Raw genomic sequence first — 119,559 nt, forward strand, 5'->3', positions numbered from 1 at the left:
AGTGTTATCCTCTTTTGCCAATAGAAAGATTAATTCAAAGAAAAGCGTTATTTGAGGCCATAGCTCATAAGTGCTTCTCTTTGGGGTAGTCTTAACTCTGTTAGTTATAGGTCATTTCCATAGCTCTCAGCTTTCCAGAACATGCTGAATTCTACTTCAACTTGAGCACCCTTCTTTTATCAAGCCACAGAAAGTGCTATTAAGTTGATGTCTGATTCTGCATTGAATTACAGCAACCACTTTTTAACGAGTCTCTACATCTACCTACATGTCACAACAGAAACCCCAACAAAAGCATTGACTGGTTTGTTCTGCAGTAAGTGCTTTTTATTGGGGTATCTGTTCATGGCCATTTGAAAACAAGCATTCTGTGGTGCTTTTCTGAACATGGTTTTTCTCACAGTTTCACATTAAAGTTACCTTAAATGGAAGCATACATTTTTTTGCTGGAAGAATAAGTGCTTCTCTTTGGGGTAGCCATAACTGTGTTTTGCCACTAGGCTCTGCTCTTGAGTACCAAGAAAGACTACATAAACTTATTTTATGTGTTATGTGCTGTTTCTAGCTAATCATGCACTCTTTTTTCATACAGAATGAATACATTCTCTATTGAATTACAGCACCTACTTTTTATTGAGTCTCTACATGTCACAACAGCAACCCTAACCAAAGCATTGACTGGTTTCGCCTGCAGTAAGTGCTTTTTATTAGGGTAGCTGTTAATGGCCATTCTTCAACAAGCATTCTGTGGAGCTGTTCTAAACATAGTTTATCTCCTTGCTTCACATTAAAGTTACCTTAAATGGAAGCATATATTTTATGCTGGAAGAATAAGTGCTTCTCTTTAGGGTTAACATAACTGTGTTTTACCACTAGACTCTGCTCTCGAGTATCAAGAAAGCAAACATAAACTGCTTTCATGTGTTGTGTTCTTTGTCTCTATGTAATCACACACAACTTTTTCACATCAACGATCAGCTGACAATGTGGAAGACGCCTCATCAAGCTCAAGCACCTCAGTCATAAGCTGCCTACTCACATTAGCATGAAGACAAATAGTTATTTCACAATAGGTGTGGGAAGGGGCTTGGCCGTGAACTGCACAGCTATCAGTTAGTGTCCCTGAATATTTAAAACGAGCACATCCCAGGGTAGAAACTCACTTTAATGAGACTCCTTGGAGGACTACCACCTACATGAATGGGCTCCAGACAAGATGGAAATCATGGAGTTAGCAGGAAGTCGTCTTTAACTGAGTGTGGCCTACTGTGGCCTTTTCTCTACCAAAACAGTAAGTAGTCCTTACCAGAGATCTTCAACTCTGGCCTTTTCCCTACCGAACCTGTCACAATTGGTACCCTAACAATAGCATTGACTTGTCTATATAATGCAGTAAGTGCTACTTGTTGGTGTAGTTTGACGTGACTTATGCAACAAAAAATCACCGGATAGTCAGTGTTATCCTCTTTTGCCAATAGAAAGACTAATTCAAAGAAAAGCATTATTTGAGGCCATAGCTCATAAGTGCTTCTCTTTGGGGTAGTCTTAACTCTGTTAGTTATAGGTCATTTCCATAGCTCTCAGCTTTCCAGAACATGCTGAATTCTACTTCAACTTGAGCACCCTTCTTTTATCAAGCCAAAGAAAGTGCTATTAAGTTGATGTCTGATTCTGCATTGAATTACAGCAACCACTTTTTAACGAGTCTCTACATCTACCTACATGTCACAACAGAAACCCCAACAAAAGCATTGACTGGTTTGTTCTGCAGTAAGTGCTTTTTATTGGGGTATCTGTTCATGGCCATTTGAAAACAAGCATTCTGTGGTGCTTTTCTGAACATGGTTTTTCTCCCAGTTTCACATTAAATGGAAGCATACATTTTTTTGCTGGAAGAATAAGTGCTTCTCTTTGGAGTAGCCATAACTGTGTTTTGCCACTAGGCTCTGCTCTTGAGTACCAAGAAAGACTACATAAACTTATTTGATGTGTTATGTGCTGTTTCTAGCTAATCATGCACTCTTTTTTCATACAGAATGAATACATTCTCTATTGAATTACAGCACCTACTTTTTATTGAGTCTCTACATGTCACAACAGCAACCCTAACCAAAGCATTGACTGGTTTCGCCTGCAGTAAGTGCTTTTTATTAGGCTAGCTGTTAATGGCCATTCTTCAACAAGCATTCTGTGGAGCTGTTCTAAACATAGTTTATCTCCTTGCTTCACATTAAAGTTACCTTAAATGGAAGCATATATTTTATGCTGGAAGAATAAGTGCTTCTCTTTAGGGTTAACATAACTGTGTTTTACCACTAGACTCTGCTCTCGAGTATCAAGAAAGCAAACATAAACTGCTTTCATGTGTTGTGTTCTTTGTCTCTATGTAATCACACACAACTTTTTCACATCAACGATCAGCTGACAATGTGGAAGACACCTCATCAAGCTCAAGCACCTCAGTCATAAGCTGCCTACTCACATTAGCATGAAGACAAATAGTTATTTCACAATAGGTGTGGAAGGGGCTTGGCCGTGAACTGCACAGCTATCAGTTAGTGTCCCCGAATATTTAAAATGAGCACGTCCCAGGGTAGAAACTCACTTTAAAGAGACTCCTTGGGGGACTACCACCTACACGAATGGGCTCCAGACAAGATGGAAATCATGGAGTTAGCAGGAAGTCGTCTTTACCAGAGCTCTACGACTGTGACCTTTTCTCTACCAAAACAGTAAGTAGTCCTTACGAGAGATCTCCAACTCTGGCCTTTTCCCTACCGAACCTGTCACAATTGGTACCCTAACAATAGCATTGACTTGTCTATATAATGCAGTAAGTGCTACTTGTTGGTGTAGTTTGACGTGACTTATGCAACAAAAAATCACCGGATAGTCAGTGTTATCCTCTTTTGCCAATAGAAAGATTAATTCAAAGAAAAGCGTTATTTGAGGCCATAGCTCATAAGTGCTTCTCTTTGGGGTAGTCTTAAATCTGTTAGTTATAGGTCATTTCCATAGCTCTCAGCTTTCCAGAACATGCTGAATTCTACTTCAACTTGAGCACCCTTCTTTTATCAAGCCACAGAAAGTGCTATTAAGTTGATGTCTGATTCTGCATTGAATTACAGCAACCACTTTTTAACGAGTCTCTACATCTACCTACATGTCACAACAGAAACCCCAACAAAAGCATTGACTGGTTTGGTCTGCAGTAAGTGCTTTTTATTGGGGTATTTGTTCATGGCCATTTGAAAACAAGCATTCTGTGGTGCTTTTCTGAACATGGTTTTTCTCCCAGTTTCACATTAAAGTTACCTTAAATGGAAGCATACATTTTTTTGCTGGAAGAATAAGTGCTTCTCTTTGGGGTAGCCATAACTGTGTTTTGCCAGTAGGCTCTGCTCTTGAGTACCAAGAAAGACTACATAAACTTATTTGATGTGTTATGTGCTGTTTCTAGCTAATCATGCACTCTTTTTTCATACAGAATGAATACATTCTCTATTGAATTACAGCACCTACTTTTTATTGAGTCTCTACATGTCACAACAGCAACCCTAACCAAAGCATTGACTGGTTTCGCCTGCAGTAAGTGCTTTTTATTAGGCTAGCTGTTAATGGCCATTCTTCAACAAGCATTCTGTGGAGCTGTTCTAAACATAGTTTATCTCCTTGCTTCACATTAAAGTTACCTTAAATGGAAGCATATATTTTATGCTGGAAGAATAAGTGCTTCTCTTTAGGGTTAACATAACTGTGTTTTACCACTAGACTCTGCTCTCGAGTATCAAGAAAGCACACATAAACTGCTTTCATGTGTTGTGTTCTTTGTCTCTATGTAATCACACACAACTTTTTCACATCAACGATCAGCTGACAATGTGGAAGACACCTCATCAAGCTCAAGCACCTCAGTCATAAGCTGCCTACTCACATTAGCATGAAGACAAATAGTTATTTCACAATAGGTGTGGAAGGGGCTTGGCCGTGAACTGCACAGCTATCAGTTAGTGTCCCCGAATATTTAAAATGAGCACGTCCCAGGGTAGAAACTCACTTTAAAGAGACTCCTTGGGGGACTACCACCTACACGAATGGGCTCCAGACAAGATGGAAATCATGGAGTTAGCAGGAAGTCGTCTTTACCAGAGCTCTACGACTGTGACCTTTTCTCTACCAAAACAGTAAGTAGTCCTTACGAGAGATCTCCAACTCTGGCCTTTTCCCTACCGAACCTGTCACAATTGGTACCCTAACAATAGCATTGACTTGTCTATATAATGCAGTAAGTGCTACTTGTTGGTGTAGTTTGACGTGACTTATGCAACAAAAAATCACCGGATAGTCAGTGTTATCCTCTTTTGCCAATAGAAAGATTAATTCAAAGAAAAGCGTTATTTGAGGCCATAGCTCATAAGTGCTTCTCTTTGGGGTAGTCTTAACTCTGTTAGTTATAGGTCATTTCCATAGCTCTCAGCTTTCCAGAACATGCTGAATTCTACTTCAACTTGAGCACCCTTCTTTTATCAAGCCACAGAAAGTGCTATTAAGTTGATGTCTGATTCTGCATTGAATTACAGCAACCACTTTTTAACGAGTCTCTACATCTACCTACATGTCACAACAGAAACCCCAACAAAAGCATTGACTGGTTTGTTCTGCAGTAAGTGCTTTTTATTGGGGTATCTGTTCATGGCCATTTGAAAACAAGCATTCTGTGGTGCTTTTCTGAACATGGTTTTTCTCCCAGTTTCACATTAAAGTTACCTTAAATGGAAGCATAAATTTTTTTGCTGGAAGAATAAGTGCTTCTCTTTGGGGTAGCCATAACTGTGTTTTGCCAGTAGGCTCTGCTCTTGAGTACCAAGAAAGACTACATAAACTTATTTGATGTGTTATGTGCTGTTTCTAGCTAATCATGCACTCTTTTTTCATACAGAATGAATAGATTCTCTATTGAATTACAGCACCTACTTTTTATTGAGTCTCTACATGTCACAACAGCAACCCTAACCAAAGCATTGACTGGTTTCGCCTGCAGTAAGTGCTTTTTATTAGGGTAGCTGTTAATGGCCATTCTTCAACAAGCATTCTGTGGAGCTGTTCTAAACATAGTTTATCTCCTTGCTTCACATTAAAGTTACCTTAAATGGAAGCATATATTTTATGCTGGAAGAATAAGTGCTTCTCTTTAGGGTTAACATAACTGTGTTTTACCACTAGACTCTGCTCTCGAGTATCAAGAAAGCAAACATAAACTGCTTTCATGTGTTGTGTTCTTTGTCTCTATGTAATCACACACAACTTTTTCACATCAACGATCAGCTGACAATGTGGAAGACGCCTCATCAAGCTCAAGCACCTCAGTCATAAGCTGCCTACTCACATTAGCATGAAGACAAATAGTTATTTCACAATAGGTGTGGGAAGGGGCTTGGCCGTGAACTGCACAGCTATCAGTTAGTGTCCCTGAATATTTAAAATGAGCACATCCCAGGGTAGAAACTCACTTTAATGAGACTCCTTGGAGGACTACCACCTACATGAATGGGCTCCAGACAAGATGGAAATCATGGAGTTAGCAGGAAGTCGTCTTTAACTGAGTGTGGCCTACTGTGGCCTTTTCTCTACCAAAACAGTAAGTAGTCCTTACCAGAGATCTCCAACTCTGGCCTTTTCCCTACCGAACCTGTCACAATTGGTACCCTAACAATAGCATTGACTTGTCTATATAATGCAGTAAGTGCTACTTGTTGGTGTAGTTTGACGTGACTTATGCAACAAAAAATCACCGGATAGTCAGTGTTATCCTCTTTTGCCAATAGAAAGACTAATTCAAAGACAAGCATTATTTGAGGCCATAGCTCATAAGTGCTTCTCTTTGGGGTAGTCTTAACTCTGTTAGTTATAGGTCATTTCCATAGCTCTCAGCTTTGCAGAACATGCTGAATTCTACTTCAACTTGAGCACCCTTCTTTTATCAAGCCACAGAAAGTGCTATTAAGTTGAGGTCTGATTTTGCATTGAATTACAGCAACCACTTTTTAACGAGTCTCTACATCTACCTACATGTCACAACAGAAACCCCAACAAAAGCATTGACTGGTTTGGTCTGCAGTAAGTGCTTTTTATTGGGGTATTTGTTCATGGCCATTTGAAAACAAGCATTCTGTGGTGCTTTTCTGAACATGGTTTTTCTCCCAGTTTCACATTAAAGTTACCTTAAATGGAAGCATACATTTTTTTGCTGGAAGAATAAGTGCTTCTCTTTAGGGTTAACATAACTGTGTTTTACCACTAGGCTCTGCTCTTGAGTACCAAGAAAGACTACATAAACTTATTTTATGTGTTATGTGCTGTTTCTAGCTAATCATGCACTCTTTTTTCATACAGAATGAATAGATTCTCTATTGAATTACAGCAACTACTTTTTATTGAGTCTCTACATGTCACAACAGCAACCCTAACCAAAGCATTGACTGGTTTCGCCTGCAGTAAGTGCTTTTTATTAGGCTAGCTGTTAATGGCCATTCTTCAACAAGCATTCTGTGGAGCTGTTCTAAACATAGTTTATCTCCTTGCTTCACATTAAAGTTACCTTAAATGGAAGCATATATTTTATGCTGGAAGAATAAGTGCTTCTCTTTAGGGTTAACATAACTGTGTTTTACCACTAGACTCTGCTCTCGAGTATCAAGAAAGCAAACATAAACTGCTTTCATGTGTTGTGTGTGATTACATAGAGACAAAGAACATAACTTTTTCACATCAACGATCAGCTGACAATGTGGAAGACGCCTCATCAAGCTCAAGCACCTCAGTCATAAGCTGCCTACTCACATTAGCATGAAGACAAATAGTTATTTCACAATAGGTGTGGGAAGGGGCTTGGCCGTGAACTGCACAGCTATCAGTTAGTGTCCCCGAATATTTAAAATGAGCACGTCCCAGGGTAGAAACTCACTTTAAAGAGACTCCTTGGGGGACTACCACCTACACGAATGGGCTCCAGACAAGATGGAAATCATGGAGTTAGCAGGAAGTCATCTTTACCAGAGCTCTACGACTGTGGCCTTTTCTCTACCAAAACAGTAAGTAGTCCTTACCAGAGATCTCCAACTCTGGCCTTTTCCCTACCGAACCTGTCACAATTGGTACCCTAACAATAGCATTGACTTGTCTATATAATGCAGTAAGTGCTACTTGTTGGTGTAGTTTGACGTGACTTATGCAACAAAAAATCACCGGATAGTCAGTGTTATCCTCTTTTGCCAATAGAAAGACTAATTCAAAGACAAGCATTATTTGAGGCCATAGCTCATAAGTGCTTCTCTTTGGGGTAGTCTTAACTCTGTTAGTTATAGGTCATTTCCATAGCTCTCAGCTTTGCAGAACATGCTGAATTCTACTTCAACTTGAGCACCCTTCTTTTATCAAGCCACAGAAAGTGCTATTAAGTTGAGGTCTGATTTTGCATTGAATTACAGCAACCACTTTTTAACGAGTCTCTACATCTACCTACATGTCACAACAGAAACCCCAACAAAAGCATTGACTGGTTTGGTCTGCAGTAAGTGCTTTTTATTGGGGTATTTGTTCATGGCCATTTGAAAACAAGCATTCTGTGGTGCTTTTCTGAACATGGTTTTTCTCCCAGTTTCACATTAAAGTTACCTTAAATGGAAGCATACATTTTTTTGCTGGAAGAATAAGTGCTTCTCTTTAGGGTTAACATAACTGTGTTTTACCACTAGGCTCTGCTCTTGAGTACCAAGAAAGACTACATAAACTTATTTTATGTGTTATGTGCTGTTTCTAGCTAATCATGCACTCTTTTTTCATACAGAATGAATAGATTCTCTATTGAATTACAGCAACTACTTTTTATTGAGTCTCTACATGTCACAACAGCAACCCTAACCAAAGCATTGACTGGTTTCGCCTGCAGTAAGTGCTTTTTATTAGGCTAGCTGTTAATGGCCATTCTTCAACAAGCATTCTGTGGAGCTGTTCTAAACATAGTTTATCTCCTTGCTTCACATTAAAGTTACCTTAAATGGAAGCATATATTTTATGCTGGAAGAATAAGTGCTTCTCTTTAGGGTTAACATAACTGTGTTTTACCACTAGACTCTGCTCTCGAGTATCAAGAAAGCAAACATAAACTGCTTTCATGTGTTGTGTGTGATTACATAGAGACAAAGAACATAACTTTTTCACATCAACGATCAGCTGACAATGTGGAAGACGCCTCATCAAGCTCAAGCACCTCAGTCATAAGCTGCCTACTCACATTAGCATGAAGACAAATAGTTATTTCACAATAGGTGTGGGAAGGGGCTTGGCCGTGAACTGCACAGCTATCAGTTAGTGTCCCCGAATATTTAAAATGAGCACGTCCCAGGGTAGAAACTCACTTTAAAGAGACTCCTTGGGGGACTACCACCTACACGAATGGGCTCCAGACAAGATGGAAATCATGGAGTTAGCAGGAAGTCATCTTTACCAGAGCTCTACGACTGTGGCCTTTTCTCTACCAAAACAGTAAGTAGTCCTTACCAGAGATCTCCAACTCTGGCCTTTTCCCTACCGAACCTGTCACAATTGGTACCCTAACAATAGCATTGACTTGTCTATATAATGCAGTAAGTGCTACTTGTTGGTGTAGTTTGACGTGACTTATGCAACAAAAAATCACCGGATAGTCAGTGTTATCCTCTTTTGCCAATAGAAAGACTAATTCAAAGACAAGCATTATTTGAGGCCATAGCTCATAAGTGCTTCTCTTTGGGGTAGTCTTAACTCTGTTAGTTATAGGTCATTTCCATAGCTCTCAGCTTTGCAGAACATGCTGAATTCTACTTCAACTTGAGCACCCTTCTTTTATCAAGCCACAGAAAGTGCTATTAAGTTGAGGTCTGATTTTGCATTGAATTACAGCAACCACTTTTTAACGAGTCTCTACATCTACCTACATGTCACAACAGAAACCCCAACAAAAGCATTGACTGGTTTGGTCTGCAGTAAGTGCTTTTTATTGGGGTATTTGTTCATGGCCATTTGAAAACAAGCATTCTGTGGTGCTTTTCTGAACATGGTTTTTCTCCCAGTTTCACATTAAAGTTACCTTAAATGGAAGCATACATTTTTTTGCTGGAAGAATAAGTGCTTCTCTTTAGGGTTAACATAACTGTGTTTTACCACTAGGCTCTGCTCTTGAGTACCAAGAAAGACTACATAAACTTATTTGATGTGTTATGTGCTGTTTCTAGCTAATCATGCACTCTTTTTTCATACAGAATGAATAGATTCTCTATTGAATTACAGCACCTACTTTTTATTGAGTCTCTACATGTCACAACAGCAACCCTAACCAAAGCATTGACTGGTTTCGCCTGCAGTAAGTGCTTTTTATTAGGGTAGCTGTTAATGGCCATTCTTCAACAAGCATTCTGTGGAGCTGTTCTAAACATAGTTTATCTCCTTGCTTCACATTAAAGTTACCTTAAATGGAAGCATATATTTTATGCTGGAAGAATAAGTGCTTCTCTTTAGGGTTAACATAACTGTGTTTTACCACTAGACTCTGCTCTCGAGTATCAAGAAAGCAAACATAAACTGCTTTCATGTGTTGTGTTCTTTGTCTCTATGTAATCACACACAACTTTTTCACATCAACGATCAGCTGACAATGTGGAAGACGCCTCATCAAGCTCAAGCACCTCAGTCATAAGCTGCCTACTCACATTAGCATGAAGACAAATAGTTATTTCACAATAGGTGTGGGAAGGGGCTTGGCCGTGAACTGCACAGCTATCAGTTAGTGTCCCTGAATATTTAAAATGAGCACATCCCAGGGTAGAAACTCACTTTAATGAGACTCCTTGGAGGACTACCACCTACATGAATGGGCTCCAGACAAGATGGAAATCATGGAGTTAGCAGGAAGTCGTCTTTAACTGAGTGTGGCCTACTGTGGCCTTTTCTCTACCAAAACAGTAAGTAGTCCTTACCAGAGATCTCCAACTCTGGCCTTTTCCCTACCGAACCTGTCACAATTGGTACCCTAACAATAGCATTGACTTGTCTATATAATGCAGTAAGTGCTACTTGTTGGTGTAGTTTGACGTGACTTATGCAACAAAAAATCACCGGATAGTCAGTGTTATCCTCTTTTGCCAATAGAAAGACTAATTCAAAGACAAGCATTATTTGAGGCCATAGCTCATAAGTGCTTCTCTTTGGGGTAGTCTTAACTCTGTTAGTTATAGGTCATTTCCATAGCTCTCAGCTTTGCAGAACATGCTGAATTCTACTTCAACTTGAGCACCCTTCTTTTATCAAGCCACAGAAAGTGCTATTAAGTTGAGGTCTGATTTTGCATTGAATTACAGCAACCACTTTTTAACGAGTCTCTACATCTACCTACATGTCACAACAGAAACCCCAACAAAAGCATTGACTGGTTTGGTCTGCAGTAAGTGCTTTTTATTGGGGTATTTGTTCATGGCCATTTGAAAACAAGCATTCTGTGGTGCTTTTCTGAACATGGTTTTTCTCCCAGTTTCACATTAAAGTTACCTTAAATGGAAGCATACATTTTTTTGCTGGAAGAATAAGTGCTTCTCTTTAGGGTTAACATAACTGTGTTTTACCACTAGGCTCTGCTCTTGAGTACCAAGAAAGACTACATAAACTTATTTTATGTGTTATGTGCTGTTTCTAGCTAATCATGCACTCTTTTTTCATACAGAATGAATAGATTCTCTATTGAATTACAGCAACTACTTTTTATTGAGTCTCTACATGTCACAACAGCAACCCTAACCAAAGCATTGACTGGTTTCGCCTGCAGTAAGTGCTTTTTATTAGGCTAGCTGTTAATGGCCATTCTTCAACAAGCATTCTGTGGAGCTGTTCTAAACATAGTTTATCTCCTTGCTTCACATTAAAGTTACCTTAAATGGAAGCATATATTTTATGCTGGAAGAATAAGTGCTTCTCTTTAGGGTTAACATAACTGTGTTTTACCACTAGACTCTGCTCTCGAGTATCAAGAAAGCAAACATAAACTGCTTTCATGTGTTGTGTGTGATTACATAGAGACAAAGAACATAACTTTTTCACATCAACGATCAGCTGACAATGTGGAAGACGCCTCATCAAGCTCAAGCACCTCAGTCATAAGCTGCCTACTCACATTAGCATGAAGACAAATAGTTATTTCACAATAGGTGTGGGAAGGGGCTTGGCCGTGAACTGCACAGCTATCAGTTAGTGTCCCCGAATATTTAAAATGAGCACGTCCCAGGGTAGAAACTCACTTTAAAGAGACTCCTTGGGGGACTACCACCTACACGAATGGGCTCCAGACAAGATGGAAATCATGGAGTTAGCAGGAAGTCATCTTTACCAGAGCTCTACGACTGTGGCCTTTTCTCTACCAAAACAGTAAGTAGTCCTTACCAGAGATCTCCAACTCTGGCCTTTTCCCTACCGAACCTGTCACAATTGGTACCCTAACAATAGCATTGACTTGTCTATATAATGCAGTAAGTGCTACTTGTTGGTGTAGTTTGACGTGACTTATGCAACAAAAAATCACCGGATAGTCAGTGTTATCCTCTTTTGCCAATAGAAAGACTAATTCAAAGACAAGCATTATTTGAGGCCATAGCTCATAAGTGCTTCTCTTTGGGGTAGTCTTAACTCTGTTAGTTATAGGTCATTTCCATAGCTCTCAGCTTTGCAGAACATGCTGAATTCTACTTCAACTTGAGCACCCTTCTTTTATCAAGCCACAGAAAGTGCTATTAAGTTGAGGTCTGATTTTGCATTGAATTACAGCAACCACTTTTTAACGAGTCTCTACATCTACCTACATGTCACAACAGAAACCCCAACAAAAGCATTGACTGGTTTGGTCTGCAGTAAGTGCTTTTTATTGGGGTATTTGTTCATGGCCATTTGAAAACAAGCATTCTGTGGTGCTTTTCTGAACATGGTTTTTCTCCCAGTTTCACATTAAAGTTACCTTAAATGGAAGCATACATTTTTTTGCTGGAAGAATAAGTGCTTCTCTTTAGGGTTAACATAACTGTGTTTTACCACTAGGCTCTGCTCTTGAGTACCAAGAAAGACTACATAAACTTATTTTATGTGTTATGTGCTGTTTCTAGCTAATCATGCACTCTTTTTTCATACAGAATGAATAGATTCTCTATTGAATTACAGCAACTACTTTTTATTGAGTCTCTACATGTCACAACAGCAACCCTAACCAAAGCATTGACTGGTTTCGCCTGCAGTAAGTGCTTTTTATTAGGCTAGCTGTTAATGGCCATTCTTCAACAAGCATTCTGTGGAGCTGTTCTAAACATAGTTTATCTCCTTGCTTCACATTAAAGTTACCTTAAATGGAAGCATATATTTTATGCTGGAAGAATAAGTGCTTCTCTTTAGGGTTAACATAACTGTGTTTTACCACTAGACTCTGCTCTCGAGTATCAAGAAAGCAAACATAAACTGCTTTCATGTGTTGTGTGTGATTACATAGAGACAAAGAACATAACTTTTTCACATCAACGATCAGCTGACAATGTGGAAGACGCCTCATCAAGCTCAAGCACCTCAGTCATAAGCTGCCTACTCACATTAGCATGAAGACAAATAGTTATTTCACAATAGGTGTGGGAAGGGGCTTGGCCGTGAACTGCACAGCTATCAGTTAGTGTCCCCGAATATTTAAAATGAGCACGTCCCAGGGTAGAAACTCACTTTAAAGAGACTCCTTGGGGGACTACCACCTACACGAATGGGCTCCAGACAAGATGGAAATCATGGAGTTAGCAGGAAGTCATCTTTACCAGAGCTCTACGACTGTGGCCTTTTCTCTACCAAAACAGTAAGTAGTCCTTACCAGAGATCTCCAACTCTGGCCTTTTCCCTACCGAACCTGTCACAATTGGTACCCTAACAATAGCATTGACTTGTCTATATAATGCAGTAAGTGCTACTTGTTGGTGTAGTTTGACGTGACTTATGCAACAAAAAATCACCGGATAGTCAGTGTTATCCTCTTTTGCCAATAGAAAGACTAATTCAAAGACAAGCATTATTTGAGGCCATAGCTCATAAGTGCTTCTCTTTGGGGTAGTCTTAACTCTGTTAGTTATAGGTCATTTCCATAGCTCTCAGCTTTGCAGAACATGCTGAATTCTACTTCAACTTGAGCACCCTTCTTTTATCAAGCCACAGAAAGTGCTATTAAGTTGAGGTCTGATTTTGCATTGAATTACAGCAACCACTTTTTAACGAGTCTCTACATCTACCTACATGTCACAACAGAAACCCCAACAAAAGCATTGACTGGTTTGGTCTGCAGTAAGTGCTTTTTATTGGGGTATTTGTTCATGGCCATTTGAAAACAAGCATTCTGTGGTGCTTTTCTGAACATGGTTTTTCTCCCAGTTTCACATTAAAGTTACCTTAAATGGAAGCATACATTTTTTTGCTGGAAGAATAAGTGCTTCTCTTTAGGGTTAACATAACTGTGTTTTACCACTAGGCTCTGCTCTTGAGTACCAAGAAAGACTACATAAACTTATTTTATGTGTTATGTGCTGTTTCTAGCTAATCATGCACTCTTTTTTCATACAGAATGAATAGATTCTCTATTGAATTACAGCAACTACTTTTTATTGAGTCTCTACATGTCACAACAGCAACCCTAACCAAAGCATTGACTGGTTTCGCCTGCAGTAAGTGCTTTTTATTAGGCTAGCTGTTAATGGCCATTCTTCAACAAGCATTCTGTGGAGCTGTTCTAAACATAGTTTATCTCCTTGCTTCACATTAAAGTTACCTTAAATGGAAGCATATATTTTATGCTGGAAGAATAAGTGCTTCTCTTTAGGGTTAACATAACTGTGTTTTACCACTAGACTCTGCTCTCGAGTATCAAGAAAGCAAACATAAACTGCTTTCATGTGTTGTGTGTGATTACATAGAGACAAAGAACACAACTTTTTCACATCAACGATCAGCTGACAATGTGGAAGACGCCTCATCAAGCTCAAGCACCTCAGTCATAAGCTGCCTACTCACATTAGCATGAAGACAAATAGTTATTTCACAATAGGTGTGGGAAGGGGCTTGGCCGTGAACTGCACAGCTATCAGTTAGTGTCCCCGAATATTTAAAATGAGCACGTCCCAGGGTAGAAACTCACTTTAAAGAGACTCCTTGGGGGACTACCACCTACACGAATGGGCTCCAGACAAGATGGAAATCATGGAGTTAGCAGGAAGTCATCTTTACCAGAGCTCTACGACTGTGGCCTTTTCTCTACCAAAACAGTAAGTAGTCCTTACCAGAGATCTCCAACTCTGGCCTTTTCCCTACCGAACCTGTCACAATTGGTACCCTAACAATAGCATTGACTTGTCTATATAATGCAGTAAGTGCTACTTGTTGGTGTAGTTTGACGTGACTTATGCAACAACAAATCACCGGATAGTCAGTGTTATCCTCTTGCCAATAGAAAGACTAATTCAAAGAAAAGCATTATTTGAGGCCATAGCTCATAAGTGCTTCTCTTTGGGGTAGTCTTAAATCTGTTAGTTATAGGTCATTTCCATAGCTCTCAGCTTTCCAGAACATGCTGAATTCTACTTCAACTTGAGCACCCTTCTTTTATCAAGCCACAGAAAGTGCTATTAAGTTGATGTCTGATTCTGCATTGAAATACAGCAACCACTTTTTAACGAGTCTCTACATCTACCTACATGTCACAACAGAAACCCCAACAAAAGCATTGACTGGTTTGTTCTGCAGTAAGTGCTTTTTATTGGGGTATTTGTTCATGGCCATTTGAAAACAAGCATTCTGTGGTGCTTTTCTGAACATGGTTTTTCTCCCAGTTTCACATTAAAGTTACCTTAAATGGAAGCATACATTTTTTTGCTGGAAGAATAAGTGCTTCTCTTTGGGGTAGCCATAACTGTGTTTTGCCAGTAGGCTCTGCTCTTGAGTACCAAGAAAGACTACATAAACTTATTTTATGTGTTATGTGCTGTTTCTAGCTAATCATGCACTCTTTTTTCATACAGAATGAATAGATTCTCTATTGAATTACAGCACCTACTTTTTATTGAGTCTCTACATGTCACAACAGCAACCCTAACCAAAGCATTGACTGGTTTCGCCTGCAGTAAGTGCTTTTTATTAGGCTAGCTGTTAATGGCCATTCTTCAACAAGCATTCTGTGGAGCTGTTCTAAACATAGTTTATCTCCTTGCTTCACATTAAAGTTACCTTAAATGGAAGCATATATTTTATGCTGGAAGAATAAGTGCTTCTCTTTAGGGTTAACATAACTGTGTTTTACCACTAGACTCTGCTCTCGAGTATCAAGAAAGCAAACATAAACTGCTTTCATGTGTTGTGTTCTTTGTCTCTATGTAATCACACACAACTTTTTCACATCAACGATCAGCTGACAATGTGGAAGACGCCTCATCAAGCTCAAGCACCTCAGTCATAAGCTGCCTACTCACATTAGCATGAAGACAAATAGTTATTTCACAATAGGTGTGGGAAGGGGCTTGTCCGTGAACTGCACAGCTATCAGTTAGTGTCCCCAAATATTTAAAATGAGCACGTCCCAGGGTAGAAACTCACTTTAATGAGACTCCTTGGGGGACTACCACCTACACGAATGGGCTCCAGACAAGATGGAAATCATGGAGTTAGCAGGAAGTCATCTTTACCAGAGCTCTACGACTGTGGCCTTTTCTCTACCAAAACAGTAAGTAACTTGTCTATATAATGCAGTAAGTGCTACTTGTTGGTGTAGTTTGACGTGACTTATGCAACAAAAAATCACCGGATAGTCAGTGTTATCCTCTTTTGCCAATAGAAAGATTAATTCAAAGAAAAGCGTTATTTGAGGCCATAGCTCATAAGTGCTTCTCTTTGGGGTAGTCTTAACTCTGTTAGGTCATTTCCATAGCTCTCAGCTTTCCAGAACATGCTGAATTCTACTTCAACTTGAGCACCCTTCTTTTATCAAGCCACAGAAAGTGCTATTAATGCATAGCTGTGTCAGATTTTTAAAAAAACTTTACAGAAAAAGCATAATCTGAGAACGGTGCTCAGAGCCCAATCCAGCTAGAGAAATATCCACCATTTGGAGTCAACAGAAGTTAGAAATAACACTATAAATATTCACTTACCTTTGATGATCTTCATCAGAAGGCACTCCCAGGAATCCCAGTTTGACAATAAACTGATTTGTTCCATAAAGTTCCATGAAGTCCATCATTTATGTCCAAATAGCCACTTGTTGTTAGGGTGTTCAGCCCAGTAATCCATCTTCATGAAGCGCGAGCACTTCGTCCAGACAAACTCGATAGGTTCTGTTACAGGTCATAGAAACAAGTCAAACGATGTATGGAATCAATCTTTAGGATGTTTTTAACATAAAACATCGATAATGTTCCAACCGCAGAAATCCTATGTCTGAAGAGAAGCACTGGAACGAGAGCTAACTCTGTCGGGAGCGCACGTCACGAGCCTGAGACACTCTGCCAGACCACTGACTCAAACAGGTCTCATGAGCTCCTCCTTTATATCAAAAACCTGAAACAAATTTCTAAAGACGGTTGGCATCTAGTGGAAGCCGTAGGAAGTGCAACTTGACTACATAGACACTGTGTATTCGGTAGGCCAAGCTTTGAAAAACTACAAACATCAGATTTCTCGCTTCCTGGTTGGATATTTCTCAGGTTTTCACCTGCCACATGAGTTCTGTTATACTCACAGACATCATTCAAACAGTTTTAGAAACCTCAGAGTGTTTTCTATCCAATAACAAGAGATGAGTGAAGTGACATGCCTCAAACATGAAGCACTTAAGAGCGTAGTGCGCATAGATATAAAGCAGTGTTCCATGTATATGGTAGTGCGTTCCAATGCCGCCTCAGTTACATTTCAAACTAAGCCGCAATCATGACTAGGTTGATTGGCGGGAAATAAAAGTAGAGGCTTTGTCGCCGGCAATACCTTCACATATAAAGAAAAGTCTGCAAAAACATGACACATGAGGACCCAGATGGTGAGGGAGAGCACTCATCTGTCAAACATCTCAGGTCTCACAGATGCTGTTCATTGACTTACTGAAATCGCAGCGTCATCTCATCTAATAAGTGATTAGAGAGAGAGAAAACATCAAATTGCATGAGGGAAGCAATTATATTGTGGCATTTGACTTCTAAAGAAATGAGAGAGAAAATGAGGGGGCACCCAGATTTGAACCAGGGACCTATTGATCTGCAGTCAATTGCTCTACCACTGAGCTATACCCCCTGTTGCGTAAGAGTGGTTTTATGATGGTCTTGTTGGTTTTAGGGCAGGGCCATGTGATTACTGCTACCAGACTGGGGAACCGCCCATTTTTCTCTCCTTGAGTATTGGTTATTATGTGTGTGTTTGTGCCCACTGAAAACTCAATGATAAGAGTCAGTGTCAGGGCACTGTTTGGGTTCCCAGGCCCCCAGTTTATTGTGTCTGGAGACTTTTCCCGGGTAGTCTCCAGTGTTGATTTTTAATCTAGAACATATCTTGTAAATTGGTGTTATGTTGTGGAGTGCCACTTTAATAAACTTTTCTAAACACTATGTTTCTGTTTTTTTTATAAAGTCAACTGAGCAGTATCCAATGTCTTATTTGTGTTTTACTGTGTGCTTATTTTGTACATACTCTATGCCAAGAAGCTGACTCTCAACAGTCCTGTATTTACAGAGTAGAGAGACAAAGCTCTGACTAAAAGCTGAATTGGTCTGATTTTCAAGGATGCTACGTGTGTCCTCTGCTCTACTCATCCCCATCGGCTCTGTCTCAGTGTCGGGGAAAACTTCCCCTGCGATTCCCACTCAGCCGCTTAAAGCCATGTAAGCCGGGAGGAGCTATAGGGATTGGAAAAGCCAGAGGGCACAGCTAGAAAAGTTCACACTAAATTCTCTTTTTCTCTTTTAATTCTAGCAGAACAGAGAAAGCGCTGGTCTGAGAGCCAAAGTCAAGTGACTTTGAGGGTTATTTTTTCACAGAAAACTGGTTTTCTATAGATTTGACAAGCCAGAGAGACACATAAATCGTGCACAACTGGAAGCACATACACAGACCAAACCATGATGCTCTGTTGTTCTTTTTCGATCTCTTTCTTTTACCTCTCTCTCTCTCAAACACATATTTGAATTCTGACGCGTCTCCATAAAGCAAGGTTCAGAACCTCATTAACTGTAACTTATTCTTCTCATCAACTAGGTAATCATCATCATCATTCCTGCTCTTCACAAGTCCTTTCACTCACAGCACCACACAGTCATATTACCTTACATCAAGACAAGATTCCCTCTTCTGTCCATTGCCATGTCAATGGACCAACAGATTTCAATGGGTAGCATTCTCATGGACCATTAGGTGCTTGATATGGGCATTGGGCTCAGATGGCGTTGTCATGGTATCTATGTTTTCTCAGACAAGAAAGTACCAATAGAAAGGGCAGGGAAGACAAAACCACTCAGAGTTTAGTACGGGAAACCCTATCAAGGTACAGGTATGGGTGGACATATTTTATCATTATAAAAATACCTCATTTGATGGCAATATGCAGAACACACACACACAAGACTAGACTAGACTTTCTTTTAGGTCTTGGCTCATTTATTTTTATTTTCCCATGATGTCAAGCAAATAGGCACTGAGTTTGAAGGTAGTCCTTAAAATACATCCACAGGTACACCATCAATTGACTCAAATGAGGTCAATTAGCCTATCAGAAGCTTCTAAATCCATGACACCATGTTCTGAAATGTTCCAAGCTGTTTAAAGACACAGTCAACTTAGTGTATGTAAACTTCTGACCCACTGGAATTGTGATACAGTGAATTATAAGTGAAATAATCTGTCTGTAAACAACTGTTGGAAAGATTACTTGTGTCATGCACACAGTAGATGTACTAACCAACTTACCAAAACAATTGTTTGTTAACAAGAAATGTGGTTGAAAAACAACTTTTAATGACACCAACCTAAGTGTATGTAAACATCTGACTTCAACTGTATGTTTACATTTCCAAAGCAAGTGAAATGGATAAGAAACAAAAGTGAAATAAACAATAACAAATCAACAGTAAACATTACATTCACAAAAGTTCCAAAAGAATAGACATTTCAAATGTACAGTGTTGAAACAATTTTTTTCTCTCTCTCTCAATTTCAATTAAATTATCTCCTGCACTCTCTCCCGCTCTTCTTCTCCCGCCTCCCCCCTCTTTTTCCTTCTCTCCCCCTCTGACTGTTATCAGGAGATTGGATCTGCTGTTATGTTCACACAGCAGATGCTGACTGACTACTTCTGCTATAATCACGACTATTGCTGCACAGCTCTCTGGCTGAGGATGCTATTAACACTACAGACTGAGGTGAGAGTTAGTCAATCTCAAAGCCTGCTCAGAGAAATACTGAACATGGGGTGATAAAGGGGAAACTTACTCTCTGGTTAGCAGAACTGTACAGGGAGTCTCTCATGACTCTCATTTTGAAATCGAGTAGCTGGCCAACAGCACAGGAATTCTGGGTGCCCGAGATGAACCTGTATGTTACTGTTTGAGTGTACAGTGCAGATATGCGGAGATGACTGAATGTATATGGTGAGGTAATTGGCTGTGTCCTGAGATGGATGTGTGTATTGTGGAGTGAATCATAAGATTTATATTCCCTACTACCAACTACACCCGGCCATCATTCTGCTGGGCGATTCCACACCAGCGGAAAATATCCTCAGATTGTTTTGGTAATTCTCACATAGGAACACAAACCATGTTTTAGAAAATCATGATGGAAGTGGCCATTTTAGGCCCTTTTTAGACCTACACATGCCTCCTGTAAGACCCTACGATCTATGAATAGCACATGATACAGACAACATATTGGTGTCATTATACTCCTGATAGTGTGCTGTAAAATATAGAGTATGTCTAGATTCAAAAATATGTAATAATATGTAATAATAATATTAATATTCACAATTCAACATGAAAAATATTAATACAAATATCTAAAAACAATGCCTTTTTATTTTGCTTATTTTTTTTAACCAATTGTTTGGAACAATAATACTCTTCAAACACATCAAATTTCAAGTGTGAGCTCTCTGGTACTTTTAATGATATGACCCATTACATACATTTTATACAAAAATATACATTTTATATGCATTTACATTATAAGTCATTAACCAATCACAGCCCTCCTTTAGGATTGCACATTCAGCAGACACAAGCAGAGAGAGTTCCCTTTAAATCCATTTTCCCATCCCCTGTGTTAGTGGTGTTCATAAAATGTATCATAGCCTCAGAATTAGCAGAGGCCACTCTGGAAATGTGATGTACTGTCTTAAAATCAACAAAAATAAAAAAGGATAGGTTTTACATATTTATGTTAATATGTTTCATGTTGAATAATTGAATGTGAATCTTTGTATTTTATAATCAAGATGTACTCCATATACTGTACTCCAGCACACAACCAGAGTATAATGACACCAAGATGTTGTCTGTATCATGTACAGTTCACTGATCACAGGATTTTACAATAGGTCTATTAAGAGCCTAAAATGGCCACTTTCATCATGATTTCTCTGAAATATTGTGATACGAATGTAAAAAGCATTTCAAACATCGTTTCTCCCAATTAAGTTTTTATGTGATAATTGGCAGAACATTCTGAGATACCCTAAATATATTCCGCTCCTGCTGGCATGGAATCGCCCTGTTCTTGTAACAGATGTGAAGCCTAACGCACAACTATGTTACATTACTGCTGAAAACACAAGGTTCTTCTACCCAACTACTGTACCAAAACATCCTTTTGTGGCAGGGTTATTCAAACTCAAACTACATATGATATGCTGGAATTGTAGTGTTCGCTTGCCTGCACACTCCTGCACTCGCTGCCACTCCACCAGAACACATTATTCTGATAGGAACAGTGGAGTAAACACTCTAACCAACCACAGTATCTCTGCAAAGAGCACCTTACTTTATTGCAGGACACATACATAACAGTGTAGCCTATTATCATCTCCATCACTGCTACCTGGTGTACTGGATACTGTCATTACACACTCGAGCAGGAGTAACACAGCAGCATTAGCAGAGAGACAACAAACAAAAGCAACCCATAGAGATCGATCACAAGGGGGCTATGTGTCTCCAATCCTCAGTGCCTATTCTGTGAGATCAAGGGGCCAGACCCTTTCAGTGGGGTCGTAGCAGGGTTATAATATATAAATATATGCCAGGCGGCTTTATCCAAAGCAAGTTACAGTCATGTGTGCATACTGTACATTTCACGTAAGGGTGGTCCCGGGAATCAAATCTACTATCCTGGCATTGCAAGTACCATGCTCTAACTGGCAGCCCCAACTGGCGGCCCTCAGGCAAGTGATTATATTTGACCCCTCCTTGTTTTATTGTTGGACAAAAAAAAACCCAGTAAATCAGATCCAAGTATTCCCACGCATTATAGAGAGATATGTGTTATCGTATACAAATGTAAGAAAGGTTTAAAATTATTATATTTGAGTCAAATATTATATCTGTTTGGGCTTCTTGCGGTCAATTTGCAGTCTACAAGTTATTTGTGTTCTGGCCCCCTGACCATCCGCTCAAGAAAAAATCTGCCTAAATCTAGTTGATGATCCCTATTCATTACAATATCTTTCTTGTCTCAATGGACTTTGGGTGTAGCCACAGGAAGTCATTTGGATCTGGGGGTGCTGTACATTTGTCCTCCAACGAGGCGCCCTCGCTGGTGCTACAGGACTATTAAAGGCCCAGTGCACTACTAAATAAAACTATTAATATAATAAAATAAAATAAAACATGTCACATAATAAAGTCTCAGATATAAACTACATATATCTGTGATTATAAACTTTTTTTTCTTATTACAAAACCGTGGCTACAGGAAGATTTACAGGTGAAATATTGTGTATGTCTATAAGCCCTGTATAAATAAACTAGGTCTATTTCATAGCCTGTTACAAAGTATTTCAGCAAGCAGACCATAAATTCTTGTGCGCGCGTACCCGTAATCCTTTGCTCATGTTCATTTGAGTTCACTCCTGCAAAGTTATGGCGAACTTCCATCGCTGCTCACTCGCTGGCCGCATGCTCAGTGCTGAGCCGTTCGCGTATGTCCTGTGCGCGTTCCCGGTTTGGAGAGGTCCGTGCCATGTCCACCCGCCTAGGGGAAAAGGTGCTTTGTTTCTCAAAGGTATAATTCAAGAAAACTGACTAAATGTATCGGTGAGTATATTATTCTCTAACACATGTATGACAGGTGTGTTTCGTTTTCTTTCCGTATTCATAATAGGATGATTCAAGTGTGAATTAAATTAGGTTGGGGGGAATTCATTGTATCACTCTATGGAATGTGTACTGTTCATCGAGGAACAATAATGATTTGGGGGGGGGGGGGTTATTTGGAGTTCGCTGACCTAACAATTCTGCAAATATTGAAAATGCAGTTCTGATACCACAACACAACTGAGAAACTGTAACTTTGACTAGTGAACATAAAAATTCTTATTTATTTATCGTTATTTATTTACTCATTTCAAACGTATTATTTCAAAGATTGGAGATGTTGCTTTTTTTTTTGCAGAACATTGTTCCATGAATGATCTGTAGTTGGAAATTCAACTTGATTCAGTTAAATCTTTGTTTTTAAAGAGCTTGGTCTCTCATTGCTGATATTCCTCAAATAACTGCATCCACCTCTGTTTATTACATCATAAACATTGTTGGTGTAGTGAATTTGAATTTGGAGGTGTGGGAACTGCAATCTGGGACAGAATGTGGCCCTTTGTGAGGGGGAACAGAGATGTTTACATTAAGCCTACAAAATGTATCCAGGCTCTAGTATACTGTGTCTCACTACAAAATAATAAAAGATGGTGACCACAATACTAATGGAGATGCATTAGGATCAAGTTGAGAAATGCCAGAGCACAACCCCTGTGACCTAACTAAAGGGGTAAATTGACTAAATCAGTTTGATGATCAGTCTGAGGTTCTAGTGCAGGGATCATCAACTAGATATTCAGCCATGGGCCGATTCTTTCTTGAGTGGATGGTCAGGGGACCGGGACATACTTACAAATTATTTGACGCCTGCAAATTAACCGCAAGAAGCTATTTGACTAAAATATAAAAATCTCAAACCTTCCTTACATTTGTATACAATCACATACAGTGGGGCAAAAAAATATTTAGTCAGCCACCAATTGTGCAAGTTCTCCTACTTAAAAAGATGACAGAGGCCTGTAATTTTCATCATAGGTACACTTCAACTATGACAGACAAAATCAGAAGAAAAAAATCCAGAAAATCACATTGTATGATTTTTAATACATTTATTTGCAAATTATGGTGGAAAATAAGTATTTGGTCAATAACAAAAGTTTATCTCAATACTTTGTTATATACCCTTTGTTGGCAATGACAGATGTCAAACGTTTTCTGTAAATCTTCTGGTGTCCTTTGACAGCTCTTTGGTCATGGCCATAGTGGAGTTTGGAGTGTGACTGCTTGAGGTTGTGGACAGGTGTCTTTTATACTGATAACAAGTTCAAACAGGTGCCATTAATACAGGTAACGAGTGGAGGACAGAGGAGCCTCTTAAAGAAGGAACAGGTCTGTGAGAGCCAGAAATCTTGCTTGTTTGTAGGTGACCAAATATTTATTTTCCACCATAATGGATTCATGTAGTAAACAAAAAAGTGTTAAACAAATAAAAATACATGTTATATTTGAGATTCTTCAAAGTAGCATTTCTTTGTCTTCATTACAGCTTTGCACACTCTTGGCATTCTCTCAACTAGCTTTATGAGGTAGTCGCCTGGAATGCATTTCAATTAACAGGTGTGCCTTGTTAAAACTGAATTTGTGGAATTTCTTTCCTTCTTAATGCTTTTGAGCCAATCAGCTGTGTTGTGACAAAATAGGGGTGGTATAGAGAAGATAGCCCTATTTGGTAAAATACCAAATCCATATCATGTCAAGAACAGCTCAAATAAGCAAAGACATGAAGCTCAGCCAACCATTCAAATTTCAAGATCTCTGAAAGTTTCTTCAAGTGAAATTGCAAAAACCATCAAGCGCTATGATGAAACTGGCTCTCATGAGGACCGCCACAGGAATGGAAGACCCAGAGTTACCTCTGCTGCAGAGGATAAGTTCATTAAAGTTAACTGCACCTCAGATTGCAGCCCATATAAATGCTTCACAGAGTTCAAGTAACAGGCACATCTCAACATCAACTGTTCAGAGGAGACTGCGTGAATCAGGCCTTCATGGCTGAATTGCTGCAAAGAAACCACTACTAAAGGACACCAATAATAAGAAGAGACTTGCTTGGGCCAAGAAACACGAGCAATGGACATTATACCAGTGGATGTCTGTCCTTCGGTCTGATTAGTCCAAATTTGCGATTTTTGGCTTTAAGGCACACCACAGCATTCTGTAGCGATACGCCATCTTATCTGGTTTGCACTTAGTGGGACTTTTGTTCATTTGTTTTTCAACAGGAAAATTACCCAACACACCTCCAAGCTGTTTAAGTGTTATTTGATCAATAAGGAGAGTGATGGCATGCTGCTTCAGATGACCTGGCCTACACAATCACCCGACCTCAACCCAATTGAGATGGTTTGGGATGAGTTGGACCGCAGAGGGAAGGAAAAACAGCCAACAAGTGCTCAGCATATGTGGGAACTCCTTCAAGACTGTTGGAAAAACATTCCAGGTGAAGCTGGTTGAGAGAATGCCAAGTGTGTGTAAAGCTGTCATCAAGGCAAAGGGTGGCTACTTTGAAGAATCTAAAATATGTTTGATTTGTTTAACACTTTTTTGGTTACTACATGATTCCATATGTTATTTTATCATTTTGTTGTCTTCACTATCATTTTACAATGTACAAAATTGTAAAAGGTAAAGAAAAACCTTGAAGAGTAGGTGTATCCAAACTTTTGACTAGTACTGTATATATATTTTTTGGTTCAGAAAACTTGGGGGGCCAAATAAACTCACTGGGCCACCCGTTGGGCAACCCTGTTCTAGTGGTTGTGGTTCCTTTATTTTTGTAATCTTAGGAATTATTCCAGAATATTCTTTGGTCAGATGGGTGAAGGATGTATTAAACCATTTGAAGATTGAAGTACTACAATGTTACGCATTACACACTATAGGCTGGTAGGGCTGGCCAGGTTAATGAATTGTGTTGGTGTAATGAACACGAGGGGAGACAGAGAGCTGGTTTCAAAGTGCAGGGCGCAGAAGGTGTTTATTGCAACGGACCACAGGAGGAGGCAGTGAGCTGGGTCCAGGGGCAGGCAGAAGGTCATACACAGGAGGTCCAAAAGGGCAACAGTACATGCAGGGAGATCAGGCAATAGGTAGATAACAGGAAATCCAATAGGCTACAGTACAGGGCAGGGAACAGGCACAAAGGTGTCATTAGTGAGGCAGGCAAAAATTATCACACATGGGAGGAGTAAATCACGGGGGAAAAACCAGAGCTCTGAAAGACGTGTGTCACAAAACAAACAATACCCCACAGTGATGGGGTGCAAAGAAATGAACTAAATAGTGTGATAATGACATGCAGGTGTGTGAACAGGTGATTAGAATTCAGGTGATTGGGATCTGGAGAGTGAGCTGTGTTCGGGGGATCTAGGTGTTTGAGAGTGTGAGCTGGAAAGTGAGCTGTGTTCATGTCCCGCTGGTATAAAAGATTTGGAGACAGGCGCAGGAATACACAAGGTGTTTTTAATACACCCAAAACAAACACGTTTCCAAAAACACTTGGCTGTACCCAAACAAAAGAGCGAGGGTCAACCTCGTTGAACGACACGGGACGATACCCGTAATACACAATATATGAAGCAGGCAGCATAACAGCTGCACCAACGCATAGGTGCTCACACCACCAATGGACATGGGAACAATAACCGACAAAGACAGCGGGAACAGAGGGCACATATACAACGTACTAATCAGGGGAAATGGGGAGCAGGTGTGTGTAATCAGACAATCAGACAGTCCGGGGTTGGTGAAAATGAATCCCGCTCAGTGATGCCTAGAAAGCCGGCGACGTAGACCTCCGGAACTGGTGAACAGAATGAGCATCAGTACCGGGGGGGATCCGTGACAGTTCAGGGGATCCACGTGTTTGAGGGTGTGAGTTGGAAGCAGACGTTACAGTTTGGCCCAATGGATCTTCCCACAAATACAGAATAAAACAGTCATCTGTCTATCAAATCATCTTTTTGCAATGGAAACGTGTGGAGAAACCAGTCAAAACTCCATCCTGAGTGAGTACCTCTGAAACCAACAGGCTGTAAAGAGACCGTTGGCCATTGAGGAGAAAAGGAGTCAAACGCTTGATTGAAAGAGGGGTGAAAGAACTGTATGATTCGGCCAGTGTGTCTCAAATTAATCTGCTTAAAGAATTACAACATTCCAAATCAGAATCTCATATAATCATCTGGATCAAAATGTTGGTTGGGAATGTTGTAATTCGGTAATTCCGTTGCCCATAGTGACTGCATCAAAGCTGTGTTTCCATGGTGTCTCTCCACTGTATGAGTACCAACTAATTCCAAAGCTATTATGCTATACCAGAAGGAATTTTGTCTTTCTGCTCATGGCCTCTTATAGTAGTAGTGAGACTCACACACACACACACACACAGACACACACATTGGGCTTCCAGGTAGAGCAAGGCTAGGTTAATGAGTTACTACACTAGGCAGAGGACAGGTACTGTATGTTGTGTCGTCTTGTTTTACACATCCTGTGTGAAATCTACTCACTGTGGTAAGACCATCAGAAGTACATTACAGATTCGTACAACTAGGACCCAAGAACCCCAAAAGGGTAAGAGGGTAGACAACGGATATAGTTTATTTTGAAAGAATATTGTTTATTTTGCTGTGTGTATATTTGGATCCTGAACAGCTGGCCATAAAGTATGTCAGATACCAAAAACACAACACTCACATAACTCTGATTAAAAGCTGTTGAGAAACTCTGGTTTGGATCTGAAATAGGTTATAAAGCATTCACATCATTTATCATGGGTTTCTTGTTGGATGTGGTTGCACCGGGTCTTCCTATGTTGTATGATTAAATAATTTTAGGTTGAGATTCAGATGTTATGATCAACTAACTGTGTTGTATTAATGGACAGTATGTACTCTGCTACAGTAAACGGAACCAACACAACGGGCTTGTCCACTGATAGCTTCCTATAAGTTCAGATAAAGATCAGAGTTCTGTGTGGTTTGGAGGTGTTTCATATTTAGTAGCCAAGTCACAGGGCATGTTCTATGTGGTTTGTGACGCACAGTAGGCTATGTCTAACTACGTGGTTGCCCATGGTCGAAATGGAAGTATGTAGTCTTCAGACAGCTCCTCAGCTAACACTTCTTTCAGGATGTAACCGCATGTCTATCAATCAACTGTCTGTAACCACAACACTACAAACCACTAATGACCAACTCCTCCACAGATGAGCGATCAGCCATAAAGGCCAAGCCCAGACAACCAGAACCCTGGTCTGATCAGAACCCCTTTCTCTCCCCCTGTTGCCGACTGCCGACGCCCTGGGACCCGTCGTCGCCATGGAGACGGTGGTGATCGTGGCCATTGGGGTGCTGGCCACCATCTTCCTGGCCTCCTTCATTGCCCTGGTGGTGGTGTGTCGACACCGCTACTGCCACCCCCACCACCTGCTGCACCACTTCAACTCCAAGTCAGTGCCTAGTATAACTTCTAGCTACATACAATACATCTGGGAGGGGGAGGGAGGGGACGGTGGCATCTTGGGTCGCCTAGTTTACCTAGCTAGCTTCATCTGGGAGGGAACAGTGGCATCTTGGGTCGCCTAGTATACCTAGCTAGCTTCATCTGGGAGGGGGAGGGAACAGTGGCATCTTGGGTCGCCTAGTATACCTATCTAGCTTCATCTGGGAGGGGGAGGGAGGGAACAGTGGCATCTTGGGTCGCCTAGTATACCTAGCTAGCTTCATCTGGGAGGGGGAGGGAAGGGACAGTGGCATCTTGGGTCGCCTAGTATACCTAGCTAGCTTCATCTGGGAGGGGGAGGGAACAGTGGCATCTTGGGTCGCTTAGTATACCTATCTAGCTTCATCTGGGAGGGGGAGGGAGGGAACAGTGACATCTTGGGTCGCCTAGTATACCTATCTAGCTTCATCTGGAAGGGGGAGGGGGGAACAGTGGCATTTTGGATGGTTATGGGTAGGGCCCTGAGTTTGTCCAGACCAGGAAAACTCTTGGCCCTAGTGATGGGGTATGTGGCCTAGGCCCTATAGTGCATTAGATGGTGGTAAGGGGTCCTGGATATAGCTGATTCAACTGTATCCCACTCTTACCCAGGTCCAATGGACTGACCTGCTGGTTTGAAGCTATAAATCTATGGATTGAACAGAGCGACTTCACAGCACTAAGGTCAAAACGATACATGGGATTAATATTAAGTCAACATACAGGGGCAAAGTTCTCGAGCCAGTAATGTCTCTCTGTCTCACTCTCTTGTTCTCTCACTCTCCTTCGTGTTCCCCCTCTCTCTCATACACACACGCTTCTATTCAGAATACATTCCCTCCCTCTCACACACCTATTCAATACACATTCCCTCTCTTGCTCTCTCACACACTCTCTCTTCCCTTCATCAGAACCTTTCTGCTTCCCCACAGACCCAATGTTGACCTGATCGGTGCCATGGAAACCCAGAGTGAGCCGTCTGAGCTGGAGCTGGACGACGTGGTCATCACCAACCCTCACATCGAGGCCATCCTGGAGAACGAGGACTGGATCGAGGACGCCTCGTACGTCCGCCATGTGACACTGACATATGCCAGGAGTAGATCAGGCTAGCTGTTGTAGCTATTCGTATATATATATATATATCCTTCCATGGTTACAAGAGTAACAACTTCGATCTTTGATCATAACATCAAGTTCAAATAGGTGATAACATCTCTGACATGATCATACAATAATGAACCCTTATTTAAAGCTATTCTCTCTTTCTTTAACAGTGGCTTGGTTTCACATTGTATATCCATCTTAAAGGTAATGTCTACGTGCTGTACACCCTGCATGAATACATTGTTTTCATTAGGATCTAACTCAATGATATTTACACGCTCTCTCCTTTGGCAGATCTGCCACACCCTGACTGAAAAGCTGGTTGCCATGACAATGGGCTCAGGCGCTAAGGTGAAAGCCCCAGCCAGCCTCAGTGACATCATCACTGTGGCTAAACGCATCAGTCCGAGGTAACTGTCAGGTTATACAGCACCATCACACAACCCTTACAATTGTCTGACCGTCCTACGTCCTTCATGACCTCCCATCGTCCCGTGCGTGTCTGTAGGGTGGATGACGTTGTGCGATCTATGTACCCTCCACTGGACCCCATACTCCTGGATGCCAGGTAGCTAATGAAGTTTTCCTTTTGTTAGATAACATCATTTATAATATTTTGAGGGGACAAAGATAGCCCGGGCAAATAGACAATATAGATCATAGCTCTGCTGATAGAACTCATATGATGGTCTGACCTGACCAACAAAGGGACTATAGGTGGGGATGGTACAATATAAGCCATGGTAATCAGACGGACTTGTGCGTCAATGTTTCCCTGTCCAGTCTTGATGGAGAAATTCTACATGCCCTTTGTCTATTTTGTCTCCTCAGGGCCACCGCCCTCCTTCTGTCAGTCAGTCACCTGGTGCTGGTGACCCGCAACGCCTGTCACATGTCTGGCAGCATGGACTGGATCGACCAATCACTGCACGCCGCTGAGGATCACATGGTGGTGCTGCGGGAGGCGGCGCTAGCGTCCGAACCGGAACGGAGTCTACCTGGATTAGACGTGCAGAGAGAGCAGGCCATCTAGAACACACAGACACGTACATACACACACGCATACACTCCTTCTCTATACATTGTACACATCTCGGGCACATTCTCACACGTACACAATGCTTGATAAACACACAATAAGAAAACTCAACACATTCCCACTTTCCCGCTGCCGTTCTGTGCTGATTTACATACAGATGGGTTGCCAGAAAATAGAATAGAGCTGGTTTTAGAAACCGACAGGTGCCAGATCCTTGTGCTATTTTCCTCTTGATCCTTTCACTTTTATCATGTTTCTGGTTTTGTATATAGTTATGTATAACCATAATGCATGTTATGATTAGGATCTATATAGGTTTTATGTTACACTCTCAGATTCATATTGTCTTGTAAGTAAAGTGCAGAGCTCACTGAAATAGGCTTGTGTGTAGTTGTTGCCATGGACGACTGGCCCCTTGATATTCATTCCTGAGTGTCTTCCATCTCCCAGTGGTGAGCTGTAATCCGCCCCGTTAGGAGTGCACAGTCACATGGAAGCTTAAATTTAGTCAACTAATCCATGTGGGGGGAAAACCCTGGACACCCAATAGGACCAAAGGCAGGGGAAATACATGCACACCTACTCAGAGCAATACACGCTTACTCAGAGCAATACACTCTTACTCAGAGCAATTCACGCTTACTCAGAGCAATTCACGCTTACTCAGAGCAATACATGCTTACTCAGAACAATACACTCTTACGTAGAGAAATACACTCTTACTTAGAGCAATATACTCTTACTCAGAACAATACACTCTGACTGAGAACAATACACTCTGACTGAGAACTATACACTCTGACTGAGAACAATACACTCTGACTGAGAACAATACACTCTGACTGAGAACAATACACTCTTACTCAGAGCAATACACTCTTACTCAGAGCAATACACACCTACTCAGAGCAATACACTTACTTAGAGAAATACACAACTACTCAGAGCAATACAGTCTTACTCAGAGCAATACACTCTTACTTAGAGAAATACAGTCTTACTCAGAGCAATACACTCTTACTTAGAGAAATACAGTCTTACTCAGAAATACACTCTTACTCAGAGAAATACACTCTTACTCAGAACAAAACACTGGTACTTTTTTTTTTAGAACCAGGAGTCAAGACAAGCCTCCGTACCAGCTGAAGGTGTTGGACGGCTTTATGCAGGTCCCTGTTGCGTTTGTTGGGCGGATGAACGATTTAATTGGCTGTTATCGTAAAGGGAGGGTCAAATGTGTGTGTATGGGGGAAGGTTTCTTTGTGAGCCGTGTCAAATGAGGTGGAGGTGAATTTGCGTGCCTTGTGCTGACCGGTGGTGCGATGTTATCGGAGCATGGCTAGCTGCCTCTCCATGCATACCTAATACCGTAGCTAGAACTGAAACCCAAGAGCAGTAATCACAGCATAACCCAGCTTTACACACACACACACTGTCCAGCCCTAACACAGCTCACAGAGCTGCTAACACTGCGCCACACACTCAAGCTTACGGAGCAACTGTAACAGAGCTCACACGCTGCTAACCTAAGGAGCAACTGTACACAGTGATACACACACTTACGCAAAGAGACAGCGTCGATACTGTAAATGCACACAAGACTTTATGGGCAAAAGCTTAGAGACAAATCAGGCGTTTTTTTCCCACATGGTCTTTCTGAGAAGACATGCCTTTTGCGCCTTGTTCCTTCTTATAATTCAAGCTCTGAAATTCAGCCTAAGAGAAGACTACCAGTATAACTGCAGCCTACATCAGATAAGCAGAGCTCTGTGATGGAACGATATTGATTAAGATGAAACATGAAGAAAGTGGCCTTTATTTTCCTGGTTTCCGTCGTTTATTACAATTGATTGCTTTTGTGTGTAAGCACTCCTGTGTCTTCTCCTCCCCACCCACCATTCGTGATGTTTCCTCTTTTTCAACTTTCTCTTTATATCCTCCATTGATTTGTACAGGTAAATTAAAGTTTCATAGGAAAATGTGTAACGCTCTTTCTTCATCTTTTTAGTTAACATTTCTGAGGGGAATCCATAGTCGGTAAGAGAAGCACACACTCGTGTAAGCTCTAGGAATAAGAAAATGGATCCAGTTGATTGATTGGGGATAAGGATGGTTCTGTCCTTCTGTTTGACGGTATAGGCAGTCTTGTCTCTCTGCAAGCGAGAGCGATTGGCTGAGAACGAATAAGGCCCTAAAGCACCATACTTAAAGAAGACACACAGATACAACTTAGAAACAGCTACTAAGAAAACACTGTACGCAATTGTCATCCCCTGACAAGAAAATATAATTATCTTGAAAATAGAAAATACAACAACAAAAAATATCTCAGGATAGGTTGACATAAATGGGATCTTTTTGTGTTTGTTCAGGTTTTCAATAGTCCTTTGCTTTTTTTCAGGCTGATTTGTTTCCAGTTTGGGAGGAAGTCATACTCATCTCTCTTCATCTCCAAAATAGTCTGAAACATATAAACAAACAAACCTTACTTCAGATATTGTAGCATACTGGAAAAAGCAAGCATCCACTGGTCTTAGGGATGAACGTTTTTGTGAAATATTTACACAGAAACCCTACATAAGTCACATTTTCTCTTAAACCAGCTGTTTTTAATCATCTTGAGACTACCACAGCAAGACATTTCAATTGGCCATATCAGACCACAGCCGCCATGAAGACGTTAGTGGTGCGCCCTAGTGGCTGTCAGGTGTAGCTTGCACCCTGTTTTATATAACGTCATAATACTGTACATAACATTCAGCAGACAAATGTATCCAAAGTGTGCATACATAGTCCGTGCATACACTTTCATATGAGTTGCCCCAGTGAGAATCAAACCCATTATCCTGACGGGGTCATGCTCTACCAACTGAGCCGCACAGGACTAGCGTGTTTGTGTGTCAACCTGGAAGTCGTGGTCGGAGAGGTATATCTCCAGGCGCTGGGGGTCCACTCCCTCTGGCAGAGGGGTCTGCAGCAGCTCCTCTAGGGGGTACTGGGTCTTACTGAGCTGGGCCAGGGCATCCTGCACCAAGGTCAGCTTGACCCGCCCGGCCTCCCCCTGGACAACATCGTTCACAAGTCAGCATTTCTAAATCCAAAACATACCTGGCTTTGAAAGACAAAGACCGTGGTTTTGCTATGACACAGCAGTCTTTACCCAACCAGATCATACTGAACTGGGTTTACTGCTGTTTTGAAGTTATTACCGATGATGCTACTGATGCGTACGGATGCTATTATTGATAATGATAGTGATTGTGAGGAGGAGGACGAATAGTCCTCTTTTCCTGTACCTGCGTGGTGGGTGTGGGTCTCTTCTCCCAGCGAGGGAAAACGTTGGTGAAGGTGAGGGGTTCTGCTCCGTCCTGGATGAGGTAGGCCTGAAGGGGGCGCCTTGGGTTCCTCTCTAAAACAACACACCGCAAACCATCAGAGAACCACAGAACAACTTAACCCCTAACTACAGCATATCCCCAACACACTCCTGATAATGACCAACAACCATCTAAACACCTCAGATTATAAGCTGGACCTCGAAGCTGGACCTCGAAGCCACTTCCTCTGCATTTTGACTTCCTCTACTTATTCCTCCCCTCTAATCAAGGACTGATTTGGACCTAGGACACCAGGTGGGTGCAATTTCCAGCAGTACTCTGGAACTCGTGGGGTAAAATGTATATACCCCTGATCTAAACCATCAACTATTATATTAGCTGCCTTGCTTTGTCTACTGGCTCTCACCTTTGCAGTACTGGAGCACTGTCTGCATGGCACACCTCCTCTCGTTAGTCCAGCGGATACAGGCTGAGCCAGCGGTCTCACTGTCCTCCGGCTCACCTGCCTGCCACAGATACAGCTCCATACAGTTATCCAGCAGGAACAGGGCTGGGGAGGGATAAGAGAGAGAGAGAGAGTTAGAGAGAGCTGGTCCTGGGGCTGAGTTCACAAACCTGTTCTACTAACACACTGAAGCCTCAGTCAGGACCAGAACATCCAATCAATCAGAATAAAACTAATTACAACAGAGTCAAAACAAAATGGCATTGCTTGTTGGGAGACACAAGCACAAAGCAAAATGCAGTGCTATCTGGCCCTAAATCGACACTACACCGTGGCTAACTATTTGACCATGGTTACTGATCAAAACCTTAGAAAAACCTTGACATAGTACAGGCTCAGTGAGCACAGCCTTGCCATTGAGAAAGGTAGACACAGGAAAACCTGGCTCCCTGTAGAGGAAAGGCTATGCAACACTGCACAACAGTTCCTGACAAAATGTTTAAAAAAAATTAAAACCCTTACTCAAGGTTTCAAAGACCTCTCTGATGAGAATAGGCTACCTGTCCTGTTGGGCGAGTACGCGGAGAGCTGTGGGTTGGCAGCGCACTACATTGCTGCCTGCAATAAGATGAGGGACAGTGTCTGACAGACCAATCAACCTGCACATGTCCTCTACTGTATGCTTATTGTTATAGTTCAATGTATGGTTATTTTGACCCTTGGTTATTGTTGTTACTGTTGTCCCGTTGACAACTTTGATTCTTATTATTTTAATATTGTAAATATCCTAAATACATTTTGGCAATATGTACATTGTTACGTCATGCCAATAAAGCAAATTGAATTGAATTGAGAGAGTAAGAGGGAGAGAGAGAGTGAGAGAGAGGGAGGGAGGGAGGGAGGGAGAGCCAGAGAGAGAGAGTTAGAGAGTGATAGAGAGAGGGGAGAGGGAGCGTTAGAGAGTGATAGAGAGAGAGAGTGATGGAGAGAGGGGAGAGGGAGCGTTAGAGAGAGAGAGGGAGTGAGGGAGGGAGGGAGCGTTAGGAGAGAGAAAGGGGGGGGGAGGGAGGGAGGGAGAGAGAGAGCCAGAGAGAGAGTGGTAGAGAGAGGGGAGAGGGAGCGTTAGAGAGAGAAAGAGAGAGAGTGAGAGAGAGAGGGAGAGAGAGAAAGAGTTAGAGAGTTGAGAGAGAGAGAGTGGAGAGGGAGCATTAGAGAGAGACAGTGAAAGAGAGAGGGGGGGAGGTAGGGAGGGAAGGGGGGGAGAGAGAGAGAGAGAGAGAGAGAGAGAGAGAGTTAGAGAGTGATAGAGAGAGGGGAGAGGGAGCGTTAGAGAGTGAGAGAGAGGGAGCATTAGAGAGAGAGAGAGAGAGAGAGAGAGAGAGAGAGAGAGGGGCAGAGAAACAGTGAGAAAGGGAAAGAAAAGGAGGGATATTAGGTGAGTGTTTTGTACTGTTAAGTCCCTGTGATAACAATGGAAGTTTTGTTTATGAGTGCCTGAGTGCATGCATGTGTGTTTGGGCATTGAGCAGACTCACCTGGCTGTGGCACAAAGTACAGGCTCTCCTGGACAAAGGGCATCGCCATGACAACCCCTGGCAACCGGGCAGGGCTCTGCAGCTCTTCCCCCTGGAAGGTTCCGGAACAGGTGCTCAGATGGAAGAGGCGTGGCGTGAAGTTATACTTCCCTGGATCTGAGCGATAACAACCCACAGCATCTCATCACATCAACCTCTCAAACTTTCAGCACTCAGAGAAGTTCCGCTGCTTTATACCTTCTTTATTAGTCATTTGTGTGTTCATTGTCCAAACAGAAATGACAAGATTATGTTATAATTCTGAAATTGCATCAAAGGGTTGTTTAATGCAACAGAATAAGGTGTTGTTAGAACTCTCATCTGTGTGTGTTCTACTGAGGATGGGCCTCTGGAAGATTTACGATGTCTTTGGGTGATACCGCATTCCAGATCATGAGTTAATGTTTCTGTTCTATAAGGTACCAGGGAGAGATGACCCCAGGGACAGACCCTGGTCTCTACAGAATGAGATATTGTCTGCTGTGAATTCTAAGTATATTTCATACTAGTCTTAACCTTGTGACCCATTCCATACATCTGTTGTTTGTCATGTAGCCTGAAGGGGGTGTATCTTGGCTATAAAAATACCTTTGTACCTTTGTCTCGAGGCTCTCAACGAATCATCTGGGTTATTCGTCGACCAGTCATCATTAATGTAGAGCACTCAATCAATTCACTTTATATGTGTGTGTTGTATTGACCTGCTTAGTTTAAGTATAACTCTTACTTGTGTGATAAGTTTGTCTCTCCTCATTTGATAGCAAAGAAATGAACTACCACATAATTTAAAAAGAAGACATTTGGGCTGGGATATCTGTTCAGGTTATTCTGAACTTTCAGGTGTTCTGTTAAATACAATGCCGTGAAAAGGTATTTGCCCCATTGGTAATTTGCTATACTTTTGCATATTTTTGATATTGAATGTAATCAGATCTTCAACCAAAACCTAATAATAGATCAAGGGAACCTGAGTTTACAAATAACAAAAAAAATGGTATACTTATTGTATATATTTAATGAACGAAGTTATGCAACTCCAAATTCCTTTCTGTGAATAAGTAATTGCCCCCTTACAGTCAATAACTGGCTGTGCCACCTTTAGCTGCAATGACTTCAACCAAATGCTTCCTGTAGTTGTTGATCAGTATCTCACGTTGCTGTGGAGGAGTTTTGGTCCACTCTTCCATGCAGAACTTCTGTAACTTAGCAACATTTGTGGGTTTTCAATCATGAACTGCTCGTTTCAAGTCCTGCCACAACATCTCAATTGGGATTAGGTCTGGACTTTGACTAGGCCATTTCAAAACTTAAAATGTGTTGCTTTTTAGCCATTTTCAGGTAGACTTGATTGTGTGTTTTGGATCATTGTCTTGCTGCATGACCCAGCTGCACTTCAGCTACAGCTCACTGATGGATGGCCTGCATGGAACTCTATTCCACATCTGATGCACGCAGTAGAATAAGATTTGAAAAGCAGGTAAAAACACACTTTATGGAACAACGGGGACTGTGAAGAGACACAAAAGGTACAGACACATGCATACGCACACATTGTGATATTGTTGTATGGTGGTACTGAACATTTTGTGTTGTGGATATGTGTTGGTCTAGGGATGTTGTATGATGTAGTGTTTTATCTTTAACTCACTCAGTACAAAGATAGTTCACTGTTTTATCTTTTGTTTTATTTGTCATGTGGGTGCTTTGGTGTGTTTGGTCTGCCTTGGCAGCAGCTAATGGGGTTCCCTAATAAAATACAAATGTCGTCCAAAAAGTTGACTACATTTTGCCAAAAAACACCTGGATGATCATCAAGACTCTTGGAAGAATGTTCTATGGACAGATGATTCAAAAGTATAACTTTTTGGACGACATGGGTGCCAACATGCCTGGCGAAAACCAAACACTGCATTCCACAGTAAGAACCTCATACCAACGGTCAAGCATGGTGGTGGCAGTGTGATGGTTTGGGGATGCTTTGCTGACTCAGGTCCTGGACGACTTGCCTTAATAGAAGGAACCATGAATTCTGCTCCGTATCAGAGAATTCTACAGGAGCATCTCAGTCTCTGAGCTGAAGCTGAAGCGCAGATGAGCTATGCAGCAAGACAATGATCCAAAACACACAATCAAGTCTACATGAAAATGGCTAAAAAGCAACACATTTTACATTTTGGAATGGCCTAGTCCAGACCTAATCCCAATTGAGATGTTGTGGCAGGACTTGAAATGAGCAGTTCGTGCTTGTTGCTGAGTTACCGCATAGAAGAGCGGGCCAAAGTTCCTCCACAGCGATGTGAGAGACTGTTCAACAACTACAGGAAGCGTTTGGTTGGAGTCATTGTAGCTAAATGTGGCAAAACCAGTTATTGAGTGTAAAGGGTCAATACTTTTTCACACAGGGGCATTGGGTGTTGCATAACTTTGTTCATTAAATAAATGAAGTAAGTATGTCATTGTTGTGCTATTTGTTCACTCAGGTTCCCTTTATCTAATATTAGGTTTTGGTTGAAGATGCGATGACATTCAGTATCAAAAATATGCAAAAGTAGAGACAATTAGAAAGGGGGAAAATACTTTTTCACGGCACTGTCTGTCAAGGTGTGTTTTCTTCAGGTATGAACAGGAGCTGAGAGGTGTGTACCTTGTAGCATGCAGTCATAGGCCTTCCTGTCCTGCTGCCCAATAGCGTTCCCAAACTCCACAGGCTCCGCCCCTTCCTCCACTTCCTGCACCCTCGAAGGGCTTTCACTGCTGAGGCCCAGTTCAGGAGGGCACCTAACACACAGACAGCAGAAAGCACATATACCCACGTGTTAATACTGTTTGCATTCCAACAAATGAATACACACAGAAGCACAGGAACACATCCATGAAGTGAGACTTACATCTGAGTGAGTCGCTCCACAGCCCTCTTGCCTGCCTCCCGGGAGCTGGCGTGGACCTTACAGCCATGCCACAGGTAGAGCGCCCCCTGTTGACTGTTGAGCAGTATGAGAGAACCTCGGGAGCGCAGGCTGCCACAGCAACAGTCCACCTCCAACAGACTGGCCTCCTCAGGCAGCTCCCCACGCACACAGAACAGACGCCAGACTCCTACAGGACATAGTGAGATTGCAGTTAGGAACACAGGTCTACACAGAACACATAGACACACAACCAGACACACACCCCACCTAAATTAGAGGAGGTAAAGCCAAGGTAATATCCCACCTGTGTTGTTGGTGGTGTCCGCTCGGCAGCCTTTGTGGATGACCAGACCTCCCTGGAAAAGCTGAAGGAAACATGGAGGCTCCTGCCCCTGAGGCACCATCACCTTCAACAGGACAACAACACAGGTAGAAACATCAGTCAACGAGCCTACTGTATTCAAACAACCAAAGACATCCTTCTCAGCAATAACACTGGTTTAAATGCAGGCCTCTGAAATGCTAGGCAGGTTTAACGATAGACATCCTATCATTTGCATGTCCTATATGTGATTCTATGGTTTTAACTGAGGCTATGGGTGGTTTAAGAGTGTAGATGGAAGAACCACCCACCTGTGTTCCCTCATGACTCCTGAGGGCAGACGCGCCTCGCCCATTGATACTGGAGTGCCGGCCCTGCCAGATGAAGACAGCAGAGCAATCCCTCCCAGGCTGCCCACTTTGATCCGCTGGGCTGAGAGTATAGGTCCAGCAGACCAGGTATGTGTCTCCTTCATGCAGCTGCCCTGGGCTCTCCAGCTGGACCTCGCTGTCCTCAAACTCCTGAATGTGCCAGGTATCCACGGTAACAGTGCTCAGCTCCACCTGCCGCCCGTCCTCCAGGGGTACGATACCATGCCCCCTCTGAACGTCCACCCCCCCCAGGACTGTAGGGACCGCCCCGTCCCCTGGCACCGCCACCCCCTGCCCTGCCACCAGCGCCTTGGCATCACACGCACACAGAGACACATACTCTATCTGCTGCTGGGGCAGGGGACTCTGCTGGGGCCACACTGGCATGGCAGTCTGCACAGAGAGACACAGTAGAGAGAGGAAGGGAGAGGAGAAATACAGTCAAAGAAGATCAGGCATCTTTCTCACAGTCACTCTGAATCTGTACAGGATGGGTCCTATTTGGCTTTGAGTCATGTGTTTCGCACATTGACTCGGGACCGGTACCCCCTGTATATAGCCTATTTATTAGTATTTTATTGTTACTTTTGTTTATTTAGTCAATATTTTCTTAACCTTTTTTTCTTACAAGGTCATGTTGGTTAAAGGGCTGATAAGTAAGCATTTCACGGTAAGGTCTACAGCTGTTGTATTCAGCGCATGTGACAAATACAATTTGAATTGATCTCTAACTAACCTGTGCCTCCTCCACCACCATTGCAGTGGTCTCCTCCTTATCTCCAGCCCAGTCCAGAAACTTCTCCCTGAAGAGGGCTGTCTCCTTGTGCTCAGAGACACAGCCAAACAGAGCCCAGCCGGGCCGTCTTTCACCTTGCCTGTACACAAATCACACACGTAATGTATCAATGAATACAACAGTATGTATTTAAATGAGGTATTTTACTATGTAAGAACATGTGTGGTGTGTACCTACGGCTGTATGCTGGGGTTGCAGTGTGTGGGGTCCAGTGGGTTGACCCTACAGTTGCTGTAGTCGTAGGGACCACCCCACACCTGCTGGGCCAGCTGTACAGCCACATTCCTGTCGCCAGGGACAACATCCGTCCCATGCCACAGGTACACCTCGCTGCCAAAGTCAAACACCAGGGCCTGGTAGAGAGACAGGGGAATAAACAGAGGCAGAGAGAGAGGCAGGAGACAGACAGAGAGACAGAGGCAGAGAGAGAGAGAACTATTCAGAGATCAGATACTATCTGTAGTGTTGAAAATCACACAAAAGTTGATAGATGGCATTCCAGTTCATAATCTTTGTATTGAGTTAAAAAACCTATTGATTGATATGTAGCACCAAGGCAGCAATGGATGAGAAGCCACAGAAACACACAGGGGGATCCAAGGAGGGACTGACCTCAGTGGATCCCAGTAGGGAGACAGTGGGGATGGCGGCCCAGGCCTGCTCATGGGGTACCAGTCTGTTCTCCACCAGCCTGTACAAACAGTTAGACTCCACCACCCCACTCTCATACAGCTCATCCTCTTCTGGGGCTCCCGCTCCTACAGGGAACACACACATATACAATCACACATACAGTACACAAAGACAGACGCAAATGGTCACTTACTGGTTTCTTGCATACTTACTTTCTTGGTTTCTTACTTACTGACTGATTGACTGACTTAGTCTACTGACTGACTGACTGACTCAGTTTACTGACTGACTGACTGACTTAATTACTTAGTTTACTTACTGACTGACTGATTTAATTTACTGACTTACTGAGTATCTTAGTTTACTTACTGACTGACTGACTTTATTAGTTAGTTTACTGACTGACTGACTGAATTACTTAGTTTACTGACTGACTGATTTAGTCTACTGACTTACTGACTGACTTAGTTTACTGACTTACTGACTGACTTAGTTTACTTACTGACTGACTTTATTAGTTGTTTACTGACTGAAAGACTGACTTAATTACTTAGTTTACTTACTGACTTGACTGATTTAATTTACTGACTTACAGAGTATCTTAGTTTACTTACTGACTGACTGACTTTATTAGTTAGTTTACTGACTGACTGACTGAATTACTTAGTTTACTGACTGACTGATTTAGTCTACTGACTTACTGACTGACTTAGTTTACTGACTTACTGACTGACTTAGTTTACTTACTGACTGACTTTATTAGTTAGTTTACTGACTGAAAGACTGACTTAATTACTTAGTTTACTTACTGACTTGACTGATTTAATTTACTGACTTACTGAGTATCTTAGTTTACTTACTGACTGACTGACTTTATTAGTTAGTTTACTGACTGACTGACTGAATTACTTAGTAAATTAAGTTAGTCAGTCAGTAAACTAACTTACTGACTGACTGACTTAATTACTTAGTTTACTTACTGACTGATTTAGTCTACTGACTTACTGACTGACTTAGTTTACTGACTTACTGACTGACTTAGTTTACTTACTGACTGACTTTATTAGTTAGTTTACTGACTGAAAGACTGACTTAATTACTTAGTTTACTGACTGACTGACTAACTTAATTTACTGACTGACTGACTTAGTTTACTGACTGACTGACTGAGTTTACTGACCGACTGATTTAGTCTACTGACTTACTGACTGTCTTTATTAGTTAGTTTACTGACTGAAAGACTGACTTAATTACTTAGTTTACTTACTTACTGACTTACTTACCTAAAAGGCTGTTCTGGTTGTTTTAATAGGATTTTCACATAGTTTGTACAGTTCTTATGGTTTTGTCTACTGAGTGACAGAGTAGTTGGTGACTAGTTCTAGTCCGACCTCCGTATTGTGTCTTTCCTCCCAGAAGGTTCCAGAAGTCAGAGGCCAGACTGTTGTCAGTATTGACCCCCTCCTCGAGGTGGATGACCCCACAGGCCCGGCAGCCCAGATCCCCCTGGGTCTGGATCAACGATGCCAGCTCTGACGCCTGGACAGAGACAGCAGAAGACAGGGAAACATCATCACCAGTTATAACTGACAACAATCAGTGGCTTCACATTGTGTTTAAATGTAAAATGTACATCAATGGTATTATTCAAAAACCATATATGGTTTTAGTTACAGACGAATAAGACGCCCAACGGGAATCCCTCATGAACAATACAAGCCAGGGATCTAGTTAGCCAAGGAATAGAGAGTAGACAGTCAGCATGTGATACAATGTGTGTGTCCCGTCGAAGTCGTACCTTGGCTTTCTCTGCTGTGTTGGCGAACTCTCCGCTCCAGAGGATGCAGTGAGTGGGTGTGACCAGCAGGAAGCAGTCTCCACCGTTCAGAGACCTGGCTGTGGGCTCCACTAGACGCACTTGCACATGATGCCAACCTGGCACCGTAGGAAACACACACATATCCACATATGCACACTCATAAACGTGATCATATGCACATGCACGCACGCACACACACACACACCCCCACACCCACACACACACACACACACACACACACCGACCTTTGATGTGAATGAGCATGAGGTTGCTGATGGGCAGGTTGTTGTTGTTCGTCATTGACTCTGTGGAAGTGACATCACGCAGATCGACATTACTGAAATCCTCTGTACTGGCCAGACCTGCTAGAGTTGAGTCAGCCATGTTGGAATTCTTGGCCACTGAGGGGTAGGACAGACATGGGACAGAGAGATCAGAGATGGGAAAGTCAGAAACAGTATATAAGCAGATTGAAAAAGAAAAGAGAGAGAGAGAGCGAGAGAGAGAGAGAGCGAGAATGAAATATAGAGATAGCGAGAGAGAGAGAGAGTGAAAGAGAGATATCTCTCTGGTAAATGTTAACGTCACTCACTCTTCTCCACTTGTGTCCTGTTAGTGTTCATGGTAGCCACGGTGACGCTCTCTCCCATGAAGTCCTGTCTGATGTCATCGCGGGCCGCCAGAGCACGCAGAGGGTTCCGGGAGCCCTGGGTCCTACGGGACGGACGCACCGACCGCCTGTGCTGCGCTACTTCTGATGTCAGCCTGCGCGCGCACACACACACACACACACACACACACACACACACACACACACACACAATGAAGACAATCATACAACTAGATAGAAGTGTACATGTAAACACAAACACACAACCACACACACACACCCTCCTCCCACACACACACTCACCCCCCCCCCCCCCCCCACACACACACACACAAACAAACTCACATGGGTGTGTTGGTCTGGCAGAGGGCACTGAGGTCCTGTTCCGGGTCAGTTCCATTGGCAGCACCAGCCCCAGCAGCGAGGGCAGAGGGTGAGGGGGGCAACACCTCCCTGTAGAAACCACCACACGTCTCCTGGTCATCAGGGGTCATGACCTCCTTCACCCTCCCTGAGGTCACCTCCAGGGGCGTGTCCTGGGGAGTGGCTGGGGGAGGAGAGGGGTACAACATGAGAGTTACAGGTTTTCCACTTCATTAGGATGCTCAAAGCATCACTGAGAAAAACACAGGAAGTTAGACAATAAATAGACACTAGCGGATAGACTTCAACTCTTAATCTGAGGTTTGGACAAATCATCGTACTATTCAGCCTGTCCACAATGGAATCCAGTTTGTCCAGCTTTGTGTCCTCTTCCACCTCCATCCCAGGGTGACTGGAGATCTCTGTTGAGAGGAGAACCAGAGGTCAGGGAGGAGGATCTACAATCACAAACCAGACACAAACATCTTTTCTCTTTTGTGGATGGGTTATTTTTACCTTCACATGGGCATGCTGTTGCTGTGGCTCCTGTGGAGGGTCTCTTAGTGTGAGATGGATGGGTCTCGTGTATGTCCGATACAGGGGACACCAAACCTGCAATGGGACAATCCCACACAGGTCTGAGTGAGGGAAAGAAAGAGAGAACGAGAGAGAGAGAGAGAAAGAAAAAAAGGAGAAAGAGAAAGAGGGAAACCTCACCTCTCTTCGCCATGCGTCCGGCCACAGTGTACTGGGCTGAGCCGTTGGCGGCCCCTCTCCCTCTGGCCTTCCACTGCTCCTCACTCTCCTGTAGGGTTCTCATGCGCTCAGCCACCGACGCCTGTGGCAGCTCCTCCTCTTCTACTGGTCTAGCGTGCTGCATGGGCAGAGACAGGGATCAGCGACCGTACAGTGACACCTACCAGTATGTGTGTGTGTGGCTTTGCGCGCGTGTGTGTGTGTGTGTGTGTGGGTCACCTTCTGTCTCCATTGGGGCTGAGAGAGGGTCTGGGTAGGAGAGGAAACCTCCTGGGCCTCATAGGAAGAGCTGGTCTGAGGAGGGAGAGAAACGGATATATGAAGGGGAACTACGTCAACATGTCTCACTGCAGTATCAACACAACGCAAATCACAGCACTCCAGCAAGTACATTTAAATGGAATATTGAGGGCCAATGGCGTGCAATGGACACACTTCACACTCACGCACCTGAACGTGTGCTTGCACACACACACTCACCTGATTGTAACACATGACATATTGAGTTGTACTGTTCGAATAGACAGAGGAAAAGACAGGATCCTGGGTGGAGGGGAGGAGGGGAGGAGGATAAAGGAATAAGCCCAGGATTGGGTAGAACAGAATAGAATAGATTTGATATGACTTGGACGAGCAACATAGTCAACAAACCAGGGTAATAAGTTCAGTTGAAATAACCAAACATAGAGGTTTGTAGGCAAGAGGGTGCACTATGTAGGGAATAGGGTGCCACAGCACCAGCACTCCGCTTACCCAGCACTGAGGGTTGACAGCTGGTGCATCATGGGAGATCTCACTGTCTTCCTAAAGGGGGCAGCATTGGAGCAGAGAGGGGGTGTGGTCGGCAAAGCCAAGAAAATAAAATATGGTGAGAGGAGCGAGCATAGCATAAAAAAAAGAGATAGGAGAAAGAGAAATAGGAGAAAGAGCGGGTGAAGAGCAATGAGAAACATCCACAAAGGTATGAAGGTCTCTCTCTCACACACATAACACAGAGAAGTGTCAACACTGTCCAGCTAAGGGGGCCGAATGGGGTCAAGAGGGTGTTCATGGAAGCCTCTCTATCTGTTAAGTCTAACTGTTAACATGTCATTCAGAGCCATTCAGCCCATTCCTGGGCATTAGCACCAGCAGAAGCTGCATCCATATCTAAGTAACGCAAGGTATCTCTCAGGGATTGAATGCATAGTCAGGTATAGGGCTGGTGTAGGGCTGCTATGACATTAAAACACATACCATAGTAAGATATGGGGCTGGTGTGGAGCTGCTATGATGTTACGATGCTCCTTTGGTTTCAGTGGACTGGCAAAACTACAACAAACTCTCGTGTTAAGCACTCGGCTTCCTGAACCAGCCCACACAACATGTCCGTTCAACCTTCAAGAACAGATAGGACAGCTAACTAATTCCTCCTACCTGGCCACGCACGATGGCACCTTATGAACCTTTTTCTAAATAAATATACTATTTCGATATCATTTCTGGGCAGCGTGTGGACAGCATCCCCTCTTATCTCCCCTGTGATCGGTCCCCCTGGTGACCCTCATCCTCCCCTCTTTCCCTGACTGACAGGTTACACTAAAACCCAACTGGTTACAGAGAGCCACGCCGAGGATTAGAGATTACAAGTGGAAGACAGGGCCTTTTCGCTGGGCTGGGCTGGTGTGGAGTGTTACAGTGGGGCCAAGCCATAGTATCACAGACCCTGGGGACTAGGGATTGTCTGGGAGCCTCCTGTGGTGGATCTATCTATCTATCTGACTGAGAAGGATGTGTCCACAGCTGTCCGCTGCTCTGCTTTTCCAGGCTGAGACTGGATTTGCCCCATTGGGATTCTGAGCCTAAATATTCAAGATGCTAAACACAAGTGCAGACCCAAATCAACAATAAACAGCCAACCAACTGGCTCCGAAACACATGAGCTCAGTCCGTGTGAGATTTCCAATGCAAATCAGTGATGCCAGCATCTATCCACTGTCCACCATTCCCAGTAGCTGCCTGCTCTGACTGAAGTCTGAGGTCCAGTAAGATGGCAGCTGGTCTTACCTTCCTCTGGCCCGCCAAGGTCACCTGGACGTGTTGTCTAGGAGGGGTGTCTCTCCTCACCCTGCTCCCCCTCTCCTCCTCTCTGGAAGTATCTGACAACCTGCACAGAGACAGAGGGGAGGTCTAAGAAAAAGCAATGCAAATCTCTCTCTTGTGCTCATGCTCACTCGCTCGCATACGCGCACACCTGAAAACACAAGGACAAACCTTCCATGACACTCAGCAATAGAGATCCCTCCTGCAGCACACACATTTCAATACACGCTCAGGGTTACAACATTCCAGCAGCGTTCACGCACAGACACGTCATTTAAAAGGCCTGTATGTTGGCTCTTGTGTTTATCGTGTACCTGTCTCTCCCAGTGGTGTTCCCAGGGGGGTGCATCTGCCTCTCCTCCTGGGGGTGACCCTGCTCTGAGGAGGGCCTGGCTGGGCTACACACCGCCACCGTCTCCCTCCTGTTCCTGTTCCTCTGTCTCCAGGGGGCCGAGGAGGCTGGTCTCTCTCTACGAGGCACTGGTACGTTATCATGTCTTTCTGCCCTCCTCTCCTCCACCCCATTCCCCCTCTCCCCTCCTCCACTCTGGTCCTGCTGTCTGCCCTCCCTCATAGTGTCTCTGTCTCGGTCCCATTCTGGTCCTCCAGAGGGGCTCTTCCTCAGGATGCCTTTGATCTCTCCTGGCTCAGAGTCCCTGCGCTGCTGCTGGCCCTGCTGGGACAGGTCAGGTCCTGTGTTAGGCTCCACGTCGGCCCCGGGTCGAGGCTGGGCCTGGCGCACCTCACTGGGCCTCAGGTTGACGGACTGCTCCTGCTGCCGGTCGGCGAGGGTGGGGGACAGGCGCAGCGGGGGCAGCTGGATGGGGCCTTTCTGGAGCTGAGGGAGGACAAAGCGAGGAGAATACTGTCAGAGACATGGAGATGATAGATTCTACTCATCACAATAGTGTAAATTGGTATGAAAGCTAAGAGGTTACTGCATATTTCTGAGTCATCATTTTGGACCTGTCTAATTTTTGTGTGATTGAATTGGGCGCTAGTGTAGTGTTATCCTCTGGACAGTGTTATGGTCGATATTGGTTTGATACTGATCAAATAAAACTATTGATCAATCCAGTGCTCAGAACAGTTAGAGGCTCCGTGTGACATTCAATTTGGGGTACAAACACCTACTCATGATCACGTCAACATCCAGTACACACACACACACACAATCACCTGTGTCACAATCCGCATTTCTCAGTTAAAGAAAGACGCACACAATTGCTAATGTCATCTCTAATATTCCCTCGTCCACTCCTCTAAGGCTGTCTTTCTTGGTCCCACACCCACTCACCAGGCTGACCTCCTCCACAGTGATGGGCTGTGTGCGGTAGCGTGCCCCCTTCTGCCTGCGTCTCTCTGGGGGGGCATGGGGAGTGGCATCCCCCTGGTTCCCTGGCAGGGACAGCTTGTTGAACAGAGCCAGCTTCTCGCTCATAGTCAGCTTACTGTTCTCATCGTCCTCCACCGCCTCCGCCTCGGCCCGCACAGCCTGGGACTCGCCTGACTCTGCTGGCTGGGGGGTGCTGCTGGGGTAGATAGGTAGGAGAAGAAGGATGGTGAATGGAAGCCATGGAAGAATAGTTCAAATAGAGAAACAGCCCTGTTAATTCAAATGCGGACTGACGGGAACTGTGGAACACAATGTGAGATATTTGCAACATTAAACCTGTTAAATGTAATGGCAAAATGTAGATTTCTGCCTGAATAGACACACCCAAAAGTGTATTTTATCATGAGAAGGTCATAAACAATACCTAGTAATGTTTAGACTGCGAGAAAGATTCAAATCTCACCTTACTGGTAAAAATAAGTATAGATTCCTGAGGAGCAGTCACTTTTGAGGACACAAACTCAAGTACACAGTAAAAAACATGAAATATTTTATATGATGTCTTTTCTATTCAACAAATCTGTATGAATAGGGCTTGAAAATATTATATGCTTTCTAAATATAGTACAATCAAATTGCAAAATGACTAACTGTAAGATTTCACCTTCCTTGTATCTGTAAAACACATTTTTGTATGTTTGGCATATTTTCTTAAGGTTTCTCTTGATTAAATCTTCCGCCTCCACCCTTCTGGACACACTGGGTTCTAGCTTGGCTTCCTGAATTCGTTATGAAATCGCCTTTCATCTCATATTAATATTGTCCATCTATGACAAACAGAAAGTGTTTTTTGTTTAAAATCTATGAATTATTTTTAGATTACTTTGATAAAATTGGCTATAAATCGATATCTGAATGTGCTAGAGCGACGAACCCACACTCTCCTGCTGCGCTAGGATCTAAAGGATTGCAGGCATATGCTTTGTCAGTGGCTGTGATGTGTTCAGCCAGGAGTTGATGGACAGTCGTAAGAGCGAATTAAATGGTAGGCGGGACATCCCAGCTTCAAGTGATGTCACAGCCTGAGTCCCACAAGCGGAAGAGGACTAGGGCTACTGCTGAATGCAAGCCATATCGATTTTATAAGCAAAAATGTTGGTCGGAACCAGTACCAAAAGCACGCTAGTCCCCTATTTAGGGGAGTTTACATCTAAGAGGTATCATACCAAAAGGTCTTACTATAATGCATTATCTAGAATGCTATACATAAACCGTATCACATCTTTAATCAGTTATGATCTCATAACCTGCCTTCCGTGTGGATTCCACAACCCACTGGGGCAAGGAATTTTAATGTCTGAGAGGCCAATGTGTTTTGCATACGGTCTGCCAACACCTCACTGCCAACGATACAATATATCCTTGTCCATTAACCACCGAGGTGTGACCCTTGACCCTGCTCACCTGGTGGCCACCACCACCTCCTCACAGGTAATTGGCTGAGTGAGTGAGCGGTGCTCGTTGCCGCGGCGTCCTCTGCGTTCATACGTGGCGCTGCCAGAGCGAGGCTTCAGAAAGGAGGAGGCCTCAGGGGCTGCTGTCTTCTCTAGCTCCTGCCACAGAGAGAAATATGGAGAAGAGAAAAAGAAAGTGAGAGAAATAGTCATTCATAACATTTATGTTGATAATTGATACGTAATACCTGACCATGACATGTTGCACCATAATGCCTTTGCCATAATCAACATAGATCAAACAGAGCATATAATGGTTGAAATGACTGAGAAATGACAAAAAAATGTCCTCTCCTTTTTTCCATCTCTTTCATTGAAAGTCTCCCCCTTTCCTGGCATGTGAATGGAGGTGCAGTACTGTAGGCAGCGGTCGGATAGCTGGTGAATAAACCAGGGATCTGTAAGGTGCTGTGGGTGGCCTATGTAAGAAGGTAGAGGAGAGAGATAGAATGCCAGGCCTGCAGGTCACAGTGTAACCAGAGCTCCATCAGTAGTGTACCGTTACCTCCCTGGCCCTCCCCTCAGTCCCCTCCCTCCTGGCCCCCCCTCCCCCCTCCACCAGCCAGCCTGACAGGAGCTAGCTACGGGCTAATTACAACCACCTGTTAATGCCTGTTCATGGCTTGATAGTCCCTGGCTACTTTTCACCTAGGTTTCGACAGATGCTACGTGACTAAAACCCACTAGGAAGTGAAATATTGGGGGGGGGGGGGGGGGGGGGGGCAGGCTGCCAACGGCTACATAAACAATAAAACATTGACCAATGGGAGTAAACTAAGAACAGAAGGGTCCATCTGCATGCACTCTGTGGTCTGGCTTCCTGATATATTAGTACAGTACTATTTTACAAGGCCCTGTCTGGATCAGAGAGGAGCACCTGTTTGGCCATTCATACTCCTCAACATTAGCTCGGTGTGTTCAGCTCTGCATGCTCAGCTCAGCCTGCTTGCTCGTCATGCGTTGCTCCGTGACTGGTGAGCAGCCGCCAGGACTGGTACATGAGAGCTCTCTCTCTCTCTCTCGCTCTCTCTGTCTCTCTCTCTCTCAACATGGGCTCTGTTGTGTCTGTTGATGTGCTGTTGTGAGACATAAGCCCTGTGTAGCCCCCCTGGTCTCCATGGTGATGACCTTTTGTGATCAGGCATGGAGACGGACAACATGGTACAAGGGAACAGGAGGGGGGGTCCTGGGAGAGGGTCCTGTTTCACAGCAAAGGCTGAGCTAGATGGGCGTGCTTACTTTAAACAAAGACATCTTGTCCGCCACACTCATCTTGGCTCTGTCGTCTGTCTTCACATCAGCTGGGGGGGGGGATACATGACATTAAATATATCCATCCAGTCAGGCAAACAGAGGTAAAATACTGTAAGAGTTAAGTACATGCGCACTCAAAGACACACCATGTTAAAATGTTAAGTCCCTGTCAGCCTGTCTGTGTCATCAGCAGGGATATCATTTTGCCATCACTGAGCCTGCCAAACACATTAACCCCCTGAATAAAAAATAGTCAAACAAAAAAATGTAACAGCACCCAACACACCTTATGCTCATACAGCAAACTCACAGTCCCTGTCATACAGCAAAAATAGTTATCCTGCTCATAGTAGCAGTCAGACCTGTCAGTCAAGCCGTTGGACCACTGCGACACAATGCGATAGACTGATCCCCCTTCGTGTGAGGCCATCGCCCTGCACCTGGCCCTTACTACACTGTCACATGGCACCACCACCACTCTCTCTCAGCTGGCACCGCTAGCTGCCTACTTCTCCTCTCACCTGGCTTGAACTTAAGGACCACACAGCTCATCCTTTTGACCAGGCAGTTGGACGGCAAACGCTGATCGAGTGAGTGTCAACTGTCTCTGTTGTGTCTAACACTGCTCTCAATGGCCATTTAATCATTGTATTTTAGGTGGACAGCCAAATGAATGCATGAGAGAGAAGTTATTGGACAGCTACTGTGGGGACTATTTTTTTTTTATAGTGGCTGTGTGGTGCTCAGGCATTCATTTATGGCTCATAAATCCATCCCCACTGAGGAACTTCAACATTCTACCGTCACCCTGTTCCCATCTGGGTCTGGTGGAGTGTTTAAAAATAAAATCCCTTGATTTATTTGATATTCTGTTTATTACAGACAGTTCTATAAAGGCAGCTCTGGAGCTGGGGTTGAGTGTAAGTAGAGGTCAGAGTATATATTCATCAGGTTTACTGTTATGAACGTATTGTTATACAGTAACTGTTAGTTGATATAGGTTTGTGTGTTTATATTATCGGTTGTTTTTGAGTGAAAATAGAAAAACAAAAACAGTTATTCCTTCTGACCCCGTGTTGTCCACCCCCTGTCTGTCTGTCTGTCTCTCAGCTACAGTGTGATGACAAATGCCTATTACAGTAGCCTGCTGAGCCATTTTATCACACGCTACTTGTAGAGACAAGCGCTTTGCCACCTCCTATCTCCCATGTCGGCATTTCTGTGATCGAGAGAGAGAGTGGAGAGAGAAAGAGGGGGGAGAGAGAGAGAGTGACAGAGAAAGAGAGAGAGAGCACCTGCTCTTCTTTGTCACTGTGTTAAACATTATCTCTGGCAAGCCACACAGCACTATGCCTGTTACCCTCTCTCTCTCTCTCTTGCGCGCTCTTTCTCTCTCTCTATTTTTCTCTCTCTGTCCATCTCTGTCTCTCTCTCTGTCTCTCTCTCTCTCTCAGTCCCTTTCTCCCCCCACTCAGTTAACACAGAGGCAGTACAGAGGCTGTGCAATAGGCAATGGATCAGCCGTTTGTGTGTGGCAAAATAAAACAGGCCATGTGAGAGCCAGGTGGGCAGGGGTTCGTTACCTTTTGCGTTCGCCTCTTCCTCTAGCAGCCTGTGGGGCACAGAGAGAGAGAGAGACAGAGAGACAGAGAGAGAGAGAGAGAGAGAGAGAATCAACACGTGGTCATTGGCTGAAACATGCACACAAGACAAAAGATGAGAGGAGTTTGACCATGCTCATTCCTGCCTGGTGTAATTCTCTCTTTTCACTCTCTCTCTGATGTCTGTGCTGGTTACTGTATCTCACACACAGACCCAGGCTCCTGGGTCATATCTGCACGCTCAACAAAGCAACACTGTTCATGTCAAGGTTGCTATTAAGCGCCATGAACGGATGCAAACATACACGCAAATCATGCCGCTTGCCAGTGTACAAAGGCCAAACTAGTTCAATACATAACCACAAGGACCACCAAAAGCGATGCTCCTCTATGAGGGGACAGTAAATATCTGGTAAGCATTTACATGCATACAAACCATTATCACACACTATCAAAACAATCAGAAAAGAAGAAACAAAACACAGCAACGGCACAAAACACTGCAAACCTCTCCACCTGAAGAGTAACCAAACTAGGGCAGAGTCTTCCAGATGAGCCCCAGGCTTGACCTGCATGCTGTGATATGACCTGGTTGATATGGCTGGCCGCAGCACACAGTCCCTACCCGCCGCTCTCCTGCACCTCGCAGGCTGTGATCGGCTGTGTCCTGAAGCGCTCGTTGGTTTTGCGGCCCCCGCCTGACACCCCAGGGAGGTAGCGACGGGTGCGCTGCCGCCCCCCCTCCGAGCCCGGCTTTACAGCCAGGTCAAGGGAAGAGGCCGCGCGGCCACTGTCAGGACTACTATCCCCAACCACGGAGGAACAGGGTGAGCATCGGGAGAGAAGGGGAGAGAGAGATAGTGAGAAACTGAAAGCAGTGGGACTGACGCCCACACATATTCAGAATAACAACACACACACAGGCCGTAACATGCAGGAGACCCTACACTTTCTCAGGCTGTGTTCCAGTCCCGGTCTGCTGCAGCAGGGCACTCCTCAACTGGCCCACCGACACCCGCGTTTGCAGCTGGGCCGCGTCGGGTCCAGGGGGGCCTGGGGGAGCTAGGGGCTCCCCCCCACTCAACATGCCGGCAGAGCCAGAAGAACACTGCCTGGGGGCGGGGGAGGAGGGAGGTGGGAGAGAGGTGGCGTAAGGAAAGTGGCAAACTACCACAACGACGCCAATTCCTAAAGAGCACTCCTGACAAAGTATTGTACCTCTTACAGGAAAGAGAGTCCAGGCCAGCAGGATATAAAACACGCATGGAGGAATCAATGTGATCTCTGCTGTACTAGTACTGCAAGACGCTGGGAGTCGGGTTTAGCTCGCTCCGTTTGAATTAGCAACAAAGGCCATAAAGCACAGGTGAACTCTGACGACTGTTTTACGAGGCTGAAAGGTCACAGGAAAGAATTTTCACTGGAGAAGGAGCTTGGTGACTGGTGGGGGGCTGTTTTAAGAGGTGGTTACACATAATATGGTTGTTTCTATTCATCAATCTGTTGTTAGGGAACCGGGAAAAGGCCAGTCTGTTGGGGCTGTTACTCTATGTGTACATGGCCTGATACTGTATAAGACAGCAATTCACTGATGTCCAGCAGACATTACCGGCATACTTTCAGCATAACTAGGTTCAGTGGTCTGAGTCAGCATGTGGGGTGACATCACAGTCAGTGTATGCAATCTGTCTGCCACATCACGCTTTTGTCTTCTTGCTTGGGGTCAAGAAGGATCTCCGCTACTGATTGGCTAATGGCTACACATGGAAGGGACTCACCTTCGGAGGTATGTTGAGTCTGCAGCAGTGTCTGCCTCAAAGCCGTTGGAGACTCTCCTCGGTTCTGACTCCAGAGGGGTGTTGCTCTCCCTCCTGCCCCCCTCCGGCCCCCCCGCTCTGCCGTTCACCCCCCCAGAGAGGATCCTGTCTGAGTTCATGAGAGTCCCATCCCTCCTCACCCACTTGGATGGGAGCTCCTCCATGTTGCCATAGCGTTCTTGTAGCTCCCGTCTCCTTTCGGTCTTGTAGCGGGCGATCCGCTCCGATCTGGGCTCCAAGGCAGGGTTCTCTATAGTGTCCATGCTGCCTGTTCCTCTCCCTGTCTGTTCCTCTCCCTGTCTGTCTCAGTAGGTCTCCTTTAACAATGACCTGGGCATTGACGACTCAAACCTCGAGAGATTCCCCCCTACCTCACTTCTCAGCTATCAGACACCAAAGGATAAATGGTCAAAAGGTCCAAAGTTGGCAGGCAGAACCAATCAGCACCTCCGTTGTTGGCATTGGGAATGTCTTCTTCCAATCAGCAGGGTGTCCGACAGACGAATCCTTCCTTTGAGCTCATCGCTCTGCTGAGACAGTGGGAGCAATAGAAACGTCAGATAACTGCGATCTCTCACTTTCTCAATCAGTTAGCCACACATTCATTCACAACCAGTTGAACAATTCATTCATTGTTTGTTTCACATCCGTATGTTCTTGGTCCAGTCAATCACTACGACATAAACAGACCACCAGCCTACAAGTGCACTAATACATCAAATGACATGGCGCTACGACGGAACAAAAAACCGAAAGAATTTACAGTGGCCCGATTTTACACACATCTTTCTGACACCCACATAGCTAGCACTGAACCAAAACAAACCATACCTAGTTGAAATGTCCCTTGAAAAATCAGCGTCTTGCTTCGTCTCATTTTAAAGCAGCATGCCATCTGTAGGCAACATTACGGTGGCCCCCTCTTTTTTTTCTCCTTCCGTCCCATGTCGCCCGTCTCTCTCTCTCTCTCTTCGCTCTTTCTCCCTCCTCTTTCCTGCTGAAAGCCCTGTAAGTTAACCTGCTCTGAAAAGCAGGAATCTCCCCTTGCACTGAAACCCTATACCACTGCCAGCCAGCCAGTCAGCCAGCCAGCCAGTCAGCTCCACTTCAGTCCCTACAGTACATGGCTGACTGTCTGCAGGTTTCCCAGTAGAATTCCACTGGTTTTCATTAAGGTTGGACAAGATCAGTGCCTCTTGCCGTCAACGTTAGTTAGTTAGTGCCTTCCAAAGTCAGCGAGCTGAACATTTGAAGACGCTGTCCGGCAAGTGATAAGTTCACTAACAAAACAAAAGATTACATTCATAAAGTAAAATCACATTTTAAATAGGCCTACCCAGAGTTGGTATAGTTCGCTGGTTGTTCAAACCCAGTCACAGTTTACGTAGGCTACTGCATTCATTCTGATCCTCTACCAATAACATGGTACTAAACATGTCATTGGGAATGTATGTCTCTAGTAATGTCCCTGAGCAGGACTGTCCACACTCACTCATCTGACAGTCTAATGTCTCTCTCAACAAGCACACACATGCAAAACCGACACCCTGGCTACTAGGTTACCTGGCTGTTTGAACACAAACAAGGATCTGAACCACTAATCAAATACAAATAATGACATAACCACATTTGTATTCTCAATCAGTAGGGACTTGAGCCATTTGATAGGCCGCCAAAAATTTGCCGTGTGAGTGGTGTTCTGAAACGGCTAAATGTTAGCGTCGGCATTCCTGTCCCTTCCCCACCACAGCTGAAACACAATGGGGCCTATGGAACAATGAGCAGAGAGAGCTATGGGACTCATAGGACTTAGCACAGCAGAGCTACTGCAGGCTTAAGGGCACTGTACTCTGTGGTGGTCTGTAAGAGTCATGGTGTCACCATAAACAGATAAACACAGACATCGATTACACTGTAGACACACCGCTTGCTCTGGGTGTATTGGGAATGGTGTGAGACAAGAGTGTCTTCCAGATTGCAAGCTTATATACGGAAGACATGATTGACCTTTAAATAGATTTTGCATTCCCTCCTCACTCTTTGACTGCAGCTCTCAGACAGCGTGAGCAAGCGACTTACATAGAGCCAGGTGAATTTGCAAATCTGACGTTGCCGCAGACGACAGCAAAGGGCCAGGCACCGAAAGCTGAGCTGTCAGACGCAGTGATCCCCAAGGGACATCAAGATTCAGAAGGGCAGCTGTGTTAGTGTGCTCGCGTGTGTATGTTTGTGTATGTGAGGTCAAGTTCAACACAACCACAAAATTGACTACCACAAGAATAGAGACAGCTTGGTTAGTATAGCCCTACCGTCTCAAGAGTAAGAGAGGGCAAGATGAGAAACGTCCCAATACCGTGTAATTGAGTGTGAGTAAGACAATGAAGACGGAGACAGAGAGTGTCCATCTTTTGGGCAGACTGGTGCAGAGGTCATGTGACGGGCTAGGCAGGGCTGGATTGGGCGAGAGAGGTTGGTTGCCATTGGAGCTCGGCATGGATCATCAGCCCCTAATCCAGTAACACTAGCTGACAAGCTTGGTCTAAAGCACCCGGATGAACAGACTAGTTAGTACTCGCTAGTAATACACAGAGAAATTAGACTGTATACACTATTTGCCAAGATAAAATTGAATCAACATGCACATGGATGTTCATAGAGAGGTTTTAATGAGGCAAAACGGAAGGTGGGTATCGTATCTCCCCGCATGTCATTGTAAACAGAGCTGAGGTGAGGTAGTCACGGACACTATGTTTTATGTCCCTCTTTCACCCTGGTCCCACGCTGACCCTGAGGACACACGGGGCATTGAGGAACTGCTATGAACAGCATTAATGTACACTATATATACAAAAGTATGTGGACACCCATTCAAATGAGTGGATTCAGCTATTTCAGCCATACACGTTGCTGACAGGTGTATAAAATCGAGCGCACGGCCATGCAATCTCCATAGACAAACACTGGCAGTAGAATGGCCTTACTGAAGAGCTCGGTGACTTTCAACGTCATAGGATTCCACCTTTCCAAGTCACTTCATCAAATTTCTGCCCTGCTAGAGCTATTGTGAAGTGGAAACGTCGAGGAGCAACAACGGCTCAGCCACGAAGTGGTAGGCCACACAAGCTCACAGAACGGGACCGCCGAGTGCTGAAACGTGTAGCGCGTAATAATTGTCTGTCCTCAGTTGCAACACTCACTACCAACTTCCAAACTTCCTTTGGAAGCAAGTCAGCACAAAAACTGATAATCGGGAACTTGGCCGAGCAACCGCACAAAAGCCTAAGATCACCATGTGCAAAGCCACCATTGGACTCTGGAGCAGTGGAAACGCTTTCTCTGGAGTAATGAATTAAGCTTCACCATCTGGCAGTCTGATTGACGAATCTGGGTTTGGCGGATGCCAGGAGAACGCTACCTGCCTGAATGCATAGTGCCAACTGTAAAGTTTGGTGGAGGAAGAATAATGGTCTGGGGCTGTTTTTCATGGTTCGGGCTAGGCCCCTTTGTTCCAGTGAAGGCAAATCTTAACACTGCACCCTACAATGACATTCTAGATGATTCTGTGCTTCAACTTTGTGGCAACAGTTTGGGGAAGGCCATTTCCTGTTTCGGCATAACAATGTCCACGGGCACAAAGCGAGGTCCATACAGAAATGGTCTGTCGAGATCGGTGTGGAATAAATTGACTGGCCTGCACAGATCCCTGACCTCAACCCCATCGAAAAACCTTTAGGATGAATTGGAACGCCGACTGCGAGCCAGGCCTAATCGCCCAACATCGGTGCCCGACTTCACTAATGCTCTTGTGGCTGAATGGAAGCAAGTCCCCGCAGAAATCTTCCAACATTTAGCGGAAAGGCTTCCCTGAAGAGTGGAGGCTGTTTTAGCAGCAAAGGGGAACAAACTCCATGTTAATGGCCATGATTTTGGAATTAGATGTTCGATGAGCAGGTGTCCACATACTTTTGGTCATGTAGTGCAGGACAGTGGTGGCTCCTGAAGGGAGGATGGCTCATAATAATGGCTGGAACGGAGCAAATGGAATGGCATCAAACACCTAGAAACCATGTGTTTGATACCATTCCACTTCTACAGCTCCAGCCATTACAACAAGCCCGTCCTCCCCAATTAAGTTGCCACGAACCTTCTGTGATGTAGGAGGAATTACCTCTCTGATTCAGAAGGGTTGGGTGAAATGCAGTAGACACATTTTGGTTGAATGCATTCAGTTGGGCAACTGGCTAGGTATCCCCTTGCCAGCGACGACATGTCATTCAAAGCAGGTGGGACAAAAACAAAAATCAAATAAAAAAACATTTGGGTGGGATTGCCTGTTTTGCATGTTATTTTGGCATTAATACATGTCACATATCAGTTTTAAAACAATGCAAAAATATATATCATTGAGTTAATAAAGCCGCATACAAACATGGTGTCTTTTATTTCTTGAGTAAGGCAGTTCCAAAATGCAGGTGTTTCAGCCTTGCTCAGTGCTCTCTGTGGTGGTGGGGCAAGCCAGCAGAAAATACGGAGCGTTGCGTGCATGTCACTCATGGGGACACTACTTCACCGCCAAGTCTAAGGGTAGAGCTAGAAAATTCAAGCCCCTTGCGTGCTGCCATAGAGTTACATTGGAAGTGCCTATCCAAGAAGGCTCAAGGTCATTGGCCACAGAAAAAATGATGTCAAATCAAGATATATCTACAGTAGCTTTGACTGGACTGATCATGTCAACATCATACTTTCAAAATCTTAACTAGCAGTCATCATCATGAATCAAGTCAACAATATACTGGCAAATCATTTTTAAACCTTGTCATATTTTTCCCAAGATGGCATAGCAGTTCAGACGTATTTTTGTCCTCGTCCTGTCGTGTCCCGTATATATATATATATTTACACCTTTTTTTTCACATACATTTTTAATTTTCCAAAAACTCATCTTCAGAACACTCTCCTGCAATCCACTTCACCAATTTATATTTATATAAAAAAGTATTATTTACCTCAGATCTGTGATCCTCCGAGAGGCTAGCCAGAAATTAGCCAGAAGCTAGCCGGGAGCTAGCCAGAAGCTGGTCCAGAAGCTACTCTGAAGCTGGTTCAGGGGCTAGTTCAGAAGCTAGTTAGCTTATTTACTGGCTAATCGTTGGTACTCAGCTGACCACGGTTTGTGGTCATCGGCTGTTCTTTGGCTCGAGAATCTATCGCCAGTTTTGTACGGCGCGGTGCAGCGCAGCGCGGCTCGGAGCGGAACATATCGGACCAATTTTTCTCTCCATGTCCCTGGATTTCGGCCGCTGGCTCTGGACGTCCATGCCTGGATCTCGCAGCTAGCTAGCTGCTATCCGTGTGACTATCGGCTTTCGTCGATTCCGGAGCCAACATCAATTGTTCCGGAGCTAGCCAGCTGAAGAGTTCCATCAATCACTCCTGGGCTGCAGTCACCTATCCGGACCCGTTTTGCTGCCTACGCGGAGCCCCACCGGGCCTTCACGGCTAGACTGCCGACGTTGTCTACCCGAGGGAATTGTCCGGCTGGCTCCTCCGGCGCAACGTTGCCTGGGCGCCCATCTGCGGCCTGCTAGCCGTTGGCTATCTTATCGGCTGCTATCTGAATAGACAATCGGACAATTTTTATTTTATTTTATTTTAATTTATTTTTCTTCTTGGGCCTCTATAACTATATCTATTGTTTTTATTTTTGTTGTTGTTGTGTGATATGGATTCATCCCCTCTACCACACGGAAACCCACTAATCTACTGACGGAACGCAAGAGTTGGCTAATAACAGACCTCCATCTTATGCTAGCTTGCTCCTATGCTAGCTTGCTACCGATTTAGCTGTCTAAATCGCCGTGACCCCCAACCAACCTCTCCACTCACTGGACCCTTTTGATCACTCGACTGAGCATGCCTCTCCTTCATGGCAATATGCCTTGTCCATTGCTGTTCTGGTTAGTGTTTATTGGCTTATTTCACTGTAGAGCCTCTAGTCCTGCTCATTATACCTTATCCAACCTATTAGTTCCACCACCCACACATGCAATGACATCTCCTGGTTTCAATGATGTTTCTAGAGACAATATCTCTCTCTTCATCACTCAATACATAGGTTTACCTCCACTGTATTCACATCCCACCTTACCTTTGTCTGTACATTATACCTTGATGCTATTTTATCACCCCCAGAAACCTCCTTTTACTCTCTGTTCCAGACGTTCTAGACGACCAATTCTTATTGCTTTTAGCCGCACCCTTATTCTACTCCTCCTATGTTCCTCTGGCGATGTAGAGGTGAATCCAGGCCCTGCAGTGCCTAGCTCCACTCCTATTCCCCAGGCGCTCTCTTTTGACGACTTCTGTAACCGTAATAGCCTTGGTTTCATGCATGTTAACATTAGAAGCCTCCTCCCTAAGTTTGTTCTATTCACTGCTTTAGCACACTCTGCCAACCTGGATGTTCTAGCTGTGTCTGAATCCTGGCTTAGGAAGACCACCAAAAATTCAGACATTTTAATTCCAAACTACAACATTTTCAGACAAGATAGAACTGCCAAAGGGGGCGGTGTTGCAATCTACTGCAAAGATAGCCTGCAGAGTTCTGTCCTACTATCCAGGTCTGTACCCAAACAATTTGAACTTCTACTTTTAAAAATCCACCTCTCTAAAAACAAGTCTCTCACCATTGCCGCCTGCTATAGACCACCCTCTGCCCCCAGCTGTGCTCTGGACACCATATGTGAACTGATTGCCCCCCCATCTATCTTCAGAGCTTGTGCTGCTAGGCGACCTAAACTGGAACATGCTTAACACCCCAGCCATCCTACAATCTAAACTTGATGCCCTCAACCTCACACAAATTATCAATGAACCTACCAGGTACCTCCCCAAAGCCTTAAACACGGGCACCCTCATAGATATCATCCTAACCAACTTGCCCTCTAAATACACCTCTGCCGTTTTCAACCAAGATCTCAGCGATCACTGCCTCATTGCCTGCATCCGTAATGGGTCAGCGGTCAAACGACCTCCACTCATCACTGTAAAACGCTCCCTGAAACACTTCAGCGAGCAGGCCTTTCTAATCGACCTGGCCGGGGTATCCTGGAAGGATATTGATCTCATCCCGTCAGTAGAGGATGCCTGGATATTTTTTTTAAATGCCTTCCTAACCATCTTAAATAAACATGCCCCATTCAAGAAATGTAGAACCAGGAATAGATACAGCCCTTGGTTCTCCCCAGACCTGACTGCCCTTAACCAACACAAAAACATCCTATGGCGTTCTGCATTAGCATCGAACAGCCCCCGTGATATGCAGCTGTTCAGGGAAGCTAGAAACCATTATACACAGGCAGTTAGAAAAGCCAAGGCTAGCTTTTTCAAGCAGAAATTTGCTTCCTGCAACACTAACTCAAAAAAGTTCTGGGACACTGTAAAGTCCATGGAGAATAAGAACCCCTCCTCCCAGCTGCTCACTGCACTGAAGATAGGAAACACTGTCACCACTGATAAATCCACCATAATTGAGAATTTCAATAAGCATTTTTCTACGGCTGGCCATGCTTTCCACCTGGCTACTCCTACCCCGGTCAACAGCACTGCACCCCCCACCACAACTCGCCCAAGCCTTCCCCATTTCTCCTTCTCCCAAATCTGCTCAGCTGATGTTCTGAATGAGCTGCAAAATCTGGACCCCTACAAATCAGCCGGGCTAGACAATCTGGACCCTTTCTTTCTAAAATTATCTGCCAAATTGTTGCCACCCCTATTACTAGCCTGTTCAACCTCTCTTTCGTGTCATCTGAGATTCCCAAAGATTGGAAAGCAGCTGCGGTCATCCCCCTTTTCAAAGGGGGTGACACTCTTGACCCAAACTGCTACAGACCTATATCTATCCTACCATGCCTTTCTAAGGTCTTCGAAAGCCAAGTCAACAAACAGATTACCGACCATTTCGAATCTCACCATACCTTCTCTGCTATGCAATCTGGTTTCAGAGCTGGTCATGGGTGCACCTCAGCCACGCTCAAGGTCCTAAATGATATCTTAACCGCCATCGATAAGAAACATTACTGTGCAGCCGTATTCATTGATCTGGCCAAGGCTTTCGACTCTGTCAATCACCACATCCTCATCGGCAGACTCGACAGCCTTGGTTTCTCAAATGATTGCCTCGCCTGGTTCACCAACTACTTCTCTGATAGAGTTCAGTGTGTCAAATCGGAGGGTCTGCTGTCCGGACCTCTGGCAGTCTCTATGGGGGTGCCACAGGGTTCAATTCTTGGACCGACTCTCTTCTCTGTATACATCAATGAGGTCGCTCTTGCTGCTGGTGAGTCTCTGATCCACCTCTACGCAGACGACACCATTCTGTATACTTCTGGCCCTTCTTTGGACACTGTGTTAACAACCCTCCAGGCAAGCTTCAATGCTATACAACTCTCCTTCCGTGGCCTCCAATTGCTCTTAAATACAAGTAAAACTAAATGCATGCTCTTCAACCGATCGCTACCTGTACCTACCCGCCTGTCCAACATTACTACTCTGGACGGCTCTGACTTAGAATACGTGGACAACTACAAATACTTAGGTGTCTGGTTAGACTGTAAACTCTCCTTCCAGACCCATATCAAACATCTCCAATCCAAAGTTAAATCTAGAATTGGCTTCCTATTTCGCAACAAAGCATCCTTCACTCATGCTGCCAAACATACCCTTGTAAAACTGACCATCCTACCAATCCTCGACTTTGGCGATGTCATTTACAAAATAGCCTCCAATACCCTACTCAACAAATTGGATGCAGTCTATCACAGTGCAATCCGTTTTGTCAACAAAGCCCCATATACTACCCACCATTGCGACCTGTACGCTCTCGTTGGCTGGCCCTCGCTTCATACTCGTCGCCAAACCCACTGGCTCCATGTCATCTACAAGACCCTGCTAGGTAAAGTCCCCCCTTATCTCAGCTCGCTGGTCACCATTGCATCTCCCACCTGTAGCACACGCTCCAGCAGGTATATCTCTCTAGTCACCCCCAAAACCAATTCTTTCTTTGGCCGCCTCTCCTTCCAGTTCTCTGCTGCCAATGACTGGAACGAACTACAAAAATCTCTGAAACTTGAAACACTTATCTCCCTCACTAGCTTTAAGCACCAACTGTCAGAGCAGCTCACAGATTACTGCACCTGTACATAGCCCACCTATAATTTAGCCCAAACAACTACCTCTTTCCCTACTGTATTTAATTGATTTATTTATTTTGCTCCTTTGCACCCCCATTATTATTTTTTATTTCTACTTTGCACATTCTCCCATTGCAAATCTACCATTCCAGTGTTTTACTTGCTATATTGTATTTACTTTGCCACCATGGCCTTTTTGCCTTTACCTCCCTTCTCACCTCATTTGCTCACATTGTATATAGACTTGTTTATACTGTATTATTGACTGTATGTTTGTTTTACTCCATGTGTAACTCTGTGTCGTTGTATGTGTCGAACTGCTTTGCTTTATCTTGGCCAGGTCGCAATTGTAAATGAGAACTTGTTCTCAACTTGCCTACCTGGTTAAATAAAGGTGAAATAAATAAAAATAAAAAATATGAAGAGAAATAATGAAGAGAAATTATAGACAAAACGTATTGGCTATTGGACATAAACATTACAAAACGAGTTGGAAATCGCAAATTCAACAATGAGTGGCTTGGAAGGAATCAGTGGCTGACTGCAAGCATTACAAAGCAATCATTCACCTGCTATTCATTGGAGTGGCTGTAGTTGTGTGGTCCCAAGTCTAAGATTAAGGGTCTCTTTTCCTAGTTTAAAATTATAAACATTCAACATTGGCCAAGCTGTCAATGAAGCATGATTTGTGCCGCACTCAAAACAACAGTTAACTCGGAACTGCAAAATCTAGTGAGTTCAAGACCTCGGGAAAAAACGAGCTACGACTGGGAAAATACGTTTTGAACTTTCATCTAACTCAGAAATTTAAAAATCCTGAACTCGGACCTCTTTCTAGAGCTATGACCTGAAGATCACTGACATCATCATGATTCAACCTTTTATTTCTTCTCATGTTCCAGTTGTCTTGAAAGCACCATAAATCCAGAGAATGGCAGACTGATGACAAAATTTGCCCACGATGTACCGCCGCATCACCTTCCTGTTCAAGTGAGCACACCACAACAAGGTGAGTCCAAAAATGTCTCGTATGCTGCTGCATAAAAAAATATGTAATATGCCAGGGAGATATGCATACTGTAGCTAAGAAAGTAATACTAAGTGTATGTTGTGTAGTAAGCAGTTTTTAGCCCATGTGCCTCACCCTACAAATTTGGTCTATTTTCACCTCTTCGTTTCACCTACTGTTCTGACTTGGTGGTGCACATGTAGCCTATAACCTGTGTTTGAGAAATGTAATCGTTGAATATTGTAAGAGCCTTCATTGCCTGCTTATATGCCCCCTTTATTTATCCTATGGTTCTGACTTGGTGTACACGGAGTACACTGTAAGAACGGCCCATGTTCTGAATTCTGTCACTGTATATTTCAAAAGTGTTGAACATATTGACTACCTTCGTTCTAGCTCGCTCATTATTGTCTTATTCTAAATTACGGAGTGCCTCTTATCGGTTTGTCGTCCCCTTATAACATAGTTTGTACATCTCAATTGTCAGTAGAAACCACATTTATGCAAGTCAGACATATTTTTTTAAGGCAGTAAACGAGGCTGAATGAACTGTTTCACTGCCAGACAAGGCTCCGCTGATAGCCAATTGTAGCAGTGGTAAGGTGTTGGGACTGCTGTTGAGACTCTGCTGTTGGGACAGATTTATATAGGCCCTGACAGTTTGTGGGCACCGTTTGTCACCGTTGTAGTGCAATTAAGGTATTGTTTAGTGGCTTTGCTGGCATAAATACCACTTCTTTTTTTTTTGCCCCACCAAGATTTACATGCTAAAATCGCCACTGCCTCTTACCCAATTAGCATATATGTTTTTTTTTTGTTTAACAGAACTCAAAATGCCCACACAGTAATCTAGAATTAGAAACGGATTATTTATAGATAATGTCCATACTAAACGTTAGAACTTCCAGTACAAATGCAATGGATTTGTCCCATCCAATGGGGTCTCTGATCTCACATCTTCCCCCATTGAAGTAAAATGATATGTTAAATCAGATGATGTCACCAAATTCAGGACAGGAGCAGACTGTGAAGTCCAGATTAAAGAGACAGAGAGGAATTACACACGATTAGAACGGTACCAAAATGTGTTGGCTTCCCATCCACTCTTCCCATTCTAAAGCGTCCGCATGCTTTCCATCTGAAACAGTTCTGAACAGTTTGTGCATGTATTATGCCACCTTTTTCTTTTCGTTCTGGTCTTCACGGCAGAAAATGTCAAAATGAATGACAGATTTCTTGAGTTATCTTAGATTAATTCGGACTATTTTGAGGAAGTGTACGCTGGCTTCGGCATCTCAAAATGGACAACCAGTACTATTGCCACTTTTTTCTCGCTTTTCAAGCGAAGGTCTATTGAGGGAGAATGCGAGCGGTGAACCGAAGCATGCGGAAGGCTTAAGGGGTGTTACCTCTCTGTACCCATGTTCTGGATAATCACTGGACACAATGGACATGTGATGCAGGTGAATTAGGGATAGATTTAACCAGAGCCTTCTATTTAAAATAAAATGCTCTGGGTTTAAATAGCTCAGAATGCTGCTATCACTGGGGCCATGGCAGAGTTTTGCCTATACAAATACACTCTAATTGAGTTTAGAAATGATAACAACTGCAGCTTCTAGGACTTGTGTACACTATGAAACATAATGCCTCTAGAGCAGCTGTAGCTCTCCTCCTCCACCCCTCATACTGTAACCCACACCTCCGCCCCTGGAATGATGTGACACATTAACAGCTGTTTACTGTATGATGTCCACGTGTGAACAATTGGGAATATTTTGCTTCACCAATGCCGGACGGCATCCAAAAGATCTAGCCTAAATCACATGGATTACATGCGAGTATGAACGATGACATGACATCACTGTCCCTTTCTGTACATATAATTCAGTCCTAGTTGATATGCCAGCCCACTCTAACTTCCACCCTCGACATCAGCCACAATGCATTCAAGAAAGCGCAATGGCAACAAACATCAAATGTTTGGTAAGATAAAGACATGAGGCCGACCAAGTCGCTCTGCAGTTTGATATTACAAATCTATTAACAGAGTATAATCACTATTTGATACCACATGTCAATTCATTTAAAAAAAACTGGGGGAAGACCTTGCATTCGGGACATAATTCCTTGTCAGTAACTGACGCGTAATGGACACAATTCGAGGGTCTATTTTCCTTGCCACTCGTGCGCACTGGTGAGGCTTTTTTAACTAACTGTTTAATAGATCAAATTGGACTTTAAATTAAAATTAATTAAATTAACCATGTCCTTAACTGTCAGTTTATTTGAGTCGAATCAATCTAGTTGTGCCGAAAGCGCACTAAAACTCACGGTGTCATTTACAATGAGCGAAAAGCTAAACAATGCCCATTGTAAATTGGCTTTCAACATGTTTTGTTTTAGAAGGCTACATAAAGGAATTTTGCTAGGGTACTTACATGTACTCGAATCGTAGGGGACCGGCTATGGTCACTAACAACAGCAGGGACTGGGCATTTGTGCGCCGCTGCAACAGAGAGCGTGGAAGCCCATTTACGGCGAGCGCAGCCTGTCCCTGTTACAAATATAACCCCCTCCCTTCGCCCAGGCGCTGCTGCATGCCACATGCAGGGGCCAACGCTGAGCGGGCTATAGACGGCAATTGACAGAACCAGTCAAATGTCAGCACACTGTCAATAGCGCAGATAAAGTTAGTAGCAATGTCATCTCTATTTCTTAAGCTATGATTGGATTTGTTTTATTTCTTTGCTACAACATATGCTACATACATCTACAATGTCAAGTCTGGCCATTTCATGGATCAAGATACGCTTGAATAAAGATAACTTGAACCCTAAAGACACTTGTATTTATCCAAATAGGACCCAGGAATACAATTAAACTGTTTGAAAGTTATCACTAAATACCGTAAGGCAAACAAATTGGAGAAGTACCCTACCACCTCTCAGTATAGAACACTGCCTCGAGTGCCCAAACAGGCACTTTGCCATTTCACTTAAAGGTAGTCACCGAAATGACTTTGCACAAACAGCAACGCAAACAGTGCAATGAGTGAGATGCAAGATAAGCCTGATACAAAACTTCTCAAATAGTATCTGCGCTTGCGCACAGGTTCGCATCACACTCTTACAACGTAGTAGCCACGGGACCAAAACATTGGAGAAGTTTAGCATTGCGCTCCAATGCTCTTAGTTCTTGCGTAAATTAACCCACTACGCTGTTTACTTTGTACATCTACGTGATATCGCTGACTCTGCCTTTAAGTTAACTGGGTAGAAGGACCAGAATACATTGAAAGGGGGATCAGAACAGAGAGCTAGGACAGAGGCCTTTGCACAAATTAGGCAACACGTGAAGGATGCAGCACTGGCAGTCCCACATCTGAAGAGACCAAAGAACTTCTAAAATAACACCGTCACAGTAGGCCAGAGGAAGTCTGAAGTTTGATTCATACTCTAGCTTGGGCCACTTCAGGTCTTGAACAGTAAGAATATATCTGACCTTATAAACATGATTGCACTTGACCCTGTGTGGCCATCGTGGAGGTGGGATAAACCTATAGCCATGTCTCTTATACAAATTAGTACAACAGACATTTTGAAACATGACATAAGATGAGGGTCGAATATCAAACCAGATCCAATAACAGTTAACAGGTGCTGCTCAATAGAATGAATGAAATGAAAACAGTAACATTGTCTAAAGTACTCACAATGAAATGAATTTACATTTGCTCAATTAAAACAAGATCGCAGAATGTTCTCCCTGAAAAAAATGCAACCTAACATTAAAATGGCATCTCAAAACTTAAAAAGAAAACCTGTGTACAGGTATGAGCTTTCCAAGTATCTAAACAGAGAATATATATATGAAATAAAAAAGGGCCATAAAGAACCAAATGTGCATTTGGAACAATAAAAATAAAATAATGCATTCACTTATATGCTCATACAGTAGTGTCATTCCCTTGCAGCAACTTGAGATTAATAATAGCACTTGTAACAGCAGCAATATCCCTCAGTAATAAATGAAAGCGCACACATTCTGAATGATTAAGATTTTGTTCTAGCAGCTCGTTTCTGCATTCTGACCGTCTGGTATCAAATACAGAGTGGAAAACGAATCAATCAACAACGCATAAAAAAAAAAATTGAAACAATAACTAAGTGGGCACCCATGCCTCTGTTTTGGTTAAGAGTTGAAGGATGGGCATGGGGAAAATGTAACCACTCTCAAATTCAAAGATGGATGCAAAGACTGACCATCTCTGATGTAAAAATTATAGTTTGCCCATGTCTTGAGGTTACATTTACATCGTTCACAAACAGTGAGTCAAACAAGCTTATATTTTGGTTTCTGATGGGGTACTACAGCTGAACTAAGCTCATGAGGTATTTATAAGTTATATTCTTCAAAAATGAATGGTTATATATTATTCTTTTATAAGTAAAAAAAAAAAAAATGGATGTAGCAACTAAGGATTCTAGCTATAAACTTTGTTATGAAATTTGTTGTAGTAAAGCAATATATTTGTTGTAATTTAAATCACTGTCAACTTTCCTTTTCCTTCCACTTTGGGTTTTCATGCCATGCAGTTTCTACATCGCTTGATATAAATGTGTTTTTTCAAAACACGAAACTAGTCTTCAGAAATGCATTTCAGATAAAACCAATCGAGATTTGGAAATTCATGTTGAACAAATTACCTTTAAAGGGGCAATGCTACATAAATGTTTTGACTTTTAAATTGATGATATATACCCATTGATTGTTGAAGAATATAACTTAATACCTAATTAGCTTAGTTCAACTGTCGTACCCCATCGGAGCCCAACTAATAAGCCTGTTTTACTCCATTGTTTGTAAATAAGGTAATTGTAAACAAACACTATATAGCTTTAAAACATGGTTAAATCTATAATTTTGATATCACGCATGGTCAGTCTTTGCATCCTTAGCTCTGTCTATGAATTTGAGATTCAATTTTTCCACCCCTCAACTTTTTTTTTAACCAAAACAGTGACAGGGCGCCCACTTTATTGCTTAACCTGCAGATTTACCTTTTAAATATTTTCACTTACTTTTTATTTCCATTCCAAAATTCTACATTTTGATATAGGTACATCACATCTTGTGGTACGGGAAGCCTCAGTGTTCTATAGGCTAGGAATGAACCTCTGTCCCAGCTCTCCCTTCTTCTCTCCACATCGTGCCAGGTTGTGAGTACTCAGGCGCACACCAGTAAAGGGTGGGAGAGGACTCTGGAAGCTCTGAGATGCGATTGGCCGGGCTGAACTCTAGACATTGTGCTTTAAAAGAACAATAGAATTTCAATGATTCATTAACTCGGGAAAATGCCTTGTAACAGAAACATGATTCAAAATGTGTATATTGTACATACAAGGAGCAGGTTGTTCTCCTCCTGGCCCAGGTTGGATAAGAGCTGGGTGCAGGGGTCTCTGGGGCACCAACTACAGGTGTAGGAGATGGGGCTCTCCCTGGGCCAGTCCTCCTCGCTGGGCAAGCCAATCACCCTGTGGGACATGGGAAAGAGCACAGACACAACCCCAACACAAGGCACTGGTAAAACACAACTCATACATTATTCAAATGCTTTTATCATAAACGACCGATCAAAAGTTGGGCACGGTAGAAGAAAAAAAATCACTCAAAGATTTTCTGGAGCTGCTGAGCGTCAGCGTCTCCACAGAACAATGGTATCAAAAGGAATAGTTTGGTAAAAATGCAGCCGGCGCTCCACATGTCCACGGAGGACATATAACCAGAGTGGAGCAGCACCTCAGGGGCCCCTGTACCACAGTGTCACCACCTGAAGAGAGAGAGAGGAGAGAGGATTGAGACATTGGATAGGACATAGAAAGATACTTTTTACTTTTATGCATAGTTCCTTTACCTTAGTTAGGCTGGGGGACAATGGCACTGACAATTGAACAGATTGTGCATTGAAAGGAGGATGTTCTACTCTGTAGACTTACACAGGGTGTAAGGGCGATGTGATAGGTGTAGATGCACGCCAGCCCAATGCCAGCAATCTTCACCTCTCCACGGCTACTTACCAGTACATTCTCCGGCTTCAGATCGCAGTGCACCAGCATGTTGGTGTGCAGGAAGTCCAGCCCCTGCAGCAGCTGCACCACCACATCCTGTACAGACAGGAAGCAGCATGACAGCAATGCTCAACCACTTTCTCTGACTGTGGCTTATTCTGACAAGATATGAGGACATCTGGCATGAAAAGTTTAAAAAAAAAGAGTACCGTAAAATGTTATACTAATTCTTAATGGAGTGCTTTGGAGTCGTTGAGGTTTTTTTCAGATGCAGGTATGTAAAGGGGGCTAATTCACACCTTAATTTTGTCAAGACTCAGTCCAGTGCTGGGGACCATGGTGAGGAAGGTAGACAGGTCCTGGTCTCTGTACCCAAACACCAGCGTCAGGTCCAAACTCCTGTTCTTCAGACCAGCAGATACGTCCAACAACCTTTCAGTAAGATCAGCAATTAAGGTCAATCATTGTGAACCATTTATGTTATTGAAATGGCATGACACCATGGTATACAATTATAAAACACCATCACAGTGATTTTAACCCCAAATACCATTATGTGTTATTCCAAGGCTATGCAAAAATGTTCCGATATAATTTAATAACAGAAACATGAACTTACTTTACAATGTTGGGATGGTTGAAATACCCGATCTTACGCAAGAGCGCTACCTCCCGGATCGTGAAAGCAGGAATCCCACTCTCCGTGTCTCCGGGTATGTTCAACTTCTTCACCGCTACAAGTCGCTGTTGATTGCATACCTCTCTGGTCCTGTACACTTTGCCATATGCGCCTTCACCCCTCTGCAAGTATTTCCTCATTCTGATGTTCATCGCACCCATTGACCTCCATGACCGGCCGATTTCGAATTTGGATGCAACTAGGATGGAATAAATGCGTAAACGCCTGTAAACAAGCGGTCAAGTAATAAACTGGACAGTGATGTGAACTGCTTCCACTTGCATACGCCTTTTACTATTAGCCACTGTTCATATGTGTGTTTGTGTGTGGGGGGTCAAGACATTTACGATACTTATTTACCTAGCTAGATGAAGTACTTATGCAAGAGTGAACTTAAAGAGTTTAGTAAGCTTTACACAAGACACCGATTTTATGCATTGCAGCTGGCAAGCTAACTAAGTAGCCAGCAATTTCCTCCAGCCCGACCTAGCAACCACTTGCTAGCTAACCAAAATGGCATCTCAAAGCTGCTTTGTGCAATGTGTGGTTAGCTATACTTAGCTAATATTTAATTAATTGTGATTAATTTACCATCTCACACCAAACTGCAGATATATACATTTTCAAGACGCTCATAAATTATGGGACAACATTCTGGTAGGGCCCCTTATTCTCAACTAATCAGATCTCTCATGTCCGACAAACGTGGTCCTGGAGACCTCTGTGCATGTTCCATCCTCATGTCTTGCACATTATGGACATGTTCTGTAGATACACACGTTTATCCTGGGGATATTGATGAAAGAATGGTAAATGCATTTTGACTTATAATAAATCAAACAATATTCCAGGCCAGCCATGATACCAGTATCAATAGAATTCTAAAGGGATGATAAATGACTAAAAGGTTAGGAAACAAATCTATTCTATCTCTGATGAATCCTTCATTATCACAGTTTGCATTATTGTTACAAAGTCCCCCCCCATACATTTACAGAGTGGAATAATTCATTTTTACAATGATCAGCATTAAGATATTTTTGTATTCCATGTTTAATAACTCAAGGCATGTTCATTCAAAACAATCCAGTCTTTACATCTGTGTTCGAATGGAGGCAATAGACATTTACAGTGGTTAGAGTTACAGCATAGAGCTTTTAAACCTGGTTCACAATTTTGTTGCGTCATGGCTTTTTTTTTCACCCAACATTATTGCATAGGTGAATTTAGCATAGCTGGTTGGAAGACCGTCTGAAAACTCAGACAGAAGCCACTGTTATCCATCCACAGTATATTGAGTAATGATTAATTATTAACATGTTTGCAGTGGTTATTGGTACTGGTATCAAAAGTATTGGTAACTTAATCTACTCCACCCAACACTTGTTCTCAATATATTAAGAGTGAAAATATTTAGTATTAAATCACATCCATCTGCACACTTGATTTATGAAAACACAATGGAAAAAAAAAAAGCTATCTATCCCTGGGCTATCATTTTCAAAGGTCGATTGGTTGTAAACTTCATTTCCCAGATCTGATGCAGATAGCATCCACAGAAAGATTCATAGACTTTCAAATGTGTTTTCCCTCAACAGTGAGAGAGAGCAGAGTTCTCTTCACTCATTGATTAGAATAGTCACACCCTCAAACACACAGTAACCGTCTTGAGGGATCTTTTCACCACGTTGACTGTAGGACCAGAGATCGAAGCCTGTCCCCTGGACTTGTGTTATTAAAGCTTTCAGTGAGCTGGGTGAAGTTGCCCCTAGATGGTGATCTTGGGTCAGTTAGGCATTTTCCCCATTAATGTGGATTGGGGGAGGGGAAGTTTATCCTAGATCTGTACCTAAGGGAAACTTCACCCGAAGCCACAACGGGTTGAGGGAGGTGGTCAGTCTTGTGTTACTCCAACTTCTTAGTGTCGACACGTTTGGTCTTCTTGGCCAGAGCAATGGTATCCAGGTGCAGGTTACGGTTGAGGATGACAGAACCACAGGTGAGAGCCCCAGCCAGCGCACCAGCAAAGCCACACACAAACACGTCCTGACCTGCACACAAACATCAGCACGCAGTAGAAACCAGAGCCGATATAGACCTTTAGTAATACTGAAGTCAAACTTATGACATGTGTTAGTCTATCAAAAACATAGACATATAGCTTCTCTCTGATATATCCATGAACCCCATCAGCCGTATAAGATACTGACCTGTGAGGTAGAGGTTCTTCAGGGGTGTCTGGGGCCTCACGGTGGCACTGCACTCAGCGCTGAAACGAGCTGTGCCATGGTCTGCTCCATAGATCTCCCCTTTAGGGGCTCCAATGTAGTGCGTGTTTGTTATGGGTGTTCCAGCCTCTATGAACTCAACCTAAAGACGGACACAGAGAGAGAGAAATGGGAGATGTCGATGCCCTGTTCACAATGCATACTACTTTCCATCGAGGTATCAGGTTACATCATTTGTCAAAATGAAAAAAGGAAACTTGTCTAGGTTACAGCTTACTAGCGCATCCACCATAGAGATGTTAAGTTTCCCGGACAAGGCTTTCAACCAGAGTTTAGTACGAACGGGCCAAATGCTCTACCTTGTCCCTGGTAATCTTGGGGAAGACGCTCATCACCACCTCCAGAATCGAGTCACAGAAGATCTGCTTCAGCTCATTGTAATCAGTCCCTCTGTTGGTCACCTTGTCATCCTTCCACTCCTCAAACCACTCATAGTTAGCAAAGCTCACCAGACTCAGGGTGGACTTGCCTGTGAAGAACAGGGAAACGAAAAGGAGTTGAAACACGCCTGTTCAGCCTTCATTCTGATGGCATCGGATACCGTTAGTTGTGTGCATTTCCAATAAGTCTTAAGTTACAAGACGTTTTGGTATGGTGTAGATCAAGAGACCAAGCAGGTTGTTTCCAGGAACACGTTGCAACACTAATGCATCAACATTGGACAGTCAATAGAATGGAACAAATCAAATTAACAGACTTTGAAAGGGCATTTGCCACCATCTGGTACCTGATAGAAAACTACAGAATTCTGTAGTATGTTGTCCTAACTGTTGTCTTGTCTGTGTTACCATGAAGTAAATACAATAAAAATAGCAAAAACATCACAAAACAGTCTCACATCAGGAATAAAACTAGAACGAGGCCTAACACCCAACACTGCAACCCTCAGGAAAAGAAAGGATTGACCCAGAAACACCAGGAGGAGAGATGCCCAGGCCAATATGGCGAGAGCATCCTCAACCGGTACAACTTGCCTCGAACCGAGTAATATGTAGGACATTAGTCAATGGATTGTGCTCCTTATACGAGCCAAGGGTTTAAATAAGTAAAGTCAGTGGATGATGCATTTCCAAGGATCAAAATAATTAAATCATTTAGTATGGTGAAAAATCAGTGCCAGCACTAGTCTTGTTTCTGTACCTGGTGATCGTTCCTCCCAGGTGGGATCTTTGGCTGATGGAGAGGCCACAAAGAGGAGGGGCACACTTCTCGCTGACTCCTCCCTGTTTCCCTTCAGATAGGTGACAACCCTATAACATCCAGATAATGGGAGTAGTAAAAATACTGTAGGCTCTTTAACACTACCGTAAAGAACACTTCACCCTTCTCGGATTCTGGCACAGACACATATACAGTGCATTTGGAAAGTATTCAGACCCCTTCACGTTGTTACGTTACAGTAGTACTCTAAAAATGATTCAATTGTCCCCCCTCCCTAATCAACACACAATACCCCATAATGACAAAGCAAAATGTTATCTTTTTTTTTTCCCAGGTTGGCAAATGTACATATATATTAAAAAAACTGAAATATCACATTTACGTAAGTATTTAGACCCTTTACTCAGTACTTTGTGGAAGCACCTTTGGCAGCAATTACAGCCTTGAGTCTTCTTGGGTATGACGCTACAAGCTTGGCACACCTATATTTGGGGTGTTTCTCCCATTCTTCTCTGCAGATCCTCTCAAGCTCTGTCAGGTTGGATGTGGAGCTTCACTGCACAGCTATTTTCAGGTTGGGTTAGATTGGGTTCAAGTCCGGGCTCTGGCTGGGCCACTCAAGGATATTCAGGGACTTGTCCCGAAGCCACTTCTGCATTGTCTTGGCTGTGCGCTTAGGGTCATTGTCCTGGAAGGGGAACCTTCGCCCCAGTGTGAGGTCCTGAGCAGGTTTTCATCAAGGATCTCTGTACTTAGCTCCATTCATATTTCCCCTATCCTGACTAGTCTTCCAGTCCCCACAGCATGATGCTGCCACCACACTTCACCGTAGGGATGGTATTGGCCAGGTGATGAGCGGTGCCTGGTTTGCTCCAGACGTGAAGCTTCACATTCAGGCCAAAGAGTTCTTTCATGTAAGAATGGAGGTCTCCGTGTTCTTGGGGACCTTCAATACTGCAGACATTTTTTGGTACCCTTCCCCAGATCTGTGCCGACACAATCCTGTCGTCTCGGAGCTCTACAGACAATTCCTTCGACATCATGGCTTGGTTTTCGCTCTGACATGCAGTGTCAACTATGGCACCTTATATAGACAGGCGTGTGCCTTTCCAAATAATGTCCAATCAATTGAATTTACCACAGGTGGACTCTAATCAAGTTGTAGAAACAACTTAAGGATGATCAACGGAAACAGGATGCAACCGAGCTAAATTTTGAGTCTCATAGAAAAGGGTCTGAATAGTTACGTAAATAAGGTATTGTTTTTTTTTTTTTTTTTTTTAGATAAATTTGCACAAAAAATAAATAAAAAACAGTTTTTTGCTTTGTCATTATGGGGTACTGTGTGTAGATTTATGAGGGAAGAATGCAATATGTTTTAGAATAAGGCTGTAACGTAACAAAATGTGAAAGGGTCTGAATACTTTCCAAATGCACTGTAGACCATGCGTGTTAAACAGTGCGAATATCTATTGAGGTTCCAAACATGTTGTGAAATAAGTGCAGTGATGAGTGGCGAGTGTGTACTGATACTGTCTGTTTTGACGACACTGCATTTTAGTTGTTACCAAACAGATTACTGTAAACAGCACAATCTTTGATGCACACAGAGAAGGGGAGTGAAATACAGAATACATGACTAGACGCACTCTCATGTACCATAGGTTATGTAATGTCGCAGTAACTCACTTCTCTCTCAAAGTCCACACCACAAGACCTTCACAATGTCAGTCTTTGCAACACATCAGGTATACAGTTCAAGTCAGAGGTTTACACAGTCAATTAGTATTTGGTAGCATTCCCTTTAAATTGTTTAACTTGGGTCAAATGTTTTGGGTAGCCTTCCACGATCTTCCGACAAGAAGTTGCGTGAATTTTGGCCCATTCCTCTTGACAGAGCTGGTGTAACAGAGTCAGGTTTGTAGGCCTCCTTGCTCGCACACGCTTTTTCAGTTCTGCCCACATATTTTCTAAAGGATTGGAGGGCAGGGCTTTGTGATGGCCACTCCAATACCTTGACTTTGTTGTCCTTAAGCCATTTTCCCACAACTTTGTAATTATGCTTGGGGTCATTGTCCATTTGGAAGACCCATTTGTGAACAAGCTTTAACTTCTTGACTGATGTCTTGAGATGTTGCTTCAATATTTGCACATAATTCTCTATCCTCATGATGCAATCTATTTTGTGAAGTGCACCAGTCCCTCATGCAGCAAAGCACCCCCACAACATGATGCTGCCACCCCCGTGCTTCATGGTTGGGATGGTGCTCTTCGGCTTGCAAGCCTCCCCATTTCCCCCCCAAACATAATGGTCATTACAGCCAAACAGTTCCATTTTTGTTTAATCAGACCAGGGGACATTTCTCCAAAAAGTACAATATTTTTCCCCATATGCAGTTGCAAACCGTAGTCTGGCTTTTTTAATGGTGGTTTTGGAGCAGGGGCTTCTTCCTTGCTGAGCGGCCTTTCAGGTTATGTTGATATAGGACTTGTTTTACTGTGGATATAGATACTTTTGAACCTGTTTGTTTCCTCCAGCATCTTCACAAGGTCCTTTGCTGTTGTTCTGGGATTGATTTGAAATTTTCGCACCAAAGTACATTCATCTCTAGGAGACAGAACGTGTCTCCTTCCTGAGAGGTATGACGGCTGTGTGGTCCCATGATGTTTATACTTGTGTACCATTGTTTGTACAGGAGAACGTGGTACCTTCAGGCTTTTTGAAAATTCTCCCAAGGATGATCCAGACTTGTGGAGGTCTACAATTTTTCTTCTGAGGTCTTTGTTGATTTCTTTTGATTTTCCCATAATGTCAAGCAAAGAGCCACTGTGTTTGAAGATAGGCCTTGAAATACATCCACAGGTACACCTCCAATTGACTCAAAGGACATCCATTAGCCTATCATTTTCTGGAATTTTCCAGTCCCACAGTCAACTTAGTGTATGGTAACTTCTGACCCACTGGAATTGTGATACAGTGAATTATAAGTGAAATGGTCTGTAAACAATTGTTGGAAAAACTACTTGTGTCATGCAAAGTAGATGTCCTAACCAACTTGCCAAAACTATAGTTTGTTAACAAGAAATTTGTGGAGTGTATGTAAACTTCCGACTTCAACTGTACGTTAATAAGGACAAATAAGGTGTGAATTAAAAGAAATATACAAGTCATTAGACAGTGGGGCCAATGGGGACACGCCAATCTAGGGTTAAACAAAGAGAGAGGAAGGACCTACAGTTCATCCAGGTTGTGCTCTTTGAAGATCCAATAGTTGTCTGCTTTGAGGCCCAGGTCCTCCTTGGTTCCAGTCAGGCCCACGAAGATGCTCAGACCTCCTGCCCCGTTTTTCATCATACCAAGCTGCTTCTGGATGGCTGCAGGGCATCACAAAATCATACAACATTCATGAGTAGTAAGGATGTGCGTCTTTCCCTTTCAAGAGGATTCTATAGGTTTCTAGATACATGGGCTCCGATACGTTAAGTTTGAAACGATTCAGTTTGATTAGAGGAACATATCGATGTAATGCACTAACAGTTGCATAAACACATTCACTTCAAATTAAATTCTGCAGCTGTGGTTAAGGGATGAATAGGTCTATGGTGTATGATCAGGAATAAACCTACCCCTCATTGGTCAGCGTGCAGTTTAACTAGGCTACTGCCAGGGGTTGTTAGTTATGCAAAACTACTTGTAGAGCAATGACTGTCAACATAATTCCATACGTAGTTCCGACACTGAATGAGAGGAAGCAAGTGTCACAAAAGATTGTAATTTTACCCCCCCAATTGTGTTTTAGCAATTCGTAACATTTTAATCGATTTTCTGACCGATGCATGCTACATTTGGATCGGTTTGGGGTCTCGATGCACTCATATCTTAAACATTTGAACCGGGGAACAATGCCCATTGGTGAACTGTTACAGCGTTAATGATTAGGCATCACAAGGTCATAGAAACATTATGATTAGGAAAAAACATCTAGACAACGGCATCGATACAAGTGTCAACTAACAATTATGTTGTTTTTTTAACGCAGATATCTTGAACATACACCCACACCATAATACCCTCACCCACCTGGCATGGCCTGGAGTTCCTTGGGCAGCAGCTTCTGGTAGGTGTTGAAGATGCCGGCGTTGGAGATGACCATTGGAGCATGCACATGGATCTCCTCCTGACCCTTCATCACGCTCACACCTGAAACCATGGGAACCAGATGGTCAAATCTGACCATCTGTGTGATCAACCAATTCACCTTTCAACCAATCAACCAGTCCTATTCACCAATAGCCTCCTTGTTGTCGTTGAACAGGATGCGGTTGACTGGGGCGCGGACGAGCACGGCCCCCCCTGCTTTCTCAATGATAGGGATCATGTGGTAGGCGATCTCACTGGCTCCTCCTATTGGGTACCAGGCGCCAGTCAGGTAGTGGCAGACCAGCAGGCTGTGCATGGAGAAGCTGCCATCCTTGGGCATGTTACCTGCAGTTACACACAACAAAATTGAGTCTTATAAAACCAAACACACAACAAAAAGAGATGCAATTAATTTGGTCCATGTGGAAAGCGTGTCCCCCAAATGGCACAAATGAGTGAACTACATAGGGACGCAGTCTTTCATTGGAGATGGCTGTGGTTATGCTCTCCACTATCAGGAACTACAGCAGCCTACCGTAAGTGCCAAAGACGTAGCTGAAGACGGCCCTGAGGTCATTGTTCTCAGTCAGTTCGTTGACCACCTCAGTCACGCTGCGAGACGCCATGCGGAAGAAGAACGACAGACGATTGGCGAGGCCTGTGTACACCAGGAACTTGGCCAGGGGGACAGGAACGAGCTTCAGCAGACACAGGAACCAAACGCTGCGTCCTGCTTTCTGTTGATGGAATTCAGACATATACAGTACCGTTCAAAAGTTTGAGGGTCACTTAGAAATGTCCTTGTTTTTGAAAGAAAAGCATTTTTTTGGTCCATTAAAATAGCATCAAATTGATCAGAAATACAGTGTAGACATTGTTAATGTTGTAAATGACTATTGTAGCTGGAAATGGCTGATACTTTATGGAATATCTACATAGGCGTACAGAGGCCCATTATCAGCAACCATCACTCCTGTGTTCCAATGGCACGTTGTGTTAGCTAATCCAAGTTTATCATTTTAAAAGACTAATTGAGCATTAGAAAACCCTTTTGCAATTATGCTAGCACAGCTGAAAACTGTTTTCCTAATTAAAGAAGCAATAAAACTGGCCTTCTTTAGACTAGTTGAGTATCTGGAGCATAGGCATTTGTGGGTTCGATTACAGGCTCAAAATGGCCAGAAACAAAGAACTTTCTTCTGAAACTTGTCAGTCTATTCTTGTTCTGACAAATGATGGCTATTCCATGCGATAACTTGCCAAGAAACTGAAGATCTTGTACAACGCTGTGTACTACTCCCTTCACAGAACAGCACAAACTGTCTCTAATTAGAATAGAAGGAGTGGGAGGCCCCGGTGCACAACTGAGCAGGAGGACAAGTACATTAGTGTTTAGTTTGAGAAACAGATGCCTCACAAGTCCTCAACTGGCAGCTTAATTAAATTGTACCCGCAAAACACCAGTCTCAACGTCAACAGTGAAGAGGAGACTCCAGGATGCTGGCCTTCTAGGCAGAGTTGCAAAGAAAGAAAGAAAAAAACACGAGGTTATTGATGACATCACGATACCTTGACCAGCCTCATGTACTCATCGATGGCCGCCTCCTCCCCAGGGAAGAACTTCTTCAGCTCGTCAGGGAAACGGTTCCTGCCGCTGTAGATGGGATAGGTGCGCCTGTTCTCAGGAGGGCCCAGCACCACCTGGTCAAATGGGTTGTCCAGCGGCTCCCACTGCAGCTGACCATTGGTCAGCTGGTCAAGCATACAGCGGAAGGGCTTATGCTCCAACAGGTCCCCAATGTAGTGGATACCTGAAGTGGAGGCATGATTGATTGATTGTATTATTAGAATGTTTTGTATCTAGGATGTCTAGCTCAAATCACATGGGCTTATAAGACACAGTATTATTGATTAATAGTTTGCATTTAGTGTTACACTTAAACTCACTTTTTTTTTTTTTTAACAAAACCAGGCTAGGGCTAGCCCAGGACATGCGGTCAGTTTTTTTAGGAACTAAAAGTTGGTGTCTCAACTTACTGTTGAGAGTTGCAACAGTAGAATACATTACGTACAATTTCTCTACATCCCATGGCAAAATGTTATTTTTTTAGTGTCAATAGGAGGGCAGGCTCTAAAATGTTTTGCAAAATTTCACTTAGGGCCCCCAAAAGGCTAGGGCCGGCTCTGTCTGCATGTGTGGTTATCTGATGTGGGTATATGCAAAACCGCAAGCCACCATGTAGAACCCCACCACCATCAAAGTTGCCCATCCTTGATTTAGGTCAACAATAGAAATAGACCAGGTTCATAGCCACTACCGTCTCTCAGTAGAGGAAGGTACCTACCACATTGAGTAAGGAAAGGTAAACTTGATAGCTGCCTTCTAGGTAAGGAAAGGTCAACTGATAAGAGCCTTCTCACCCACGTCAAACTCAAAGCCTTTCTCTGTAAAGGTGTGGCAGCAGCCTCCGGCCCGATCATGCTGCTCCAGAACCAGGACCCGCTTTCCAACCTTAGCCAGCAGCACCGCCAGCCCAAGACCACCAATTCCACTGCCAATGACAATGGCATCTAGTTTCTCGGGTACTTTACTGGCCAAGAAACCTGGTTGGGAAGAGTAAAAAATAAATAAAAAAACAATATTCGTACATGAAACAAATAACGATGTGTTCCAGCAATATTATCCCCTGGACTGTGCCAAAACAGCCTATAACCACGTTTACATCTAAACCATTTCATGGGGATGAATTACCTGACCCATGGAGAAAAAGTCACGACCGCATTTTCATGGAAACATTCAAATGCAGTACAATTATGTAGGCCTAAATGCAAACAGAATTTGTTCGTTCGACATGGTGGGATCTTTGTGTCGCTAAAATGAACTGTGCGCACTACGTAATAACGCACAACCTTTTTCTTTTCTCCGCAAAAAGTCCGTTTGATGGAAACACATGTCGTGGTTTTATGCAGATTTTTGAATATTCGCATGAAAATTGTAACAAATTGGATGAAAACGTAGCTAGTGGAACTGAAACAAGTGTGTGTAGCAGCTATAAACGTGATATAGTGCGGGTGGATTGCGTTTCAATGAGTTTAGTCACTAGTGCACTACAGCAGCAATGTTCAGCAGCAGCAATGTTCAGCTTGTGACGCAGTACTGTAGTTGACAGTGTAGCCATAGGAAATCGTTGTCAGCGGTTCTAACAAACGAAATAGTTACATGACCTGCTTTCAACTCCAAATGAATGCTCTTGAGTTACATGTGAACGACACAGCAATTGAATTATGCAACAAGATATAGCTTTCGAAACAAAACACACACAAACTGGACTAGGGTGTGTTTGCGCACATATTCCTAGGAAACTATATTTCGTGCATACATCGGTGATCGTCAAAACTTGTCTACGAGACTCACCCTGCTTCAGAACTTTGTTTTTCTCCTTCTTTTGGGTGACCAGTGGTTTAAGCGGCTCACGAGTGTCGATATCAAAAGGATTTGGTCCGGACGTACGGAACACATAGTTGTATACGAATGCAGCTAGAGCAGCACAAATGATTGCTACAATGATCCACATTTTACGAATTTTAAATCAGCGCACCTTCTCAATTTAAGTGGATACACACTTCCGCTTGCGAACAAGGTCTGCAATGGTTCCAGGCCACTTGGAACCCACCCACGCATGACAGATAGCACAGTTGTTTAATGGTATTTGTCGTATCTCCGTCGTTTTCAGCCAAAGAACATCGGGATTATTAAATAGCGTAAAAAGAACAACGCCCATAGTTGATAAAAAAAACTCTGCTCATTCTCCCAGATTTTATAACGAGAGGATTCTATTAAACTGGCCCGGGTAGGCGTATGAGCCGGCTGCACGTAAAACTCAGTTTTAGTCGAATAACGTTGGATTGGACTTTTCGCAGCAGGTTAGGATCATTCACGTAGCAGGCTATGGTGATTCGGTTGAGGTTAGGAAAAGGGTTCACTTATAAGCAAAAAATATACTGAACAAAAATATAAACGCAACAATTTCAAATATTTTACTGGGCTACAGTTCATATAGGGAAATTAGTCAATTGAAATAATTGAATTGGGCCCTAATCTATGGATTTCCCATGACTGGGCAGTGGTCCACCCACTTGGGAGCCAGGCCCAGCCAAACATAATTCGTTTTCCCCCACAAAAGGGCTTTATTACACCCGGTGGCTGGTATCAAATGATCCCACAATTGAAGAAGCCGGATGTTCACTTTCAGGGATGCAACAAGATTGCGCCGACATCGCTTCAGGTCCTTAGAAAACTATGCAGTTATTTGTTTTATGTATTTTATCTTACATTGTTAGCCCAGATAATCTGAAGTGTTTTTACATACAGCCGGGAAGAACTATTGGATATAAAAGCGATGTCAATGTAGCATCATTACGACCAGGAATACGTCTTTCCCGAAGCGGATCCTTTGTTCCCAAAACAACGCGGTCGCCACAGAAGAGGCAGATGGAGCGGCCTACTGGTCAGACTCAGAAGGCGAGCACAACATCCACCGCTTCCGAGCATATTATGCGCCAATGTACAATCTCTAGATAACAAGGTGGACGAAATTAGGGCACAAGTTGCCTTCCAGAGAGACATTTCACAGAAACATGGCTCACTCGGGATATGTTGTCAGAGTCGGTACAGCAACCCGGTTTCTTCACGCATCCCGCCAACAGAAACAAACATCCCTCTGGGAAGGAGGAGGGCTGGGGTGTATGCTTCATGATTAACTACTCATGGTGTAATCACAACAACATACAGGAACTCAAGTCCTTTTGTTCACCCGACCTAGAATTCCTTACAATCAAATGCTGACCGCATTATCTTCAAAGACAATTCTCTTCGATTATAGTCACAGCCGTGTACAGCCGTGTGATGACCCATAGGCAAGTTCAAACCGGGCCATTTTATCTGACTGCTGCCACCGATTGAACATAGACTCTAAAGAACCTATCACTTGGTCATGCATTACATAAATGTGTTGACAGGACAGAAAATTATGCCATTACATGCCTCACCCATATTTCACATTAAAATAGTGGACAGTGAAAACATTCATATTTTTTTATTTAAAAAAACAGTATCATGAGCAAGTTAAATACTAAAGCAATTGTGCAAAAACTGAAAAGGTATCCCAAAGTACAAAATACAGTATCGTTTCCCCACACAGAAAATTCATACAAGATGTTAGTTTTATGCAAGTATTTGCATTGTCAATGAGAAATGCAGTGAATATACAGTACCAGTCAAAAGTTAAGCCACACCTACTCACTCAAGGGTTTGACTTTCTTTTTACTATTTTCCTTCAAAGAATCCTCCATTTGCAGCAATTACAGTCTTGCAGACCTTTGGCATTCTAGTTGTCAATTTGTTGAGGTAATCTGAAGAGATTTCACCCCATGCTCCCTGAAGCACATCCCACAAGTTGGATTGATGGGCACTTCTTACGTACCATACGGTCAAGCTGCTCCCACAACAGCTCAATAGGGTTGAGCTCTGGTGACTGTGCTGAACACTCCATTATAGACAGAATACCAGCTGACTGCTTCTTCCCTAAATAGTTCTTGCATAGTTTGGAGCTGTGTTTTGGGTCATTGTCCTGTCATAGGAAGACAATTGCTCCAATTAAGTGCCGTCCACAGGGTATGGCATGGTGTTGCAAAATGGAGTGATAGCCTTTCTTCTTCAAGATCCCTTTTACCCTTTAGAAATCTCCCACTTCACAACCACCAAAGCACCCCAGACAATCACATTGCCTCCACCATGCTTGACAGATGGCGTCAAGCACTCCTCCAGCATCTTTTCTGCATCTCACGTTCTTCTTTGTGATCTGAACACCTCAAACTTAGATTTGTCTGTCCATAACACTTTTTTCCAATCTTCCTGTCCAGTATGTGTTTTTTTGCCCATCTTTTCTTATTATCAGCCAGTCTGAGATATGGCTTTTTCTTTGCAACTCTGCCTAGAAGGCAAGCATCCTGGAGTCGCCTCTTCACTGTTGACGTTGACTGGTGTTTTTCGCATACTATTTAATGAAGCTGCCAGTTGAGGACTTGTGAGGTGCCTGTTTCTCAAACTAAACACTAATGTACTTGTCCTCCTGCTCAGTTGTGCACCGGGGCCTCCCACTCCTTCTATTCTAATTAGAGCCAGTTTGTGCTGTTCTGTGAAGGGAGTAGTACACAGCATTGTACGAGATCTTCAGTTTCTTGGCAATTTCTCACATGGAATAGCCTTCATTTCTCAGAACAAGAATAGACTGACGAGATTCAGAAGAAAGTTCTTTTTTTCTGGCCATTTTAAGCCTGTAATCGAACCCGCAAGTGCTGATGCTCAACTAGTCTAAAGGAGGCCAGTTTTATTGCTTCTTTAATCAGAACAGTTTTCAGCTGTGCTAACATAATTGCAAAAGGGTTTTCTAATGACCAATTAGTCTTTTAAAATGATAAACTTGGATTAGCTAACACAACGTGCCATTGGAACACAGGAGTGATGGTTGCTGATAATGGGCCTCTGTATGCCTATGTAGATATTCCATTACAAATCAGCCGTTTCCAGCTACAAAAGTCATTTACAACATTAACCATGTCTACACTGTATTTCTGATCAATTTTATGTTATTTTAAAAATGGACCAAAAAAAGTGTTTTTCTTTCAAAAACAAGGACATTTCTAAGTGACCCTCAAACTTTTGAACGGTAGTGTAACTCTCTGTCTTCCTTTCCCGTGGCGGTCCTCATGAGAGCCAGTTTCATCATAGAACTTGCTTTTTGCGACTGCACTTGAAGAAGCTTTCAGTTTTTGAAACTTTCCAGATTGACTGACCTTCATGTCTCAAAGTAATGATGGACTGTCGTTTCTCTTTGCTTATTTGAGCAATTCTTGCCATAATATGAACTTGGTCTTTTACAAAATAGGGCTACCTTCTGTATACCACCCCTACCTTGTCACAACACAATTGATTGGCTCAAACGCATTAAGGAAATAAATTCCTTAAATTAACAGGGCACACATGTTAATTGAAATGCATTCCAGGTGACAACCTCATGAAGCTGGTTGAGAGAATGCCAAGTGTGTGCAAAGCTGTCAAGGCAAAGGTTGGCTACTTTGAAGAATCTCATATTTTGATTTGTTTTACACTTTTTTGGTTACTACACGATTCCATATATTTTATTTCATAGTTTGTCTTCACTATTATTCTACAATGTAGAAAATAGTAAAAATAACAAAAAACCCTTGAATAAGTAGGTGTCTGAACTTTTGACTGGTACTGTATAACACACCAGTGTTCCATCAGCATTGTTTAGTTCATTCTGACATACTTTTTATTTTGGGGAAAATTCAGAACATAGTAAAGGACGTGTTCTGTAAAGGATGGCTATGATAAAATTGCAATCCAAAAAAATACAAAGAAAAAGGTAAGTCTGTGGGGCGAGTTCAATTCATGTGTAGACCTACGCCTTCTGTCAGGAGGGCATGTGGAGCCGTGATAAAAGTTCAAGCACTTTTGATCCCTTGCCACTGGGGGAGTCATGGTTATCTTGTGGGGTCATCTCCAGCCCATAGAGGTGCTCAAGGAAGCTATACAGGGAGGCTAGCTGATCTGGGTACCCCTGTTCAAACACACGCAGAAGCTTGAAAAGCTTGTCCAGTGCATTGCTCAGGCCCTCCTGAGGCAGGGGGATTGCCATCCTATCAACGGGGAACACGATGCAAAGCTGCCGGCCAGGGGCCTCCAGGGGCCCCACGCTTACTATGTAGGGCTGAGCGTGGGAGGCAGACTCTGGGCCCTCCAAGGAGGTAGGGTCATAGAATAAGGAGGACACCTCGGTGTCCATCTGTAGAGGAACAAAGGAGGAAAGGTCTTTCAAGGGGGTTCTTCAATTACATTCCTTCGAAAAGTCATTGTTACCCTTCTAAAGTTGCCAACAATTTCCTTCTAAAACTCCGCTAGTTCACAAACTGTTACTCTATATGGCAATGAGGAAATGTCTGAGTTTATTACTCTGATCAGGAAGTATAAAAAAATGTAAAAAATGTTGCTCACCGGTACTATGTCCACCAGATACCGAATGGCCTGCCTGACACTGCTCCTGGAGGGTAAGGAGGCTCTACTGGTGTTTGTTGGTGGTAGTACATAGATCAGGACCTTCAGCATAGTCAGGGTGTAGGAGTCTGCAGAGGAATCAGAGGGGAACAAAGCTGTGAAACTTGGCATAAAACAACTCAAACAAAACACAGCAATGTACTCTGACCCCTGAGTAAATCATACAGATAATTTTCAGTCAGTCTGTCAATGGTTTATTAGGAGGTTGACTGTAAAGTGTCTATTCCATGTATACTGAACAAAAAAATAAACGCAACATGCAACAATTTCAAAGTTTTTACTGAGAAATAAACATTTTGTGCATATGGACAATTTCTGAGATTGTATATTTCATGAAACATGGGACTAACACTTTACATGTTGCGTTTATATTTTTGTTCAGTGTAGTTAACCTCTGACCTCCTTGCTGTGTGGCAGCCAGTTGGAGAAGTGCTGAGATGTCTGGGTGTTTTTCGCACTCTGCGATCTGGTACACCCTGGGCAACACGAAAGACGACCACTGGGCCAGGAAAGAGTGGCCTTTACCTGGGAACATCCTCTCAAACTCCAGGTCAATCTGAACAAAGAAACACCTTTCAGATCCCAATAATACACGTAGTCACCAATGGGTTGTTCCACTTCAAAAAGCACAAGAAAGAGGATTTTTTACACCCACCTACTCAAATTGTTCTGAAATCGTTTGTTGTTTGGAAACTGGTACAATTAATTCCACAAATATTCTAGTTTAAAAATATAGATTTTATCGTCTGAGAAATTAAGCTAATTGATTGCATCCAAATAGGCTATTTGAATTTATAGGACTCATATCATAATCAATAAATAGACATGAGGAATCCAAAGGAATACTCAAGTGGCCAGCTTTTGACCACATCTTTGATTCCTCATACAGTATCTTACCTCATTGTTAGTAAAAGGTTTGGTTCAAATTGGATGTTAGGTACTATAATATTTCAGAAATATATGAATCCTATAAATTAAAAACGGGCCATTTTGGGCGAAATCAATTAGCTTAATTTCTCAGAGATTGAACAATATTTCATTAAAATAATGTTGAGAGAATGCTAACCTTATCAGTCTCTAACTTCAGAAACAAATTCATAACCATTTGAGATGGTGGGTGTCATACCTGTCTGAAATGACATGGAATGAACCTAATTACAAGTCTATCTGTGGCCTTTCTAGTCTAGTGAGCATCAGTGGCTTTCTCCATGACGACTGGACTCACCGTGGCGGGTACGTCAAGAAAACGTGGGTACTCGGCCAACACAGCCCTCATACTAGGCCGTGTGTTACTGATCCACCTCCTGCGTGCGTTGAATGTGAGGTCCATAGCACCGTGGATGGCAGGCAGATTCCTGGTCAGGGGCCTGGTTTTCTTCATCAGCTCCACCCACCTCTGCGTCTCCTCACTGGACTGGCTCTCCAGGAGCCCAGGTCCCGATCGAGGTCCAGCGGGGTCCAACAGACCTGGCTCTGGCCGACGCCTCTTCAGCACATACTTCTTCTTGTGGTCTTCAAGGGTGCGTCGAGAGTTGCGCAGGCGCGTCTCAATGTAACCCGTACGGGACAAAGGGTCGTACAAGTGTTCCTACACAGAGAGAGAGAGAAAATTAAAAGACATAATTGTCTGTTCAGTAAGTGAGAATTATGTGAATCCTACACTACTAATCAATTTAACTCACGATGCCATTGATGCCAGCAGAGGGTGCACAGAGTCTGAGTCCTGGGAAGAGTTCCACTATGTGCTCTGCCAGCATGGTCTTCTGAGCAGAGGTAGGGTAGCTGCAGAGGACAGGAGATTAAACGTCAGAAACAATTACAAAACATTGAGTCTAAATAGAACAGAAAAATCTCAGATTTCTCAGTCCCTTCCCTTCTCATCCCAAACACACATACAATCGGCTCCTCACAATCCAAACTCCTCCACAATGAAGGACACTGAGAACTTTATGAGCTTTCTGCGGGACAGCTCACACAGACAGCCCTCCCTCTCGTACTCCCGCACCACCTCAGGACACAGCTGCTCCAGCCACAGGCGCAGGCGACCTACAAAGTCCTGTGGACCAGCCTCCACCTGCTCCTGCCCAAACTCACCGGCCTCCACACCACTCTGAGAATGACAGTTTTAGATAAGTTAAGGACTGAGGATCACATTATGTCAATTACCATTTAGCGCCTAATATGTTTTATGAGATTATGAGGTCGGCGATCGAGGACTGAGTAGATGTGCTTTACTCACATTGGCAGGATGGGGCAGAGCAAGGGCCTCCTCAGCCATGCAGCATCTCTCCATATCAGGCCGCTCTGTTTTGATGTTGGTTGGGCTGAAGCAGGGGTGCAATGCATCCTGGGGCTTGGCAGCCATCTCTCCCTCCAGGGACACAGCCACCGTCCTCAGGTCTCCTTCATGCAGCCTGTGGTCATCTGCAACTGAACATTAGCAGAGAGGAGACAATGAGGAAGAGCATGAGAGGTAGCCTAGCAAGCCGCCTGATCTCGCAAACTGACATGAATGGTTCGCTGTTCGGATATACCATTCCCTGTAAGCTCGCGATATCAGGCAGCTTGCGAGGCTACATTCAGTACACTGCAAGTCACGATATCAATAGAGGCTCCCTCACTAAGGCATTCTTTCACTACATTGAGTCAGGACTTACAGTGAGTGGCACCGCCCCCGTCAATAAGGGCCATGTCTTCATTGTGCTCCGTCTTGTACACTCTGTTCATCAGCTCCCACTCCTCTGGGATCCCCATGCCCTGACCCTCCTCAAAGTCCACCATCACTGGCCCAGCCGACACAAGGTCAAATGGGTCAGGCAGTCCAGCACAGTCCTCCACCACCTCCTGGGGATGGGGCTCCACGGTGGTCCTTTGTGATGCTTGGGAGGTTGAGCAAGTGGTCTGACCCATTGGATTCTTAATGTTGCCACGCCCAACAACCCCCCTCAGTCCTGTGTTACAGAATGCCTCTGAAGACCCAGCCTGCACCCTCCAGTCACCCCCACTGGGGGCCTCTAACCTCTGCTTCAGTCCCAGGGTGTCCTGGTCCCTCTGGGTCAACGAGGAGAGTCCCTGCTGCTGGTCCCCTTGGAGCCCGGTTAACAGACGCACAGTCTCACACAGCACAGACTCCACTGCTGTACGCACTGCCTCCTCAATGGCCCCGCCCAGTCTGTCCCTCAGGAAGCTGATGGACAACTGGACATCCATCTTGGCACAGCTCTACCTGGCTGTCTCTGTGACTTTAGACACCAACTTCAAGTTTTGGGCTCTATGAGATGATATGTAGCTAGTCTATTCAAAAGCCACCAAACCTGGGTATTGCCAAAGATTCTCTAGTATAAGTTATTGCTTAAGTTCTTCCTCTCTGATAATTGATATGACCACATCTCTAAGCCTCTCTCACTTGGAGCGTCAACTAGAGATACACACTGAGTAATATGAATTTTACTAAGAACAATCATATTAGCTCTCCACCCTAAAACTACAGATATCTTGGCAACCCAAAAACCAATGTCAACATAGCTAGCTAAGCTAGTAACATTACTACCATATTATGCGTTAGACTGGTGAATACATTCAGTTTTGCAACTGACTAGGTATCCCCTTTTCCTTTTGTTGTCCCCATTATTATAGCTAGCAACAAAACAGGCTCTCTAGCTAGCTAATCATTTCCTACAAGCTATCGCTGTAAATTAACATATTCATTCAACTAGTTAACGTCACCAACATTTCACTGCAAATTATCGAAACAATACTTGACGTCTACGCGGGATTGGGACTTTAAACCAAAGTAAAACATTAATATATAAATTTTTGAAGCGTTCTAGCTAGCTAGCTATCGATTCTAGCTAGCTATCGTCCCCTAAATAAAACGTCATCTGCAAGAGGCAGCAAGCGTCAGAAGAGAACGGTGTGAAGCCATACAGAGATTTCAGCCATGGTATTCTCATTTTTCTTATGTTGTTTACCTAACAAGCATCAGGTGACTATTTTTCAGGAATACTCAGGTACTTCAATGTATTAGTTTGTTATTGTATGACCGGAAGTCCTATTTTCTTTACAAACTTACGAAGAAGATTGAAAGCTGTAGTTATTTTTTATGTATACAATAACTAAGATACTGTTTTAAATGGCATACAGGTCTGCTCTGACTTTACACGGTTATTGTTCTATTTAGTTATTAATACTCATTTCCAAAAAAAAAAAGGTATTAGGAACATGTATATGTAAAATAATTTTTTATTCATTATTTTTCATGTTCAGTTTTCATATGCACTTAAAAGTAGGTACCCTTTTATTTAAATTATTAATTTGTATTTTATTTCTCAGAATAGTTCCTGATTACACTAAAGAGGGTTTTTAGTCTCTCTTACTACAAGAACCCTTAGTTTGGTCTTGAACATAATTTTCAGTTGAGTTGAATTGAATTTCAAAGCCTGATAACGTCTAGCTCAAAGTTTATGGAATAAGCTATTTTCACATTAAATTGACTTAAATGGTGCAGATCACGGTTCCTTATCGTTTACTGCTCCTACGTCTTTGACTCATCCTACTACAGTTTATACTTTTATATCATCTTTGTTGTTTTGTCTTTGTCCATAGTTTATCTTAATGCTAGGGGGTTACGAAACAATGTGAAGCGCAAGGCCTTGTTTTTATTTGCTAAACAATTTCAAACAGATTTTTGCTTTTTTCAAGAGTCTTACTCAATTTCGGCTGATGACAACTTCAGGAGGTCACAGTGGGGCAACGATATTTGGCTTTCTGAACGCTCGGCTGGTGTCACTACAATGGAAAATACTTTTGGTGGTAATATTCTACACTCGGAATGTGGCCCCATTGGTCACTTTATTTGTCTTGTGATCAGTTACAATGACATTACACTCATTACTGTAAACTTCTACGGGTACAACACCAAACATGAGAATGAGGAGTTACTTGAATCTATAGAGAAACAAATACTTCATTGGTTATCTAAATTTCCCAATTCGTGATTATTGATAGGAGGGGACTTTAACATTACTATAGATAATTAAACTGATAGATGACCCCCAGGTAGACCAACCAATCAGAATTTGGGTTTAATACTTTTTATGGAAAAGTTTGATCTTACTGATATATGGAGAGAGAGGTTTCCGGCCGACAGATCATTCACTTGGAGTAACAAAACAGGTTCAAGACAATCCAGAATAAATTTTTGGCTTATATCCAAATGTATTGATAGTGTGTTACTACAAATATTTATACTACTCCCCTCACAGACCATAGGGCCATTTACATTGATATCAAAATATTTACCCCTGATATGAACCTTGGTAGAGCATCCTACTGGAAGCTAAATAGTTCATTATTAAATAATGATATAGTTACATTTGAGGTTAAAGATCTGCTCTCACACTTTTGGGAAAGGGCTTGTGAAGAATAATCTTGTTGCAAGAACTGGGAGCTCTTTAAATTTGAGGTGTCCAAATACCTTAGAAAATATGGTAGTAATCTTGCTAAGACCAGAAGAGCTGAGGAGGAAAAGGTGATCATTAAGATAACTTCCCTTTCTCAGAGGTCCCCAGCCGGCCTATCGGGGGAGGAGAAGATGGAACTAATTGAGTTACAAAATAAACTGGATAATATATATAAATTAAAAGCAGAAGGAGCCTTTATTAGATCTAGGAAAAAATGGATTGAGGGAGAACAGAATTCATCCTATTTCTTTAGACTTGAGAAATTTCACTCTAAAAATAACACTATCCATAAGTTAAACATTGAAGTTATTACTGATGACCAAACATTAAATCGCTAAATACTGTAGCAATTTTTACAGAAAATTGTATAGCTCTACGTACTGTCAGGAATCCACAGAAATGTTTTTTAACTCACTGAATAATGTTCACGCTATCAGTGATATAGAATCTAAACAGTGTGATGAACCCATCAAAGTTGAAGAGATTATAGTATCAAACATCTAAAGAACAATAAATCACCAAGTGTTGATGGAATTACATCAGAATTTTACAAATTATTTTCTGAGCAAGTAGCTCCCTTCCTATTTGAAGTCTTTTTTAGAGAGTATTAAAAACAATGTTCTCCCTCCTACAATGAGTCGGGGGTTAAGCCTAAGCCTAAAAAAAGAAGTGCTGCTCATCGATAACTGGTGTCCAATTTGTCTTCTTAATAATGACTATAAGATATTAGCCTTACTACTTGCAAAAAAGAAAAGAAGTCCTGGATGCAATCATTGATGAAACACAGTCTGGCTTCATGATGAACAGACATATTTCTAACAATGTCAGACTAGTATTAGACATACTTGACTACTCAGACCTAATAACTGAGGATAGCTTCATATTAGTTTTTAGATCTTTATAAAGCATTTGACACAGTAGAGCGTTTCTCTTCCACTCCCTTGAGAGACTTGGCTTTGGGGATTTTTTCTGTAAGGCTATTATGACTCTATGCAAATGGTAACAGCTCTATCAAATTGACATATGGCACCTCACCTAGATTTGAGTTAAAGAGGGGAATTAGGCAAGGTTGTCCAATCTCTCCGTACCGGTTTTTATTAATCACCCAACTTCTTGCAAATTCTTTAAATAATAGTCCTGTACAAGGTATTTCAATAGCTGGTAAAGAAATTATTATAAGCCAGCTGGCTGATAAACTTTTTATTTAAGACGCTAACCAAATTCCCATATCGATCAATGTGATACAATCCTTTTCCAAAGCGTCTGGTCTATATCTTAACATTAATAAATGTGAACTCATAGCTGTCAAAGATTGTGTGACACCTTCATATTACGTTATTCCAGTAAAAGAAGAACTTACATATTTAGGCATAACCATTACAAAGGATCAGAAGTCTAGATGCTTACTAAATTTTAACCCTCTTATTAAAAATACCCAGAAGAAGCTAAATCAATGGCTACTGAGGGACTTATCTCTAAAAGGTAGAGTCCTAATAACCAAGGCCGAAGTTCTCTAGACTAACATGTGGCGCTTTATCTTTATATCTTGACAGTAAAATAAGCAAGGAGATAGACCAGATGCTTTTCAACTTTATTTGGAGAAACCGTACCCATTACATTAGGAAAACTGTTGTAATGAACACTTATGAGAATGGTGGACTGAATTTTCTGGACTTTCCTACTTTAAATAATACTTTTAAGATCAATTGGATAAAACAATTCCCAAGAAGACCCACTTCTATCTGGAATTTTATTCCTCATCATGTCTTCTCTACTTTTGGTGGCCTTAACTTGTTTTGCAATTATAATATTGACAAAATTCCAGTGAAACTTTCTGCTTTTCATCGGCAGGTTCTCGTCATGGTCATTCATTTATAAACACAATTTTTCTCCACACAGATATATGGAATAATCGGGATATATTGTATAAAAATACTTCTTTGTTTTTAGAATATTGGTTCCAAAATAATATCCTATTGGTGAGCCAACTGGTAAATGCAAGGGTATTTTACTCAGTTATATGGAATTATTTTCACTTTACAAGGTCCCTGTAACACCTAAAGATTTTGCAATTGTTTTAGATGCCATTCCCTGAGGTGTTGCTCTGTTATTCATGAACGTGTCAAGACCAGAGCCAACCTTCTATTGACCCTGTTGACTCATCAGTAGGAAATTTTTTTTTTCTCTTTTGGTCCATTCAACAACAGAGCGATACGAACCTTGTTTCAGCAGGATGTTGTATCTATACCTTATGTCATGCCTTATTGGAATGGATTTATTAAAATATCTGTTGGAAAAAAAGTTTGGATGTTGCCACACACAACTAAATTAAGAAAGTTTCCTTTAAAATTATTCATAAATATTATCCTGCCAACCACTATATGAAGAAGTTGGAGGAAAACAACTCAAATTGCTCCTTTTGTAATGACCACCCAGAAACAGTGTTGCATCTTCTTTTGGCATTGTATTCATGTAAGAAAACTGTGGCAAGACATCAGTAGATTTATAACACATTCATGAAGATTTTACACTATTGTGGAGAGATGTACTGCTTGGATTCTTTACATACGATAGAAATAAGCTGAAATATTTTTATGTCATTAATTTCATTATTCTTTTGGCCAAATTTCATATACACAAATGTAAATTTACAAACAAAAAAACATTTTCTTACCCTACAAAAAGAAATTGAACTGTATTTTAAGACAGTTAAATACTCTAACAAAAAAGGCTGTTAGAATTGTAAGTGTATGTATGTTCCTTAAGGTCCTTGTGTAATTGTAATGTGATATTGTACCCCCTAGCTGGATTGTCCATTGTTTATAATCTATATATACTTGTTCCCTCGTGTACTTTCTGTATTGATTTGTCGTTAATAAAAAAAATAAAGTGTACTGAGATTTGACTATAATTATTCAGCAGTAATGTTGCCAATGATCGAGACAAATGAATTGTTCATATTGAAATAGTTGTCATAAATTTCACAGAACATTTGCCTGGACACTGCATAGATGAAATGTAATTTAGAAAATTGTTTCCCCAGACTTGATTCCTTTGCTTTTAATGAATTAATATAAAAATATATAACCTCTGACAGGGTTGAAAGAGTTGACAAAATACACTAAACAAAAATATAAAACGGAACACGTAAAGTGTTGAGCCCAAAAATAATTTCTATATGCACAAAATTCTTATTTCTCTCAAATGTTGTGCTCAAATTTGTTTACATCTCTGTTAGTGAGTAATTTCCTTTGCCAAGATAATCCATCCACCTTACAGGTCGGGCATATCAAGAAGCTGGTGCACCTTGTGCTGGGGACAATAAAAGGCAGTTGTGTCACACAACACATAGATGTTTCAAGTTGAGGGAATGTGCAATTGGCATGCTGACTGCAGGAACGTCCTCCATATCTGTTGCCAGAGGATTGAACGTTAATTTGCTGCCTCCAACGTCATTTTAGAGAACTTGGCAGTACGGCCAACCAGCCTCACAACCACAGGCATGTTGTTGTGTGGGCAAGCGGTTTACTGATTTCAACATTATATGGACTGTAACTCAGTCAAATCTGATATAAATGCAACAATATTTTTGTTCAGTATGTTAAATGCTTTCATTCATTGGATGTTACAGTACTTTGTGCCAATCATAAATATAGAATCTCAATCTAGATCTGTGGTGCCATTGTACTTTAATCTATCTCTGACATGAGCATTGACAAATCATTATTCTTGAAGTGTGTACAATTTGCTCATTTCCAAATGAACAGAATACTAATTTAGAAAATGTGCTTGTTATACAAAGGTTTAGACTCCCATAACAATATTTAGTGAAAACATGGCATTTTGCATATGCTCTTTTCAGCATCGAGGCAGGCCAAATCTGTGAAGTGAAGAGCCACCGATGCTGCCAACCCTCTCTGCAAGAAAGTCCTTGGAAAACAATAGTATGCTCAAGAGCTGAAGATGTTAAAAGACAAAAACAATGCTTTCATTACCCCAGGACACAACGGGTGACTATCCCAGAAAAATAAAGAAGAGGAGTAAGAGGAGATCTTTGATTTAAGATGATCCATATTAGACTGTACCTGCTCTTTCTTGCTGTTGATGATGACCAGGTCTCCTTCTAGAGCCTGACAGTGCCCCCTGCTGGCTTCCCCAGTCGTGCTCTACTCAGAGAAGGTGTAGAACCCTCAAACTGGACTCTGGACCTCGAAGCCAGTTCCAAGGAATTTGTTAATTGTCTAATCGGGGACTGATTTAGACCTAGGACACCAGGTGGGTGCACATAATTATCAGGTACGATAGAAAACCGAACCTCGTAGGGTAAGAGTTGAATAGCCCTGGTGTTTTGTTAATTTTTTAAAATTTAACTAGGCAAGTCAGTTAAGAACAAATTCTTATTTTCAATGACGGCCTAGGAACAGTGGGTTAACTGCCTTGTTCAGGGGCAGAACGACAGATTTTTACCTTGTCAGCTCGGGGATTCGATCTTGCAACCTTTCGGTTACTAGTCCAACGCTCTAACCACTAGGCTACCTGGTGTAGTAGCTGCCGAGGGCCTTCACCTCCCTGTTGGTCCTCAAAGGCTTGGAGTAACCCTGGATTGTAAAACTGTCATGGTCAAAACATATTGATACAACAGTAACTAAGATGGGGAGAGGTCTGTCCATAATAAAGAATTGCTCTGCCTTCTTAACAGCACTATCAACGAGGCAGGTCATACAGGCCCTAGTTTTGTCGCACCTGGACTACTGTTCAGTCGTGTGGTCAGGTGCAAGAAAGAGGGAACAGGGCGGCACAGCTGGCCCTTGGATGCACACAGAGGACTAACAATAATCTGCATGTCAATCTGTCCTGGCACAAAGTGGAGGAGAGATTGACTTCATCACTACTTGTATTTGTGAGCGGTATTAACTTGAATGCACCAAGCTGTCTGTTTGAACTACTGGCACACAGCTCAGACACCCATTCATACCCCAAAAGACATGCCACCAGAGGTCTCTCCACAGTCCAAGTCCAGAACAGAATATGGCAGACGCACAGTACTACATAGAGCCATGACTACATGGAACTCTATTCCTCATCAAGTAACTCATGCAAGCAGTAAAATTAGATTAAAAAAACAAACAAATACACCTTATGGAACAGCGGGGACTGTGAAGCAACACAAACGATAACATATGCACTATACACACACAAACATGGATTTTGTGTTGTAGATATGTGCTAGTGGAGTAGGGGCCTGAAGGGAACACACACTTAGTGTGTTGTGAAATCTGTTGTGAATGTATTGTAATGTTTTTTTTAAAAATGTATAGATGCCTTAGTTTTGCTGGACCAGAGGAAGAGTAGGATCCATAATTTAAAAAAAATAGTAAGAAGAGGGGAGGGGGCCTATTTCTCAGAGCAAAAGAACAATACTATGGATGATGTGCAGATTATAACGTTCATTCCCTGCTCTTGTTGCTGAATGCATCGCCTTTGTTGCCGACTTTGTTTAAAATGTATAAAAATAGCTGTTTGTTTAGGTACCCAAATGAACACTAAGAAATAAATGAAATAATCTTACAGGACACAAGGGAGGGAGAAAACAAATAGACTTACCTTTGTCTGAGCAATTACTAACTGGTTTTATATCACACTCCACTGGCAGACTGCCAGGCATAGATTACTTCTCTGAACTGTCAAATACAACATTCAATTGCCCTTAAAATGATGTTCATTAAAGTGACTAGACCATAGTTGAGAGACATGGAGAGGAAACCAGTGATTGATAAGGCCTTCACGCTAGTCGGCAAAACATTTACAACCCATTTTTGAATTTCATTCAATATATTCCATCTAAAACGTGCGACATTGTTTCTTCACGCAATGCTATATTGGTGGAGAATACTCACAGTAATAGGCAAGTATACAGTTGGTCAACAGAAATAAGGCGTAGAGAATGGAGACAGCAACAGCATGTCTTCTTTGCTATCTGTACAATGCAAACAAAATATTAGGTTAAGTATAAATAAGACACGTGTAGGCACATACTGTACATCTTTTACATGAATCCACCCAAGAGTCAAAGACAGGATGCTGGTTGCACTTCCTTCTACGTAGGCCCCCTGGTCTCTCTCTCTCGGGCCTGTTAATATCCATCTCCAGATTGTTACGCTATATGCTGAAGTCCACATCCATCCTTTTCATGATACTGATACAAGGACAACGGTTGGTTGGTGAGGAAGGTAGGATTGCTTCATAACTGAGAGGAAGGGGGGGGGGGGGGGAGAAATTGTTTTTACCACACTACAATCACATCATCATTGATATTTTTCACCATGTCCTTATTAGGAATGATTCTCATGTCGTAGTAATGTGTTCTAACCATCTAATTTATTAAAAAACCTAAAGATATTGTAAAGACAATTTAAAGGGAACCTGATGATTTTTAGGTCTGTGGATCGTGATAACTAACAATGAGGGAATGCATTTATATTTTCAACTTTGTTATCCGTATTTTTTTTATAAATGTATATCCGGTCAACTCTTACACATTTGATATTTGTTCAGTTTCAACAGATCAGGTGAAACAGTCAGAGAGAAAAAGATCCAAGTTGAAAAAGGCCATAACATAACATACCTGCATAGTAATATATCGTCTCAATAGGTCCTCTTTCTTCTTTATGCAGCTTATCTTGATCTAATCGGGATGTCAAGATGCCAAACCAGTCTTATCTGAGAGTTGCAGGTACAGTTTAATCTCAAGCCTAAACCAATAATCTTCAGAAAGATAGTGGTATAGTTGTCTGGGAACCATTCTCAGTAAGAACCTAAAACAGGAGGTCACGGTGGGTAAGGTAGTGATGAAAATAACGTGGCATAGCAAGGAGACAAGTTATAGTATACACAAGTTGGCCTCACAAATAATTAATAATATACAAAAGTTAAAGAATCTGTGGTTTTAGTGATTGGCTTGGGTGTATGCTGCACTATCACCACATAGCAAAAGACCGACAATTACTAAATAAAGTAAGATAGATGGCAAAGTCTTTAAAATCAGAGGAAATTATGCATATAGTGGTGGAATTGGAGTGTGTAGTGCCTTACAAATGGTATATCTCCATGAGAGGTCAATTAGATCACGTTTGTGCATGACACTAGGGACACAATTCTGTTTTGTTGATCAAATACGCACCAAACAAAAATAAACCCAACATGTAAAGTGTCCTGTTTCATGAGTTGAATTAAAATATCCCAGAAATGTTCCATAAGCACAAAAAAAATGACTTCTCTCAAATGTGTTTACATTCCTGTTAGGGGGCATTTCTCCTTTGCCAAGATAATCCATCCAGCTAAGAGGTGTGGCATATCAAGAAGCCGATTAAACAACATGATCATTACACAGGTGCACCTTGCGCTGGGGACAAAAGGCCACTAAAATGTGCAGTATTGTCACACAATGCCACAGATGTCTCATTGGCATGCTGACTGCAGGAATGTCCACCAGAACTGTTGCCAGAGAATTGTATATTTATTTCTCTACCTTAAGCCTCCAATGTCGTTTTAGAGAATTTGGCAGTACGTCCAACCAGCCTCACAACTGCAGGCCACGTGTAATGGTATCGTGTGGGTGAGTGGTTTGGTGATGTCAGAGTGCCCCATGGTGGGGGTGGGGTTATGGTATGGGCAGGCATAAGCTACTGACAAAGAACACAAATGCATTTTATCGATGGCAATTTGAATGAACAAAAATACCATAAGATCCTGAGGCCCATTTTTTTTTTTTTTAGGTATCTGTGACAAACAGTTGCATATCTGTATTCCCAGTCATGTGAAATCCATAGATTAGGGCCTACTGAATTTATTTCAATTGACTGATTTTCTTATATGAACTGTAACTCAGTAATATCAATGAAATTGTTGCATGTTGCATTCATACTTTTGTTCAGTATACATCCATTTTGGAAACTGGTGCAGTGACTAGAAAAATGATTGTAGCCTGCAACCATTTGAGCCAACTCAAAAACATCTCTTAAGTTTAGTAAAGGGAGATATTTAAACCCACTTCCCACTTTATGTTAAATTCCTTTGAATGTTATAACCTTTATGTCTGCACCAAAATAACAAACTCAAACGGCTCATGGGAAATTATTTACAGAACAAATACAAGTATAACAAGAATCCAAATGAATTGTTTTGACTGATTTTGGAGTCACACCTCTTAAGTACCCCACAAAGGGGTGATGGGTAAGGCAGAAGTAACCCAGTGAATATCCTCATGATAAACTAAAGGATAGAAATCACCTGAGAGCAACCATTACAAAACCTCACAGCAACTTCTATATTTTATTTTGCACAAAAAAATCCCCCGCATCTTCACATTTGTTTTCCTGCATCATAAAACCACGAGACCCGTTTTTCATTTCGGTTTGCATCCCATCCAACACTCTACATAAAAACAAAAAGTTTACTTGGGGTGTTACCCAGCCCCCCTCCCTGGCCCAGGTCCCCAAAATCCTTGACAGTTTTGATTCTCAATTTCAGAGGTGTTATACCCACAAACAGTATCCAGTCCCTTCCGTGCCCCCTCTCAGCAGCCCCCACCCAACCATTCCCCTACTCCAGATATCTGCTCTCCCCGGCCGCAACGGGAAAAAAAGTCCAAACTACTCCAAATTGTTAAGTTCTTGTTGACAGCTATTCCATTTAACGGTCATCGTTGTATTTTCTTCTGAACAGGGCTTTTCTGAATGGGTCACAGCAGTTAGTACAGATGGGACAAAAAATATATTAATAAAAAAATAAAAATATGAAGGACAAAACCCCTCAGTCAGCTGTGTACAGAGTCAACTCTAGAACGCATACAGTGAGGAAAATTGAGGGGTTGATAGTAAATCTGCAGGTTCAAGCCTCAATAGCGAGAGAAGAAAAAAAAACTGACAGAAGCCCTTGTCTTGTTTCCACTTTGGATATTAATTTCCTTATTTTTTTGTTTGTTTAGTTGTTCTTCCTTTTGAAATGTTTTTGATTTTTAGAGAGAAATCTAAACACTTTACTTTGGGGATGATGAGATGCGTTTCGAAAAAGCTCATCGCAGACATGAAGAAAAAGAAAATGTTAGCATCGAGTGAGTATGTGTTAGTATAATTTTCCTGTCATGTCTGTCTTACTGTACATGTATGTTGTGTCGTTACGTGTGTGTTATATAGCGAATTGTGCAGTGTGTGTATAAGATATCTGGTACAATCATGACAGACTTCAGTTGGGATGGTAACTAAAATGGCTTAAGGTCCATGTGACGGGAGGGAGAGAGAGCGTGGAGTGTGGAGAAGGACCAACTCCCCCGACTCCCTGCCTGGCAGCGGTAGTGCAGGTCAAAGTTCAAAAGTCAAGAAATAAAAATGGGCAGTGGGTTCTCTTTCCAGGAAGTCCATCGGTCCATCTATCAGGTGGTCAGTGCGGTCTCCTGGCCTAACTGTGACGCCCAGGGGAAGGGGGGGGGTGAAGAGAGATGTCACTGTAGTACTAAGCCAACCTGTGAACCATAGAAAAAGGAAGCTTATGATAGTTTCACCAGAAGTTAAAATGAGAACCCACATGATGACATCTGTGAGGCCTGTATACTTCTCTGCCTGGCTTATCTGCGATAGCAAGATAATTCCCTCCTTCATAACACTCCTTCTGTACCAGAAAAAAACAACTACAACCTAGGTATCACAAAGCACTGTTTCATGATATTACCATGAATCATTTATATCAATGTGAAAAAGAGTCATCACTCCAGGAACTGACTGAACTATCAGTAAATATGAACTATGGGCAGCATCATGACGCACCTTCTCTGATCCCATGCTAGGACACTTCCAATTGTACAGATAATACTGTAGATTCCCGTCTCCGATGCCAAACTTGAGCTTCTCCAGGAAAGTCTTATTCTCCATCAGGTCCAGTGCATTGAAAACGTCAAAGCCTTTCTGGATATTGACAATAGATATGGATGAGCGAGGGGGATATGGAGAGAGATGGGGGAAAGGGATTGAGTTAAAGACAAACTATTCACTGAGTATACAAAACACTTGCTCTTTCCATGACAGACTGACCAGATGAATGCTATGATCCCTTATTGATGTCCCTTGTTATATCCACTTCAAATCGGTGTAGATGAAGGGGAGGAGACAGAGGATTTAAAGTTGAGACAACTAAGATATGGATTGTGTATGTGTGCCATTCAGAGGGTGAATGAGCAAGACAAAATATTTAAGTGCCTTTGAACGGGGTATGGTAGTAGGTAACATGCAGCTGTATTGCAGTTCTTGACACACACTGGTGCGCATTTTTCACGCTCAACAGTTTCCCGTGTGTATTAAGCATGGGTCCACCACCCAAATGACATCCAACCAACTTGACACAACTGTGGGAAGTATTGGAGTCAACATGGGCCAGCATCCCTGTGGAACACATTCGACACCTTGTAGAGTCGATGGCCCGACAAATTGAGGCTGTTCTGAGAGCAAAGAAAGTGGGGGTGCAACTCAATATTAGGAAAGTGTTCCTAATGTTTGGTTTACTCAGTGTAAACAGTCCATATTTGACCTGGTACCCAAATCCAACTCCCATTTGACCTCCGACCCCCAGCCGCCTGAACCAAGAGAACCAACTCACCGATTTGGCCAGAATGAGTGCGTCAGACATCAGGTCCAGCAGGGTGGTGGTGGTGTGCACGTTGTAGAAGGAGTAGGCTGCCTTGAGGCTGCGGTGCACTGGATGGTTCATGATAGTAGAGGGGAGCGTGTAGAAGCTCAGGAAGTCCGTCACCTTGCCCCCAGAGGTCTGCCACAGGGAGGGAAGACACATCCTCCAACTTTACATTCACTCCCATTTTAGGTGTGTGTGAAATGCATTTCCAGAGCTCTGAAGGTGACATAAGGTGAACAATGTTGTCTAGAAGTAGAAGAGTCTACAAAGTGTACCTGGATAGGTGTCCATATATGGTCATGTGTAACGGTCTCCTAAGTGTATACCATTTACTAGGTGTGTAAGGGTGTTGCAATGTGTACTGTTATGGGTGTCTATGGTAGTGTACATTTTAACAGTGGTACTGACCACGACCAGGTAGGTGTCGATTATGTTCTCCTGGGGCAGCAGCCAGTGCTCCACCTCCTCGGGGCTCATGACCGGGGCCAGGTGGAACTGGCTCAGGTACTCCAGGAGCAGGCGATGCACCGCCGGAACATCCTTCCTGGTCATTGGCCGCAAGCCAGAGGTCTTTGGTGCCTGGAGAGAAGGAGACGGAAGGTCACGGTAACCTCTTTCAATGGAGAGTTTCACGTCAACACAATAGACATTTCAGATAGAGGCATCGGGTGACGGCTGGGCGGCCGGGTGTTGTGCAGAGGATAGCCTCTAGATGGCGCTTTGCTCACGGACTCACCTCATTCAGACGGTACAGCTTCATGGTGCGTTGCATAGTCATGTTCCGGCTCAGGTGAGAGAACTTCACCTCGATCAACTTGCGTGGGTTCAGGGAGCGATGCCAGTACCTATACAGACGATAACACTTTTCGCTTACTTTGTTTTTACAAGCATTTGAATTTGGTTGGATGGGTATCTGTCTGGTGTGGTTGGTGTGTCTCTCAGTGACCCACCTGCAGGTGCCCACAGGTTTGGGCAGTACCACACCAGCGGTGTAGACAGCCTGGAAGATGCCCTTCAGGTTGACCCGTCTGGTGATCTCTCGGATCAGGACTGGCGCTACCCGCTTGGAGCGCAGCTTCTTGTGGACGCACAGGAAGTTGATCTCCACCATCTTCTTATCTCTAAATGACAAAAGCAGTCTAAAGTGAGTAAGGCCTCCTTTTAATGTCCAACTTCTTACAGCAAATTAACACAGGAAATTATAATCAAGAAGAAAATATTACATTCCTATTGTTAGCTACATTAAAATACTACAGAGTTTGGGAGTAATAAAAGTGTGTGAACAAGAGCATGATGCATATTCACTGACTGGTCATAGATGCGAATGTTGGCAGGGATGGCACTGATGAAGCCCACCAGCTTCTGGTTGGAGTTCACCCTCACCCCACAATGCCACTGGGGCAGCCAGCCTGGGGGACGCAGAGCCCTGAGGGAGAGAGACGTTACAATTGCAGGTCAGTTCCCAACTACGATACAGAACACAAGGGCCAAGTTTTTGCTGGTCAGAAAACAACTCCTGCCTTTAAAAGATAACACATCTAACATGAGAGAGAGAGAGATCTATTGAAAGAGATGTGTTACATGAATGAGACACGCTGAGTAACAAAGGTGACGTAGCTTAGTAATAAAGAGTTACCAGAGCAGGAACTCTGGGGAGTAGTCGAAGCGGAACATGTTGTCATCATCCTCCACGTAGTTCTCATTGAGCAGAGTGTACAGCTCCTTCAGCTAAGAGGAGGAAGAGGAAGAGACTGAGCCACGACTGGAAGGTCTAGGGTTAAATTAAGTAGGGTAAAGTGGGGTCAGCTGATGGAATAACCACAACCAAAAGTGAAGTATTTTGATTGCTATCGCTATATTGTTTTTGGGACACTCAGTCTGGGATGGAGGGGTTGCAGAGGAGCCTCCTCACCACAGCAGCGTCACCCAGGTCCAAGGCGTCCCACGTGAAGCCTGGAGGAAGGCTGTAGGGCTCCTCCCGGATGTTGTCTTTGTCAGGCTCGATGGAACCATGCGATGTCACCATCTCCCCTAAGGTAAACAACAAAACGCAATGTAAGAGGATAATAGCAATCTGCATATTCAACGCAAATATACAAAGCATAATATATATTTTATTTAACTAGGCAGGTCAGTTAAGAACAAAGTTTTATTTTACAATGGCGGCCTACCCCGGCCAAACCCTCCCTTAATCCGGACGACGCTGGCCAATTGTGTGCAGTCCTGTGACTACCGATGACGGTCAGTTGTGACACAGCCCGGGATCGAACCAGGGTCTGTAATGATGCCTCTAGCACTGAGATGCAGTGCCTTGGAGCGCAGCGCCACTTGGGAGCCATCATAGTAGGTTTAATCCAAAAACAAAGAGGCCAATTGGACTATTCATATCAAATCTCCTCAAATCACTACTACTTTTGAGAAGGAAAAAAAAGAATGCGCCTATTTTAACAATTCATTTATGTGACATTGCTACACAGAGCGAGTAATTATTTAAGAAACAAATCTTAGGTGAATTTTAACAATGAAAAGCCTGTCTAAAAATGTAATTAATATACACTGAACATAAATATAAACAAAACATGCAAAGTGTTGGTCCCATGTTTCATGAACTGAAATAAAAGATCCAGAAACGTTTCATATGCACAAAAACCTTCTCGCTCTCAAATGTGCAAATACTCTTTCAAATGTGCAGAAATGTGTTTACATCCCCGTTATTGAGCATCTCTTTTGCCAAGATAATCCATCCACCTGACAGGTGTGGCATATCAATAAACTGATAATCAGCATGATCATTACACAGGTGCACCTTGTGCTGGGGGCAATAAAAGGCCACTAAAATGTGCAGTTTTGTTACACAACACAATGCCACAAATGTCTCAAGTCGAGGGAGCGTGCAATTGGCATGCTGACTGCAGGAATGTCCACCAGAGTGGTTGCCAGAATAATCCATGTTAATGTCTCTATCATAAGTAAAACGCAAAGGTAGAAACCGATGCTATAGTTATAGAATTTTGCAGTTCATTCAATCGGCCTCTCAACCGCAGACCACGTGTAACCACGTCAGCCTAGGACATCCACATCTGGCCTCTTCACCTGCAGAATCATCCGAGACCCCCACCCAGACAGCTGATGAAACTGTGGGTTTGACCAAATAATTTCTGCAAACTGTCAAAGTCTCAGGGAAGCTCATCTGCGTGTTCGTCCTCCTCACCAGTGTCTTCACCTGACTACAGTTCGACATTGTAACCGACTTCAGTGGGGAAATGCTCACCTTCGATGGCCACTGGCAAGCTGGAGAAGGGTGCTCTTCACGGATGAATCCCGGTTTCAACTGAACCAAGCAGATGAGGAGTATGGCGTCATGTCGGCGAGCCATTTGCGGATGTCAACGTTGTGAACAGTGCCTCATGGTGGCGGTGGGATTATGGTATGAGCAGGCATAAAGCTACAGACAATGAACAATTGCATTTTAATGATGGCAATTTGAATGCACAGAGATACCGTGACGAGATCCTGAGGCTCATTGTCATGCCATTCGGCCACCATCACATCATGTTGCAGCATGATAATGTTTTAAGGATCTGTACACAATTCCTGGAAGCTGAAAAATGTCCCAATTCTTCCATGGCCTGGAAGAATTCTCACCAGACATGCCACCCATTAAGCATGTTTGGGATGCTCTGGATCAACGTGTACGACAGTGTATTCCAGTTCCCTCCAAAATTCATCAACTTCGCAAAGCCATTGAAGAGGAGCGGGACACCATTCCACAGGCCAATCAACAGCCTGATCTCTATGCGAAGGAGATGTGGCACGGTACGAGGCAAATTGTGGTCACACCAGATACTGACTGGTTCTGGTCCACACCCCTACTTTTTTTTTTTTTAAAGGTATCTGTGACCAACAGAGGCATATCTGTATTCCCAGTCATGTGAAATCCATAGATTAGGGCCTAATACATTTATTTCAATTGACTGATTTCCTTATATGAACTGTAACTCAAACATTTAGAAATTGTTACATGTTGCATATATATACTTTTTTCAGTGTATGTAACATTGCTACACACAAGGATACACCATGACATTTTAAATTCTTAATTCAATAAAAACAACCTTTTCAATGTCTTTTTTATGACGTGCGACCCATAAAATGACAACGTAGCCAACACGGATTTCACACTTCTGTTATTATTGTCAGCCAATCAACGTGGCACTAGCTTCATGTGTAGCAAGCAACATGGAAGATTAGAGATCAATGCGAAATAGAATTCAAATTACAAAATTAAGTTAGCTAAATGAGAAGGCAACACCGAGCAATCATCAGGTAGGTTGTTGTTGTTTATTCTGAATGGAGTTGTTGTAAACAAGGACAGGAAGTGCAGCCAAACAGACTCAATTAGCTTAGGTACAACGCATTAGGAAAGTATTCCGCCCCCTTGACTTTTTCCACATTTTGTTACGTTACAGCTTTATTCTAAAATGGATGAAATGGTTTTGTTTTTTTCATTAATCTACACACAATACCCCATAATGACAAAGCGAAAACAGGTTGAGAAATGTAGATTTTTTTTATCCATTAGTATTCAGACCCTTTGCTATGCGACTCGAAATTGAGCTCTGGTGCATCCTGTTTCCATTGAGCATCCTTGAGATGTTTCTACAACTTGATTGGAGTCCACCTGTGGTAAATTAATTGATTGGACATGATTTGGAAAGGAACACACCACCACATAAGGTCCCACAGTTGACAGTGCATGTCAGAAAAAGAAAAAAAACCATGAAGGAATTGTCCGTAGAGCTCCAAAACAGGATTGTGTCGAGGCACAGATTTGGGCAAGGGTACCAAAAACTGTCTGCAGCAGTGAAGGTCCCCAAGAGCACAGTGGTTAAATGCAAGAAATTTGGAACCACCAAGACTCTTCCTAGAGCTGGCCGCCTGACCAAACTGAGCAATCGGTGGAGAAGGGCCTTGGTCATGGAGGTGACGTGACCAAGAACCCGATGGTTCTTGGTCACGGACAGAGCTACAGAGTTCCTCTGTGGAGATGGGAGAACCTTCCAGATGGACAACCATCCTTGCAGCACTCCACCAATCAGGCCTTTATGGTGGAGTGGCCAGACGGAAACCAAAGCCCATTTGGAGTTTGCTCTCAGACCATGAGAAATAACATTCTCTGGTCTGAAGAAACCAAGTTTGAATTCTTTGGCCTGAATGCCAAGTCTGGAGGAAACCTGGCACCATCCCTACAGGTGGTAGCAGCATCATGCTGTGGGGATGTTTTTCAGCTGCAGGGACTGGGAGACTAGTCAGGTTTGAGGGAAAGATGAACGGAGAAAAGTACAAAGAGATCCTTGATGAAAAACTGCTCCAGAGCGCTCAGGACCTGACTGATGCGAAGGTCCACATTCCCAAAGGACAACACAGGAGTGGCTTCGGGACAAGTCTCTGAATGTCCTTGAGTGGCCCAGCCAGAGCCCGGACTTGAACCCGATCTAACATTTCTGGAGAGACCTGAAAATAGCCGTGCCGCTCCCCACTAAACCTGACAGAGCTTGGGAGGATCTGCAGAGAAGAATGGGAGAAACACCCCAAATACACGTGTGCCAAGATTGTAGTGTCATACCCAAGAAACTTCGAAGCTGTAATCGCTGCCAAAGGTGCTTCAACAAAGTACTATGTAAAGGGTCTGAATACTTATGTAAATGTGATTTCAATTTCTAAAAACCTGGTTTTGCTTCATCGTTATGATGAGGGGGGAAAAGTATTTAATACATTTTAGAATAAGGCTGGAACATAACAAAATCTGAAAAAAGTCAGAGGTCTGAATACTTTCTGAATGCACTGCAGCTCGCTAAGAGTTAGCTGGCTAACATAGCTAGCTCTTCACATCGAATTGATGCAGTCAAGACAGGCACTACCAGATGGAAAGATAGATAACCTATGGCATCTACAAGTTTGTGTAACTAGGGCAAGTGTGTATGGGTACTGTCTCTCTCCTGTGTCAAACGACCCCTGACTATCCGCCGCACTGCTGCATGCAAGCGGAGCGGCACCTCTCTCCCAAGTCGTGCAGGCTGCGAAGCAAGCCAGGTCCCAACTTCAATCATTTATATATATTTTAATATACATTATTTTGCCTAACTGGAAAAATGTCATGATATTACTCGAATAGTGGAATTCCTTCAAATGCTCATCCATAGTGACTAGGGATTAATCTTTTCCTGAAAATCTACCAAGTTTCAACATCGGGAATAATTCAAATTCATCCTGACTCCCGAACTTGTGACACGGTCTGTCAAAAACAATCAACATAGTCGGGTAAATAATGGAGGAGAAAAAAAAACTCGGAGGTGCCCATTTAAAGCATTTAAATCCAAGATATGGTCACTCAGGGTTCTCCCAAAATAAGACTGTCGCTGCGCCACCATGTAAAGATTTCTAAGCGAGTGAAACTGATATTTAGTAATAAGAGTAACTGATCGTCAATGACATCATTTTGAATTGCGAAACAGGCCCTTCATAAATTCAGAGCGTTATGTTCCTGAATTAATTCAGTGCATTTCAGCAGTAGGCCTAGGCTCTCCACACAGAGCGCACCCCGGACGCACAGAGCGCACCCAGGACGCACAGAGCGCACCCAGGACACGCACCCCCCTGACGCGCACCCCGGACGCACAGAGCGCACCCCGAGTAGGCCATAGAGTTGTCAAATCATACAAACTTTAAAAGGCAGTCAAACAAAAGTGAAAAGACCAAAGTCGTTAAGCTTGCTAGATAAATTCAACCAATGACAGGATATCACCCATTTGTCTAAATCGAGTTGATAATTATGCAGATAGCAAATCATGAATAACGGAGATAAAGAAAGGACATTGTTTAAAATACCAAGGTATCTTATCAGGGACCAACTCTGTTTAAAAAAATATCCATATCTACTCTCATACCGTTTGCTGATCATGTGGGACAGGAGTCAGGATTTTGGGTTTCAGTGGAATTGGGATGATAGGACAATAGTCTCGGCTCTATAAGGCTACTATGTGAGTCAATAGATAAATAATAAACCTGATTTAGGCTACATTACTGCAAGCTAAATGTTTCTGATCAGTGATAAATCAGCAAACTAATAAATGAGCTACCACTTCCACTTGTCCAGCCAGAGATCAAATATACATAGAGATACAGTGAAACAAAAGCACAGGCTTTTGGTAGGGAGTAGAACAGGCTACTAAGCGAGTGAAGAGCAAAATCCACTTGTATAACTATGGTGTGTTTTCCTCTCTCTGCTCCTTTTCTAAGGACCAATGGCTGTTTCCTCATCTCTTCACTCCACTTCCACCCGCCTCTGCATTGTTCTCAACACCAGTTTAAATCAATATAGGCTACTGTTTTCTAGAAATCTGGCATTTTTTCGGGTTCATTTAATTTCTGTGACGTCGGACCAGGGCTCGGGTTTTCAGCTCACTGAGCTTGGGTCGGACCAGGATCGAATTTTTAGTTCTGATAAAAAGTCTAAACTGCATTCGGGTCTTGTGTGCAGTTAGGCAGTGTATATTATGCACGAGTTTTGAATTTATGGCGAGTTTGTGTGAAGTGTATATACGCTAGGTTCAAGGCTTCCATGAGACAACCTGTTTGGATGATGAGCAGATTGGCAAAAAAATAAAAAGCACATGCACATGTGTATTTTGTGGAATTGCATTAGTGCGACTTTGGGGGAAAATGTTGTACAGTCCCGGGATCCCGTTTACCTGTGTTAATCCCTAGCAGTCACGACAGTGAGGTTCTGGAGACATTTCGGTACCCCTGCAAAATGTCATACCTAGCTTGGGGACGGGCTGTGTGTCCCAGAACTGGTAGCTGCGTCGGCTTGCCTCCTCCATGGTTTTGGCAGGGCCCTGGCCAACAGAGAACAGTTCAATGGCCTTTTGGATCTCCTGCAGCTTATCAGCAGGCAGCGAGTTCACCTGTGTAGAGAGAGAAAGAGAGTAATGTAGGGTTGAAAAGGAAACAAATTGCCAAATGTAAAACAATCTTCACAGACAATCAAAAACACACCCACTAATCTCCATTCAGTTTTGTAGAGGCTGTTTTCAAAAGTTACAGAACAATAAGTCAATGTCGGTCTTTCTCGAACTCCTCTCTCTCAAAGGAACACAAACAAAGCAAAACCATTTGCCCCAACACTCACTCATGTGGCCTACACACATGTACATACATCTACCTTGCCTAGCGGATCCTCCTCTGCAGGTTCTTTATTTGCCCCAGACTTCTTCTTCTTCTTTTTGTTTTTCTTCTTCTTGGCACCGCTGTCATCTCCCTGGCCCTTGTCACTACCATAGGACAAAAACAAACTCAAATGTAACTAAGACTTTCCATAGGCCAGGAGAATGACAACTGTTTCAGTCCTCTTCATTACCAACCTAGAATACCCAGTATCTTATAAGATATGTTGGAAACAAGCATGTGGTGACCTTTTGTCCCAAATACAGATAACTTACAGTTTATCCCTAAGCTAGTTTAAAGTGGTTGGAGTTATTCCTCCATCCCCTGACCACCAAGGACTCTAGAAGAGCCCCCACCCCGATGCCCATTTCCTGTGCAGGACAGGGAGACAGCAGTATACTTAAAAGAACAGGGGATGATCCCATTAGCGTCCAAGAGGGGAATGAGGCTAGGGACTGGCCTGTATTTGTAACACCAGGACAGATGGTAAAATCACATGACCCCTGGGGGGAGTGCGTGTGGCTATGCGTGTGTGTGTGTGTATGAACGCGTGTGTATGAGGGATGTTAAGGGGACACTGACAGGAACAATAGACGACAAAACATTCAATGGCTTATTCAACAGGCTTCCATTCCAGCAGTAGAGCCTAACTACCATCCAGAACCATTCAACCTTTCATTTAGCGAACTAATGTTAGCTATCAAATATTCATGTTAACTTATTTGGCTACCTAGCAGGGTTCCAGATGCTTGCATACACGCTGACATCAAGCCACACAAGGGCTGTAATCCATACCCAGTTTAAATAGGTTGTTGTTGATTGTTGGCAGAACCAATAGCTTCAATGCAACCAAGAGAGTTTTGAGCATGGTTGCCTCCCAGCTAAACAAATAGCTACATGTCACTATATGGTTAGGTCAACCCCGCAATTTACAGAAGGAATCTTAAGAGCAGTTACTTATATTTTCTTCTGGCAAAATAACGCTCAAGTCGGAGCTCTAGAAAGATGCCTGTGTTTCCGACTTGGAATTCCAAGATGGATGACTGTTCAAAATATTTTTCCCCAGTCGGAGCTCGTTTCCAAATGTCATACCCCCCAAGTTCCCAGTTGTCTTGAATGCATTGAAGTCTGAGATTTCCGGCATCAAATGTATCCCTCATGTCAGACAGCTGTCACCTAGCTTAACTTGGTCATTCCAAATATGCAGTGCTTTTTGGACCTCATAACCTTTGGGGAAAAAACTATATTTTTTTCTGTGCATTCTATCAGAAAAATATTTTTGTCAAACTCAGGCACTTATTTGTTGGGGTGCATTTTCCAACTAACAGGGTGGAACCTAACTGGGTGGAAATTTGAAAGACAAATTAGCCATAGCTCTCTGAGTGAGCAAGATTGAGCTAGTATAATGGTGAACACTTGAACAGGATTTTAACTTCTCTATCAAACATGAAAAGTGGTTAATTTTCTCTATAACTTACGCCATACCCAAACCGGACGCACACAAATGTATTTTGTCCCCCCACACCAAACGCGATCACGACACGCAGGTTGAAATATCAAAAACTCTGAACTGAGTTATATTAATCTAGGGACAGGTTGAAAAGCATAACACATTTATGGCAATTTAGCCAGCTAGCCTGCAGTTGCTAGCTAATTTGTCATAGGGTATAACCGTTGTTATTTTACCTGAAATGCCCAAGGTCCTCTACTCCGACAATTAATCCACAAATAAAACTGTCAACCAAATCATTTCTAGTCATCTCTCCTCCTTCCAGGCTTTATCTTCTTTGGACTTTATATGGCATCTTTAGATTGGCATCTAACTTTCATAATAAAAGGTGGATTACCACGACCGACCGACGTCAGATCATCTTTCAATCACCCAAGTAGGTATAACCAATGAGGCGATGGCACATGGGTATCTACTTCTATAAACCAATGAGGAGATGGGAGAGGCAGGACTCACAAATAGAACCGACATATTTTAGCGCCTGGCAACGCAGACGCTGGTTGGCGCACGCGAGCAGTGTGGGTGCAATGATTGAATAACATGTATGTGTATATTTATTTTGCAATGCGAGCAGTGTGGTCAGCATGTGTGGTCGTCTGACACACTAAAAGATCGGAAAGCTGCCACTGCCATCCCCCTCTTCAAAAGGGATAGACTAGACCCAAACTGTTAGACCTATATCCATCCTGCCCTGCCTTTCTAAGTCTTGGAAAGCCAAGTTAACAAACAGATCACCGACCATTTCGAAACCCACCGTACCTTCTCCACTATGCAATCTGGTTTTCCGAGCTGGTCATAGGTGCACCTCAGCCACGTTCAAGGTCCTAAACGATATCATAACCGCCATTGATAAAAGACAGTACTGTGCAGCCGTCTTCATCGACCGGGCCAAGGCTTTCAACTGTCAATCACCGCATTCTTATCTGCAGACTCAATAGCCTTGGTTTCTCAAATGACTACCTCACCTGGTTCCCCAACTACTTCTCAGACAGAGTTCAGTGTGTCAAATCGAAGGGCCTGTATTCCCGGATCTCTGGCAGTCTCTATGGGGGTGCCACAGGATTCAATTCTCGGGACGACGAATCTTTTCTCTGTATACAGTTGAAGTCGAAAGTTTACATACACCTTAGCCAAATACATTTAAACTCAGTTTTTCACAATTCCTGACATTTAATCCTAGTGAAAATTCCCTGTCTTAGGTCAGTTAGGATCACCACTTTATTTTGAGAATGTGAAATAATTATAATAATAGAGAGAATGATTTAGTTCAGCTTTTATTTCTTTCATCACATTCCCAGTGGGTCAGAAGTTTACATACACTCAATTAGTATTTGGTAGCATTGCCTTTAAATTGTTTAACTTGGGTCAAACGTTTCGAGTAGCCTTCCACAAGCTTACCACAATAATTTGGGTGAATTTTGGCCCATTCCTCCTGACAGAGCTGGTGTAACTGAGTCAGGTTTGTAGGCCTCCTTGCTCGCACACGCTTTTCCAGTTCTACCCACCCATTTTCTATACGATTGAGGTCAGGGCTTTGTGATGGCCACTCCAATACCTTGACTTTGTTGTCCTTAAGCCATTTTGCCACAACTTTGTAAGTATGCTTGGGGTCATTGTCCATTTTCTGAGGTCTTGGCTGATTTCTTTTGATTTTCCCATGATGTCAAGGAAAGAGGCACCAAGTTTGACGGTAGGCCTTGAAAAACATTGACAGGTACACCTCCAATTGACTCAAATTATGTAAATTAGCCTATCAGAAGCTTCTAAAGCCATGACCACATTTTCTGGAATATTCCAAGCTGTTTAAAGGCACAGTCAACTTAGTGTATGTAAACTTCTGACCTACTGGAATTGTGATACAGTGAATTATAAGTGAAATAATCTGTCTGTAAACAATTGTCGGAAAAATTACTTGTGTCATGGACACAGTAGATGTCCTAACCGACTTGCCAAAACTATAGTCTGTTAATAAGACATTTGTGGAGTGGTTGAAAAACGAGTTTTAATGACTCCAACCTAAGTGTATGTAAACTTCCGACTTCAACTGCATATCAATGATGTTGCTCTGGCTGCTGGTGATTCTCTGATCCACCTCTACGCAGACGACACCATTCTGTATACGTCTGGCCCTCTTTTGGACACTGTTAAAAAACCTCCAAACGAGTTTCAACGCCAAACACTCTTTCCGTGGCCTCCAACTGCTCCTAAATGCTAGTAAAACTAAATGCATGCTCTTCAACAGATTGCTGCCCACACCCACCCGCCCGACTAGCATCACGACTCTGAATGGTTCTGACTTAGAATATGTGGAAAACAATAAATACCTAGGTGTCTGGTTAGACTGTAAACTCTCCTTCCAGACTCACATTAAGAATCTCCAATCCAAAATTAAATCTGGAATCGGCTTCCTATTTCGCAACAAAGGATCCTTCACTCATGCTGACACACATACCCTCGTAAAACTGACTATCCAACCGATCCTTGACTTTGGCGATGTCATTTACAAAATAGCCTCCAACACTCTACTCAGCAAATTGGATGTAGTCTATCACAGTGCCATCCGTTTTGTCACCAAAGCCCCATATACTACCCACCACTGCGACCTGTATGCTCTCGTTGGCTGGCCCTCGCTACATATTCGTCATCAAACCCACTGGCTCCAGGTCATCTATAAGTCTTTGCTAGGTAAAGCCCCGCCTTATCTTGGTCACCATAGCAACACCTACCCGTAGCACGGGCTCCAGCAGGTATATTTTACTGGTCATCCCCAAAGCCAACACCTCCTTTGGCTGCCTTTCCTTACAGTTCTCTGCTGCCAATGACTGGAACGAATAGCAAAAATCACTTTAGCTGGAGACATATCTCTCACTAACTTTAAGCATCAGCTGTCAGAGCAGCTTACCGATCACTGCACCTGTACACAGCCCATTTGTAAATAGCCCACCCAACTACCTCATCCCCATATTGTTATTTACTTTTTTTGCACCCCAGTATCTCTACTTGCACATCATTATCTGCACATCTATCACTCTAAACTGTAATAATTTCTCCACTATGGCCCATTTATTGCCTTACCACCCTAATCTTACTACATTTGCACACACTGTAAATAGATTTTTCTATTGTGTTATTGACTGTACGTTTGTTTATCCCATGTGTAACTGTTGTTATTTTTGTCGCACTGCTTTACTTTATCTTGGCCAGGTTGCAGTTGAAATTAGAACTTGTTCTTAACTGGCCTACCTGGTTAAATAAAATATATATTTTTTAAATGTAACAGGGTGGAAATGTATGAGTGGGAAATACAGACTAACAACATGAAACATGGAAAAATAGATACAAATTTGTGTTTATATTGTTGTGCCTTTGCACCAGTTTTCCCACCAAAGAAATGATGCAACTTCCTGAATGTGATGTCATTTTAGAAAGGGGTTGTTTTCTTTAAATGGAGAATTACAACAGACTAACAGGGTGGAAAGTGATATCAAGGACACAAAGAAAAATCTTAAATAAATACAATAACCATGAAAAAAAAAAGGTTATTGACATGAGAATTTAACTAGGGCTATAAAATAATGAAGATTTAAAATATTATTATAAGGCTTATATTTGTCATGTAAGTTGATGAATAATGTTCAAAATTAATAAAATTCCCTTTCAAATGACATAGTTCTGTGTTAAGGTAAAGTACACCTGACCTTATATTGAAAGCTTTTTGGAATTCACATTTTACACTAAATAAGTGACATTTCCTGGGGATAGAAAAGGCACCGCATGGTAGGAATGAGCCAACTATGCTAAAGCATTTAGCACCTATCATGCTGGTGTTACTGTGATGAAAAGACAAGACGATGCATCATTATTTACCTGAATATATTTGTTATTTTTGACAGACAGCGTCAAAAGTTCGGGAGTCAGCTAACTAACAAGTAAACGTCGTAAAAAGGCATAGCTGGCTAGCTAGTTAGCTAACGTTATCAGTTTCGCATTTGACTTAAGACGTATTTAACATTTGGGCGCTGTTCTCTATTCGAAATCAAGTGTTCCAATTTAATATTGTACTACAATCTGATTTGTGTTGGTCTTCACCGCATAATTGTATGTAATTGATCATAATATGGTTCAATTTCTTGTACAGTGACCAATTGTAGTTAGCTAACGTCATGCGATAAAAGCAAAAGGAGGAACAGCATGAAACCCTGCCCAGAACAGGAAAATAACCAATTTAGATCAAATCAGAGCGAAAAGCAGGCAATAAGTAACGTTAAACCGTTATCACCAATCATCCAAAAGAAAGTGGGAGGGATTAGTTGAATTTGGTTTGCTCAAGCCCAGCTGAGTTTAGCTTGCATCGTATCTTTAAAACGAGCGCAATAGCATGACACGTCTTCTATAGTGCTAAAAATAAGTGTGCACCCTTACCCATCATCAAAGTGATGCTCTTCATTTTCGCAATCACTGCAATGTCCATGGTCTTCTTCTACCTCCTCTTCTTTCTCCGGCTTCGGTGCTGTCTCATTCTCATCCGCCATCTTTAACCAGGAAGTGAAAAACCACCGCGTGCATTCAACGCCTCAAAACAACCTGCGATACTATTGGCCGACTGTTGTGGTGCATTCTGGTTCCTGTAGTTATTAATGTGACAGGTTGTGAAATTGAAATATTTTTTATCAGCACTTTCGAAGCAGGCAAATGGATGCATAAGGCTACGTAATGAACATGTCCCTAAACAAGACTGAACCTCAGTTGTCTATTAAACAATGTCACGTAGTTGTGACTCACCCAATGGTTTATATATACACTAGATGACCACTCAGATGTGAGCTATAAATGTAAAAAACTATTTAATTTTAAAAAATTCCTTAAAGTATTGTTTTTAGAAATGACTAATTTTACTGTTTCCACTACAACAACAAAATGCTTAAATACATGTAATTTGGTCCTTAAAATATTTAATTGTTAAACTGTAGAATTACATTCATTCCTAGTGAGGACTGCTCCTTCTGGGGAGTACCAATATGGCCAAAATGAGATCAGCGATCCAGGGTTTAGATACATCATTAGACTCACCTGTGTTGATATGTTCCATCCATAGACAGTATGGGGGAACCAGCAAATCTTGTCACCTGGGTAAAATCATATGATGCCAGTGGTGTATAGTACCTAAGTAAAAATACTTTAATGCGCTACTTAAGAAGAGTTTTGCGGTATCTGTACTTCACTTTTTATATTTTTGTGAACTTTTACTTTTACATTCCTAAAGAAATATTTAACTTTTTACTGACAACTGAAAGTACTCATTACATTTTGAATGCTTAGCAGAACAGGAAAAGTGTGAAATGTACGCACTTATCAAGAGAACACGTGGTCATCCCTACTGCCTATGTTCTGGTTGACTCACTAAACACAAATGCATCTTTTGTAAATAATGTCTGAGTGTTGGAGTGTGCCCCTAGCTTTCTGTGAATTTTAAAAACAAGAAAACGCATTTGTTCTGTACTTGTCCTCTTGCGCAGTTGTGCACCAGGGCCTCCCACTCCTCTTTCTATTTTGGTTAGAGCCAGTTTGCGCTGTTCTGTGAAGGGAGTAGTACACTGCGTTGAATGTGATCTTCAGTGATGGTTGTTGATAATGGACCTCTATATGTAAATTTTCCATTAAAAATCAGCCGTTTCCAGCTACAATAGTCATTTACAACATTAACAATGTCTACACTGTATTTCTGATCAAATTTATGTTCTTTTAATCGACAAAAAAAAAGTGCTTTTCTTTCAAAAACAAGGAAATTTCTATGTGACCCCAAACTTAGGAACGGTAGTGTATATGACTCATTTATATATGGCAGAAGGAGACTCTGTGTGTGTTGTGTGTCAGTATGCTGTGCATACCATCTCCTACTTCACTTCCCTCAAAAATAAATCAGTTTTCTCACACAGGCACCATTCAAGCACTAAAACATTGAAATAGTATGCCAAAATTGAAACAGAAGGGCACAATGGGGTTAAAATAGTTTTTTTATAAAAACTGAACATGCTTCTCTAGGGTTTCACACTTAGTGTTAAAATAATATTGCTCTCTTCTCATTCAGTATAATACAAACCAGTTTGTGAGATGAATGAAGCAAACAGCCAAATAAATACTGTGCTAATGTCACTTACTATACTAATGTAAATGATAATATTTCCCCTGAAGCTCAGGGGAATTATTTGTTTCTATAGTACTATAAAGATACACCATCTTCAAAGTTTGGATGTAAGTGCTTTTTGTTGTTAAATGGACTGGGAGGCCTTTCTGATTTGGTGGCTGGATTTAACACTGACCCATATGAATCTGATGCCCACCGATATGTCACAACAAAGTACAAAATTGAAGAGACATTAAGGTAAACAGGTCTTGGCAACTATAAGCAAGAATACTAAACAGCTCTTTCCATTGAAATAAGGCAAATGCAGTATTTTTAAACTGTCAAAACCATTTGCCGTTTTTCAAAATTAAAGTGACTTTGAATTTAAATTGAGAGGACCAGAGGAAAGAATACAAATAACAAAGTCTAGTAACAATACATTATACTAGTGCATTGTGGATTACTGCTTCGTGATGAAAACTGACCTTGGAAATTCATGAAAGCTAATACTTAAATTTCATGTATGCAACATAATCATGGTCAATTGCATTTGTCTTGGTTTGACCCTCTGTGACTTTGATGCTGTTTTAATTTAGCTAAAGGAAGGTAGTGTCAGAGAAAGTACATACAGTATGCAAATGAATTCATTTTACTGAGATAATTAAGATTAGAATACTGTAACTACATTAGAATATAACATTTTACAACACAGTCAAATATAATCTAAAAACTACTATCAGAAATTGCACACTGAAAGAAGTGTGTTTCATCAATTGCAACAAACAGAATTTGTTGCAAACACATTACAAAAACATTAAGTGTTGAAATGTATTCATTCTGTCACTAAGATTAGGCATTCATTCTGTATTTTGGACTGTGTCATGCCAGGCGTGACAGACCAATACCAAAACAACTAGACTTAATTTACCGATTAAATGTAGTCATATAACACTATCGTTGTCCTGGGAAAAGGAGCTCAACTACAAGTCTTGCCCTGATAAAACGCTTCTATAATATTCTGTAATAGTAAAAAAGTTATAATAATTTATTGGATTTATATAGTGCTTTTCAGAGTAGGGGGAAACTCACCTGATCCACCATCAATGCACGGCATCCACTTGGGTGATGCACGGTGACCATTTTTGTGCCAGAACGCTCACCACACATCAGCTAAAAGTAGCAATAAAGTTACATATTTCTTAACTTTAAATATGTACAAAATGTTGAGAAACGTCCTCATGATCTGCTCCATGGACTCCAAGACACAAACCTGGCTTTGA

The 119,559-nt window shown here is 42.6% G+C and overlaps 5 protein-coding genes, 1 non-coding gene and 1 pseudogene across 21 annotated transcripts; 1 reads left to right on the forward strand and 6 right to left on the reverse strand.

The window, feature by feature from the left end:
- Positions 1–17,295: 17,295 nt before the first annotated feature.
- On the reverse strand, positions 17,296–17,367 carry trnac-gca. Its single transcript has one exon. It is a non-coding gene; the product is annotated as a tRNA-Cys (tRNA).
- Positions 17,368–22,236: 4,869 nt separating this feature from the next.
- On the forward strand, positions 22,237–32,039 carry LOC110486207 (transmembrane protein 98). 4 transcript variants are annotated; one of them, XM_021557634.2, is made up of 8 exons: positions 22,238–22,373; positions 27,640–27,882; positions 28,527–28,598; positions 28,847–28,978; positions 29,192–29,225; positions 29,316–29,431; positions 29,530–29,589; positions 29,853–32,039. In XM_021557634.2, the coding sequence occupies exons 2-8, from the start codon at positions 27,752–27,754 to the stop codon at positions 30,052–30,054; spliced, it is 747 nt and encodes a 248-aa protein (XP_021413309.1). In that variant the 5' UTR covers positions 22,238–22,373; positions 27,640–27,751; the 3' UTR covers positions 30,055–32,039. The 4 variants fall into 4 exon arrangements, with proteins under 4 accessions (XP_021413311.1, XP_021413309.1, XP_021413310.1 ...); XM_021557635.2 differs by having other exon boundaries at positions 22,249–22,341; positions 29,853–30,170; XM_021557636.2 differs by lacking the exon at positions 28,527–28,598 and having other exon boundaries at positions 22,237–22,373; positions 29,853–30,170.
- Positions 31,861–66,348, reverse strand: LOC110486206 (supervillin). 10 transcript variants are annotated; one of them, XM_036940902.1, is made up of 33 exons: positions 66,242–66,348; positions 53,562–54,130; positions 52,731–52,895; positions 52,409–52,582; positions 51,766–51,794; positions 50,168–50,229; positions 48,879–49,027; positions 47,376–47,607; positions 46,393–46,916; positions 46,043–46,142; positions 44,750–44,800; positions 44,477–44,539; positions 44,216–44,290; positions 43,958–44,114; positions 43,757–43,852; positions 43,582–43,662; positions 43,223–43,424; positions 42,860–43,032; positions 42,513–42,668; positions 42,247–42,383; positions 41,840–41,987; positions 40,428–40,573; positions 39,993–40,168; positions 39,756–39,894; positions 38,960–39,412; positions 38,631–38,733; positions 38,306–38,513; positions 38,062–38,195; positions 35,379–35,534; positions 33,805–33,948; positions 33,357–33,469; positions 32,966–33,121; positions 31,861–32,521 (listed from the first exon to the last, which is right to left on the reverse strand). In XM_036940902.1, exons 2-33 carry the CDS (start codon positions 53,861–53,863, stop codon positions 32,429–32,431), a joined length of 5,097 nt encoding a protein of 1,698 aa, XP_036796797.1. In that variant the 5' UTR covers positions 53,864–54,130; positions 66,242–66,348; the 3' UTR covers positions 31,861–32,428. The 10 variants fall into 10 exon arrangements, with proteins under 10 accessions (XP_036796797.1, XP_036796793.1, XP_036796796.1 ...); XM_036940898.1 differs by having other exon boundaries at positions 47,376–47,610; XM_036940901.1 differs by having other exon boundaries at positions 47,376–47,610; positions 53,562–54,127; positions 66,242–66,346.
- Positions 66,349–68,747: 2,399 nt separating this feature from the next.
- On the reverse strand, positions 68,748–70,809 carry LOC110485156 (annotated as a pseudogene).
- Positions 70,810–71,585: 776 nt separating this feature from the next.
- LOC110486209 (all-trans-retinol 13,14-reductase) lies at positions 71,586–81,963 on the reverse strand. Its single transcript, XM_021557638.2, has 11 exons — positions 81,556–81,963; positions 80,562–80,744; positions 79,710–79,951; positions 78,676–78,877; positions 78,288–78,485; positions 78,081–78,200; positions 77,236–77,374; positions 73,979–74,088; positions 73,138–73,307; positions 72,761–72,920; positions 71,586–72,601 (listed from the first exon to the last, which is right to left on the reverse strand). Exons 1-11 carry the CDS (start codon positions 81,713–81,715, stop codon positions 72,456–72,458), a joined length of 1,830 nt encoding a protein of 609 aa, XP_021413313.2. The 5' UTR covers positions 81,716–81,963; the 3' UTR covers positions 71,586–72,455.
- Positions 81,964–85,322: 3,359 nt separating this feature from the next.
- LOC110486210 lies at positions 85,323–90,449 on the reverse strand. Its single transcript, XM_021557639.2, has 8 exons — positions 88,935–90,449; positions 88,517–88,707; positions 88,188–88,387; positions 87,960–88,059; positions 87,503–87,865; positions 86,677–86,833; positions 86,218–86,345; positions 85,323–86,008 (listed from the first exon to the last, which is right to left on the reverse strand). The coding sequence occupies exons 1-8, from the start codon at positions 89,485–89,487 to the stop codon at positions 85,637–85,639; spliced, it is 2,064 nt and encodes a 687-aa protein (XP_021413314.2). The 5' UTR covers positions 89,488–90,449; the 3' UTR covers positions 85,323–85,636.
- Positions 90,450–100,041: 9,592 nt separating this feature from the next.
- Positions 100,042–116,735, reverse strand: LOC110486212 (glycylpeptide N-tetradecanoyltransferase 1). Of its 4 annotated transcripts, none has more exons than XM_021557645.2 (12): positions 116,578–116,735; positions 110,644–110,752; positions 110,242–110,386; positions 104,332–104,450; positions 104,056–104,147; positions 103,729–103,845; positions 103,370–103,540; positions 103,156–103,264; positions 102,828–102,998; positions 102,387–102,554; positions 101,561–101,698; positions 100,042–101,259 (listed from the first exon to the last, which is right to left on the reverse strand). In XM_021557645.2, exons 1-12 carry the CDS (start codon positions 116,685–116,687, stop codon positions 101,239–101,241), a joined length of 1,470 nt encoding a protein of 489 aa, XP_021413320.1. In that variant the 5' UTR covers positions 116,688–116,735; the 3' UTR covers positions 100,042–101,238. The 4 variants fall into 4 exon arrangements, with proteins under 4 accessions (XP_021413320.1, XP_021413318.1, XP_021413319.1 ...); XM_021557643.2 differs by having other exon boundaries at positions 110,638–110,752; XM_021557644.2 differs by having other exon boundaries at positions 110,644–110,755; positions 116,578–116,727.
- Positions 116,736–119,559: the final 2,824 nt, after the last annotated feature.

The sequence above is a fragment of the Oncorhynchus mykiss genome, chromosome 13 (genome assembly GCF_013265735.2).
Source record: "Oncorhynchus mykiss isolate Arlee chromosome 13, USDA_OmykA_1.1, whole genome shotgun sequence".
Taxonomy (NCBI): Eukaryota; Metazoa; Chordata; class Actinopteri; order Salmoniformes; family Salmonidae; genus Oncorhynchus; species Oncorhynchus mykiss.

Coding starts and splice junctions, on each gene's coding strand:
- LOC110486207 (XM_021557634.2), top strand. CDS start 27,752: ATGGAGACGGTGGTGATCGTGGCCATTGGGGTGCTGGCCACCATCTTC. Junction 28,979..29,191: donor GACTGGATCGAGGACGCCTC/GTACGTCCGCCA, acceptor TTTCTTTAACAG/TGGCTTGGTTTCACATTGTA. Junction 29,432..29,529: donor GCTAAACGCATCAGTCCGAG/GTAACTGTCAGG, acceptor GCGTGTCTGTAG/GGTGGATGACGTTGTGCGAT.
- LOC110486206 (XM_036940898.1), bottom strand. CDS start 53,863: ATGGACACTATAGAGAACCCTGCCTTGGAGCCCAGATCGGAGCGGATC. Junction 52,896..53,561: donor GACTCAACATACCTCCGAAG/GTGAGTCCCTTC, acceptor CCCCGCCCCCAG/GCAGTGTTCTTCTGGCTCTG. Junction 41,988..42,246: donor ACACAGCAGAGAAAGCCAAG/GTACGACTTCGA, acceptor GTCTCTGTCCAG/GCGTCAGAGCTGGCATCGTT.
- LOC110486209 (XM_021557638.2), bottom strand. CDS start 81,715: ATGTGGATCATTGTAGCAATCATTTGTGCTGCTCTAGCTGCATTCGTA. Junction 74,089..77,235: donor GAGCACAACCTGGATGAACT/GTAGGTCCTTCC, acceptor TGGATGTTATAG/GGTTGTCACCTATCTGAAGG. Junction 72,921..73,137: donor CCAAGATTACCAGGGACAAG/GTAGAGCATTTG, acceptor GTCCGTCTTTAG/GTTGAGTTCATAGAGGCTGG.
- LOC110486210 (XM_021557639.2), bottom strand. CDS start 89,487: ATGGATGTCCAGTTGTCCATCAGCTTCCTGAGGGACAGACTGGGCGGG. Junction 88,388..88,516: donor CTCTGCCCCATCCTGCCAAT/GTGAGTAAAGCA, acceptor TGTCATTCTCAG/AGTGGTGTGGAGGCCGGTGA. Junction 86,834..87,502: donor TTCTTGACGTACCCGCCACG/GTGAGTCCAGTC, acceptor TTCTTTGTTCAG/ATTGACCTGGAGTTTGAGAG.
- LOC110486212 (XM_021557642.2), bottom strand. CDS start 116,687: ATGGCGGATGAGAATGAGACAGCACCGAAGCCGGAGAAAGAAGAGGAG. Junction 110,387..110,637: donor ATCCGCTAGGCAAGGTAGAT/GTATGTACATGT, acceptor CTCTCTACACAG/GTGAACTCGCTGCCTGCTGA. Junction 104,148..104,331: donor ACCTGGGTGACGCTGCTGTG/GTGAGGAGGCTC, acceptor TCCTCCTCTTAG/CTGAAGGAGCTGTACACTCT.